We start from the raw sequence: 113,089 nt of genomic DNA, 5'->3' as shown, positions 1-113,089 counted from the left end.
CAGACTTTTGTGCAGAACACTACCTGAGACATTTGCACAGAGCTCTGTATTATATTTGAGCCACACTTATGATGTGAATGTAAACCTGATATTATTTGCACTGGGTATTACTACTTCTGCTTTTGATATTTATGAATATGTACTGTAATGTGTGGCCTCACATTTCCCATTAAGATTATTGGCTGAAACAATTCCAAATGTGTTGTACATCTTGTTGACATCTGTGGTATTCAAAGCTTTTAAGGAAATAAGCTGAACTCTATAATAATAATTGGTTTGTGACTGTTTGGCCTGAAACCTTTCCTGCTCAGGGAATTGACATCTTGTTTGGTCATTTGTTTTTTCTGATTTGACCTACTCCCTTACCATAAGATTTGTACCAAAAGAAAAGTCAATACTATTTAATCTCAGCAAAACTACATTGAGTCATTGAGTATGAATATCTCAGCAAAACTATGTTGAGTCATTGAATATGAATATTATTTCTGTTTTTCACAGATTTTCATATTTTTGAATTGAATTGAATTACAGTTCCGTTTTTAGTTTAGGGCAACTGAGGGCCAGTGAAAAGATAATGATCTATTATCTCATTATTTTGAAGGAGGACAGTCTGCACTCAAGCAGCGGAAAAGAAGATTTTGTCTGTTCAAAGTTACCGTATCAGGTTGTGTGTAGCTAAATGAGCACCTTTTGCCAGTTAAGCTTTCTATTGTGGCTATGGTTCTGTTTCAAGGCCTATGATGAGACAAGTACAAGGTTTTCCTTTGATTCAAACCTGTCCAGGATGTGTGCTTCAGGAGTCTGTGTTTTCACAGTCGTATGCTTTTTGAGGGCAGATTCACAGAGGATTCAGGGAATATGAGCTGGTATGCAGCTCCACATTTTTAACATTGCATCTCGTGTCCTTCACTACAATGTGATGCATTTCACTGTGGAGATAAACCAGACGTCGACGGCCAAATCTTTGGAATTAGTAGTGTTTTTGTACAGTCTCGTCTCTCAAGAAAAGGAAAGGATATGTGTTGATATCTTTTTTTTTCTCCTTGCAACAAATTCATTAATATTGCGCCAAGCTTTCACTTTTCATAACAAAAGTTGATATCGCAGAGAGATGGACCGCACGTTAAGCTGCTGGTTTCTTCAAATAGTTATTAGCATTACAAATAATACGTTGACAAAGTGGCGGCACGGATGGTGCAGTGGGTAGCACTGCCGCCTCACAGCAAGGAGGTCCTGGGTACGAATCCCCGTCGGCCGGGACCTCTCTGTGTGGAGTTTGCATGTTCTCCCCGTGTCTGCGTGGGTTTCCTCTGGGTACTCCAGTTTCCTCCCACAGTCCAAAGATATGCAGGTCAGGCTGATTGGAGAGTCTAAATTGCCCGTAGGTATGAGTGTGTGAGTGAATGGTGTGTGTGCCCTGCGATGGACTGGCGACCTGTCCAGGGTGTATTCCTGCCTTTCGCCCAATGTATGCTGAGATAGGCTCCAGCCCCCCTGCGACCCTGTTCAGGATAAGCGGGTTAAGATAATGGATGGATGGATGGACGTTGACAAAGTTCTGCAGGACTCCTGGAAATAAACTACAAGCTTTAATGTCCAAAGTGAGCCCTTATAGTGTAACTATGGTACAGAATAGGTACTTGGCAGTGTCTGACAGAAAGGAGCATCTTTGATAAATAATCCATCTCCCAGCTTGTTGACTAACCAGTTTTATTCTAAAACCATCCATCAGGTGGTTTCATATTACTTTGCCCGGATACAACATTGCTCCAACAGCAGAAACGTTGTTCAGTGTACTTCCATTGCTGAATTTCTTTGGAATAAGGTTGAATTTTATGGTTGAATTTTATTGAGGTTAATATTATGTAATACATATCTTGGTCTCTTTCTTTAACTAAACGTTGGTTAGATTTCCTCCCAATTTTCCACATGTGGAAGGCGCCCTAGACGAGCACTTATATCACCTATGCCTCAGACCTCAAAGCTATGCTATTTGGAAAAAATGAAATCCAGAGTAGCATTTTAAGGGACAGCTATTAGGACTATGTGTTGGGTTTCATGGTTAACTGTAACATCCTGGACTAAAGCTAAGGTGACATCATGCTGTGCTAATCCAGGTAGGAAGACCGGGCTGGAGGATGCTGGGAGATGTAGTTCCCAGAGCCCCTTGCTTGCAGAGGTGGCATAGTGCTCCTTTTGTTCATCACTGATCCGTTCACAATGGAGGAGACACTCCTCAGTGACTGTGATGTGGTATACATTTTCCTCTACCTTTTTTCTCAACGTCAGTATTGCCATCACTGCTCCCGTGTTTGTCCCATTTCCTGGGAGTGTCTGAGCTTGCACAGAGGTGCATCTCTTATGTATCTTGTTGTGTTCTTATCTGGTAAGCACTGTGAAACATGCATATCCATACATTTACAAACATTCATCCATAACCAGAAACATGCTTTCTCTCAAAAACACAGATGCACACAACACATTCTTGCGCACACGAATACACACACACACACACACGCTGTGTCAGCAGATTGACTTTCTATGCTATATCACTCCACTGTGAACATCATCAATCTCCTCTGCGCTGAAGATGGGAGGCCCCCCACATACAGTACGGTAGCCTATCCTGTTACATTTTTCTCCCGATTAACCAATGACTGAGCAGCCGATTCTTCTCCGATCGCCTCAGCGGTCTCCGTCATCTGCTCTTCGCTCGTCTTCGGAACGAGAAGGTTAATGTGCAGGGTTTCACCCCACGAGAAGCCGGGTTGAATCCGACACCATCAATCCCACTCCCCTTTGCTCATGGTTGGGCGTAGTAATAGGAACTCTGTGCAGAGGGCATAGGAAATCAATATGTCCTCAAAGGAGTGGCACTGTGCAGCACAGCCCCCTAAGTCACAGAAGATGGATCCTGTTTGTCCCCGCTGGAAGGAATTGTGGCTATTAAGGGGTTTTAATTGGAATTGCATGCTGCTGTGCTTTGATGAGCAATATCTGTGTATTTCTCCCTTCCTTTCCCTTGTGATGCTACCGTATCGCTGGCAAAGTCTGATGAACATCCATGACTCATCTCTTCTCGTCTCATGAACTCCACCGCTCTTAGACCTTCTCCCTCATCGCTTTTGACCTGCGAAAGTATCGACCCTCCTGATTCATGAAAGCTATGTGCCTAATTAAAGCGGGGGACAATTTCATACCTGATCAATGAACGGAACCAAAATAATGTCTTTATTTGACCTCCAGGCACTGTTCTGGTTCCCTTAGTTACTGTACCAGTGTTTTCCCCTTGGGAGAAGGCAATGCAGCATGATGGCTGATGAAGACAAATGGGTTTTAATTTACGGATCTCTCTCTTTCTAATTTGCTTTTTGGGTGTTATAGCTCACTTTAACCTCAAAGAGCTGTAGAACTGAGGAGAGGAGATTAAGAATTCTTTCAAAAGCACAGGATGAATTTCAATAAACACCATTATACACATGACAGTTTCTCATTTACACCTTATGTACAGCCTCTGTTTAACTTCAAGGGTACTCAGAACACAGGAGGCAGCAGGTGTCCCATTGGGCACTTCTATTCAACCAACCATTTTCTCCTTTCTTAACTACTGCAACACCTTCCATCTCCTACAACTCCTACAGCTCAACCTGCAGTGCCCTGTATTGTTTGAGAAGGGATGCGTAGCTGTTATAACTGCTGTGTGAGTGTATCCATTGCATATTCATTATCTATTTTTTAACTGCTGTCTGTCTTTGTGCTTGAAATCCCTGCGGGAGCACAATTACAGGCGCGTGGGTGAGTAATAACTATTTTCAATGCTGATGACACCAGTTGTTTCCCCAAAAGTGACATCTTTATACCTTGTATATTGGATCTAATTGGGTCGTATGGGTTCATTGCCATGACAGCCTGGCCCTCCTACTCATTTCCTGTCTGTCACACTGGTCGCTCACTAAGTTGTGGATAGAAATTAAAGAGGCCCAGTTGCCCATACTTTATTTCACACTTAAATACATACATTTAGAAATTTAGCACATCACACTAGTTACTGATTGTATTTTGGACCGATTAATAATTATTAATGAATTCATAATTATTAATAATTCTTTAGGTTTTTTGTGGTTTTGCCTCAGTACATCTCAGAGTTAAATATTGAAGATGAAATAAAAGTCAAGCATCTCCTAGTTTTTGGTTCCAATCCAAAGTATCATTTAACAAGACTGAAGATGGAATGCCTTGCCAGTAGAATGAGGGCTGGAACATCATTTTGAAAGACACATTTCTTTGCTTTTTATTCTTTCTGATTTCATTTTAAACTGTATCTCACTTTTCTTAAGATTAAGAGTTTACCGAAAGTGTTTATTATTATTATTATTATTATTATTATTATTATTATTATTATTATTATTATTATTACCTCCATTAACACATTTTTGGTTGATGTTTTCACTGCATTATATCTGTCTGTTTGTCTGTTAGTAGGATATTTCCAAAAGTTATAAACAGATTTGCATGAAACTTTGTGAAAAGATTGGCCATGGGCCAAGATTGAACTGATGTACTTTTCACATCAATTTGACAAAAGGGCATGTGGTAGTGGGCATGGATTTCACAAAACGCTAACTTACAAATAGATTTTTGTAATACCACAAAATCTTGTGGAAGGGTTGATCTGGAGGCAAGGAAGAGTTTTCACACTAATTTACAAAGGGGGTGCTATGAGGTAGGGGGTACGGAACACCTGGACAATTTGGACACCTACCAGCAAGGGGATGCTGGAGAATTACATTCTGGCCACTGAACAAATGTAGTGCTGATTGGCCACATGGTGTTGCAATAACTCAGTAAAATGCGCCTAGGATTTAAACAGGCATATCCCATGCTTGATTTGAGATACAGTCATGAAAATGCATGGAGCTCCTGATATGAAGGCCATAGAAGAAATGATTAACCTTTGAGGAATATTCCACAAGTGGAACTGGCATATCTTGACAGTTGCATGGTGTTAGCCAAGATATGTACTCTACTAAGTGCCATCTTCTTCGTCTTCTTCTTCTTCTTCTTCTTCTTATTGTTATTATTATTTTTATTACTATTAGATTGAGCAGGGATTTTGGGAGCTGTATCAGAGTAGCACATACCGGGTGCTTTCTGTCCCAGGGATTTGGTCTCCATGGAGACAGGCCCCACCCCTATTCCCACTAAGGTTGTGAAAAGAGAGCTGCTCGTGATAATTCAATGTTAGCTGGAATTTTCTCTCACAGAATGGGCACTGGACCTGATCTAGTTATAGTATTACATATGTGTGATTCAATAATGCTGTGAAGTCTGATTACCATTGCATTTAAATCGTTTTTGTGCCATTTAGATCAGGGGCAGTCTCCAGTACAGTATCTGTTGGTTTTTGTTTTGCTTCAGCTCTTAATTAAAAAGTAAACATAAAGTCCTGGTTGCGGCAGGAAGTCCGGATGTCAATAAATTCTGGATTTAATTGAAAGGCACCTGGAACCAGTGTTATAGTATATAAGAATATACAGTGTATACCTGGGGTAAGGAATTGTATGGCTTTAAAAGTCTCATGATCACCTGATGTCAGAAAGTAGTAGTGTTCAGACACTTGGAGACACTCCTGCTCTGCTGTATCACATAGTAATACAATGTATTACAATCCACAGAGGTGAACACAGAGCCAACTTTGTCAAATTATGCACAATTATGTGTTCCTCAGTAGAAATCATCATAATTTTGAATTGGAGGCAAAATCATGCTAGGGAACTTGGTTTGTCTCCCCTTTTAACCTCACCAAACCCCCACCCTCTCCAGGTATACTAACCAGAGTGCATTTCAGCCAGCACTAGTGAGTCTCAACCAAGGCCTTGTTTCCTTCATCAACTTTGGTCAGAGGCCTCTGACAGCCTCCCGGTCCATTAGCCTGATCCATGCTACTCAGAGAAATCCCCTCTGACAGTTCTGGAGACCAAGGCATGAGCATTGATTTGACATGTTTACCACCCCCAACTATTTTGCAACCACCTTATTAGTTTTATTTCTGTCTTTCATTTCTTTCCATTCAACAGTGTATCAGATGCTTTTGACAGGTGGCTGTAAGCTGTCTTTGTGTTCCAAGTTTGGTTGACACTGTGTCCTAATTCATTATGACTACTGTGGATAATTAATAACTAACTTTTAACTTATGGCAACAGCACATACATGGACAGAGCATATTATCAACACCTCTTGAAATGTAAAAAAAAATGTTTTTAGAAAGACGTCATGAAATTGATTGAAGCACATCCATCCATCCATCCATCCATTATCTGAACCCGCTTATCCTGATCAGGGTCGCAGGGGGGCTGGAGCCTATCCCAGCATACATTGGGCGAAAGGCAGGAATACACCCTGGACAGGTCGCCAGTCTATCTCAGGGCATGATTGAAGCACATGCATGATCCAAAAAAAAAAAAAAAAAAAAAAAAAAAACTGGAACATAATATGAGAACCTAATGTGACAATAAATCTATTAACTCACCAGTTGGCACTACTCCTGTGAAACTTGTGAAATGGTCTGAAAGTAGGAGTGTGAACACAATCTAAACCTGTCTGATTGTAGTAGAGTCAATCAATATAAACTTTATAGCAAACTTTAATTCCATTATAGCAATGGAAACACGTTAGTTCATTCAGCACTGTGAACTTACAGTAGGTAATTGACTCACTTGGCAGCTGTGTAAACGAACATGCCAGATTCAAACAGTGTAAACTATTGTAACCTGGTTGGAATATAACTTAGTTGATTGCAGCAATATAAGTTGTGTATGAACTGGTCAGCAGTGCAAAATCGTGTAAATGCTTCAGTTGTTAGTAGTGTAAAACTGTGTAAATAACTCAGCTGGTAGCAATATAGCCATGGGAGAAAGACAAGGTCCTCTTTAGCACTTCACTATTTCCAGGTGGCAGTGGCCATATGTGGGTCAGTACTATGTGCTACTATTGGAGCAGGCAACCCCACTCACAGCAGATGGGCTAAGTTGTGCCTCGGTTTGTGAACTGATCACGTGTAGCCACTTTGGTGGCAGCAGGTGTTCAATTTATTTAACAAATAAACTCAGGGCCACTGCTGCTCAGACCGTGGCTCATCTAACCTTCCCAGAGCGTTTCGGAGGAATGACGCTGTCTTGGCCCGTAAACAGCTCGTTCAGCAGCTCCGCAAGCATTAGTGGGAGCGACTATTGACATTTTTTGGTGGGAGGAGGGGGTAATAACGGTGTCTGGTCAGGTATTTGCTGACGACACGCATGCTTGTTTCACCATACTTTAACTCAGAGTTAATAGTCCAACCTTGGGGCACTCTGAGGCATCCTAAATAAAGATTGGTAAATGAAGGTAAACAGGCTGTGGATGGTGCTTTGAGTGTCCTCTCTGCCTGGGGCTGGTGGAGTGTGAAGAAGGGACCTGGTCCACTGCCAGGCTGAGCATGTGTTGTGTCTCCCCCGCCTCTTCCTCTTGGCCATGTCCCCACATGTCCCCTGTGCGCCCCTGGCTGGTGCAAACAGATGGAGAGGCTGTGCCTTTGTCTGAATGCCACTCAGCACAACCTGTGGCCCCCTTTTACCCAAAGGCCAGCATTGCACAGAGTGCCTTCTGTGTTTCCTAAATTACAAATCATACATCTGCGTCATTCCCAGAGAACTTCTAGGACTATATACTAGGACAATAACTGACAGCCCTGTTATGTCATATATTGATACAATCGCAAGTGTGATTCTTGTGCCCTTCAGGGGAGTCCCGTTTTATGGAAACAGATAATCAAACATTTTTGTTATTTTATTATAAGCTATTCAAACTTAATACATACAGTAGTGCACAAAACATATCCACCTTATGCACCCTACATTTGTTAATATAATGGTCTTAGATATTTTGATTTAGTTTTCTGCATCGTGTGTCAGTAGAAAAGAGCAAATTTGAGATTTCCTAACATTCATTCATTTTCCTAATTTTTTTAAGACAGTCCAAAACTGTTAATTTCATTATTTTTGAAAACATCTTTGCTTTATGGATTTTTTTTTACATATGCCTAAGACTTTTGCACAGTACTGTATGCCTGAATCATCTCTCATATGGATTACTTGAAGTTGTACTTGAAATTAATAAGTTGTTTCTTGCATTATTGTCTGAACAATTGGTAGAGCAGTTACATTAATTTACATATAGAATATCTATTTTTTTTTTAGACGATTGAGGCTCTGTACAGTTGAATGAATGGCACCATGCTGATCATGGTTTTTGAAACAGTTGCACAGGAATGGAGGCAGATGGCTGCTGAAAGTCATTTCCCTTCAAATTGATTTCATTCTTAAAGCAAACATAAAAGAGAAAAAACCATTCCGATTTCTGTATATTGAACTGTCATATAAACCTTTCATATATCGTCTCGTAAATCTAATGGAACTGCTCTCTGAACCCCGTCAAACACAAATGAATGATGCCCTCTATTACTCCCCTTTAACTTCCACCTTTGTTGGTAAGGATTGGAGGTTGGAAGTTCTCCATCCACAAAAAGGCATACAAGCCAAAAGGAATGCTTGGGTCTATTTGAACTGGTCTTTCATGTCAGATGGCGTGTTAGTACAGCATAAACCATCACTATTAGCATGTTCTACCCATGATGTCTGCTGTCTGTTCTCACCCCCCACTGTTGGTATGAACTGAGGGAAGTCAGAACAGCAGAAACTTTGACAGAAGATCTTCCAACATAGACTGAAGATGAAGTTAGACAGCACATCAGCTTCCCCACGCCAAGGGTTAGGGTTATCTAACCCTAACATCTTATTAGAAAGGACTTATTTTTTCCTTTTCAGAGCCTGTGGTTATTTGCAGTTGCTGTTTATTTGCTGTTTATTATAGTTTCTTGCTCATTAGTATAGTTTTCTACTTGTTTGTATAATTTAATTCAATATGGTGGGAGACAAGTTGTCACTCTTTGCACTTTGTTCATACCAGCTTTTCTGTCTCTCTGGGGACTATACTTTTAATCTCAGCAGTGCAGTCTCTCATATTTGTATCTATGTTCGCATTGTATGAGGGTTTGCAAAATGCTAGCGATTTAGAGAGAAATATGTTTTCGGTAGCACTGAATATGGTGTTTGAATAGCTCAAATTAATGATGTTTTGCAATGCAAGTCCCACTGCTCCCAATGGCCAATTTTCGTGCTGGCAGCTTGTAATTTAGTGGCTAATCCTCAATTGTGCACTGGGATGATCCCTACCTTTTGCTGATAAGTGCAGGGAATCAGGTATGACAATAGTGGCAGCATTGTGCTCGCCTGAATGACATGCTAAAAAACTGGCAAGATAATGTCTGCTTCAGACTCTCCCACCAGCATCAGCCCACAGAGAGAGCAGATAAGAGATGCAGGGGGGAGGGAGATAATGAAGGTGCTGTGAAATGATAGTGTCGTTGAGACGTGGCGAAGATGCAAGAGGCAGCCCTGATGTAAAGTCCAGCTACAACCAGCTTGAAGTGACCAGCTACCTGCTGTTTCAAAACATAGCTTGAGCTGGTCAAACCGTGTTGAGTATGGAGCTGGTCTGAGCTGGTCATTCTGTGACTAGCTGTTTCAAAACATAGCTTGAGCTGGTCAAACCATGTTGAGTATGGAGCTGGTCTGAGCTGGTTATTTAGCTACCAGCTGTTTCAAAACATAGCTTGAGCTGGTCAAACCGTGTTGGGTATGGAGCTGGTCTGAAGTGGTCAACGTGCTATCACCTGTTTCAAAACCTAGCTTGGGCTGTAGAGGATCCAGAGGATTATGAAGGATGTGAGGAACAAGAGAGTGGTGTGAGGAATGAGAGTAATGGAGGGATGTGAGGAATGGGGACAGAATGGGACAGATGGGACAGATGGATGAAGGTGCTGAGAAGGAAGATCAGATCAGTGGTAGCTGCTGCTGTGGTAGCAGATGCCTGGTAATGAAACATTATGAAGAGAAATTCATAAAGAACATGCAAAGGTGTATTATGCATCTGTGTGTACTTTATGAATTTCTCTTTGTAAACTGCATCACCATGTTCACTCAGTGAGCAGTTTACTAGGTAGACCTATACACCAGCTTGTCAATGCAAATATTTAATCCGCCACTCATGTGGTAGCAAGCACATAAAGACATGGTCAAGATGTTCAGCTGTTTTTCAGACCAAATGGCTGAATGAGGAAGAAAAGTGATCTAAGTGACTTTGACCATGGACTGATTATTGATGCCAGACAGGGTGGTTTGAGTATTTCAGAAACTGCTGAACTACTGGGATTTTCACGCACAACAGTCTCTAGAGTTTGCAGAGAATGGTCTGAAAAACAAAAATAAATCCAATGAGAAGCAGTTCTGTGGGCAGAAACGCCTTGTTAATGAGAGAGGTCAGAGTAGAAGGGCTAGACTGGTCAAAGCTGGCAGAAAGGTGATAGTAACAGAAAGTATTGCACATTACACCAGTGGTATGCAGAAGAGCAGAAGCCCAATAAGTGAAATAAATACCTCATAAAGTTCTCACTGAGTGTAAATCATCTTGAAGTTATTTATCCCAAAAGCAACTCATTTGTCTGGTCTAAACGAGAACTCAGCAAGAAAGGCACCTCTTTCTTGCCATGTACTTGGCCAGCTCATCACTGCTAATCGCTGCCTCCGATAATGCCTAATGGGTGGTCTCTTACTTTTCTCTCATTAGCAGCCCCACTGGGTAATTATGCCTTTAGTAATAAGGATATGCTACTGGCTGTGTGGAAACTGTGTGGATGAGCTTGGTGCATCAGAGAGGAGTGAAGTGGTCGGCATCAATAACATTCTTTCCCAATGTACTTTCCGGCAAACCAGGTACTAGAACAACACGAACCAGGGCCAGAGGGAGCAGGAATGTAAAACCACACATGGATCACTGCCTGTGCACCGAACTGCAAAAACAATACTCTCAGGCTGACAACCGCTTTATTTATGGTAATTGCCCATGGTCTTGAATTTTGCTGAGAATGTTTTTTTTATTTTTTTACCTCAAAGAGTGGCAGTCGACAAGGTGCAGCCGCTGAGTTGATTAGAACTTGGGTGTAATTTATGGTCCATTTTGTGCCATTCAGGGTTGCATCTCTGCTCAGGTGGGTAATGAATCTGGGGGCTGCCTGACACTTTTACTAGATATAAATCCGTTTCATTTGTGGTTTCTGGCTTGCATTATTTATCTATTCTCCTTCGTTTCATGTATGAATTATGCACAGGAATTTGTCTGTGAGTATTGATTGTAATTAACGCCATGTGAAAACTACTATGTGAAATAACTTTTTTAATACATTTTTTAACTAGTTCTGGTCAGATGCAAATGTTTGCTTCACTGATTATTTGTAAAGTCATTTGACACAAGTATTTGATTTCAATAAGGTATTATTGAACAATTCTTAAATGTAAGTTCCAATTGAAATTATTTGTGAACTTGATTCAAGTCAACACCAGCTACCCTGCTCGGTGAAGCAAAGGGACTACTGGGTAACTAATAATAACTAATGAATACTAGTTTAAGTAGAGTGCATCGCAATATGCTTCTTTCGATTACTGGAAATAGAGAAGACCGTGAGAGTGATGACGCTAACGATTGCCTAGCAACTAAGCAAGTTCCCTTGTCTGCAACTAGCTTCACTCCATATGTTAGTGAAAAAACATCAGCAGGTGGATGGTCGCAGTTTAGGCCACACTGAACCTGCAAAGCCACTAGTGGATGCAAGATAACACCATTCAGAGAGAGTGGCCTCAAAGATGCCCTACAGTTACAATTTCTATGTTCTCCAACCAGGAAAATAGCCTGATTCTTATGTGATTCACAAAACAATAGATATATAGTCATCATATTCATTGCTGTAAGAGTCACTATGTATGTAAAGCTGGTTTGAAAGTATGATATCTGGTCTGCATCAAATGGGGACAAATTTCATATCATAAATACAGTATGTATGGTACGCATAGACATCATTATTCTGAAGAAAACATGAAGGCTTTTTAAGCCTATGCCACTGTGTTTAGTTTTGTTCAGATGAAACGTTTTCCATGGAATAGCCCAGCTCTACAAATGAGAACGGCAGACCAATCAACAGCAGACGTGTAACCCAGCCTGTTTTTTTTTTTTTTCGCTGGGAGATGTCATGGTTGCACACAGCTCATGTAATCTGCTACCCCTGCATTGCGCGAGCACAACACAACCCTCCTTCACCTTCTGTTCCTGTTTGTCTTCAGCGTGGGCGTTCCAGTGTGGTTCCACAGTCGCCGAATGGCCCAGTAATGCAGCCTGTGATGCGCATGTTCTCTGGTCAAACCTTCCCCCGTGGCAGCCTTGATTATGAAATAATCCATAATTACAACAGTCGTTAGAGGACTGCCTGTTGTTCCTGCATTGTGTTCTCGGTCTGTGTGGCTGAAGGATTGCAGAAATTAAATGTATTTTTCAGAATGACAGTCTCTTTCCATGTGGGTGGGGGAAGACTGAGAATGTGGAGGCTCCAGTGATGGGTCTTACAATGAGCACACTGGCAGGTGCATGTTATATGCAACAGTCCGCTATATTTCAGCCACTGCAATTGCCTGACTGACTGCAGGTTCGGCCATGTTTCCTGTTTTCTTCCCTACTGAAAAAAATATGTATGGTAGCATATGAGACCAACTTACAGTGCAGTCTCACCCTAATATCAAATTAAGTTGCACAATTCTTGCATGGAAGCACAATGCTGCAGTTGTGATTGTCATGTGAAGTTTAGTTTTGGAAAGGTACAGAGCAAAGAGACAACGAGAAAGCAGAGAACAATGCTGTGGACATTCTCCTGTTGCTCTTTGGCCTCACCTGAAGCTCTTTCGAGACCGCTAAGGCTCCCTCGATCCGCTTTTTAGCTTCACTGTCTCAGTGAGTGCCGACACAGCTTCGCCTCAGCTTTATTTCTGGTGTGTTAAGTTAATGAGTTGGCCTGAGAAACACTGCTGCATTTCACTCAGCATTTTTTTGTCCCCCAATCCTTCAAATCAGGTGTCATCAAATCTGTGCCTGTTTATTGCAGAAAAGCCTTCACCTCAGTTAGCCCCACTCTTTGCGCAAACTACTTGCAGGACAGTTATTGCACCTGAAGGGAGCCCATCTGCGCTCTTTGTATCCAGACAGATGTGGCTTCTGTCTCAGTCATTTGTAGTTAATTGATGAATATTGGCCGGGGGGCTGGGTGTGGTGTTCTGCATGGAAACAGTAGGCGGGACGTGTCAGGGAAGAGGGAGAGAATAATGGAAAGTAAATATTAACACTAAGAGGCAGCCCCGTGCCTACAGTATGTGTGTTAATGTGAGTGTGTGTGTGTGTGTGAGAGAGAGAGAGAGAGAGAGAGAGAGAGAGAGAGAGATAGAGAGAGAGTAGTAATAGAAGAATAGCCTAATGCATTTGTGGGCATACAAAGTGTCAACAAAGTGATGTGCATGAGTATATGTAAATATTGAACCTTTGTATGTGTATGAGTACAAGAAAGAGTGAGAGAGGGAGAGAGAGAGAGAGAGAGAGAGAGAGAGAGAGAGAGTGAGAGAGGGAGACAGAGCTGAGACGGTGCTTATACTGCATTATTGCTGAGTCATGGCGGTTGAGCCGTGACTGCTGTGCTGATGCTGGAAGGCCCAGCCACGCTGCTCCATGGCTGGTGGTGCTGTGGTGCATATTGCTATAGAGGGGGGCTCCAGCAAGGCAAGCCTATTTGTTCTGCCCACAGAGGCCAGTGAAGCACTCCTGTTCACACATGCGGGGATCAGGAGAAACTCAACCAGGGAGGGGCAGGAGCAGTAGGGAGGCGAGCACTTTAGACCCAGTGAATGATTTGAAGGAGGCTCTGAGTGCCGTCTGAACGCTTAATTTATGGCCATTTGTTCTGCTGGCTGGTCAGGTGCTGTGCTTATTTCTCACTCGTGTACTGTAGGAGACTTTCCGAGTGCTGCAACCCACACAAACGGTACGTCACCATCATCGCATCAATGAGGAAATAGCATTGAGAACAGTGGATTTTCAGCTCGTCTCAGACGGAATTAATGTGGTGTCACTGGAGTTCTGAATGTCAAAAATCGGATCTTGGACTGAAATTGAATTCCACTTATTAAAAGGGCAGGTTTTTTACTGGTACGGCTGGCCCATTTACTGAAAGGGCACACTTCAGCGACATGTCTGTGGTAATTGGGGTTGAATATGCGTGCGTTTAGTCATGACAATGTCTGTTCATGGCTGTATATTGTTCCATAGGAGACACTTAGTAGTGTCTCACACAAACAGTGTTCCTAGTCAAGCACAAAGCTAATCAATGCAGAGCATTTTTTCAGGGTGGGGATTTTCAACAAAAAAAATAAGAAGAATGAAACATTCCTCAAACTGGGGCAGAGAAATATCATGTGTGGTCCTACAGAGAGTTGTGTTCTTCCTTGGAGTCTCTACACAGCTCTGCACTCTTGTGATTGGCTCAGCTCCACTGTGGCCCCAATACCGAAAGGGAGCCACTTCAACACCTGAATCCCTAAGGGGTCCTGGAGAGTGAAGAGCTCACTTCTCAAAGTCTAACTTTTAAATGTACCTCCCCGGGGGAATCTCTGATAAAATATCCCTCATATTTTTCCAGCCGTCCCAGTGAAACGCTGTCAGTAAGGGCCTATTTTTACCAGAACATTTTCAAAGACATGACGTTTTCTTTTTATACTTAGCTGCATTGCTTCCATAGCTGCTGCTTTCTTCAGTTATAGGCCCAATTATTGGAATTCTATTGGGATACCATTGCTACTGCAACTTTAACTGCTACTAATAATGAGAAACAATACAGGTGACCCTCTGTATGGACCCTATCTTATGGGAAGGGTTTACTGTCCAGAGAAGGGGTGATGTTGACCCAAGCGGTCAAAACCCAATTCTTGGTCTTGTTGAGAGATTGCTCACGAGCACCAGCGTGCTTGGCCCCACTATAGGTGTTTCAGCCACCAGTTTGTTAACAATACGGTAAAAATATTCACTCAATCCATTATTTCCCACAAGAAAATAAAGACTTAAGTGTTTTTTCTTTGTTTAATGTCTCCCCATTTGCCAATTTGTTAAGTTATTGTAATGTATTATTTGGACAATATAGAAATATTTTGTGGATGAATCAGGAGCAGTTTGCATTGCTGCCCAGTCACTGTGTCTCATGTGTTTAGTGGACAACTTGACAAGTTGATTCGGCCCATTTATGGCCCTCTTCTCCCTACTCTCTGGCTCCAAGTGGCAGCAACTGAAAACTCCACTTCCGCAGGGTGTCAAAACACCTTTCACAAGCCCATGGGAAGTAAAAGACGTCTCAGACACTTGATGCATATTTTTCCCACAGTCTATGTCTTGACCTCACTTTAACAGTGTAATGATGCTAATCAGTTCTGTATTTGTATAATTGTTTTTTACAATATAATTAATGTATCTGTTATGATTATGCTTTTTTCATTATGCTCTTGGAAGAACATTGCCTAATTCTCTGCTAAGAGCAATTCCAGTACTATTTATTATCTGTCTAATTGAACTAATGGATGATTTGTCTACAGAGAATAACTTGTGGTGCACAAATTGCTAGTATTGTCAGCATGGAGATAAATAGTAAAAGACAACTGTATCTGTGTTGATATCACAATACCTATTTTAAATGTAAACTCCCTGATTTCTTCTGAAAAGCGTTTCAGACAAAAGGCTGTCTCCGTGTGTGATGCAGTAACACCTGGGACATGTGAGTTATGGCCCAGGTTTTATTAGCAGTCAAAGGCAGATGCACGTATTTCACCCAGAGCTCAGAGTCCGTGCCAGGAATGGAGTGCCGTCGCTGGGGCAACGCTGGCACTTTGGGCCGGAGGTTTATCCTCGGTCTGCACCTCTTCCATCTGTCAAAAGTTGCTACCTCAGCCAAGGGTGCTGCCCGGCACCAGGGTAACCACTCTGTTACACTGGCTTTTGATCCGTTCAGCCACAGCAGTGCTGACCTGGGTTTTTTCAGGTACTCATAGGGCAAGATTCAAGCTTCATTTTCTTCCAGAACCTGTCAGAACCTTTTTCTTGCTGTTTGATGATCATTTCAGGCATGTTTATTAGGAGCGTTCTGTAAAGACACCACTGGAAGAAAACCTGACTGCTTGCTTTGCCTCCAGCGCTCATTTCGAGCTGGCGGTTCATTTTCCTATCGCCTTGAACTCAGCGTAGACTTCCCGCTTCGTCTTGGTTTCCATGGTATCTTCAACCATATGTCAGTGCAGCATATTTCCAGCTTTGGTGACAGCTGATATTGTTTTCCAGGCCACGTGTCGAGCACCATTTTACACATGGAGCTGCCTCGGAGGGGAAGCAGCGTAGAACAGATGTGCCCCTTCCCACCTCACTCCCCCCAACCAGGCTGTAATTCTCCCACACTTTCATGTCAGTGCCAGGGTGGCACACTTCTTAACTCGTGTTTGGGTGGAGCTATTCCAGCCCAATATGAATATAATTATAAGTGTTTTGAACATAACCCTGTGTAAGCAAAGGTCCGCAAAGCCTCTCGCATGCGCACCATCTTCAGAGACACCACGCTGCAGCTCTGCTGGAGAGCGAACACGTTGCCGCGGTTACCAAGGCCAGAGAACTGACCGAATCTTCAGTTGTCTGCACAACATGCCTAGGGATGTAGTGTTCTTGCATTAAAGGCATACTATGGAGAATTTCCAACTTGGAAATATTAGAAAACAAACATGCTCAGTTATTATTATGATACAATAATAATAACAATACCTTGCTTGTCTACTTTTATGTGTTATTCTAACGGGTCACTTCTGGGTGTGGGCCATATTTATTTTTGTATTGTATCTGAAAAGAATGAGTCCAATACACTGAACTCATATGTTCTCTGATCCATTAGAAGGAGGGCAAGAGGAGACATGTATGGATTGACAACTACAGTGGTGACCAGTGGTGAGATTAGCCTTGGTGGCTAACCATTAAGCAAGTGGCTGGCTAACATTCAGTAAGAGTAGGTAGCCTCATTATGGCAAACTAAATTCATACGTCACCTGTTATTATATTCAATTACAGTTACATTCAGTTCAAGAGATTCTACTGGCTTATTTTGGGCAGAAAGTTCATGCCTAGCCTCCCAGACTTTCAGAAGACTTGAAATGGCTGATAAAAATAGAAGTGACGATGAATTGATGTGTTTGTGAGTATGTGTGCTTATGTTACAGAATTGTGCTTCCTTCCAGGCAGGCTAGAGGCAGACTGAAATCCACTGGTGTCAGCAGTGGCTAGTACCACCACTAACAACATTTAACTAAATACAAACACAAGTAGGGTCAGTAAAAAATCTAGCTAAATGGCTTCTGTCGTCGGTCAGGGTTGAAAATGGGGGCATAGACATTTTTTGTATGTACACAAAGGTCCTCATCAAGGCCTAAAATTGTGCATAGTCTGCCTTTAAGAAGTCTCCACACCAGTTGGTGATATTACACAATTTTTGGGTTGCATGAAAATATTGGGATTATATTGGTATTTGTCAATAATGGTTTAAAACAAATTTACCAGTACTGGCCTGATGCTAAGATTATGGCTACAAAAGATTATTGATACAGCATGCAGTACGTGTGTGTACCAGAGACGCAATGCAAATGTACGTGTAAATATTTAAAGGAGTCACACGACCAATACGTGTAGGGCAATATCAAGGCATTTCTGGTATTAATAATAAAATAAGCAAGTTATGTTGCAGTTAATATTTGCACTATGATGTAGACAAAACAGGGCAGCATCAGCATCGGCCAGCAAGGCCAGACAAATATTGTTAATTTCCCCCCCTTCAGCCTCCTAGCACCAGCTCCTTGGCTCTGGAATGTCTCTATTCTTCCAGGGTTTGATAGGAATCCATCAGTGTATACCTTCTTCTTTAGTCGAATTCTATAATAAACCCACAATTAGAGAAATCGAAATTCTCATAAACCAAATATTGTTTTAGCAGTTACATGACAGGCTGCTGCACATCATCATTTGACCCCATGAGAAAATGGTTCACAATGGAGTCACTCTGAGCACACTTCCGATGAGAAAGCTCTGGCTAATAAAGGGCTAGTATTAATTAATTACACAGTTGCACAGTTAACTCGGCTCACCTGGTTTCTTGGGGCTAAAGTGTTTTTTGTTGTTCAGGTGAAAACAAAAACCAGCAGACCCTGTGGCTCCCCAGGACCAGGGTTGGCCACCTCTGGAGTAGAGGATCACTACATTAAAGTAGCCATTGTTCAATCCACCGGATAACCACTGAATGAATCTTCCTTCCATTAGCATAAGCGACACAGTCAGTGTGTTGTATATAATGTGCCATATATAAAACAAGACTGTTTGCCAATTTCTGTGTCAGTTATTTATGCTGTGTGCTGTCTATACCATGGAACAGCGGTTCTCAAGTTCGGTCCTGGGGACTTCCTGTATATGCTGGTTTTTGTTCCAACTACAATTTAAATCCCAGAATTTTAGTGAGCTGTTTTTCTTAATTAGGTGCCCTTCATGTTTAGCAGGATTATTTACCCCCTTAATCACATTTATGTCACAAATACTACAGTATCCATGCCATGACGAATAAACGTTCACATTGTGCTTACCATGCTATATTGCAAACCATTTTTTATCAAGTTAAAGACTGAGATATAAAGAGGTGAATCAATAAGCTCCTAAATAGGTTGTTGAACACGTATTTCAGTTTACTTAAACTTATTAACACAATGCAGGTTTGGCTTGTTATTATTTGCTTTGTCTTTTAATTGTTCTCTATTGACCAAATGGTTAGTGGCTAGGTGTCCACACTTACACAAGTTTATTGGTTCAGCTCAGTTTCTAATGTGATCGCTTTATACCTTTCTTTTTGTAGTTGTTTGCCACATAGCACATTGTGAATATTGGACTTTTATTCTTCACCTCATGGCATAGCTATTTTTAATATGGCTTTAATGGGAAATAATCCCTCTAAACATCAAAAGATAAACAAACAGCTTGCTAAAAAATCTGGGCTTGCACCTGTGGTTGGAACAAAAAACAGTATACACAGGAAGAACCACTGCTATAGAACACTAGGGACTTCATGCTGGGTAATTACATTTTGAGGTCTTGGAATTTCAGCTCTTTTCCTATCCTAAATGCAGAAGTAACTTTGAATTCACAATGTTGGCTTCAGTGTTTGAAAGCTCTGGTCAGAATTATCTGTCCACTGAGGTCATGAAGGGTCCACCAGTAAATGCTGTAAATGCTGTTGGTGTGTTGTGAGGAATGAAAAAGTCATGCAGAAGCCCATTAAGCATACAAAAATACAAAACCATTTGTGTTATCTGCTCTTTTCCATGCTAATGCATGCTACTGCAAAATCTAATTGTTATCCATATGAATGTTAATGTTACATTAGCATAACTCTCTGATAGGTTCCCAGGAGGGAAGGCAGGGAGCTGAAATTCAATATTACAGTATAAACATCTGAAACTGATACTGGCATTAGATAACTCTCAATGGAGTTGGTATGGATATGTATCTTCTGGTAACTGCTTTGCTTATCAGAGCTGGACTATGACATTTTCCGTGGGATAAAATGTTAGTTACTTCATGGATTTTCAATTATTGTTTACAGGTTTAGCTCTAATGAGACTATCCTATTCTGTGAACATCTATGTTAACAATCTCTATTATTGAAATTAGCAGATAGATGGTTAAATTAATTAATTTCAAAATATTCAGAATTGCATACGTTTCCATGCATCATAAGTGTATTCTTTTGAAAATCAAGCATGCACCAAGGTAGCTGAGATTAGTGTAGCAGAAACTGTAAAAAAATCACACTACTTTTGTAATCGTTGAATTTGTTGAACTTTGGCTTTTCATTTGGAATTCTGTCACAGAAAAACAGATTCCCTGCTAATTTGCTGAATGATTTAACGGAACACTGCTCATCTGAGACACACTGACAGCTGTCTCGTGAGTATTTTGTTTACCTTTGGCAATATGATCCTGGTATGCCAGATGTTAATGGTCCATTAGGAGGAAGTATGCTGTACGTTCAGCATACATTTCGTGCATAAGAAACGCTATCACTCATTTCAGATTACAGATTGTACAGTTTGTTCTGTTGACATGGGGGAAAAACAGATGCACTGAAATTGTATTAAGCACTGAAACGGTACAGATCAAGCATCCCTATATAAAAAAGCTAGGTGAGTTTGCACAGTGAATTGAATATTAGAGTTCAACTGTGCTGAGTATGTCCAGACTTACTGCACAGTCTCCAGACAGAAATGTATAGATCACCTGTCAATCCCCATCTGAGGCTAACCTTTGGGAATTGCTAGCAACTTTGGCAAGATTTCACAAAATACAACCAAATTGTAATGGACTTGATATCTTGATAATGGCAGGGGGAAAGTATATCTGGGTTTAAATAGGATTTTCTTGGCAATGTAAAGCATGGCCTGCACGATTACATGCTGTATATGTAACTGGTGTCCATTTTTAGTCGCCTGCTTCTTGGTACTATTTGATTCCCAAAGTAAGACTTAGTAAAGCCAGAGTGACCTTCTGCACCATCCTCTGCTATTCATAGAGCAGGTTGTGGGTGTCTTACTTCCTGGATGGGCTGTAATATCTCCAACACCTCTTATTTTTAAAGCATCCCTGTTTCATGACCATGCAAACCTTGTTCTTTTCTAAGTGGTGGAGTGGGTTAAAGGGTTAAGTCAATCTCTAGAATTGACGTGAGCCAGCCTGGCTGAAACTGATTGCCGAACTCGCCCACTTGTGCCGGCAGGGGAACATGCTGTCATCCCATTAGTTGTCCATCTGCAGAGGACCGGAGCAACACATTTCTGTGAGGACATCCACGGTGCTTGCGCTGCACAGGAAGTGACATCATCACCATTCCCAGAACTCCCACAACATTCCCAGCATATGCTCAATGGTACGTACTGTGTTTGGGAAAGTAGGCCCAATAATGTTCATGTTCTGTTAATGATGGTGGATAAATTTCTAATATTTACAGGATTTGAGAATGGATTATTTTCTTTTTCCCTTTCCTTGCGGTTGTGATTTTTAAGATTGTTTTTCATACATGATTACATTGTCAGCTTTCATTTAATATATATAATCATGAGATGTAATCTCTTGGCAGTGACACTGTATAAAAAGGGGTGCACTTCATACGTGGTTCACATGACATGGATGTAAATACCAACAAATTAAGACAGACAGTCTCTACATATTCTCATATTCATTGTTTTCAAATCCAATGTGCTGGAGTACAGAGCCAAAAAGCAACAATTGTGTCACTGTCCTAATACTTACTGACTGCACTAATAAAAGTGTATGGCATTACAGTGAAAGCACTGCTGTTGACATGCCTCTCTCTGTCTTTTGTATTGTCTTGCTTCAGAAATCAAGAATTAAACCAAACCACATATTTAAAGAACTCTGCAAGAAACCTAAAACATGACATACACGGACTCAATCATAAACACTTTCATCTCATTGCATCTTCTTCTTCTTTGAGGTGCAATAGCTGCAAGATGTAATTTACAATTTGCTAAATTTGGGGACTGAAGGGGACAAAGATGGTTGAATTGAAGTCTATCTATTTACATCATTAATCCTCGGCTTGTCTGAGGTTCGATTAATCATTGGGGTTGACTTTTATACAGTATTGGACTGTTCTGGGACAACAGGATCGCACCCTCAGCTTGGCTTTGTGTTATTGACTTGAAGACAAATTAACCCTTCTACTCAATAATTCGCTTTATTTTCTTCTTGTCATAGATCATTCTCACTGACTGACTTATTAAGATTCATTTGAATCAGTTCAAGATCTCAGTTAGTGCCCAAAGTGTAATATTTTGTAGATATAAAGTAAGCGTTTGACAGATGAGAAATGTCACAGACAATGACTGTCCCCCTCAGTCTCTGCTTCACTCTGATATAAAGCTATACACTAGTGCTAGCTTCATGACTTTATTCTTGTATGACTACGGCAGCATTGCGGGAATGGTTTCATAACATCCCATTGAGCCTCTGATAATGTTTGAGAACTCCACCTCATAGATTCAGTTGAAGTTCTATCACCTGATGCATTGATTGCCTATAATCGCAATTAAATAAAATGGGTGACTTGTGGTCCGTATTACATCACATGGACTTTGGAGGGTGAGGTATAACTGTGGTGAAACTGTTATAATCATGGTTTTTTTTGCAATGTTACATTACATTACTGTTTCCTTTTTTTACATTTATACAGCCTGATATACATCGATGAGCCAAAACGGTATTCCCCGTTGGCATTAGTCTCTTTCAGCAGGATAATGGGCCCTGCCTCACTGCACAAATTGTTTGGGAATAGTTTGAGGAACATGGTGAAGAGTTCTAGGGATGTGCTGGAACAAGAAGTCCAATGCACGGTGGGTCCACCTCAACTTACAGGACTTAAACAATCTGCTGCTAACGTCTTGGTGCCAGATACCACAGGGCACCTTCAGAGGTCTTGTAGAGTCCATGCCCGGCGGGTTAGAGACGTTTTGCTGGCACATGGAGGACCAACAGCAGGTGGTCATGTTTTGGCTCATCAGTTTACACTGAAACAATGCTGGTTAGGTACCTTGGTCAAAGGTGTCCTTCCAGTTACTCAGATGGTTAGACAATCAACTGATCAAGACCCTACAGTTTCTTTATACATGATATTGAACATTTTATGTTCCTTTTGAATGTTTATGATGTTCTGATGAATGTCAAACATATTTAAAAAATCTTTTCCTCACATTTTAATATTTAGTTAATTCAAGGCCTGCTGGGCTTAAAATGATATATTTGTCTCTACAGCATGTTCTATGTCCTTAGGCAATATGGCTTTACTTAGGCAATATGGCTTTACTCAACTGATGTTGCTTGGCATCCCACTGAACAAAATTACTGCATGTTCCCCAAGATTTGATTACTTAATTTGCACTAATACTTCACTAAAATGGTCCAAATTAAGATTTAGCTCTATAATTGCACAATTTTGTGTTCTGCTTGAAAGCCTTTCAAATGTTACAGTGAGCTCCAGAATTATTGGCACCCTTAATAAAAATGAAAAAAGGCTGCATATAATAAACAATGTGGATAATGATCTATATTTTATGTTCAGATGTATGAAAATGATATACTTTTATTTCGATACATTTACTTCTTCAGAAAGGTTTTATCTTTCATTATGCAACAGTTTGAGGAAATGGTCCTCCGTGCTACTGTAGACAGAAAAGGATGAGGTGCCCATGTGATGCCAAAAGTGGACAGATAATTGGTAATACCAGCTATCCATTGGGGGAAGATTAATGATAATGATAATTCCTTGCATTTGTATAGCACTTGTCTCACCGGCAGCGACTCAAAAAAATTTAAATAAAAGGGCGTAAAACATATGGAATGGTTGGAAACTTGCCAGGAAGAGGATGCAAGGGCATATTATTTCCACAGACAGCAACAAAGATGGTGTGGAAGGCCATAAGTAACCCTAGGATTGCGGTTTAAGAATCCTTGAAAAAAAAGTGGCACCTCCATACCAGCAAACTCTTTGGAAGGGTGGCTTGAAGACGGCCCTTACTGAGCACAATAAGCAAAACCAAGCATCTTGAGTTTGCCAAATCTCATTGGAATTATGACTGGAGGAGAGCGTTATGGTCGGATTAGACCAAAATTTTACGTTTTGGCCATACACGCCATCGACATGTTGGCAAAATGGAATGCATAGAGGGAGAAGGACCTCATACCTACTGTCAAAGCATGTTCTGCAATGGCCATTAAAGCCCATGAAAAACATGTAATCTTGACAGAAGAGGGATGGTATCCCAAGGATATCAATGATTCTGAGAAGTTCTGCATGGAGAAATGGTCAAATATCACACAAAATGTATCACTCTCGTCAGGAATTATAGGAAAAGGCTCATGGCTGTCATCTTTGCCAATAATTGTGGAACCTGTTTCTTGGGGAAATAATTGTTTTACATTTCAAGACTTCATTTAAAGTTAATTCCATTTGAATCGTGAATAAACACACTACTTTATCCGTGTTGAAAATAAAGCTTATGTCAATAACTGTATTCTTTTTTGCAGTCTACAGTACTTTTTGTGCATATTTATCAAGGGTGCCAATAATTCTGGAGGCCACAGTATATGGTCTCATCGTACTACTCTCTGATCCTGCTTTACAACTTCCAATTTATTTTTCTCAGTTGATTGAGGGAGAGTGATTACAGTTCCTTGGGGGCAAGACTTGGCAATGCACCATTTTCACAATTATTAGGCACTAAATAGAGAAACAGTGGCTTGGTCCCTAAGATCTACATCTCACTCTAAAAACTATCACTCAAGTCTTTATCAGTTAACAGTTTAACACACAAGTGAAAAAGGATTTTGTACCACTTGCTAATGAGATTCACTGAGAGAGAGTGTGGCAGAATATATATTCATCATCTGGAAATCCAGAACTATTAAAATGATTCATTACAGTTTTTCCCACAGATCATACCTGACACCTAGTTTTTTAGCATGCGGCTTAATTCATCACCCCACTATTTCTTTTACCCTTAGGGTATTCTTTGCACTTTTCTAATGGAGACTAATCTCAGCTATAATAATAATATAATAGTGGTTGCCGGGCAAGGGTGGGCATGAGAAAGCATTTTGAATTTTGTTTTGTATATACCCTGGAGACCCAGCTGTATAAAAGTTAAACATATACATTTTACACTAACATGAGTCTTCACTGACAAAAACATGTTGCAGTGAAAATATTTTTAAAAATGTAAGTCTAGGGATTAACTTGTAGAGGACAAAAATGAATTGCCAGGTCTTCAGAGAATATATTTGCGGGTGTGGAGGTTGAGACTCTCTGTCTCAATTATTTATTTATGTACTTTTGCTTCTGCTTTAAAAAAATAAACCCATTAAAAACTGACCACATAAAAGTGTTCCCAGAACTCTGGCCCATCTGCATCTGGCCAGGGGCCTTTCAGCAAGCGCACTAATAATAATTAAATCTGAGCGGAAAGAGCACTTTCTCGTCAAAGCTGAAGAGCAATAAAGCAATGCAATGAGAGCAGTCTGGGTGACATATTGCTGGCTACCTGTTGCTGCGGCAGATTAAGAGTGCTGCTCTGTGGTATTTTAATGCAAATGGGATTTTTTTTTATTTTGCTTTCTCACCAGGGCTGATACGGTATCGTTGCGTGGAAGTCGGTTTTCAAAAGCTCCTGAAAGCAATGAGCAAGACAAGTACACAGCTTGCCCGAAATCTCTGACCGCTACGGGACTGCCATTTGTGTTTTATTCAGACTTTAGACATCATTGATTTCTGCATGGGTGTAAGTCTGTAGAAGTCTCTACTGGCTGTGACCTACAGAAGCAGGGATCTTGCTGGTGAGTTGGGGTGGAGGCCCTATGATCGATGTGGCGGTATTTATTGATTGTGCACTGTGCTTTTTCATTACGAGTGAGCAGACTGTTTAGATTCTGTGTGCGACTTTTTACCCTGATGCACCCGGATACCCCCTGCTTGTTTCTTCTCCAAAGCCGAGCCAGCTTGACGGTAATACTGCCCTCTGGTCTTATCATCAAAGCGAAGAATCTCTGATGCTCCAGGTTGGGCTTGGCTGGGTCTGCTTGATGAATTTTCTCTAATCTTGTGTGGAACTGACAGCTTCTTCAGAAAAGTCTCATCTTGCATTATGCAACAGTTTGAGGAAATGGTCCTCCGTGCTACTGTAGACTGAAACATGGGGTGGCCGTGTGATGCCAAAAGTGGACAGACAATTGGTAATGCCAGCTATCCATTGGGGAAAGATTAATAGTAATAATTGACATTACATTTTTACATTATTGCCATTTGGAAGATGCTTTTATCCAGAGCGACGTACAACAAAGTGCAAAATGCCGAGAGGGAAGTACAATTTCAAATGCTAAGAGAACAACAAAGATAAGGACTAGGGCCTATTTGATTAATAATAATAATAATAATAATAATAATGATTTGCATTTATATAGCGCTTGTCTCACCAGCCGGTGACTCAAAGCAGTTTACAGTGATGAGGGGGAAATCATGAGCCCCAACCACCACTGTGTGCAGCACCCACCTGTGGTCTAGCAGTGACAGCTAGATTAACAGTAGTCAGGAAGTCAACTAATTTGTTTGGTCTGCATCTAGTTGGACTGCCTCAGGCAAGCATACAGAAATGTACTTTGAGTCAATGGTTTGTACGATGACTGTTGCTCACTTGTGTCTAGCATATTTAGCATATCTTGTCCTAGAAAACTCTCTCTCATATTGCACTCATTTGGTTAATGCTAATATCAAAGCCAGTTTGCTGTTTATATGTCTATTATTTAATTTTTGTGTTTAGCAGACACCAATCGCGAATGCATCTTAAAGTAGATTATACAGATAGAAACGTGTGTTTTAATGCTTTCAAACGGTATATCATGTTACCATAGTGATTGAAAATTGTGGCATGAAAAAAGGAATGAATGCAAAAAATGAGGCCAGTCATACTTAAAGGTACAGTAGGTAAAATATTGTTATGAGACCATTGTAAATCCTTTCCAATCATTGGGAAAGGTTCACGACATGTTGACTCAAACATGTTGGGTTTCAAAATGTACAGTTGATGGACCAACACTCTGTACCAAAACATTGTGTAGCTGTACAATAATTCAAGCTCATTTGTTGAAAATTGGCTCTAATTTCCACAGCATGGAGGGGGGGGTAAACTGTGTTGTGAGTGATTGTTGCTGCAATTCCTCTGTTGATTGTTATAAGTCCGAAATTACCTACTGTATCTTTAAGGGGTTAAGTACCTTGCCCAACAATGCCCCACCTTTCCAAATGTTCATCCTTTAATCTTGGTTACACCCATTAAAACTGTTCCTGACAGTGCAGACTTAATAGCCATGCATTAATGCTACTTAACCAGAGTACAGATCTGAGGTCCAACAGTAACTTACTACAATGGAAAAGACTGGCCTTGACACTGAGTAATTCTCAGTAACTTTAAGTAAGTCTCTGCTAAAAATCTGATCATCCTTGTTTGGGCCCACCTTCATAAACCAGTCTCCTTTGTTTACGATGTGTTTGTTTTACAGTGGCTGCACATTCACCACAGTTCTGTAAACCGGAGTTGCCTGTTGATGTTTCTGTTTGTAGAAATAGCTGTGAGGTAAGCCGCCAATGAATTGGCAGATGCAAGATGAGATTTAAGTCAGAGCAGGTTGAGTAATATTCAGTTTGGACATGCAAGTACAGTTTTTATGGAGGCCAGCTTTTTCAAAGTACAGCTTGTCCTTGAAAACACAGCGACATCCTATCTATCAGAAGAACATGGTGCTCAGCAGGCCACATTTCATGCAATTCACCAAAGGAGATGTGATGTGTCAACAGGCCACTAGCAGCGATGAATGGCTGGTTGTTGACTCTATTGAGAAACAATACACTTCAGCTCTGTAGTTAAGCCATTTAAACCCTCTTTGTGTTGTGGACCATGTCCTGTTAATTGAGTTTCATGCCTGTTTGCCTTCTTGAATTAAGCTTAAAGTGGATGGGTAAGCTCTGCATGCAGTCATTGATTCTGTTATCACTGGCAGTCAGGGCCAGAGGCCGCTCCCGATTTGACCAGTACGTGGGGTTTGAACAGAAACCGATATAACTGTAAGGACTACGTACTGTATGCTTGTTCAGAACCTTTTTCACATACCTCATGCTACCCTGCCTAGAAACTGCATTCTTTAGTCAGTAAAGTCTCCATGCAACATTCATTTGATTCTGTAAGTAGAAGTAATTAGGTTTTTAGACATGGTCCTGGAGGACTCTTATTTTTTGATGCAACATTACTTTGTTGGGCTTGCTTGGGTCAAATCTAGTCAATTGACTACTTGGTTCAAGGATTGTTCAGATTGTTTGTCAGGGCTGAATTACATAAAGGGAAAGCCTATACGAACAGATGTCTGTCTTCTTGGTTTCTAAAGACTGATATCAGAATTGTTCAGAATGAATTACTAAGCTCTCAGGTGAGCAAATATGAAGGGAGTTGAAATAACAGGGATAACCATGGCAACATGCCTCATAAAAGAAACCCATCCCAACACATTATCCTGGCAAACAAAGGCAAAGCAGAACTTAATATTGGCCTCCATTTTATAAAAGTGTGGCCATTGCTTGAGCTGTGTACTGTACAAGTGCATGTCAGGGCTGTGTGCCAATGAGGTGCAATAAAGGACAAAGCCACAAATTCTAAAGAGACAGGATTCAAATACAATACAATAATTCATCCAAAGCAATAAACAACTAATATAGCATTAAACTGAGTGACAGCAAATTGAGAGACATACTGAAAATGTTGGGTTGATTTAAAAAGAATTGGAATGTGATCATGTTCAAGTCGTTCAAGTTATGTCATGGGTTATTTAGGTGGTCAGCACTCTACAGGTCATTGGTTTTTTGGGAAATGTGTTAATTAGACTTAATTGTAGCGGACTACAAGAGCCAAAGTACTGTCATCCATGTACACTCAGTGACCACTTTATTAGGGAGACCTGTACACCAGACTGTTAATGCAAATATTGAATCAGTACTTGACCTCTCCATTAAAAAACAGCAGGCAACTTAATACAAAAAACAAAAATCATATTTTTTTTTACCATAACTTCCATCAAGGCTGTTCATCTCTGTTATGACTTGGCAAACATGGACTGTACCATTTATTGTATGTGATTTGTAATATCATAGTTTTTTTCCCTCTGTTAATTATGTTTAATTCATAAACTGTTCTAACAGCTCTTCTCTGATGATTAGGTTGCAAGCCAATCCATTAAAGTGCCAGGAAAAGAAGACTAATTCCATGCCCCAGACTGGGGCTGATTTACTGAAAATCTGATGACTGTGATTAATAAGTAATGAGAAGCACAGCCCAGCATGAAAACAGCCCTGTCTGGCGTACTCCCTTTGGATCGTCACTTCATCTGCAGAAGACCCTGCTCTTAAACAGCAGCTCTTGAGATAATGAAAGCCATTGCCATAAAATCAATTAATGTGAACCATTCCAAGGTGTAGAAAGTGCATAGTTTCAGCATATCAGTCATAATTATAACCAAACACATAATTTTAATTGTATTTAAATCATACATCATTATTACTAATCAAATCATCTTTAGTTGTTAATTTGTATTGTAGCCTACCGTTGGCTCTTACAGTATGAAGAATACTTTTCAATGGTCAGTTACACAGTCTGCTCATGATGAATACCTCTTGGGCTCTCAATGCTTTTTTGACAATGAAGGCTCATGAGACTGATATCATCTGCTTACTGCTTTGATACTGTTTGTCCATGGATTTATATAGTTTATATCTGGCATTGATGCTGTTGGCTCATAGGAATGATCCTATTTATTGACGTGAGACTGTTGGTTCATCAGCTTGATACTGTCTGCTTATGGGACTGATACCATTGCCTCGTGATTTATCCTCTGCTCCTGCATTCCAAACGGTCAGCTCTTGTGATACTATCAGCTTGTTGCTATTACTGTAAGCTTTGGAGATTGTCGCCTGGAAATGTTTGCCAAAACGCTCCACCGGGTATAGTAGGACGTGTTGCTTGTCATTTCACCCACAGAGCACACTCATCAATGATTGGCCAAGATGTGTCATTAAAAACAGTGTGTCTTGTAACTATTATTTTATTTTATTTTGCACATTAGTCAACATTTTCAGTTTCCACATCAATGTAAATGTGCCAGTTAGCTAAGGAGCTCATTTTCATCTGTAGTCCCTAACCTGCATGTCTTTGGACGGTGGGAGGAAACCCACGCAGACATGAGGAGAACATGCAAACTCCACACAGAACGGCCCGGGTGGGGCTGGAACCCAGGTCCTTCTTGCTGCTACCCTCAAAGAGAAAACCAAGATGGTAATGTTCAGGGGTCCGTCTTCCTTCGTTGATTTGTTTGCCAATCTGTAAATGGTCTCATTCCCTTCAGTGATGGCTGCATGACCTGAGCCCGGGAACAGAGGAGAACCCATGGCAGGCTCGGAGCTGTCGGGGGTCGGGGTCCCCGGCGGGGAGGGGGACACGGAGCTGGACGTCCTCAGCTTTCTGGACACACTGGGGGCGGACAACGGCACGGCGGAGCGATGCTACAGGTCTCACTCACGCAGCAGTGTCCTGCAGGGCCTGCCCTTTGGGGGGGTGCCCACGGTCCTCGCCCTCAATGTCATTCTCTGGCTGGTGAGTGTTTACAAAGCACTGCCTCTTACTCCCATGGGTAATCTTCTCCATCATCTCTCCTTCTGTCCCCCCTCTGTCTGGCTCTCTGTGTCTTTTTTTCTCCCTAGCCTGGGCTTTAGTCTAACACACTCTCAGCTTTGTGTCAGTTAATGGTTTTTTAATTGTACTTGTCATTTCTTCATCGTCTTTTCTTGAACTTCTGTGGAAATGCATATACACTCAGTGACCACTTTACTAGGTATTTATTTAACTTATATATTTTTTTCTGCTGCTGTAGCCCATCCATATCAAGGTTTGGCATGTTATGTGCTCAGAGATTTTCTTTTGCGTAGCACTGCAGTAATGCATGGTTATTTGAGTTACTGTCCCCTTATTTGAGATGAGTCCCCTTCCTGTCATCTTGAACCAGCCTGGCCATTCTCCTCTGACCTTTTAGGTATTTTTGCCCACAGAACTGCCACTCACAAGAGTTTTTTTTCACACCATTCTCTGTAAACTTCCGATGTTTGGTCCAAAAAACAACTGAACCTCTTGACTATGCCTGCATGCTTTTATGAGTTGGTGCCACATGATTGGCTCATTAGATATTTGTATTTTTGCATTCAGAAGCCGGTGTACATACTACGTACAGTAGCACCTCAGAGATCCGAAACTCATAAAACCGTAAAGTCAACTGATCAGGGTATGGAATCGGAAGTATAACATTAATACTGTTGAAAATGGCGACTGCAAAACGTGTACAAGTAACACTATTAATTGAGAATTTGAAATATATATATATATTAAACTTAGACAAGGGACTGATCTTAACGGTTGTTGCTAAATAGACAATGCATTGGTGTTCAGCCACAGGAGTGCAAGCTTTGCCAACGTCAGTATACGGATTTGTTTCTGGTTTGGCTATTTTACAATTTTAGCGAACAACTATTGTTGGTTAGCCCTTGTTCTTGTTTGGGCCAATACCATTGATGTTAATGATTTTGATTTATTATTATGTGAAAGAAATATTTAATTTCAGTGTTCCGAACTACCTCCTGTCCTTTCAGTTCTCTGAGTTTTGACTGTATCTATATTCTTTTTTCAGAATTTTTTTTTGTTGTCATAATATTTTTTCAGTCCAGCACAAAACAATAGTCCTTTTCTGCTGGGGGTTGAGAAAATACTCCCTAGAGATTTGTAGTTATTGCAGTTCTATTCTGTCAATTTAAATGGGACCAAATCCTGGCTACATGCTTTTAATTTCGTTACAATGGAGAAATTCAGCCCCTTTCCCATTATCATAAACCAATTTCACTCATTCAGTGGCTCTTTGTTCTTTATGTATACGTTTTACAGAGTTGTAAAATGAGATTGTCTTTTGTCTAAATGTACCCTCATCCTTGACTTCCGTACCACCTCTCAAACATGTTTGCCTTTTAGAAATGTTTTAATTGCCTTACAAGAACTATGCAGACCCATCTTAATTGCACATCAAAGTCAAAGATGGCAGCAGGGAGAAAGGAAGCGCCTTTTAGCTGTTCAGATCATATCATTCTGCAGAGTAGATGAATAAAAACTCCCGAAATAAAAACTCAATGGATAGGAGCCAACACCATGGCGGGATCTAAAAGACCGAAGGCGGCTTTAACAAGTACCATAGATGTACAACATTGGGAATTGAAGCTCAAAAGCAGCGGATTTAATCTCGCACTGGGTCTATGTCTGCTCGCACGTTTCGTAATATTTCACATCAGCTCGCTGAATGTCGCAGTCTGTTTGATGTGGTGATCCTTAAAAAAAAACTTGTTCTGCTCCTTAGGTTCCCTGCTAATTACACACAGCCATATGCCGATAGTTTTCTGCATTCAGGTGTGCAGTTATTAGCAAGGTTCAGCTGCGGAACAAAGTGTACTAAAAATGCTCATGCCAACAATTTAAAATCCCGCACCCAGACACATGCAGAACCCATGTGGTCAGCTCAGATAATAGCCAAGGGCAGCACAACTGTCGAAATGGGGGAACTGATTGAGCAGAGACGTACGCTCTTTTTAAGATCTCCCCCTCTAACTGTCCCCAGCTGTGTCCAGACGGCTGAGTCCCCGACAGATCGCATTATAACTAATGAATGTGAGCCAATATTTACCTCTGTGTGTGGGAGAGCGAGGGGGAAGAGAGCGCGAGAGAGAGAGACAGAGAATATGCTGTATGTGGCAGTGTGCTATAGCCTGAGGGATGCGGTGGGTATACAAAGGCACATAACAGTTCAATTCCTATTAAATTATTTACATGTTTATCACTCTCTCTATTATACTGTGTGTGTACGTGCATGTAAGTGTGTTCTGTATCTGTATGTTCTAATGGGCTAGTGCAACAACTATGAGCCATTTGGGAAGATGGCCACTGATTTATGTAGGGTTGCACTTGCATTGTATCTACATATGAAAAATATATTGATCAAAATGCATTAGCACAATGTTTTCAAACAGCTGAATTAAGCCTCATATTGCAGAAATTACATTAATATTCTCGTTGTTGTTGTTGTTGTTATTTAGCATAGTATCTTGTGTTTTAGTCCCTCTGGCAACAGATGTCGCAATGTTGAAATTGTTGTTTTTGTGGATAAAAAGAGAGAAATGTGTGAGGGAGTATGTAAGCGTGAAAGACAATTGTGTGAGGGAAGCATGGAGAGAGAGAGAGAGAGAGAGAGAGAGAGAGAGAGAGAGAGAGTGTGTGTGTCTGTGTGAAAGAGAGTATGTTAATGAGGAAGTGATAGAAAGAGCGAGCGATGGAGAGAGCAATTCTGGGCCAGACCCTGTAACTGCTGCTCTGTTATTCAGTTTCTGCTGCTCTGTTTTTCAGTTTCTGCTGCTGATCTTCTCCTGCCTGCGGAAGGCCGCCTGGGACTACGGCCGTCTGGCTCTACTGATGGACAATGACAGGTAAACCCATCGAACAAGCTCCCCATTTAATAAGCACAGCCAATCAATAACTTTAATCATGAAGACAAGTGTCAAAATGGGGGCTTCAGTCTGCTTGTGGTCTGAGGTGTTCCTCTCCAGAATCCTCCAGTTTTACATTTAACACGTGTTTGTATTCTCGGTCGTGTTTAACAACAGTTCCCCCTTCTGGATAAGACCGGTATTGCACAAACCTCAGGCTTCAGTGTGCATATTTTGAAGACATTTTTCCCTTTTATCTAGTCATCCGTGTTTGCTGTCTGTTTGTTTTGTTTGGAGTGTCAACACATTTCTTAGCGCTAATAAGCGAGCAGGCAGGCAGGCAGTTGATCTAATTCTGTTCTTTTCATCCTTTCCCTCCACCAGCTTTGTAGAGCGCCGCCGGCTGAATTCCTATGAGTGATTTGTCTCTTTTTATTCTTTGATTTTTTTTATCTTTGCCGTTGTGTTCTGGGGCGAGTGTTGGTGAAGCTGATCAGTAATTCAGCAGACTGCATCTCACAGTAGCATACCTTGTGGGAAGCATCTTTCCCCTGCTTATAGGACTTGGCAACGGGAGACTTCCCATCCACCGGAGCTTAAAGAGTCCTATATATTCACTAAAGGAAATCCCTCAATTCAATTGTTTGCTATGCTTGCTGCATAGAAACACTGCATGGAGCCTGCTGTTGGAACTGTTGGGTCTCCTGAGCCGGGATTAAAGAGTCATAAAAATCATGACCGTGAGTCACCCTAGCACAGGAGGAATTGCAATTGTTACGAGGCGTAAAAATACACAGAATCACTCACTAACAAAGAATAATTAAACTCTGTAATTGGGGCTGTGGGTGGCTCGTATTTAGGCAATGTACCAGTGTATTGATGTGCCCTGTGGTCTCGTGTTGAATCTGCCAGTACCTCCTAATACAGTAGCAACTCCCTCTGGTCAATTAGGCATCCACAGTGTGCCCGTCTGAGCTACACATGGAGGGCACTCAGCAACTGTGCAAGCTCACCTGTTGTCCTGCTGAGCAGAAAGAAGCAGCTGACCTCATGTGTTTTGAAGTGTCTTGAATGCAGTATGTGCACTTTCCCACACTGGGAGAGGAAGGTTTTAGCAGCGAGTATAAATACAGAAATAGGGGTCAAATAAAAAAAGTAGCTAGCTGCTGCTCTGTTGCTAGCATTCGCGGGAGAACAATAAATTCCTTTTATCTCCACGTTTGAAGGCCTTACCGATGTAGAACGATGGTTTAGCGGCTACAGTGGCCATTGCTTTCATTTGGCGGGAAGCGCCTCTCCATCTCACGCAAGAACGCTGTGTACACTATGCATGTGGGCTGAGAGGTGGACTCGTTTACATACACCAGTTTTCCTCTATCACCGTGAAAAGCAGCACCACTGAGACATCGGCTAAAAAAGGAGAAGACCCTAATCTTGCTGAAAGCTTAGTCACTACCCTGCGTGCGCATTCAGCTCTGCTTGAGTATGGGTCTGGTTTGGGGATTAGCAGCGCTGCAGTGTAAACTGGTGGCTGAGATAAGTGGAGGGGCCTCCTCTTGTGGTCAGAGGTCTATGCGTCACTCATTTAGATAGGGCCGGGACTGCCCTGGAGGAAAAACAGACCCTAAATGTAGGTTGCCAACCAGGGGAACCGCACAATTATTTTGGAATTTCTTGGTTGCCCTACCTACTTATCTGGGTTCCTCTGGAAAGTGGGGCAGTGTCACTCAAGACCTTTGTCATGAGTCACACCTTCCTGCTCCCTACTTGTGAAGATGCATCTGCTGAATTTAAGGTGGTGGGATTTCATGGATCAATACTAGTATACGTTAATTCCAATAGTCATTCAGGTGTTTCTTTGTGTTTACTACTACTACTACTACTACTATTACTTTTACTATTACTATTACTATTACTATTATTATTGTTGTTGTGTCTCCATCTGGAGGGCATGTAAGTACAAGTACATGTAAAGAACACCTGAGCTGACATGAATGGTGAAGGGTTTGCATGAACGGTGAAAGAGAAAGAAGCATAATGTCCCAGTGCTGTTAAATCCAGCAAAGGGGCAGGAGTATTGTATTATTGCAGCTGTGCTTCTTTTCAAATTGTAGCCCAAAGTATGAAAAGGTCCTTGATTAGTTGTCACTAACCATGGTAAATTGATATGTTTTTATCCTGTACTTCTTAGCATTTAAAACTTTACATTATAGGTTTATGTTTTTCCTTTTATTGACTTAATTCTAATTGATGTAGAGCACCAGGTCTACAGTTTAACTCACTCTGTTTCCTCTCACCAATCCTCCCATAACCCCCACAACCCCTCATAACACCCCCCCTGTGTGCTCTCGCCAATATTCCCCTACCCCCCATATCCTCCCATAACACCCCCCACCCATGTCTTCTCACCAATATCCTCTACCCTCCATGACCCCCCATAACACCCCCCCACCCATGTCTTCTCACCAATATCTCCTACCCTCCATAACCCCCCATAACAACCTCCCCCACCCATGTCTTCTCACCTATATCCCCTACCCTCCATAACCCCCCATAACACCCACCCCCACTGCAGTCTCACGTCCTTGTTCTACGGAGAGCCGAGCGAGAAGGAGAAGTCTCCGTCGGAGTCCAGTCCTTCAGACACAGACGTGAGCAAGGACGTGGTGAGGCCTGAGTCTCCTCACAGCTACCACCTCACAGCCTCCTATCGCAGGGTACACCCTGCCGGCCCCACCTGTACCTCAGAGTAACATGTCCAGTGTTCATCACCTGTACCTCAGAGTAACATGTCCAGTGTTCATCACCTGTACCTCAGAGTAACATGTCCAGTGTTCATCACCTGTACCTCAGAGTAACATGTCCAGTGTTCACCACCTGTACCTCAGAGTAACATGTCCAGTGTTCATCACCTGTACCTCAGAGTAACATGTCCAGTGTTCACCACCTGTACCTCAGAGTAACATGTCCAGTGTCCATTCACCACTGACAGAGTAGTACATACTGTATGAGTCCAATAGGGACCGTAGTGTATGTACACTGTAATGTATGTGTGCACCCTCGATTTTTCCCATTTTTCCCAACCCCCCGAATTCAGCCGAATTAGTTACTTTCCCACCAGCAACCGCTCCTGCCGACCTTGGGAGCAGAGTACTCTGTAAGAGTTAATTTAACTCTGAATATTTTACAGTGCCGAGTGTGCGGTCGGATTCACCGCAGGTCATGACAGTGTCACGCGGTGAGGTCATGCAGGCTAGACGTATTAAAACTTAATCCCTCTGGCTTGTTAACACGGGGGCTTTAATGTTATGCAAATGGCTTCAGCAGATGCAAGCCAGTTACACTCATTATCTTCACATCTTAACACATGCAAACTATTGCCTTTAATAAGCACCAGACTTAACGGTTTGTGTTTCTTCTCCTCCAGGGCTTCTGTTCGTGGCTGACATCACTCTATCATATGAAGTGAGTAAGCGATGTCGCTCCCCACCCCCTTTTTTATTGTCCCACCCATAAATGCTGATGTCATCACTAAATGCAGTCTTCACGTTAGACCTCATTAAACAGTAAAAACAAATGAAGTTGTATTCTAGTGGTAATTTTCATGGCGGTTTCCCATGAATACTCATACTCCTCACAGGCGGGGCATGTGTGCCAACGACAGATTTAGGCCCTGTAAAAGGGCAGCATGGAGTAGTCCATGGCTCCCAGAGTACCATTTTAGGGTTTGATGGTTCTCTGCCCTGTTTCTAAGCCCTGGTGTTAGTGGCTGTAGTTGGTGGGAAACTGAGAACCCACCCTGAAAGTCCACCATGTGTGGGCCTGCCTCTGGAACCGGCGCAAGGCCCCGGTTTCTCCCTCTCTCTCGCCCGGCCCTTCCCGCACTTGGCAGCCGGGGGGGAGATCGGCAGGGCATGTCGGTTCCTGGAGCCGAGTACTCCGTGGTTTTGTGTTCCCAGGGACGAGGAGATCCGGAGCAAGTGCGGCATGGACGCCACCACCTACCTGTCCTTCCAACGCCACATCATCCTGCTCATGATGGTGGTCTGCCTGCTGTCTGTCGCCGTCATACTGCCCATCAACTTCTCCGGGAACCTCCTGGGTACTGCCTGCAATTGTGGGGGGGGGGAAGGGTGGTTGAGGTATAGCGGCGGCTAACACAGAAACATTCTCACAATGTTGCTGCCATGTAGTGGCAATGTTATAACATTGACAAAACGTTTGACCGACATTGTGAGAATGTTTTGGTGTTCGCTGGGGAGCAGACGGACAGCTTCAGCTGCCAAGTAGACGGACAGCTTCAGCTCCCTTGTAAAGTAATGGTCTGGTTTATGGGGGAGATTCTCAGGCATTTGAAGTGTACGGCCTCAATGCAACATTACTATTTTTTAACTATTGCTGAACAGGAGACCTGTTAGTCATTAAATGCACTGATGAATGGAGGTTGGCAAAGTGCCTATACATTAAATTCATGATGAATTTGTATCTTAAAAGACTGAATTAACTAGAAAATTGTTGGCATCCCTTATTCAGATGAGTTATTGGAATTGTTTTAATTTTTAATGTAGTTTTTCATTTCATTTCATTTCAGATATAATTATATCTTAAATGAGCATAAATCGCAAGGCTCTCTGACATTAACTGAATTAATAATATATAAGCAATGTGAATGCAATGGAAGATGCTCAAGGTCTGTGACAAAATTGATGGTTTCTTGATGTCACAAATTGACTAGATAACATTATCCACCCATAGCCAGAGCACATTCACTATTTCTCTCCAAGAGCTGCCTCATTTGGTCCTAATAAGCAGCATTCCCAAGTCATATGTTATCCTCTTTCTCCCCTTAGGAGACAGCCCTCAGAATTTTGGGAGGACAACGGTGGCCAACGTCCCTGCACAGTATGTCACAGTAACCGTTGCCAGTGTCTGATCGTGATGTTAGTCTGACTTAATCCAGCCATGTGTCATGAGCAGGGCGAGCACACAGTTAGACATCTGCACCAATCCGTGGGGCTCAGAGGGAGCTTTCCCAGCATGCTCCGCTTCCCTGATTTGTGTAATTTCTTATCACGCGTGTTTGTGCAGCGTGGCTCACGAGGTCAAAACGGGGGGAAAAAAGCACATCATTATACCAATTGTTGAACTGAAGGTGATTTGGTTAGTTATGCAGGATTTATATACACACAGAGGAGTGTTGGGATCAGATTCATTTTCTCTTGCGATTGAATCCAACAATGTAGAACTATTACTCAGCGCTTGAACACATACAGTATTATAAATAGCTATTGTTATTTCACTACATTTGAACTTTATTGAAATAGTGCATGCAGCACATAATATGGAAAATAGATGCATAATATAATTCTGCATGTTTTCCTTCTCCTATTTTGGCCTCTAGGACCACAGCTTGATTTGTGTCTTAACATAAGCCTGCTCGGACAAAAAATATATATGTAATACAGTTTATATACAGTAGTTTTGATTTAAATGTATTGAGAAAAAAACACATGATGAATATTTTCTAATGGATATACTCATACACACAACTGGCATGAACATACTAACATCAGAACATTATGATTTTATGGAATAAATTAGAATCACATGACAGTTACATATTTAACAAGAGTGAATAATTAGACAGCAGTGATGAAAAGATGAAAGTTTTATTTTGCAAAGCATACATCTGAATTCCATGTCCAGTTCTTCTTACATTATATTACATGTTATTTATCTGGCGCTTTTATCCAAAGCAACTTACAGTTGATTAGACTAAGCAGGGGATAATCCCCCCTGGAGCAATGTGGGGTTAAGGGCCTTGCTCAAGGGCCCAACAGCTGTGCAGATCTTATTGTAGCTACACTGGGGATTGACCCACCAACCTTGTTTATTCTTAACTACGTGTATTGCTGGTTTTATGAATTAACCCAGAAATGTTTGGTTCCTAACAGAGCGCTTTCATATTATGTGCCCCCTGGTGGCCAGTAACATGCATTGTCCTTCTCTGCAGGGACAGTTTTCTGTGGCTGCACAGTGTGTTGGCTCTGCTCTACTTCATCATCACTACGCTGTGCATGGCCCACCATTCCTCACGACTGGAGTACAGGGAGGACGAGAAGGTGGGTACATTTAATTTATATACGTGTGCACACACACACACATGAAGGGGGCACATGCACACACACACACACATACACACACACACACATGTGTGGTGCATACACATGCACACACAAATACACACCTATCCTGGTGTAAAATCCAACAATGAACAGCTTGAAATTAGCAGCTACCAGCTGTTTCAAAACATAGCTTGAGCTGGTCAAGCCATGTTGAGTATGGAGCTGGTCTGAGCTGGTCAACCATCGACCAGCTGTTTCAAAACCTAGCTTGAGATGTTTTTTTCATCAGGGCGTAGATGTACAAGTACATACAAGTTCTCATTCAGGATCACCTAGCTCACCTATGGTGCTGATCATAGTTTTGTGATCAATGTCGGAAAGAGATCCAATATCAGTGCTTGAGGGTCAGGCTTTTTGGTGTAGAGGCCAAATGATGCTTTCATATAATTAGCATAGATAATTAATCAGCAAAGGTATGCTGACATTGTCCAGATCTTTGATACATCGACAAAGAATGAATTGTTCTTCCCCAATGATCAATTGTCCAAGAGTATGTCAGTGTTGGGAACTGTGAGGTTTGAAACTTCTCACGTGAAATTCAAAACAAAATCACTCCCTAAAAAACCCAATGTTTGCACGCTACTCTCACACTCCTGTATGCAACATAATCTCAATTTTATTTTCATGTGAACAGGGCAGAATGTGAACTGAATGTCTTGATCCACTTATGAGGTTATATAACAACCCTCACAAAAAATCTGAACACACATTGTAATGGTAGGTGCAGTTTGGACTGCTTTCAGAGGTCCTGAATGGGTGATTTAGCAGAGGAAGCCTGCAGAGACAGAAGTCCTGCAGTGTGTTTTTGTTAGGGAATACTCATAATCATTCCTGGACTGAATGGGATTCTCTCTTGGCTATGAACCAGGTGGCCAGGACACTCATGGTAACTGACATCCCGAAGGAGATCTCTGACCCAGGACTCATCACTAAGCATTTCCAGTAAGTTTCCCTTCCCTTTTAAAAAATCATGCTTAACAAGCACAGTAGTATAATTTAATAAATGTATAAATAGTCTGACTGGAAACCACTTATTGGAGTCTCAGCATATGAATATGTGTACTGCTGGCCACCAATAGTCCTTCACACTGAAGAAGAACTCAGTCAGTCAAAGCCAGCATTTACACTCAGGAAAATTTTTACTTTATTACACCTGCTTATTCATGTGATTATCTAATCAGCCAACTGTGTGGCAGCAGTGGAATGCAATCATGTAGATATGGGTCAGGAGCTTCAGTTAATGTTCACATCAACCATCAGAATGTGATTGAAGTGACTTTGACTGTCAAATGATTGTTGGTGGCAGACAGGGTGGTATACGTCTAATAAATGCTTCAGTTGTGAGGGCTTTTACAGGTGTACTGTAGGTGGCAGAGCAGAGACTTGAGAGACGTAATTGTCTGTATCAAACTGAAGTGAACAGAAAGGGGGGGGGTTCTGTTTTGTTTGTTCATAGTTCCTTAGCTGCTTCTTTGTGACTAGCTTCAACATCTTGGCTTCTGTGAACAGCATCCTCCCATAATTTAAGTAAAAGTGCAAAATGTGTAAAAAATTATATAGTTACTAAAATAAATTCATTTTGTGAAAGATGACAGTTTGTTAAACATAGGGTTTCATTTGCCTTAAAAGACCGAGGTTTACAGCAGTGACAGTGAAGTAATTGCTCATGATGAAGTCCATGTCCACAGTTCTCAGCTCACTAGCCAAACACACTGCCAGAGCTGGTATTACTGTTAAACTCTTTAACGCTCCTGGAAGCCTGCACGTATTATTTTTCTCTTTCGCGTAAATGCTTTGGCTTTTTAAAAAACAACGTTCCCTGTACTTCTGAAAAACTGGCAATATTTTCAGAATATGCCTCTGGAAACATTTTTTCCGGCTGTTTGTTGAGCTGAACAACTGGAGACTAGGGAGTACTAGTCTAGCACTTGAAATTGTACTTCCCTCTAGGGTCTTTCAGCGCACTTATCCCTGGTTATGGGTATGCATTTTGCACTTTGATGTACGTCGCTCTGGATAAGAGCGTCTGCCAAAAGCCAATAATGTAATGTAATGTTTGAGTAGTGTAATGTAATGAGTAGCCTGGTGCTAGGTAACATAACTTACACAGGCTCTGTTTGGCACTGCTGGGTCTGTGCTGGCAGTCCTCAAAGGTGTGTATACGTGTGAGAAGTGAAAAGTGACTTTCGGGGCTGACACGTCTCCCCTCTCCCCCTCTCCAGTGAAGCCTATCCCAGCTGCACCGTCACTGACATTCGCTTCTGCTTCGACGTGCGGAAGCTGATGAAGCTAGACGCGGAGAGGTGAGAGACCTTCCCAACGAAGCAGCTTCACTGCCCTCCCTTCACTGTGGACTGGCTCTCTCTGACTTCCCGTTATGACGTGCATTGATTTTGTTTGCTGTTTTAGTTGACCTTTTTTTGCATTGATATTGTGGGGGAGCAATGAGATGACGTCTAGAAGTCTTCTCAGTGCCATTTTCTTAGCACTGTGAGATTTTCATGTACGCATGTTGGTAGGTAGTGCTGTCTGAGGACACATTTGGGCCAAATTTGGGAGATATTGTTTAATGCTGTTGTTAAATATTATTCATAGTGTGCTGTTCAACGTTTTATTAGATCTCATACACTTGTTGAAATGTGACAGTAAATGCAACAGTTGATTTGAAATCTTCTAGCATTTCTACTATTATTGACTTTTCTTTTTCTTTTTTCTATTTTTTTGGAGGTGATTCCAGACTAACACAGTGATATTCTGTGATGTTTAGGAGTACTCAGTCTGAATATGTAGTATAACTGCTGTATGTCTGTAGGACGCAGTGGTGAGGTTGGTGAAAGTGTGTGGATCTCTCTCCAAATCCTCAGTGCTGTCTTACTCCTGTCACCCCTACAGGCGGAAGGCCATGAAGGGCAGACTCTACTTCACAGGCAAGGCCCAGAAGGAGGGCAGAATCATGATCAAGACCCACCCCTGCGCCCAGATCTTCTGCTGCGACATATGCGGCTTTGAGCAGGTATGTACAGCGATGCTCAGGCTTCGCCTGCAGTGTGTAGGTCATCGCATATCACGCATCGCCTCTGTAACCTCTGATTACTGCGCTGGCTCATGTGACTACTCTTGGTTTCCCTGGGTTTAATTATTGAGAACGTAATCATTTCTGTGTAATTTTAGCGTGCTTCCACTTGGGGGCACTGTGAGCCAAATCTAAATTGACAGCTGAAACACCTCATTTTCTCCAAATTGCACACGAATCAATTTCATTGATGGGACACGAGAAATTATCGCAACAATTTCAAAATATTAAAAAGTGGACCACAGTTATTCAGCAGTTATTAAACAGATACTGATTTCCCCTCCCTCTCAAATTGCTCAGTCGATGGGGAGCGGTGTATGTCTGTATAGATCGATCTCTCTCTTCCTCTCTCCATCCCAGGTGGATGCGGAGCAGTACTACAGTGAGCTGGAGGAGAAGCTGACGGATGAATTCAACGCGGAGAAGAACCGGATTTCACTCAAGCGACTGGACATGGCTTTCATCACCTTCAGAGACGAGAGGATGACCGCAGTGTGAGTGACTTCAGAGATACAACGACACACACAAGCGTCACTCAGACGCACAGCGACACATACAAGCCTCACTCAGAGGCACAGCGACACACACAACCCACCCTCAGAGGCACAGCCACACACACAACCCACACTCAGAGGCACAGCCACACACACAACCCACACTCAGAGGCATAGCGACACACACAATCATCACTCAGAGGCACAGCGACACACACAACCCACACTCAGAGACACAGCGACACACACAATCATCACTCAGAGGCACAGCGACACACACAACCCTCACTCAGAGGCACAGCGACACACAACCCACCCTCAGAGGCACAGCCACACACACAACCCACACTCAGAGGCATAGCGACACACACAATCATCACTCAGAAGCACAGAACAACAGGCTTGCTGGCATACATTTTGCCAGTTTGGCGACCCCCTCTTATCAATAAACTTAGATGACTCAAGAATGGATGAATGCTCATCTAAAGCCAATTTAAAGCCCAACCAGACAGAAACATTATATACCCAATGCACTTTATTGGGTATTTATTAGAGTTATTATTTAGACTCATCAGTCTTCTGCTGCTGTAGCCTATGCATTTAGAGGTTTGACATGTTGTGTATTCACCGATGCTCTTCTGCATACCACTGTTGTAATGTGTGGTTATTTGCGTCACTGTCACCTTCCTGTCAGCTTCGACCTGTCTGGCCATTCTCCTCTGACTTCTCTCATTAACAGCATGTTTTTTAACCGCAGAACTGCTACTCACAGGAGTATTGTTTGGGTTTTTCGCACCATTCTCTGCAAACTCAAGAGACTGTTGTGCGTGAGATCTGCAGGTTCTGAGACACTCAAACCTCCCTGTCTGGCACCAACAATCATTCCACGGTCAAAGTCACTTAGAACACATTTCTTCCCCATTCTGACATTTGGCCTGAAAAACAGCTGAACCGCTTGACCACTTCTGTCTGTCTGCATGCTTTCACACATTTAGTTGCTGTCACATTCTTGGCTGATCAAATATTTGCATTAACAAGCTGGTGTACAGGTCTAACTAATAAAGTGATCACTGGGTGTATACTGTATGGAAAAATGCTGAACAACCTGACATAAACACTCATCAACCTCTCTGTCCACTGATGATGTCATATATTATGGGTATATTAAGGGCAAAGTTTATTTTTTCAGACTTAAATACTGCAAATGTACACATTGTGTCTGTTGGATTACTCAGAAAGCCAGGCCAGGATAACCCAAATGGCATCTGTTTTCGGTCATGACGGATTCAGAACTGCTCGTAAAAACCAGCAGGGGCTGTTGCCCTCCAAGGCCAGGAATGAATATCCGTGGTCGTGAGGCACTGAGAGTAATGTGTTAGACTGCCCTCGCCACACAGCTAAATGGTCTACTGTTAAAAGCCACAGCCTTTATTTAACAAAGGTTGCCGCCTCGTCTACATTGTCCAAATGGTGAGTCAGAGATTCCCTGTGCTGAGTGTATGTGCCTCTTTGCATGTACAGGAGCGCACAGGTCTCTCTCTCTCACTCTCTCTCCCTCTCTCACACACACTCTCTCACTCTCTCTCTCTCTCACACACACACACACACACTCTCTCTCTGTTGCTCTCTCACACACTCTCTCTCTCTCTCTCTCACTCACTCTCTCTCTCTCTCTCTCTCTCTCTGCAGCATTGTCAAAGACTACAGCCGTGCCCGTTGCCGGCGTCGACCCCAGCAGTCCAGTATCACTACAGTGGTCCGGTCCCACAAATGGGGTGTGGATTATGCCCCGGCCCCCAATGACATTATCTGGTGAGAAATGATGCTCTGACATATGAGGGGCGCAGTTTGTGACTCTCAAAGCTCCAGTCCCCCCCAAAAATGACAGCAAGAAATTAATACGACAGTGCAATATGCAGCAAGAATGTTTCTGTTTTGTGTGTGTGTGTGTGTATGTGCTTTTGAATGTGTGTGTGTGTGTGTGTGTGTGTATGTGTGTGTGTGTTTATGTGTATGTGTGTGTGTGTGTGTGTGTATCTGTGTGTGTGTCTCTCACTCCTCATCATCCATTAGCACAGCGCTCGCAGAGGCTCCCACATGGAGGCTGTGACCGAGCCGTGTTTTCCCTTCATTAAAAAGGAGCACCCAGGTGTGACGGGCCCCTGGCTGCCACAGCTCTACAGCTCCCTGCTGGCGGGGCTCTCACTCGCAGGCCCCAGCCAGACGCTTTTTCTGCACGAACGACACCCTGGCTGTGTTTACCTCCCGTCTGGGCCAGGGCTGTCTGCGGGGGTCTCGCGCGGGAGTGCCGTTCCTGCCACCTGGGTGAGGGAGCTGAGTGCGCCTCCTCTCCTCTCCTCTCTGCAGGGAGAACCTGTCGGTGCGCGGCTCCCGCTGGTGGCTCCGCTGCGTCCTGCTCAACATCTTCCTCTTCCTCCTGCTCTTCTTCCTGACCACGCCCGCCATCATTGTCAACACCATGGACAAGTTTAATGTCACCAGGCCTGTGGAGAGCCTCCGGGTCAGAATCGGCTTTGTTGGGGGGGTTTTTGTGTCATTTTGTGTCCTCTTCATTGTGTTTTGGCCATATTTTCACACTGTTCTTTTGTACTGACAGATACAATATCTCCATGCTTCCTGCTTTAGGATTTATTAGGATCTCCATTAGCTGAAGTAAAACCCCTACCCCTTATTATTTATAGATGGTGTTATGTTGTGAATGGAGGGTACTTTTGAATGGCAGAGGTATCTGAGAAAGGTTTTTTTGACAGGAAACCTTATGATCATTACAGGTTCATACGGTAACTTTGGCAATGGTGTCTGGGTTTTGTGTCCTCATATTCTCTCTCCTATCCTCCCAGAACCCCATCGTCACCCAGTTTTTCCCCACCCTCCTCCTGTGGGCCTTCTCTGTGCTGCTGCCCTTCATCGTGTATTACTCCGCCTTCTTTGAGTCTCATTGGACCAGGTACTGCGAGCTGCTCCGCCCCACCTCCCCTACAGCAACCCCTTCAAAGGCAAATTCTCTAACCCCCTCCCTGCAAACCCTCTGTACCCCCCTCCTCATCCCAAGACACAACACTGCCTTCTGTATTCCTTCTGCCTTTCTCTCCCTCTGCCCCTCTATCTCTCTCTCTTTCTCTCCATCTCTCTCTCAGACAGATGTTCCACAGTCTGGCCCAGATTCCTGCGGCTCACTGTCGTTCTGGTCGTGTTGTCATAGTGATCTTAGCGAGGGGTTAATGAAATGCACCGTAGTCGCTATGCGCGAGAGGGCAGACTCTCTGTGTGACTGGAGCCTGGCCTTGATGGGAACGTTCTAATACTGCCCAGTATCTTTTTACATAACAATATTACACCGTTTGATTGGCTGGACAGCCGAGAAGTCCGCGTTAACGGCCTCTGTGTGTGTCGGATGAAACTGTCAGTCTTATCTTGGCGAGACGGGATTTCGATAAAGGGCACGGGTATTATTTATTAATCCCTGCCTGCCGCTCTGCTTCATATGTCTGTGTGCATATGTGGGAGGGCATGCCTGTGTAAATCCTGGTTTAAAAAAATAGCTTGATGCCGAAGCCAAAGAATGTATTTGCTAATTAATAATTTGTGAATCTGAACGATATCCTGTGTGTGTGTGTGTGTGTGTGTGTGTGTGTGTGCGTGTGTGTGTGTGTGCATGTGTCTGTGTGTGTATTTCAGGTCCAGTGAGAATCAGATAACGATGCACAAATGCTTTCTACTCCTGGTTTTCATGGTGATCGTCCTGCCCTCTTTGGGCCTGTCCAGGTATGCATCAGTATTAATGGTCTGCATCTGTGGCTCCGTACAGTGGAGTCTGTAGGATTCTCTCCTGAGATAGATAACACGACAGTGTTTGTAATAGAAGAGTTTGCAAACAGATGAAGACGCCTGGGTCCTTCGGTTTCCAACTGAGTTGCATTTTATTTTAGTGGCGTTTTATGCCTTTCCAGTCTGAAACGTGTATTTCTTACTTAATAAAAATTAAAGACCTTGAGGTTGCTGCAATACACACTGTGGGTACTCTGTGTACAGCTTCTTAACACTGTGGGTATTCTGTGTGCATCTTCTTAACACACTTTGGGTACTCTGTACAACTGCTTAACTCGGGAGAGAATCCTGCAGGCACTACTGGCTCTGTGCGCCTGTCTGAATTTTATTAGCATGCATATTACACTCATCTATCTTTTTAAGTGTTCTGCTATTAATTTTGCCCACAGAAAATATGAGGGTTAGCGTAACAGTTATTCAGCTTCAAGGATTCTTTAATAAATTTGTAATAAGCTTTAATATATGGCTGTAATATGTATAGCCTTTTTTTAATATACGTATAATTCTACTTTTATTAAGCAGTGTGTGCATATATCTAATTATTTACTTTTATTGTTTATTTTGTCCTTGTTGCTCTTGACTGGGTCTTTCTATTTTGCTAAGTCTGAGTCTGGTTCTGTGATTGTAGCAACACTGTGAGTCTGACAGCACTGGGTTCGAATGAGAGCTCTTTGTAATGCCAGTTATCCTCTTCTTTTATAGCTTGGATTTATTTTTCCGGTGGCTTTTTGACATTCACTTCCTGGATGAAAGGGATGTCAAATTTCAGTAAGTGCCTTCAAAAGTCATGTCCGTCTCTCTGCTGTGTCAGGGGTTTTCATCCGAGTGTCTGCAAGCAAAGAGAAGGAGAACATTGAAACACTGTTTACTTAGATTTCCTGAATGCAATGAGTTGACCTGTTCCTGACTATAACACTTCCAGATTGGGGTTCTCCTGTGGGAACTGTCCTGTTGGTTTTTACTCCAACCTCAGCAAAGCACACCTAATTCAACAGCTAAAGATCCTGTTGCGCTGCTAATTAGTAGAATCAAGTGTGCTAAATTTGGGTTGCAATGGAAACCTACAGGATGATAGATCTCCGGGAACAGGGTTGGTGACCACTGGTATACAGGCACTGCATGAGGCTGCCATATAATGTATAATCATAGCAATAATAATAATAATAAGTATGATAACCCCCAACGTCCTCCTCCCCACCCTCAGGTGTGTGTTTCTGCCTGACAATGGGGCCTTCTTCGTGAACTACGTCATCACCTCCAGCCTGATCGGCACCGCCATGGAGCTGCTGCGCATCCCGGCGCTGATGGTGTACGCCCTGCGCCTCAGCTTCGCCAAGTCTGAGGCCGAGCGCATCCACGTGAAGAGGGTGAGACCTTGCACGCGCACGCTCCACGCCCGCACACGTTACACGCTCCACGCCCGCACACGTTACACGCTCCACGCCCGCACACGTTTCACGCTCCACGCCCGCACACGTTACACGCTCCACGCCCGCACAGGTTACACGCTTCACGCCTGCACAAGTTACACGCTCCACGCCTGCACATGCTCCACGCCCGCACACGCCACTGCGTCAGGCGCAAGGACCTCCGCGTTACCGCTGGTCTATGTGATACGTGTCCGCTTTCATACAGTACTGCTGATGCAGGACTGCTGTGTCAATCAAGCGCTTGGCAGGACTGAAATTTAGGTGATGAAGGGTGGATTCATTTGTTTGGCAGTGGCTGGACTAATACTGTGATTGGAGCAGGAATTACTGCTGCACTGGTGTTGTGGCAGTTAGTTTGTCAGTTACAGTAATAATAATAATAAATACAAATAATAATTGTAATAAAAACAATTATAAAAATTATATTATTTTATGACTATTGGTAGTAGTAGGATTTTAGTTTCATGTTAGTATCATATTTTTATTTATTTATTTATTTATTATTAATGTTGCCCTTGGATTCATGCCGAAACACACTATTGTTGTCCCACAGGCTTATTATTATTATTAGTGTGCCTGCATTTCCTACACCATAGCAACCACCCTGCAAGACCTTAGCAACCATCTAGTAACACCTTAGCAACCACCTGTTCAGAGTACTCAAACGTTTCATGTAATTAAAGGTGTATTCCACTGAACATACTGTATTCAAGTCGAGAAGAATAACTGGCCAGGTAAAGCTTGTGCATTTTCTGTTTCTTCATGGGTTTTAATAGAATTTCCCCTCAACTTCAGACTGTGTACTCACTCCTTCATACTATACTCACTGGGCACTTTATTAGGTAATTATGTAGATTCAGCTCATTTCACATTACTGTATATCTCCCCCCATCTCTTATCAACTGTGCTCATTCATTGCCCAATTACTCTACTAGGCATATGGATCCCATTTTATGATGAGATATACACTCAGTGAGCACTTTATTAGGTATTTATTTGACTTATTCTTTAGACTTAATTGTCTTCTGCTGCTGTAGCCTATCCATTAGAGGTTGAACCAGGCTCATTTATAGAGCTGTCAGATTGGCAATTGGTTGGAACAAAAACCAGTACGCAGATCAGCCCTCAAGGCCCAGAGTTGTGCACCCCTGCCATAGGGAAATAATTTGTAATTACCAACAATACTTTGAAATGTTCCATATAAACGATACGTAGACATTGATTCATAGGCAGGAAAGCCTCTCTTTTTCGTCTCTGATTGGTACTGAAGCACTGTGAATTATTAATGCTCACTAAACATGAAGCCACCATAATGTGATTGCACTGCTTAATTGCAGTTAATCATCAAGGCCAGTCAGGACTTTACCTCTCTCCCCCTGAAACGTTCCCTTCTCCTTCCCCAGAGCCAGGCTTATGAGTTCCAGTTCGGCCTGGAGTACGCCTGGACCATGTGCATCTTCTCCGTCAGCATGACCTACAGTATCACTTGCCCCATCATCGTTCCCTTCGGTCAGTTGTGCCCGATTCTCAGCGTGTTCCTCAGTCCTATCTTGATCTTTTTACAAGTTAAAGGCTTTCTGCATTTCAAACCTCCTCCAGACAGCCGTGGCTTTGTAGTCTGATCACTTGATACCCATGTCTACAGGGATTTAGCTAAAGGCTAGCAAAAAATATACACTTTGAAACCGTGATGGGCTTCATGAAAGTTGGAAATCGAATTTGAGTCTGATGATTAAGAAGGCATGTGTTACTGTTAGGGATCATTATTTGCTTTAATAATAGTTCATACGGTAAGTATTGTTTCATCTGCTTCAGACTACAAGTAGGGGTGTGTTCGATTCAGAATACCCTATTTGGCAATGCACGGATAAAAAAGTGCTAATTGCTAATACCAAGATTCCAAACACTGGATATGAGTGTGTGTGCACCTGCATGTGTGAATGTCTGTTGCATAGAATGTGCATGTGTATATGTTTCTGGATGCATGTGCATGTTTAATGTGTCTACAGACATGCATGTGAGCGTGTATCTTTTCACATGTACAGTGCAGTCCGTAAGTATTTGGACAGTGACACATTTTTTTTTTTTTGTTTTCGCTCTGTACTCCGGCAAACAAACAGTTTAGATAAAACAATCACTATGTGGTTAAGGTGCTTGTGTGTATCTCTACTTGTAGGTGTGTGTGTGTGTGTGTTTCCGTGTGCAACCATGCTTGTGTGTATCTCTGTACTTGTGTGTGTGTGTGTGTGTGTGTGTGTGTGTGTGTGTGTGTTTGTGAGTGTGTGTGCATTTCTGTGTGCAAGCGTGCTTGTGTGTATATCTGTACTTGTATATGTGTGTGTGTTTCCGTGTGCGTGTGTGCTTGTGTGTATCTCTGTACTTGTATATGTGTGTGTGTTTCCGTGTGCGTGTGTGCTTGTGTGTATCTCTGTACTTGTGTGTGTGTGTTTTTCCACGTGCGTGCAAACTAGTGCGTTGCGACCATGCGCGTGTGGGATGAAGTGGAAGTGTTGTTCCTCCGTCTCCTCCGTGTGGGAGCCCGAGCATCTCTCCCGACACCCCCGCACTCCCCGACCGGCCCGACAGCCCGACAGCCCTTGATGGAGCGGCACAGAATGGCACAGATTGTGTGAATCTGCTGCAGACCCAGTGGCGCAGAGAGCCGCGAGCCAGACGCCCACTCTTCTCCTGTGCTGCCTCTCTGTTTACTACACACACATACTCCTGACACCTTCCAATCGGAATCAGGGCTGGGATGTTTCACCCGGCCTGGCGTTAGCCGCGTCTTCTCACATTCGCTCCTGAATTTATGGGCGTTCGAGTCTTCTAGCGTCCACCAATCGCTTCGCTCAAACTCGGTGTTACCTAACTTGATTATGTGTTATAGTGGTTATGCATAGTTTAGCACCCTGCCTTGCTCCAGGAAAGCTTACTGGGTTGTTGATCTTGAGAGTTAAGTTTTGTGTGCCTTTCTGAGATTTAACCCTGAAGATTTAAATCCACCTTCTCGTCACTGGTCAGGGTCAAAAAAAGTAAAGCATACAATCTTTTTTCTGCTTTATTCTTCATTGTGTCCATAATCCTTGGCTTAGATTGAAGCATTTAACTTGCAATTTCATATGTAATACAGAGATTACTGAGAGTAGTTACTGTACATATTGTATATGATATAAATGTTCCACCGGTTGAGGCCATTAACAAATTGGCTGTATTACCATATTTGCATGGTTTTGTCCCCATATAATGTCTAGACCTACTTTATGTAGAGACAGCTGTTGGCCGTTGGTCACTCAGTCATTAAATACAACTGTGGAATTGTGCTAACTAAATTCAAAAAGTCTTGCATCATAAATATCATTATGATGACTTTGAAGTCGATGGTGCTATGAAGTTTTCTTTTCAAGGTTGAGTCCCATGAATAAATGATAGATGTCTGGTGCATTAGGGTTATTGATCAAGATCCAGCGAACAACATCAAAAGCTGTCAAAAGAAAGCTTTTTTAAAAGTATTTAAAGCAAACAACAAGTCACACAAATACTGCTTACACACTGGCCCCATACTGCCAGTGGTATTCATATCAAAGTCTGGCCTTGAGAAAGTTGGCCTTGTAAGTTATGTGCCTGGCTGTGCATGTTAGGTTTTTGTAGGCTTTCTGTGAGGTAACCTGTCCTCTCTCTTTGGTCACAGGACTGCTGTACTTGGTCCTGAAGCACCTGGTGGACCGTTACAACATCTACTACGCCTACGTCCCTACCAAACTCAACCAGCGCATCCACTCCGCGGCAGTCAGCCAGGTCATCGTGGCTCCCGTCCTCTGCATGTTCTGGCTGCTCTTCTTCTCCGTGCTCAGACTGGGTACTTCCTGCTTCCTGTCTTTACGACCATGCACACCCTCAGATGCTATACGCTCGGCTTACTGAGAGCACTGAAGTAAACGTGAGAAAACCAACCACCAGTTTCTCTCCGTTTTTTTTTTACTTGAATGTACATTCATTTAGTACTCCACCAACAAAAGGTCAACATTCTTTTTGTCAAGTCACACGTCAAACAATTATCCTGACTGCACCACTCCAATCAACTGCCGAAGTAATTAGTACCAGTTAAGCCCAGATGATGATTGACAACAATGTTTTCAAGTGACAGTCATTATTTACAACTGGAGACATGCAGCAATAATTTAAAAAGCTGTAGAGTTGAAGTTAGCTGTTTTTGAAGGGATGATGAATACAACACCTAGTAGTTGGTATGATATTTCCACAAATCTGGGTTAAAAACTGATGCACTGTTAATGATACTCCAAATGGTGAATGCTACCAGCAAAATACCAAATGTCTCATCAGGTCTTACATGATTCAGAAGGGACTTCTATTGACAGAGGAAAACCTTGTTCTGTAGTCACGCTCCTGTTATACTCTGGACACAACCACAGTCACTTTTTAAAAATCAATGTTAAAATCCTCTCAGCATTTCTTGATGCCATCTGTTTTGATCAGTGCTTTAATTGCTGTTTTATGCAGAGCAGTAGCCTGCGGTGCATACTTCTGTCGAACCCGCTGATGCTGTGCCACTTAATTCACGCTTGGCTCTATACACCACCACAATGGATGTGCTTTATCTGCAGACTTCCAGCTTTAATTTGAGGGTATTTACATCCAAATCAGGTGAACGGTGTAGGAATTACAACAGTTTGTATATGTGCCTCCCACTTTTTAAGGGACCAAAAGTAATGGGACAAACTAACAATCATAAATCAAACTTTCACTTTTTAATACTTGGTTGCAAATCCTTTGCAGTCAATTACAGCCTGAAGTCTGGAACGCATAGACATCACCAGACACTGGGTTTCATCCGTGGTGATGCTCTGCCAGGCCTCTACTGCAACTGTCTTTAGTTCCTGCTTGTTCTTGGGGCATTTTCCCTTCAGTTTTGTCTTCAGCAAGTGAAATGCATGTTCAATCGGATTCAGGTCAGGTGATTGACTTGGCCATTGCATAACATTCCACTTCTTTGCCTTAAAAAACTCTTTGGTTGCTTTCGCAGTATGCTTCGGGTCATTGTCCATCTGCACCGTCCAATGAGTTCTGAAGCATTTGGCTGAATATGAGCAGATAATATTGCCCAAAACACTTCAGAATTCATCCTGCTGCTTTTGTCAGCAGTCACATCATCAATAAATACAAGGGAACCAGTTCCATTGGCAGCCATACATGCCCACGCCATTACACTACCACTACCATGCTTCACTGATGAGGTGGTATGTTTTGGATCATGAGCAGTTCCTTTCCTTCTCCATACTCTTCTCTTCCCATCATTCTGGTTGATCTTTGTCTCATCTATCCATAGGATGTTGTTTCAGAACTGTAAAGGCTTTTTTAGGTGTTGTTTGGCAAACTCTAATCTGGTCTTCCTGTTTTTGGGGCTCACCAATGGTTTACATCTTGTGGTGAACCCTCTGTATTCACTCTGGTGAAGTCTTCTCTTGATTGTTGACTTTGACACATACACCTACCTCCTGGAGAGTGTTCTTGATCTGGCCAACTGTTGTGAAGGGGTTTTTCTTCACCAGGGAAAGAATTCTTCTGTCATCCACCACAGTTGTTTTCCGTGGTCTTCCGGGTCTTTTGGTGTTGCTGAGCTCACCGGTGCGTTCTTTCTTTTTAACAATGTTTCAAACAGCTGATTTGGCCACACCTAATGTTTTTGCTATCTCTCTGATGGGTTTGTTTTGATTTTTCAGCCTAATGATGGCTTGCTTCACTGATAGTGACAGCTCTTTGGATCTCATATTGAGAGTTGACAGCAACAGATTCCAAATGCAAATAGCACACTTGAAATGAACTCTAGACCTTTTATCTGCTCCTTGTAAATGAGATAATGAGGGAATAACACACACCTGGCCATGGAACAGCTGAGCAGCCAATTGTGGGAGGCACATATAGAAACTGTTGTAATTCCTACACCGTTCACCTGATTTGGATGTAAATACCCTCAAATTAAAGCTGAAAGTCTGCAATTAAAGCATATCTTGTTCGTTTCATTTCAAACCCATTGTGGTGGTGTATAGAGCCAAAAATAGGAGAATTGTGTTGATGTCCCAATATTTATGGACCTGACTGTATTTTGGGATTATCTACTTACTTCCAGTGGAATATTTACATTTAAGAATGCCTCTGTTGAATGACTTTGAATGTTGCAGTCTCAAATGATATTCAGTTGCTACTCAAGGCTATCTTTTCCCTTTCTGGAGCTCAGATGACCTTAATTGATGTTTGTTTGGTTTTAATTGTTGTCCATCTTCTTTGTGTGATTTATTGTGAAAATGCACCTTGTGCAAAATAAATTAAATCTTGTCTGTGTACTGTTTACTGTACTGTTTTGATAAACATCATAATTAGCTGCTCAGTTATATAAGTGGACCTTTGACCGTGCCATTCAGGGACCGTTGAAGGATAGTAATTCAAACGCAAGGTTAAATCTCTCTGGGTCATGGGACGGCAGTAATCGGATGTAGAGTAGGAGAGGGGTTATTGTTATTGTGTCTGCGGAGACGAGCGCTCTGAGGTTTGTCTTCTCTTCCTGTGACCAGGCCCGATGCGTCCCATCACCCTCTTCACCTTTGTGTCCCTGCTGCTCTGCCTGGCTTTCTCCCTCTTCCGTGTCTGTCTGAAGAAACTACAGCCTGCCAAGCCCACCAGCTACCAGGTCAGCCACTCCTTTCGGACACGGCCGGGAGTCTTATTGTCGATGGCCGATAAATGTAACAGTTAGTTCTCAGGCCAGAAACCAAAACGGGAGTCTGATAAATGCCCTGTTGTGTGCATGTGTGCGCGTGCATGGGTATGTGAGTACGTGTGTGCGTGAGTGGGTATGTGAGTACGTGTGTGCGTGCATCGGTATGTGAGTACGTGTGTGTACGTGTGTCGTTATGTGAGTACGTGTGTGTACGTGTCGTTATGTGAGTACGTGTGTGCATGTATTGGTATGTGAGTACGTGTGTGTGCGTGCGTCGGTATGTGAGTACGTGTGTGTACGTGTTTCGTTATGTGAGTACGTGTGTGCATGTATCGGTATGTGAGTACGTGTGTGCGTGCATCGGTATGTGAGTACATGTGTGTACGTGCGTCGGTCCACATAGTGACACCCAATCCCCTGCATCCATTGTCTTTATGTTGTGATATTCATGAGTATTTGATTTTATAATTATATCTAATTATACAATAATTGTTTTTTCCCACGCTAACCCAACTCATCATCCAACAAGTATGTGTTCATTGTGTTCTTATCAGCCTGTACGTGTGTGTCTGGGCATGCGTTTTTAGGTGTGTCTGTGCGTGTTAGAGACTGAAGTTCCGCTGTGCTATTTCAGATGTCTGATCAGCCAGCAGAAGGGGGCTTCAATGACACGGAGAGGAGCAGTGTGTCGTCCACTCCCAACTCCAATGTATGTAACGCCCTCCACCCCTTTCCCATCTTCTCTGTTAGCACTTTCACAGTTAGAGGCAGATCACGAGTTATAGCCCATCTATAACAACTCAGATGTCACGACAAGGTTTTTACGAAGGTTATTTCAATTAGCATAAAGATGGACTGCAAAAACAAAAACGTTTTTTAAAAGCATTTTAGTCTTATATTTAGACTTAAAAATCTTATTTCTATTACCTTTCTCTCATAAGACTAAAAGACTTTAGGGCAGACTTTTTTTTGTCGTGTGATGGCTTCACTGATTGTTCTCTGAGATGCCAGGTACAGGTTTTATGATGAGTATCTTGTGTTTACCATGTAATCCTGCTGTTTGCTGTACTGACCCTCCGTCTCCTGTTTCCCCTCAGCTGTTTGTGGCCTCTGTGCTCCAGGAGCCAGAGCTGGGCCTGACTCCCATGGCCTCCCCGGCGCACCAGAGCTACGGCACCATGGGGGCCCGGAGAGGGTCCTCCCGGGAGGCTGAGGAAGAGGTCCAGTCACAGACCTACGAAACGGAGCTGCAGGACCCCCCCGAGCCCCAGGACCCCTTTCCCTCTAGCCCCCTCACAGATGCCCAGGAGGGCTACCAGTAACACCCACGGCCCCCGTACCCCATCTCCAGCAGTGACAGCCTGCTCCTAAACGATACACCGCCACGAAGTAAAGAATGATGTGCTGCAGTTTTCCTTCAAACTTAACATTCAACCCGACTGCCTCAAAGCCTCAAACTCAGCTTTCCGGAGAGTTCCTACGCCTCCCCTCTGTTTAAACCTTTCAAACCAGGGCTCGGTTCACTGGTGCCACCGCTGACATGGGCCCTCCTTGCCAAGAGTAAGCAAAGCCAGTTCCCAGTGTCTGACACTGTAGGACTGGGGTATGAGAGTGACAAAATAACCACATATGCCAACTGCACATAACTTGAGTGCAAAGCCTCCTCACCTTGGAGAATAACCAGTTCTCTCTGAAAAAAATGTACTCGCTGCGCGCTATCGACCGGCATAGAGCCAGACGTCAAACCCCCAACGGCTGCTCTCACACTCCTTTTCGCCGTTTTTTTTCTTTCTTTTTTTTTTCTAAGCCTGGCCCATTTGGGTTTGTGTGTCTGTGTCGGCTTTGGCCGGAGGAGAGGGAACAGATGTCTGAGTCGGTGGCTTGGGACGTCGGCTGTGACAGGTGAATGTTGGCAGCGTGGCTCTAACCGCTCTGTGCCACCCGACCATTTATCGCAGAACCCTGTGCTTTGAGCATCAGGTCACACACCAACCCCCAACCCCCCACAGTCTGGGAAACGGGGGGGGGAGGCTCTGCCATGTCTAAGAGGTGGAACAGAGGGCTGTGAAGCCATCTGCAGTGAGAGCACAGCGCACACAGGAGGCAGTGGCATAGGCCAGTGTGGAGCTGAAGAGTGTAAAACGCTCCCCGTTTGGGACCAAAGGCATGGGCACACAGCTGAGGCAATGACCTCTACTTGGTTTTATTGTTCTATTTATTCAAAACGACATTCAAAACATCTATTGCTGTTACTATGATTACTATCATTGCGGTTAGTATTCTTGTCATTATTATTATTATGATTATTATTATTATTATTATTATTATCATTATTATTATTACGAACATAATTGCTATTACCACCATTGGTTTGTAATGTCATTGGTGAAATCTTGCTTGTAAACACATCACAAGAAAAGGCATCTGCTGGTGAAATCTTGCTTGTAAAGGAGGCATCTGCTGGTGATAAAAAGGCATTTACAGAGTAGAAGTAGAAACAGAAAATTGGTTGGTATCGAACTGGGTTTGAAAGCACCAAGGGAAATGGACACAGCAGCTAATAAGCTCAGTGCTGGCACAGAGAAGTACATTTCGAATTTGAAAAACACAGCCAGTTATCCGGAGTGCCAAGAAACATTACCAGGCTATGACTCAGATTATTATGCCTGATACCACATTGCATCTTGGGATATGTAGCCCAAACCCCATCCAAGTTTCTGACCCCCTCCGCATGTTGTTTGAGAATGCAGCAGTAGCACTGTATGAGGCAAGGCAGACTACTTTTGCTTGAGATTAAGCTTTAAGTGCAATTTCTCATCAAGGTCTACTCATATGTAATTCTATCCTGAAGACATTCTCTCTTTTCTTGGCCAACCCCCATACTGGTGCCAATGCTTAGCAGTGTAAATTTCTTGTGCATTTCTATAGTGTTATTCATTTGCCTCGATTATGTACTTGTCATTAAGTCTGTTGGTTTTGTAACATTGCGCGATGTCCTTTGTGCTAGGGTATGGGCTGGTGATCTTCTCACCAAAATGAATGTAAACTGACTGTGGTTTGTTTTGTCCTTGAAGTTCTCTTGCTGTGCCTTGAAGAAGAAAAAAAACTCCCTTTTCGTCTGACAATCCAGCATGGCCTGACATATGCTGCATGGACTGAAATTACTGAGCCAGAAATCCAGGGGACAAAGACACCTAAACCTCATTCTGACAAGGAATGTGGATTTAGCTCATTTCACATCACTGTACATCTCCCCCCATCTCTTATCAACTGTGCTCATTCATTGCCAATTACTCTTCTAGGCATAGGGATCACACTTTATGATGAGATACATTCAGTGTGCTCTTTATTAGGGATTTATTAGACTTATTGGTCTTCAGCTGCTTTAGCCTATTTGACACAGTGCTTATTCAGAGATGCTCTTCGGCATACCACTGTTGTAATGTGTGGTTATTTGTGTTACTATTACCTCCCTGTCAGCTTTGACCAGTCTGGCCCTTCTCTTCTGATCTCTCTCATTAACAACATGTTTCTGCCTGTAGAACTGCTTCTCACTGGATGTGACAATTGTGCATGAAAATCCCAGGAGATCAGCAGTTTCTGAGATACTCAAACCACCCTGTCTGACACTAACAATCATACCATAGTCATAGTCACTTCGATCACATTTTTTCCCCATTCTGACATTAGATCTGAAAAATAGCTCTTGACTTTGTCTACACGCTTTTATGCATTTAGTTGCTGCCACATGATTGGCTGATTAAATGTGTGCATTAACAAGCTGGTGTACAGGTCTACCTAATAAAGTGATCACTGAGTGTATCTGCGTGGACCCCTTCACCCATGGGAAACCCATCTTTGTGGGATTATTGTGTAGGCCTTTCAAGTGGTTTGACCCTGTAGCTTGTAGTATGAGGTGTGTTGAGGTCAATGTTGCACACTGTTGCTCATGGAGTCCTGTGGATCCAGTGCAGCAAAAGTCTTCATGAAAAGGTCCAGGCATAACGTTGAATTTTACCTGGAATCTGCAATCTTCTTGACTCGTAAATCTCGCTTATGATTACTAAAGCTGGGTCTGAATTCTCCAAAACTTCAGAATATGCTGAGATGCCAAGGGCAGTTACATCTCCGTTCTTTTTTCAACAACAATCTTGGAATATCATCTGTGTGATCCCTAGTAAACTCCATTTTACATGGTCATTTCTCTCCAGCTGCAACCTCAAGTCCAAAACAAAGCTCTTGCATCACAACTTAGTAAACAGCAGATACCATTCCTACAATGTAATTCTGTTATTTTCAAGTGACCTCCATGTAGCTGGTGGACACTGGATATAATAACGAGTGGGCTCTTCTTAAGTACAGATCCACAGATTTTTTTTTTGTGGGAGTTGTATCTCGAGGGCTTTTTAGATTTGATTTTTAATATTATAAGGCGGGGCTCATGCCCACAGGGACTGGATGCAAATCAAAATCTTGCTTGTCCCATGTGACTGTAGCCCACAAATTGCTAATTATGCTGTTCACAGTGTTTGCGACCATCTGAGAAATGAATAGAGGAGAGCACCACAAGGTTGGGGTTTCCACAAAAAAAGTTTGAAAAGCACATCAGAGAACTTCCACCATGAAAACACACCCAGTACTGTCCTCTGGGTTTCTGCTCCTGCTAGTTGTTTTACTGACTTAAAAAATTATAATTCTTTTTCCAATAAAGGCTTAATCATTTTATTTTTGACTGCCGCGATAGTGGATGCCAAAAGAAATCTATTTCAGACCATCTTGTGGATATATACAGTGAGCTCCATAAGTCTTAGGACAAAGTCATATTTTTTCTTGAGATTGTTCTGTACTCCACAATTTTAGATTTATAATACAACAATTCAAGTGCCATTAAAGTGCAGATTTTCAGCTTTTATTGAAGAGTATTTTATACATTTTGTTTTTTTCACCCCATAAATTACAGCACTTTTTATACATAGTCCCCCCTTTTAGGATGCCATAACATTTGAGACAAATGGCTTCACAGGTGTTTCTGATTAGTCAGATGTGTTCAGTCGCTTGGTTAGTGCAAGTATCATCTAGACTTGATTCTATGTTTTTGATTGCCTTTGGCATCTGATTTAACATTTGTCAGCATGAGGACCAGAGTTGAGCCGATTGAAAGTCAAGGAAGCCAATATGAGGCTGAGAAATACGCTCTCTAATACCTGCACTGAGGAAGTTTGAACACCTTTGAAGCCATTTATCCTAAATGTTATGGTTCCCTGAAATGGGTGTAATTTCTGTAATTTCTACATGGTGAAACCAAAATGTATAAAAGAAAAACTGTTTAATAAAAGATGAAACCGTATAACTGAAGTGTTTGACTACAAATATAAAATTGTGGAGTCCAGAGCCAAATCAAGAAAAGTTATGTCTTTGTCCCAAGGCTTATGGAGCTCACTGTATATGAATGCACACAGTGGAGAGATGACACTACAGACAACATCCATGTAAATGTAAATATTGAATGTACCCATAAATCTGAATCATTCGATTGGATATTTAATGAATCCTGTGATCTCCTTTTCCATCTGTGGTCTTACATATAAAGATAATACAATGTGTGAATACAATAAATTGTAAATGTAAACAATTACAGGGCTGGAAAAATGTTTATTATTATAAATATTCACAAAGAGTAACCAAATTCTAATTGGTCTCCCAACATATGTCAGTTCAGTTGCAGTCCACTGTGAATCTTTAGGGGTCAAACAATTGCAAACACGTACAATTAAAAGTGAAATATTCTTCATTTGGACCTATTTTGGCAGCACAGTAGCTTTCTAGTTTTGTCCAGGCTTATTTTCATCCTTTGCAGGAAATTGAGTGTTTAAGTCTCCAGCTGAAATCCTAATTATAGCCTCCTCCAAATCATTTATTTTTGCAGAAGAATAAGGAAAAACAAACATTCTGTCATCAGAGCCTAAATGCGGATTTTACACAGAGCGGAGATTGAAGGACTCTGTGGGTAATGACCACTCTCTGGCAGAGCTGGTTTTGTGTCAGAGTCTTTGAAGTGCTGTAAGTTCAATTAAAAATGGAAACTGCTGCCACGCATTCTTGTGCTTTTCGGCTCTTTATTTCCCAGGTTGGTGCAGAAGTGAAGTAGCAAGAGGTCAGGAGGTCAGCAGGCAGAGAGCCTTCAGACAAAGAAGCGATTGAGTGGTGCATACTTTGTGTGAAGGGGTGCATATTTCATGTGTCCGTTTGTGCAGATGTCCATGTGCCTCTGTGGTTATCATTTGCGGTCATCAGTCCCTCATTTATGATTAAGCTACAAATGCGGTGTATAACTGATTCAACTTGTGCATTATTGGCCTCTGGCCAGACATTTTAGCATATACACAAACATGGAGCCCTATGTGTTTCAGAGGAAGACGGTAAGAACGATGGCTTTAGTATAGACATCTAGCCAAAGTCTGTGTGTACAGTATACAAAGATAATGTGTTTGTGCTTCATTACTGTGTGCATTTGAAAATCTCAGAGATGTTAAATCAAGATGCATACCACATTGCATCCTTTTTTGTAAACTGAACCACATATTACCCCTTAAAAAGATTTGTTACTTCACTGTTTGTATCACAAGCACTATCTCACAAGTACAACTGTGATAAAATGTTCAGGTTTTTACTAAAGACTTCTGCCCTGCTTCCATCTGGAAAAGGATATAAGAGAGGTTCCCAGTCTGTCTGACTGTTGCCATTTTCAGCGAGGCAGGTCTATGCCAAACCGAGATGGCGGCTGCAAAGAGTCAAATACATTTGGACAATAAATGAGTTCCTGTGAGTGAGCTCTGGTCCCCGCTGTGCATGATTTCCTCTGGCATGGAGTTAAGGATGACAGATTCACCCATTGACCATGCAGCAGCCCGGTAAATGTATGCAGGTGCTCTCTCCGCTGATTGCAGCCCTGATGGCCTACTGTGTCGGAGCAGTGCTTGTGCATATAAAACACCTAGGCCAAGCCTCTGCGCATACAGCAGGCCTCATTGGCCTGTCTGCCGCTGTGGGGGAGAAAATGCAAATGGTGGCTCCAGGTTGTACAGCTAGGATGACGGTCTATTGACAGGGAGACATCAACTGCCAAAGCAGCCAAATGAGAGCTGGAGGGCTGTGAATCATCTGGGTGTTGTCACACACCTAAGAGATTGTCTGACATCTCCCTAACTTTGTGCGTGTTTGTCAACACAGCAGCATCTTACGCAAACTTCATATTAATTGAGAGTGATAATGTTGCAATATTGTGTACGTGACCATAACGGAACAATCTGCAGTGACTCAACAGCCTCCGGACGTTTAAGTTCAACCTTCTCAACCTCAACCGTCAACTGGCCCTGGGACTGCAGATGGAAATTAGCTAGGAGCTAAAATCTCCTCGATGTACAAATGTGTTTGTACATCGTCCCTGACAAATAAACAAATAAACTGAACTAAAGTCATGCTTGTTGTAGTGTGTGGCTCTGATATGTCAAGAGAAAGAGCCAAGCAGGTTGCTAGGGGAGGCACAGTGAAATCTCTCACTGCATTCTGAGGGAGCAGAAAGGGCTGACACTTCCCTTTTGACCTTCTGAACGCTAGCTTCACTCTGCTTTGTGAAAGGTGAATTCTACACGGATTTGTCTCCCACATCTCAAAATAGGATAGCTTTTTGATTCCTTGTGGCCTGTTGAAGTGGAATCATTCTGTCTTGATGTTGGGATGTGTCCAATTCAAACACTAATCAAGGGTTTTGTATTGTTCATCAGATGGTGAATGAGTTAATTTTCTGGAAGCAGAATTTATAACTGCTTTTTTGGCTTTAATTTTGGGCAGTGGTTTCCCAATTCAGTCTTGGGGACCCACTATGTATGCTCTTCTTTATAACATGTAACAACCAAACCCATTATGGTTTTGGAAACATTTATGTTCTAATGTAAATCTTTCCTTAAACTTAATTTGACACAATGCAGGTTTAGTTTCAGTGACCAGGTAGGTGTCCACACATTCACCAGTTATTCTATAACTAAATAAATCAACACATTGACTGATAAAATGTCCTCGCTGGGAGTATTGAACATTCATCTTCATAGTGTGCAGAGATATTCCTGACATACTGCAACATGGCTTTAATATGGCCAACTAGCATTAAAAGAAAAATTTGACAAGGCAAGGCAGGTTTATTTATATAGCACATATACAAAGATAATTCAAAGCGCTTTACATAGGCACAAAAAGACAAAGTAAAATAGATTCATTTTTTTGGATTTAAAAACAAATAATTTTGTTTTGTTTTTCAGTAATAAAAGGCATACGGGCATTTCAGGAAAAAAAAAAAAAGATCTTTCAAATATTTATTTTAAAATGTGACCGGACAGACAAATCAATCAAAAAGACTTCAAAAAGACTACAAACAACCACTCAGAAAGCCACCAGAGCTAAATTAAAATGACTTCAATCAAAACGACTTTTCAAACCACCAAAGCTTCAGATCTAAAGGGCAGATCTAAGATCTTCTGGGAGTTTGTTCCAGCTGTGAGTAGCATAATTAGTCAATTGTAAAAATTCAGAGATGCCATTAATACTTGGAATGACATACAAACTGGGTCGCCAGGACTGAGTTTGGAACATACTACCTACATACCTACATATTTTCCATTTTATATTAGGGTTGTCTAGTCAAGGACCTTTCTCAAGAGTACAGCAGAAGTACATTGGAATCAAACTTGGCATTCCACTTACAGTTTATACCTTCCATTTTATTCTGTTGGTGTCATACCTCTGTATGCTGAATCTGCAGTTGAACAGACTCCTCAGTTAAAATAGGCTCCTCACTCCTCACTTATTTTTTCCATTCTTTTAAATGGGTGGTATTTAATGAAAATGGCCTTCCCACTGACAGTGACACTTTACTGCACGATCACTTGGTAAAGTCTGTGACTTGCAGTGGTTCAGTAGACATTTATCTTTCTTTAATAGGGTGGTATGTCATTTAACCTGGCTTGCTTCATTCGCTGTATTATATGTTCACATTTGTGCCAAGATCCTCAGAATCACAAGTGGTTGTCAAACCTGACAGGCAATTGATGTGAGATCAACTCCCACGCAGACAGGGGTATATGCCATCATGCCAGAGAAAGGCACACTCATTATATAGATGTATGCATTGAAATGCAGCTGTTCTTTGCAGAATGCTGACAGATTTAATTAACCGTGCTTTGAAACCAAGAACCACTTAGGCTAGATGGTTCTTCTCAGGAACACAATCAAATTAACCCCTGTCAAGTCATTCCTATCACGACTAATATTATCAGTACAAGATGTTGTTCACAAATTCTATTAAATTGAATTATAATCTCAGGTGCCATATCTAGCAGGAGCAATATGTAGGTACATACAACATGGAATGTCATGTATGGGCTCTCCCTAGCAGAATCACCTGAATCAAAGGTTTAAGCGATTATCATCCCTCAGAATAAAACCTCAGGAATTAGATTGAACATGAAGGTCAAATTCCTTCAGGTCTCACCATTTTGAATTTTCATCTAGAGTCTGTCTGTGCCCCAGATGCAGTGCTATTGTATGGCAGTTTGTTGTGCAACGCATCCTTTCCCCTCTGAACCCTCAGTCATTTATGATGGTGTTATTCTGATATTAGACTGCATACTGGGTTCCTGCAGTACAGGGACGGAGACAGACAGGTCCTCAAAGCCTTGGTGCCTCCCGGCGGTGGGATATAGGAGCACTAAGCTGATTAGGCCGAGTCCACCACTTCTCCCCTCAATTCAATACTGCAGCCCAACACTAGAGAACTGCGCCTCTGTGGGGGTTGCCATGGTGACACCCAATACCCTGTGTCCAAAAAGACTTCTAAAAATATTTACTTTGCTTCTGTCTGTTTATCATTTTATAATTTCCCCCAAGAGAACCCAACTCAGTCATCCAAGAAGTATGTGCTTATTGGTTAATGAGTTTGTCCTCATATCTGGGCATGCATTCTTTGGTGTGTCTGTGCCTTTGCATGGGTGTGTGTGCGTACGTGTGCTGCGTGTGAAATACAGAGGCATCGAAGGCTACACACCTCTTACTGTCCATGGAGCTGCAGTGAATCATGTGACACATGGTAACCTGGCTAATGAGATGGTGGGGGTGCCTGGTAAGGTGGTCACCATGGCAATAATGGCTTCAGAGAATGCAAGCCATCAACTGTCCATCACTGTTACAGAACGGATCTCTCACCTCTCTATAGGAGGTTATTGTGTTCTTCAACCTGTTGTTTTTTACAGGACCATTGGAGTTTGTTAGATTCTGTTGGTGTCATGACGTAAAAGAAGATACCTGCATGCTCCTCATTTGTATGAATGATTTTTTTGATATCCTTTTGAATGGGATTTAATAAAAATGGCCTTCCAACTGTCACTGTTACTTTTGCTATTAGTTATTTGTCGTGATCCTGAGTTTTGTCTGTTAGTTTATTCTGTGTTTTTGTAATTTATTATTTTTCATATTCATGTAAAATGGTAAATGGTTGGTTTTCTGTTTTCAGTTTTCATTCATAGTTCATTGCACTTGTCTTCCCCTGTGATGTCTGTGTCTTCTGAGCCTGAGTCACTTCCAGGTCTGCATGTTTCACTATTCGGGTGGTTTTGGAATTTTCCGGTTTCCCACGATTCCTTCTCAGCCTCGCTGTTCTTACTTCCTGGTTTCTCTCCATTTCATGTTGTAGATAGCACTTATATACTAATCCCGACTAACACAGAATTTGTACAGTACTAATTATATTAACACACTAATATGTTTGTCTAACTAACAGACTAACTCTGCCTCCCTGTTTTATCCCTAAATTGCTTGCCTTGATTCAGCTAAATGTTTGCACCTGCTCTCCACTATCTCTACATTCCTCAACTCCAGGCAATTGTCTACTCCCTAGTCCGGAGCCGTTTGTATTACATGTGTGTCTATGTGAATCGGGTCACGCGTTTTCGTTCCTCCCTCGTCATTTTATGGTTGCCCTTTCATGTGTCTCACCTGATGTTGATTTGTTAGATGTTTGTTTGTTCGTTTATTTAGTTCTTTATTTGTTTTGATTCCTGCCTGGCTCTTCTCTGGACCTGTATGGACTGACCTCCTGATTTTTTAACTTTGCCTGTTTCTGATTACGCTCTGTCTGCCCCTTCATCTGCCTTAATTAAACCTGTCATTTCTCATAACCCCCGAGTCTGCTATTGGCTCCTCTGTGCCTGACCCGTGACATCATTAGCTCTGTGCAATGCAATGCATGATTTCCGTAGAAAAATCAGATCTTAGCGGTGCTGCTGTACTAGACAGTAGACACATCTTTCCACTACTGTTAACTTAGAAGATTGTGCATACATTTCCAATGGTTCCTCAATGTCTTGTTATAATGTTATAAGCTTGTTAAAAAAAACAAAAAAAACAAGCAACTAGGAAATGAGGGGATAGGATCAGTACTTACCCAATTTCTGGTGCCAGTGGGGTTACTTACAACTTAGTCACTGGGGAGGTCTGTGCATGGGGCACATTAGTGGTAGCACTTTGGAATAATCAAAGAGTGTTGCATGCTCAATAAGCTGGGGTATGGCACAGCGGGAGGAAGGCAGCAATCTAACCTAGTTTCATGACCACATGATCAGAGTTGGCCACTTCAGGGCTATTATAAACTGAAACTGAGAGGGAGCTTTGGCACAGAAACAACATCCCATTCTATGTAGTGATAAATTCTACAGTGCCTAATCCTTCCTTGTTTTCTTGAGGCTCCTGCCCAAATTGAATCAATAGAACAAGCTGCCACCCTGACTGTGACATTCACCGCAATGTGATAATATTGAATTTCAAACCACTTGGCGTAACACAAACAATGGAGACAAAAGCTAGGTGTTATGGCCCTGAGGGTACTGTTAAGAATTTTGTTGCAAGATTCTCTTGAGCATTCTGGAAAATGGCAGCACATCAGCATGGACACAGCTCTCAGAGCCTGATTAATTCTGTCCCCATCTCTGTAGCCAGGGGGAAGACATCATCAAGAACATGATGTCTTGCATAATCCAAGAGAAGCAGCAGAAAAAAAAATCAAGCACAGTTGTGATTGATTCGGTCACTGGACAACACAATTTGGTCGTGCGACACATACAAGCTGACAGGAATGATGATATTCCGAGGCAAATGTGCACATGAGACAACCTTTATTCTGTCTTTGTTTAACAAGTGACTGTGTAACACAACATTAACAGTTGAATGGTTATATTTTGACAAGCTGCTTCATTGAAATGAGGATAGTTGCATTTTCTACCAGATGTGTTTTTTGGTCACAGGAAAATGTGTAGTTGTTCAATAGCAGCTGTGTTGATGAGGTAGACATCAATACACTTACAAAATATAATTCAATGCTATATTACTGAATAAAGTTGTTTGAAGTCACATATCCGTGCCCAGGCATTCACGCACACACACACACACACACACACGTAGACACACACACACACACACACACACGTTCACACACAGACACACACACACGTTAAATAGACTAAGCAAGACTACTCTCTGAAAACTTAAGAAAAAGAGAAAGATTGGCAGCAACAATCTGCATAGAGTCTCATTAGGAGACTGAAAATGATTTCACAATAAATTCACCACCTGCAGAGCCTGTTCAACCTGCTTTAAGGATCTTTAAAGCCAATAATTGTAAGTCAGGAAAATGTTGGATACACTGTATATCTAAGAAGGGATTTCATACTAATAAAGACATATATTTCTAAATAAAGACATTTTCATGGGGAATAAAAGCTTTCAGCAGCCGGGAATGGAAAATCCTGAATTTCAAAGCCAACCCAATGGCAAAGGGCAAATTCATTATGGTAGCATGAGAAATATCAACTGGTAGCATGAGAATTTAAATAATTGAAAAAAGATTGCTGCAATTAAATCTGGTATTTTCATTTCTGGAAATACTGAACACTTCAAGGATTTTAAAGCAGGATAGAACTACGACCCTTTTGTCTCCATCCAAATGAAAATTTTAAAGTCATATGAACGTATATATATATATATATATATATATATATATATATGTATATATATATGTTTATAATTTTAACCCAACAACATAAATATACATAAAATTTTAAAGTCATATAAACATATACGCTTATATGACTTTAAAATTTTATATATACATATATACTATGTTGTTGGGGTAAAATTCATAGATGGCAAACTACCTCTTCTAAAGGTTTATGCACTTGAATTTTGAAAAGTAATTTTTGTAAAAGTAATTAACATCAGGATAAACTGCTATATAGCTACATCATATAACAGTAGCTTTGTAATATATTGTCACATCTATAAATGTCATCTGGCATATTTCATGTCAGCTTTTATTATCTAATGTAGAAATGGTCAAAATACTCTAAGATAGCGACAGAGTCAACAATTTTACAAATTAGCAGCAGAAATATATCAATATGCACTGGCTTCTTAAACCTAGTTAATATTGAAGAACATTCTATTCAAGAACCCAGTGCAAAAACTATTCAATGCTAATGACTTTTTGCCTGAAATAAAAATTGTGATTCAAATAATTTTTACAAACTTCAAACAGAAAAACTGTTATAGTTTGCTCTGATCCTTGCTTATATATATACTTACATCACCCTAATTTCCTAAAGCAAGCGAATATCAACAACTATATTGGCATCATTAAATAAGTACTTAGAACAGTCTTTTCAAGAAGAATAAAATAACAGTCTATTGGCGCCTGCTGTTACAGGTCAACCGGTGTATCATAAAGTGATTTAAAATGCACTTTCAAAACCTCTGCGGTCAGACGAGAAGAAAATGGCATCCATACACCTTTGAAGTAAGGCGCACTGTGGATAGCATAACAGTCATAGAGATAACATATAAAATATTAAAATGTTCTAATATAACAGTTCTTGTCAGGCATGTCTTGTTAAGTTTTTTCCTCATTGTATTCATTTATTTTGTTTCTTTAATCAATTTTCATCAATTGTTGGCCAATGAGGAAGTTCATTCCATCCTTTCACAGTTTTCAATGTTGGTCCTTATAATATTCAGCTACTTATATACTATAAATGGCTAAGATTTCCAAGAAGTAGATTGAAGTTTTATATTCAAATGAAAAGATAGTTATACTGCACAGTTATTAGAAATAGAAGTCAAACACAGTAGACATACATTGCTTCAGGAAAACAATGTGACATTAAAATAAGAATGTGCAGACAGCATTAGCCATTAACAACACAGTATCGTTATTTGCAAGTGAGATAATTCACTTTCCCATGTATATTGATGCACAGAATATACATATACCAGACCATACCATAAAGAGTATACAAGGTAAAGCACCTCATGAGCAAACAAGACATGACTGTTGCAGTAATTACTATATATATTAGCATTGTATGCCAAAAGCATGAACAGTGCAAGTCAAAGCTTTCCAAGAACCCTTTCACCGTGACAGTTTTTCTTTCAGCAGCTCTATATAGTATGGAATGTACCTTGTATTGTTTAGGGAAAAAAGGTGCATCACAAAAAATGTTTGAGTGTTTGAGATTGTGGAAGTTGCATTAGAAACATCACAACACCAACACTATCATCATAATTGTTTGAGTAGGTATATCAAGCTGAAATGTACAAAGCATGTACAATCTAAAACTAGTCTTATGCTCTTAAGTCGCCATGTTGTGAGCATGTTCAATAGACATAGAGCACATCCATCCCCAGGAAAATAATATTCTGATGTTGTCACAATGTTACAGTACCACGTTCCTGCAATGCTACAGCGATGCTGAAGGGACCTCACATACATAATTAGCTGGGTGCCTGCCATAAACCTCAAAGCATAGCTGTTGCTAAGACCATTGGATGGTACATCAAACCTGACAATATCTCTCCTGTGCTGCAAAGTGACCCTGCTGGAAGAAAAAACAGCACTTTCAGGTTTTTCTTCCTGTGTAAAGCTACACAAGCCTCAACTCTGAGCCTCTGAAAGTTAACAGGTCACCATGTATTGGCCTGGTTCCATGTGCGCAGGTTGCTTAGTCACTCTTGTGTTCACCATTCTTTGTCCAGCCACTGCTCATGGCTGACACCACGATGCTGTACATGTTCAGCCAGGCCTGGCGCAGAGGGGCAGTGTAGGCTTGGCCCAAACTGCATTGCAGCATGTAAAGAAGAGACTCACCCACCAGCTACACACACACACACACACACACACATGCACAGGGATGAATACACAAATACATACACACACAAACACAAATTGTATCACACACAGGCATTTGTGGAGATATATAAGTACATTAAAAACGTATGGAATGTGTTTGTAAATGTATGCACAAAAGCATGAACGCATAAATGCATGCACATATAAACAATATGTCACAAGTACACATGCACATGGACACGCAGGCATGCAAATGAACATTAATATTCATGAGCACAGGCGCACACACACACACACATACAGGCATACACACACACACGCACACACAAAATATGCCGTTACAACCACAGGTCATAAATAACGTTCAATTGCACAAGCATTTCATTTTTCACCTCTAATTCTCCCAATCATGTATAATAAATACTTTGGTAGTTATTGAGTTGTCTGTAGAGTGTTTCAGTGTTGTAATGAATGGAACCCAATTGCAATTTTGTCTTCCCTGCCATATGCATGATGTAACCACTGAACAAAATAGAGTTGAACTCACAGAAAATGACTGGGTCTTGACCCCCACAGCCTGGTGCTTTCTCCCCAGATTGAGTAGAAACTCCTCAAGTGAGTGGAGATCGTCCAGGTGACTGACAGCTGCATCAATCACCAGCATCACCTGTAATACACAGAGCTTCAGAGAGAGAACTAGGAACTCCTTTGCATTTTAAGTGAAACTTTTCTCATTATGAATCAATATATACAAAAAGGTTACATTCATAAATCAATACCCAGTCATTCCATTGTAGTTTATAATCCATCTCAGAGTATCATTTCTTCTTCCTCAGACTCAAACCCAATCAATGCTATAGTCTCTGTCCAAAGCAAAGTAGGGTAGACACAGATGTGCTCCCCAAGGTAAGGTCTTGATGATGAAGCAAGAATGATACTACCCACCTTGGTAATATGATCCAGAAACTCTGGGCTAGAGACACAGTCCTGGGTAGAGTTGCTGTTTGCCTTGTAGTTGAACAGATGCAATAGCCCAGGCTCCAATTCAAACAACCTGCTCCACACACACACGCACACACACACATAAAATGAGCCTGTTAATTCAAACTCAAAGAATTCCATTTTTGCGAGACTTTTAACATACACAGTAGATGGATTCATAAGTCTTAATAGATTAGTATGTCTTCAGGTGGTTACTAAAGCTATTTTAAGCATTAAGCATTACATGTTGCCTTGGATATCCTTGTTTTACTGAAATCACAATCAATTTTTTCATTCGGGTTGATGCAAATGAAGTAGCAGAAATTATGGTATGACAAATCATACTGCGGTATTACATAGGTGTCAAAGCAAAACAGAAAGGCAATTTGTTTGCTATTTCTTTCTGAGCATCTCTTGTAGAGACAGAAAGATCTTGCTGTCGCCAAGCAACAACTAAAGCCTCTGGTTTCAGTATAGCGGGAGATTGAAGTGCCGGCTGTTTTGGTCCCCTGTCTCTCCGTGTGTTTACGTGTAGGAGGGTCATTAACACAACATTGACTAAGAATTAAGAAGAGCATGTCTGTCTTTATTAATTCACTGTTCAAATACCTTGGAAAATTCCCTGTAATTGAACAAGCCAAGAGACAGCTGAAAGCATATACGGACAGTATCACAGCCAAAGATAATATAGTTGTAAACACCTTCACAATGGTACTCTGGTCCAAGGACAATTGTGTGTCACAAATACTGTAACACTCCAAGCTTGTCTTCACTTACAGGTACACAAGATAAATATAATAATGGACATCAGTAATATATGCACACACACACACACACACACACACACACACACACACACACGTGCAGACGGATGCTTGCATGCACACACAGAGAAATGGTTTTAGTGTGAATCTGAACAGCTGAATGCATCTACGCGCATACATACATGACTATTTAAAAAACAAATATCTTTTGTGGTGGAGCTGGTCCATCTCAGGCATGCCTACAATCATCAATACTGTTTGTCTGGTAAAAAACAATACAGGACAGTTTGGGGTCTCGGTACCTGGTAAACATGACGACCCCATGAGGGACTTTGTTTTTACCCAGACTCTCCCAACTGTTCCGGATAAGCTCCTTGTCTTTCCCCGTCAACTTCTCCATGTTTTTGCTGGTGTGCGAGTCCTGCTTCCTCTTTGCCTCCAGATCACATCAACCTGACACATAATCAATGCAGACTTCACTGTTCTGCAAGACCCATTACACCCCTGGAGACTTGTCCAGGGAAATCTATGCTGACTCCTAAAACAGAACACAGAGCCTCAAAACCACTTCAAGCCAGCAAGCCCAGGCAAAGCATCATAACAGCTGATAGTACTAGTAAAGTCACACCAAGGCATGTCAGTTGCGTTTGCCCACACCCAGACCCAAGTGAGGAGATGAGGAATACCTTTGGCTGCCGAGACTGAAAATCCACCTTTTTTTCTGTTTCTTTCTCTGTTAGGCTGGGGTCTAAGTGTGGAGATGCTTGGTACCCGTGTGCTCTCAAAGCAGTCAAAGTGAGAGTGAGATGAATCAGCTACACTGCTTATCTGTCGCTCAGATGGCTATCGCTCTTCTTTGCGCTCTCTAGTGTTGTGGCTTTGTTCCCGCATTTCAAGGAGGCATTTCTCTCTCTCTCTCTCTCTCTCTCTCTCTCTCTTGCTCTCTATCTCTCTTTCTCTCTCTCTCTCTCCCTCACTCTCGCTCTCTCTGTCTGTCTCTGTCTCTCCCTATTTCTCCTCAGGCTACAGCTCCTCCTGCAGGTGGCTGCGCTCATCCCTCAGCTACTAGGACTGTCCTATCTTCTCTCCCCCAAATCCTTGCATGTATTATGGAAAATTGGAATGTACTTTTATTTAAAAATACTCATGTGTAAATAAAATGTAGTTTCCTTACATACATGTATTTCAGTAACAAAACATAGTTTGTGCAACAACGTGCATTTTCAACCTTAAATCGATATCATATGCACTGCATGCCATATACATTTTAACCTAAACCACATTCTTAGCAGTTAACAAAAGCTCATCTTAAATTGAAATACACATATGTCCATTACATGTGAATGATTTTTGAAATAGGGCAACATTTATTTTGTTTCGTAATATCTGATGGCTTTTTAATATTTTACCAACAAAAAAGATTATTGCATTTATATATTGCAAACATTTGCAATGCACATTTTATAGTTATGGTTTAGAAAAAAATATTGGTGTACTGGTTGGTGTTCAAGAGTGACTTGAATTTAATTATATTATAATTAAGACATAATAAAAAAACGAAAATTGACTTACAAGGAGCTATTTGTGTTATGTACATTGCTTTGCATCATATTACATTTGCTTGATAATACAGAAGCATACGTTTCAATTCGAAAAACCCGTTTGGAAAACTAGAATACAGGGTCGGTTTAGCTTGTCCCACAAGATACTCCGTACATGGGAAATATTTGGGTAAATAGCAAATAGGAAGGTGAGAGGGTGAAAGGAAAATAATATAAACTTAGGGAAGCTGTGCGCGGACATAAAACAGGTAAATGGAGGATAAATACAAATGTGGATCCATTAATCTAATTGTGGAAAGGATGCTACCTAATAGGCGAGCGAAATCCTGGATTCTGACTATGCCCGGCGTCTTATGTTTTACAAGCTAATGTAGCTAATGTTAGCTAGTCAGGAAAAGACATGTGTAGAAAGCTAGCTAGCTGACTTAGCGAACTGTGTTGGATGTAACGAACTAGCCGCGAGTGGCGAGGTGGTAGAAATATTCAAACTGCTCTAAAGTATTAGCAAAATAACTTTTTAAGTTAGTTAGAAAGATATTTAGTCAACCACAAGAAACTTAACTTGAATTCGTGCAGTCTTTGTTTTGCATCTGTTTCTGTTTGTTGCTAGCCAAGTCCTCGCAAGTAACTTAAGTCCATAACTGGGTAATTGTATGCTTGTTCGTTAGCTCGCAAGGATGACAGTCATTGCGTATCAGCAAATTCGTTACGGTAACATTACTCTTTACTTACCCAAGCCATTAGCTAGCTAACTATAGCCTGCTAATGTTGCTTAATTTTGGTCACGGAAATTGTATTGCTGTTCCTTGACACTTGGCTAGCAAGCGACTTGTTTAAATACGTTTTTGCTAGCGTAACCTCTAAGTTAACATGTGGATATACTGTAATACACAGCAAACACAAAATGATCTCATAATGTTACGATGTTTTATCAGCGTTATAACATTGTCACTACTGTGCAAGGCAGCAACATTGTGAGAATGTTTTGTGTTAGCTGTGTACATGGTACAACACATCGATACATTCTACTGTTTACTGAACCCTAAGTTGGCTTTAATGTACCTTTTCATATTTACTTTTTAGTTATGGCTGCATGCAGATGAAGCGGCAGCTCAATACATGCCCTGAGCGAAATAACTACTCGTTTAAAATCAGGTGGGTCTTAAAGTTGTTTAACTGCAACACCATGTATATTATTGGGTTATACATTTTCAAACCAAACGCCATAGTTTCATGGAACGTTTTATTTCCTCTTTACAGAGCTTATAGAAGGCCGAATCCATGCTCTCTGATGAACTGGACTCAAAGCCTGAGGTAAAACGTGATGTTAGGCACAATAATATGTTGTCTTTCTTCACGAAACTGCTACAAATAACATATGTCAATATTTATGTATTGTATTATTCGTTTCTTCCTCCAGTCCCGCTGTCAATTTTTTGTTGCTTGCATTTGATGAGCTTATGGAATGCATTTGAATTTCACTTCCCTCAGCTGCTGGTCGAGTTTGTACAGAAGGCCTCAATCCCCCTCGGTCAAGGACTGGAGGAGTGTGACCCGAAAGAGACCTGTCTACCTCTCCATCCAACTACAGATACCTCCTTATGTAGCCAGCTGCACCTTGCAGGTAAGAATCAATGCAATAAGACACCACTGCTCTGCCACAGTGAAATGTTTCTGGATTATTACGGACACAGAGTATACCACTGTGGGACAACCAGCATAAAAGTTGGTAAAAATGGCATGGATAAATATGAACACGCAACAGCTCATTTCCTTGGTCTAATTTTTTGAAAATGTGTTCAACAGACAACAGCCTGAGCCATGCAGCCTCCCCATCCTTGTCAGACTATGAGGGCGAGAGGGAGCAACTGGTGGTTCAGCTTCAGTCCCACCGAGGCGTGGCCCTCACCTCCAGCCCCAGCCCCCCACCCATCCTCCACGACCTGCAGCAGTCTGATAGCACCTCCTTTATCTTGCTTAACCTGGCCAAAGGTCTCCCCTCCCTCTGTTTTCTATCGTGGATTTTACCAAAACACTGTTTTACACCGGCAAACAGCCAGTGGTTTTGTTGACGCATACTTGAGGTTTTCACGTGATGTATGGGAATGCTAGCACACAGTGCTGCTTGAAGGTGGCCAAAATTTTACATTTGTAGAGAAACAGTTGTGTGTATAGTGGGCTCCAGAATGATTGCCGCCCCTAACTGGCAATGCCCAAAACGTACATTAAACAATTTTATAAAAAATTATGAACAGTGTAATTATTGTGAAACCCAAAATGCCAACATATGAGAAATACTGTACTTTATTCATGTTTCAATGGAACTAACCAAAATCCCACAGTGAAATATGGTAGTGGGGCAGTGATGTTTTGAGGCTGTTTTAACGCATACAGTCTGGTTGGCTCAACCACACGGCTAAGGTGGCTATAGGTGGACTTTCCAGCAAGGCAATGACCTAAAACCTACCTCAAAATCCACACAGAAATGTTCTGTGACAAAAAAATTGATGTTCTGCAATGGCCATCTCAGGTGCCGGACCTCCATTCTCCGTTCAAACCTGTGGGCTTAACTGGAGAGGGCAGGTGAGAAGTGCAAACACAAGATTGGCACGTTTTGAAGGATTTTGCAAGGATCTGCATAGACAAAAGGTCCAAAATCCCTCCAAATGTGTTCCTTAACCTTGTCAAGCATTACAGGAAAAGATTCCATGCTGTTATCCATGCCTGAGCTAGGTGTACCAAGTATAGAACCAGGGGTGCCAATAATTATGAAACCTTGATTTTATTGAATGAATGTTTGATTTTAGTTGGTTCTATTGAAACATTAATAAAGTACAATAATTCATATTTTGATTATCTCAAATATATTGTTTGTGAAAATAAAGTATTTTTTGTCCATTGCCATTCAGGGGTGCTAATAATTCTGGATGTGCAGTGGACAGTATATAGTGAATTCATCAATATTATGGGGAAATAATACTATTCATAATAGTATTCATAATAACAATAATTGTAATATTATAACAATAATTATCGACAATGGTTTCCATAGAAATCAAAACCAAGAGTCCACACAAACTAACTTAATAAGCAAGACCAGAAACGAAACTGCTGTTAGACAAAACATATCTACATGTGTCCAGAGGTTGTTTATACATTTAAATAGTCGGCGATGCTCAGTATCCTCTGAAGAGACGTCGACTATAATGTTAAGCTGCTCTGTGTGCATGTTTGACAGGGCTGGCAGCTTCAACCGAACCGCTGGTGTTCGTCCAGGACGAGGCGGAGCAGGAGGTCTCTGCAGGCGAGAGCGGGGATGGCACCACGCCCTGGTACCTGCGAGTGCAGGAGCTGGCCCATGACAGCCTGATCGCGGCAACCCGGGCACAGCTGGCCAAGGATGCCAAGGCCAGCAACATCAGTAACGTCTTCCTTATGTCATATCGCCTTAGAAAAGTGTGTGCTCTTACCAACGGCACGGATGTGTTGCTTTGAAATGACTGCTGGAAAAAAAATATGAAAGTTATAGTTTTATTAAATTTTTTAACAGTTCTAATTGTTAAAATAGCTAACCTATTTGTCAAGTGGCTGCTCCAATCAAGAGTGACCTATTGTTTCTTTAATAGAAAATTAGAATTGAAACAAAATAATTGTATCAGACCCAGCATCACCTTTTGGAATTTTTGACAGTATAAGAGAGGTGAGCATGACTGACCCCCTTTCCCTGCCTCCTTTTGGCAGGTGAGCACCTGCACAGTTATCCGTCTGAGGGTCCAAAGAAAGACACACTTCCCCCAGAAACCCGCATCCCTGCAGAAAAGACCCTCAGGTGCACCTTTGAGGGCTGCCGGAGGACCTTCACCTGGCCTGCCCACCTCAAGTACCACCTCAAAACACACAAGTAAACTTGATTATACTCCCTGTCATCATGGATATTTATATCTGTAGGTATATAGAATATATCCTAAGACATCCAGTATCTTGGACCCTGTTTACACCTGGTCGTCGCATGCGTTTTGAGTATCCACATAATAACCTGGATAGTGATTATCCACATGTAAAATGGACTACTGCAGGAGGTGGTCTGACACATTCAAGACCGATGTTATACAAGTGTAAATGCGTCCGTCTCTTCAAGACGCATATGACAACCAAAACTCCTCCCAAAGTTTAACGTCACGCGACTTAGCCCTCCTCCTAACCGAAGCGCATGTAACGTCACAATCACAACAAGCATGGAGGACATACTTTGTTTGAGCAAATCTAAATGCTGACAAGCGATACTGACAGAATTCCGTTCATAAGAAACTTCAGAGTCGTTGCAGAACTCAAACTGTTTCTGCTACGGCTGCACTGTCTATGGGTCACTGCTGTATTAAACAGTCTCAATACTGCCGTCTTCTGTTGTACATTGTCTGCCGAATGTCATTTTCCATTAAGAAACTGAAACATGTCATACAAACTTGCAATGTTTTCTAGCAATTTCTATTTGGTCTGTGAGAGGTGGAACAAAACAGGAAGTGGGCTGTCTGGGTTTTGCATTTTACGCAGAAAATAGCAATCGGATTTCAATCTGGCAAGCTGGTGCCGCACCTGACTACCAAGTGTAAATGCAATGTGGTTAAATCATATCTGGGTACCATCTAGATGCAAGTCACATGAAACTACCAAGTATAAACGGGGTCATAGTTTTCCAACACTGCCCTTTTTTGGCAGACAATAATATGCACACCCAAAGCAGATGCATGCTCCTCAAAGGTTTTAGCAAATTATTAATTTGGTGGGAATGAAGCTCCTATTTAAAATGAAAAATATTTGTACAAGCTCATAGTTGCTTGTCATTATATCATTCTCCATTATCTGTGAATGCACATACTCATATATTCCTATTACTACTAATAATATTGGCATACTCGTCCTTTGACAAAAAAAAACGTGTATAACACTCCACGAATAAAACTTACAGGAATTCCTTTTTAAATTTTTGTTTGCTTTTTTATTTCACAACAGGGAAAATAATTACAGACATTTCAGCTGGAGAAGGCTTAGCAGCGGAAATGTCTGTATTTGTTTCCCTTGTTGCTACATAAAAAAAGCAAACACAAATTGAAAAAGAAGATTTCTTCTGAGTGGGAACCACACATTTCTTGTCAGTGAAGGGCTGGCATTCTGCCATTCATAACTGCAGGTCGGGAGAGCAAGATGTTCCATTCTTTATGAACATACTCCTCTAACAAGCAAACTAGTGTGTTAAAATGATTCTTTAATGTTTTAAACATTAGTTCTAAAGACTGTACATAGCTATCCCCATGTTTCCCCTTTCTCAGACTCCCACATTTCATTGTAAAGGCATTGTCAGTGAAATGTTTGTGAAATGGTTAACAGGAATTGTATCACAAAACCAAATTAGAAGGCTGGTTTTGCAGAGCATACCATAATTCTAGGCTGGAAGAAAGGTGTATTTCATAGCTTAAGGAAAACAATCATGCCAATTTTACGATTGTAGCCACAATAAGCATACGGATTTAACGAACTGCGGTGGATTTTTCCTTTAACTTCTCCCTAAGAGTGACTGAAACTGTCCTTCCAGGAACGACCGCACGTTTCGGTGCTGCGCTGAGGGTTGTGGGAAGAGCTTCTACGTGCTGCAGAGGCTGCAGGTGCACATGAGGACGCACAATGGGGAGAAGCCCTTCGTGTGCCCTGAGAAGGGCTGTGGCAAGAAGTTCACCACGGCCGGGAACCTCAAGAACCACAAGCGCACACACACCGGTGAGAGAGGGGTTTCACAAACCGCTCAGCCCCAGGAAATGCCATTTCCCACTCCTGTCTTCCGTCATGGTGGTGGGTCTCATCTCCCCAACGTTCCTTGATAATGTTGCACACTTTTATAACGCTTCCACTTGCTCACAGTATAGCCTTTCTGAGTATCCGAGTTGACAGTGGCTTATGGTCCAGTGACTCACGGCATTAATTTGAGAAATGGTCCTCCGTCGAATGAAATGTATTATTGACCTTCAGATAAAAACCAGCTACTTAGTCATTTCGCTGAATCCACTGAAAATTATGATTGCAGTTCCTGGCTTATCCATGGCAATATAACTTGATTTGTGTTGTTTGCAGTGATGATTTACTGAGCACAATTTATTATTGCACCCAAGCTCACAATTGTGTCAAATGTGAAATGAGTGACTGACTGAATGAATACATAAATATCATGAATACATTTTGTTAATGAATGCTAATATTTATTGTAGTGGCGTTTTGGCATTTGTTATTAATAACATCTCATTCCTACATTTTAACAAGCTGAAAGAGATTATGTAGACAAATGAAGCCCTTTCAAAATTGGAACAATGCATCGTACAAGGCTATTGAATTGAATTTTATTTGTATAGCGCAAAGAATTTATCACAATAGGTTTCACAGTATGCCCAGGCTTCTCCCCCACAAAGCAACCCACATGCAATGGTGGGAAGGGGGAAAAACTCCCTGGATGCCTTGTGGGAAGAAACCAGGCTCGAGGAGAGCCTATCCTCCTGTGGTCAGCTGTAGACAGGACATGGGAGTTTCCGTCCAGTTTATTAGTTCAGATCAGAATAGGTTGCAAGAAGCATCCGGAGATGGTGGTCCTGCTAAATCTATGTCCACAACTTTGTATCCCTTTGCATAGTATTGTGAGATGCCGAATGTTATTTCTCTAGGGGAGAAGCCATTCCTATGCGAAGCAGATGGATGTGGGCGCTCCTTCACAGAGTACTCCAGCCTACGCAAGCACATGCTGGTGCACTCAGGTGAGAGAGAGCGCTAGGAGAAGCCTTCCTCACCGCAGTCCACCCTGACGGGAGCTTGCTCCCGCTGCGGTCCGGTCTCTGAGGCGTGTGTGCGGTTCGCTGTGCTGCAGGAGAGAAGCCTCATCAGTGCAGTATCTGCGGGAAGACCTTCTCCCAGAGCGGCAGCAGAAACGTCCACATGAGGAAGAGGCACAGCGACGCGCCGGCCGGCATCCAGGCCAGAGACACGGGTAACGCTGCCCACGAGCCTCCACACCCCAACCCCCGGCCAAAGGTTGTCCGCTTTATCGACGGCCTGTGTTTGGAATGTGTTGCCGTAGCTACAGTCTCGGCCCTGAGTGATAAGTGTGTATGTATGTATGTTTGTATGTATGCCGGAGATAGGTGGTGGTATTGTCATACTGCAGTGGCATCTTTGTCGCGATTCCCCCAGGAGAGGCGCTCACGCACAGCAGTCTGCTCGAGGACCGCGGGGTGGTGGGTGACAGCATGGTCACTATGACAACAGCGCTGGAGCCCATGAACCTTCACCACGCGATGCTGAGAGCACAAGGAGGTGCCTGCCTGCTCTCTAACACCCGCGGTTCAAATCTGCAAAAAACAGGGAAAATTGCATGGGTTCCCTTCTCATATGTGACCTGTAATTAAGCTCGATACTGTCTGCTCTGGTTTCTGAAGGATTCTGAAGTTGGTTTTGAAGAGCTATGACACTGTCAGAAACAGTCATATGCGTAAATGGTCCAGTAATGCTGTTGGACTTTTATAATCTATTATTTAATTAGAGCACTCTACACCCACCTGTAACAAACTCTGCAGACATTAATATACTGTAATGAATACTTTGTGGGAGTAAGAGTCTGCGGCCATCTAAATTACTTTTTTAAATGTTTTAATTTTTATTAAAAAGCCAATATGTTGAAGCATAAATTTTACAATAAGCTAAAAGGTTTGAAAAATTAAGTCAGACATTTATATATAAAGGCATTCTGGGTTGCTGTTTTTTTGTGTCCAAAGCTCCATTTGCAATATCTGAAGGTGTGCACTTGTTCTCTTCATCTAATGCCTCTTTGTAACCGTCTTTCTTCTAGACACTTTGGGAGGTAATGGACCCTCTGCCTCAATGGTGGTCCTCTCGCAGTCACATGACCTGGTCACCATGGCAACAGGAGGGCATGGCTACGGAGAAGAGGTGGTTGCTCTGCTGCAGTAGCATGTTTCTATCTGAACTCTTTCAGTGTAGGATACAAATTATTCATTGAATTTAATACGGTAGTCACAGTTTTATGAAGGCTGTTTCCACCTGTAAATAAATAGAATCCAGGAAATAATTTTCAGCTCTCAAACTAGAAGACAGAATGTACAGTTTCTGTTATTAATGGACAGGTGTGGTATATATGGTTATGGTGATGGTATTTCAATAGGTACAGTTTCCTATTGTTCAGATACCTCAGCTCTGGATTGAGCTAAATGCATAACTGATGCATTTAAGCAGTGTAAATTCTGGCCATTTCTAGACTTCTGTGGGTACCTGACCTGTTGAGTATTCAGCAATATTTATTTATTGAAATTTAGCTGAAGGAATAAGCTTACCTGTATAACCATGCTGAAAATTCCATCAATCAGAAAGAGTATATGTATATACAGGTACATATATCTCTTTGTATCATCATGCAATACAGTAAGGTGGCTTATGAGAGACTTTGAGTACTTAAGCAACATTATAAATACAGCAGAGAACATAATAAACCTGCTTATACAAAATGGCATATGAAGATGATGGAATTTGATTAAATGTATGAATAAATATGATGATTTTGTTTCATTTTTCACTTTCCTTTCTCAAGTCTTCGATTTTTATAGATTCGATTTAGACTTCAGCAATGGCTATTTCAGCAACGGACATATTTTTAAAATGTTCTTCTTCGTCAGTTCTTTCCCAGCAAGTTGACCACACAAGTTTGTGTAACCTTATACTTGGTGATGCTTGAGCTGAAAATGGCAAGGGAATGTGTTTATTTTCCTGTGTCCGGTTTACACAGGAAGGCTTGGTGGTTTAAAGCACGCCCCATCTATAGTTGCTGCTGAGGCTTCTCTGTGAATGGCCATTCTTCAGAAGGTGATCAGTCACCATAAAACCATGACAAGTGGCAAGTGACTCTGGCAAGTGCCAAGCTGAGTCCAATTGGTTTCCCAGTGTTTCAAAGGCATGGCATACGGTGAAAGGCATTGTGATGACAGCCATGTATAGGAGGCAATTTGTAAATTACCTGTAAATGGCAAGAATAAGCATTTTCCCATAGGTTGCAGGCCACCATAAGGTTTTCACAGCAGAACGGCTGGTGCCTTGGAGTTGTGGCTGAAGCATATCTAGAGATCCTGTGTGGGAACTATGCCAAAATAAGTACTGTGAGATATTACCAATGTGAGACCTTAATTTAGTGCAGGGTTATAGGAAATGTGCCAATGCTGTTACTAATTCAAGGAAAAAGGAGCAAAACAATAAGTTTTGAACATCGTAGAATTTTTATTTGGGAATTCTGTGGTTACACCATATTCTATTGCTCTCCAAAATGCTAGGTTATCCTCCTTTGAAACCAAAGCTGCAAGTCTTGTAACAAAGTCTGACTGCTTCTTGTAATTATGTAGGAGTGTGCAGCTGCACAATTTCCTTTAATGAATTTGCGTTAAACGGGTATAATCCCTGACCAATGGTAATTCAAATTTAAGCATATGTAATATTCTCAATTATAAAAATATAGTGTATATGAACCCCTTATTACAGTGTCAAATGCACTTTATAATTCAAGTAATACCAGTTAAATTATAAAAGCCTGATGTGCACTTGTAAAATCTACGATTTCTAGACACAACAATGAATTAAAGAATGTTAGAAACTGAATGCAGAAACTCTACTCATTATTCTGCGCACAATGCTCTCATCTGTGAAATGGAAATTTCATTTGGTTTTTTCCTGGTTGGTTCATACACTTCCTTTTCCTTCACACAAATGTCTGCTGAATGTTCTGTACCTATATTCCTAGGAAAAAGAAGCAAGGAAAGGAAGAAATATGTGGTTGTCCTGATCAAACAGCAGACCAATCTGGTCAAGGACAAATTAACAGATGGAACAGACCATAATATTTTTCATATTTGTTTGGTTCTGCATAGATGAGCTGAAATTAAAGTTTTCCTTCCTAATTCACTGCGCCTTATTGCTTTGAATTACTACACCGTTGCAGATGGCAAATGAATATTGCAAATAAACCAAGTTCAAAACAATGATATTCCATTAAAACTGATGCCACTGGGTGAATTCTGGGATAGCATCAAGAAATATTTCTGAATCTTGTTGAAAATGCAACACAATACTTTCATCGATATAAAAGGTTATCTGATCACAATCAAATTTAACACTAGATTTGAACACTACATTTTCATTTCAACTGTGTACATGGCATTAAGCATTTTTATTTCATGATTTTTTAATATAGCCAGCTGCAAACCCTTGTATTATTAATGGTATTAATTTGTTTAAATAGTGCTGTCAATTGTACCTTGTGTAAATTATTAACACTTACGTAATCCGGGCATCAATCTCACTGCTGTGGACCTCATCAGATGTAAGGGGAGGTGTCACTGTGATGCTTTCCCCCACATCAATGCTTTCCCCTTTCTTTTGCACAAAATGCTCATTTAACCCCTCCTGCTCCAACCGTACCCTATATCGCCGCTCCGCACCTGACTTTGCATTTTTCTAGGAGAGAACCATAAATAAAATCATCACAGTGAAGAAATACACAGCCAGGGATACACAAAGGCCCATAGCAAACATCTGGCCATTTACTTTTCAATTTTATCTTAAGTTTTTTTTTTAACCAACTCATTTATTTGATCTGAAATGAGCTACAGCAGGAGTGTGCACCAATATCCTATCCATAGTGTTTACTGTAGTCTGATACAGGGGAAAAATTAGTTTGAACATGTAAATACTTAAGGGACTTAAGGGATTGAAATTGCTGAACCAGATTGGGCGATGCCCAGTTAGTGACTGGATTTGAATAATGGTCTACCTCTGATTACTTTGACCACGTGATGGTTTACCTGTGATACCTGTTCAAACAGGTATGGACGGACCTTGACTCGTGTCTTCATCTCTTGTAACTCTCTTTTATACTCTTTCATCCTCTTTTGGTCTGTCTCCCTACAGGTAAGAAAGGTGGGTCAACTTTTATTCTGTTTGTTTTTCAGGAGTCACATTTAAGCAATGAGGTAGGGTATACAGTGGCTTCAGAAAGTATCCATTTAAAATTAAATCTACAACACAAGGTGTGCAAAAACAGAAGGGGTCTGAATACTTTCTGAAGCCACTGTACATCCGACCAAACAATACCCTCCATCTCAGGGAAATGCTGTGGTCAATTATGCACTACCCTGTGGGGCTGCAGGACACAGGAGTGGATCTGGCAACCAAACTTATAATCAGAAGATAATCACTTCTATTAGGCATCAGTCATTCATAGACCAAATCATGCCACTTCTTTAAACTACAGCCTCAACTGAATCCTTCACAACCACACATCAAAACTCCCACAAAAAATTAGCTCATCAAACTCATGGATACATGACTAAAATAACCCTCAGGTCAACTAAGGGGTGAGGTCACTGCCTTAGTGGACTAGTGTGCACTTTTGAATGCTGCTACCTTTGACTAGTCTGTCCTCACCCCTCTGTGGCCATCTGGTTATGGATACCAAATATCCAAACATGCAGTCCAGTGGCCAGCAGAGTCATCCACTCACCGGTGTTGTTTCAGCTTCTCTTGGTACACCTCCTTCAGACTCCTGTGTGGGTCCATAGCCTTTGCCCGTGAGGTCACAGTATTTTTCATGGACTGTGCTTTTATCTTGTGTACTTGCATCCACTGTGCATTCTCATGCTCCTTGTTCACCTTTTCCTCCATAGACCGTCTGGAGAACAGGAGCAAATGTTAGAGTGCAACTTGTCTGTACCATCATGTGTCATCGATTTTCTTAGATGCACAATCATTTTCCATAGTTCTGCTGACCTGATAGCAGAGCAGCGCTTCCTTGCATCATCTGTGATGTAGGTGGGAAGTGTGTCAGTTGAAAGAGACGTGATGCCACTGAAGGAATGGCTTCTCTTCAGATAGGTCTTGCCTAGCTCTTCCTAAGGAATTCATGCATATATTTTTTTAGTTATCATTTAATCTCCTTCCAGTATACCGTTTTGTAGTTTTCTTTGTCCTTGGCTGTATCTTCGGCAAAATTTCAAACAAAACTTTCTATATTACCAAGAGTAAGGTTTTGAATAAAAAAGCAAGTTAGTATGTTGACCACTGTAGGCTACCTTCTTCCTGTTCAGTACATCAACCATCTTTAACACATACTGACTGTGGTCTCCTACTGTATATCTCCTAAGCTCTTTAGGACTGAGGTGATGGAAAGATCAATGTCTCACCTGTGATAGTTCAGTTTTCTTCTGGCTCTGTCTTTGAGGCAAATCTGAGGTACGTAGTTTGAAGGGCTGACACCGAGTGACGTCCTTCATTTCTGCCCTCCTCAAAGCCTCTTTCTGGAAGGCCCGGTACAGCCTGTCAAAATCTGGCACCTTGGCATTCGTTGTGGGCTTGAAAGTGGGCTTCTCTTCCAGCAACCCTAGGGCCTGCTTCTTTGTGCGGTCGGCACTACGCTTCTCAAGATCTTCCCTGTGCACCTGTGTCTCAATTGGCGCCATGGAGTTTCTGAGCATCTCCTGTGCCCGAGTCTGTATACGAATCTTCCTGCTCAGCTCTTTTTCTGTTGGGAATATAGTGAGCTAAATGCATAAGGATGATCATAACCCCTTTACTTTCTTAATCAAAAATAACTGACAGGAAGTTGTATACAGGACATTGGCAATTTTCCACTAACCCAGTTACCCACAAATCAGTGAATATTTTGACTATTGACCACATAGACCTGGAAATGGAGAACTATTGCTCTTCAGTAGAGCTAGCCATGCTTAAAGGACAGGGGCCAGGCCTGTCTTTCACTGATGACAAGTGGTAATCTGTGGGTACCAGGTTTATTGTTCTGAGGAATTAATGTAGATTCAGCTAAAGAACCATGGCCAATTTAAACCCAACTTACCCATCATGGTAGGCCAAAGTATACAGTGTCCCTGTCAGTCATCGAATAAGCAAGCAAGCATTCTTACCTTTCAGATGGTCACTAACTCCTGGGTCCATGACTGCTTTGGGGATTGACCTCCTTACTTCATTGGACACGGCAGTGTTGGCTGAAGGGGCTGAGCTGCTCAGCTGTTTAGTCAACTCCTGTTTCTTTTTCTCTTCTCGCTCCATAAAACGAAAGGGTTTCTGCACGGAAAGCAAGAAATCCTTCCTTTGCTCCACACCCGTCTTCCTTGCCTTCTCCTGGGCCTCTGTGATGACGTGGTAGAGCGAAAGGTTAACATGTCCAGGCACAGGTGCAGCACGGAACTGCTTTTGACACTCTGCCTCCTCTGCCTTCCTTTTGCTTTCCAGGTCCGTCTCAACATCCAGAGGCATTTTGTTTTGGAGCAGCTGAAATCTCCTCTGAGTTTCTCTCAGGCTCATGCTGAAGGGTTTTGGTGCTGTTGTACCTGAGGCCCAGGCTACAGAGATAGTGGCAGGCATCTGGGATGCTCTAGGCTGTGGGGAGGCCCTAGTAGGAACTGTTTTCACTGAACTGAGGTCAGACATGGAGTGGGACTTCCTTGGGCCTTTACACCTGTATAGATATTTTATGACATAAATAAACCAATAATAAAGTACAATCAGGTTATGCAACTTTAAAACAATGGAAGCAATTTATGTAAGTAATAAGGAAGCTCACTAAGATTGATAGTCTATATATTTTTTCATTTACTGAGTATATTTTCTTTACCTCATAGTGCCTCAATTGTTACAGCTTTAAACATAAAATAGTTATTCGCAAATAGTTCCAAGGCTGAAATAAAAATAGGAAACAATGAAGCAAATGGGGGGGGGCGGGTCACCTTGGAGTCTCCGTTTCTATACTAGTGTCAGTCTTGTTGTGTGAGCTGAAGAATTTGTCTAGGTGCTTCTCAGCACTGGTATTTCTCTCATTTCCTTCAATGAGCAGTGAGTTGTGCAACATCCTCTTCTCCAGACTTTGTTGGTGCAGATACTCTGTCTTCTGTAGCTGCTGCTTGTGGGCCTCCTTCAAGGTCTGTAGCCTGTGCTGGAGCAGCAACTCAGTCTGTGTCGGGCTTTCCACTTCCTGCTGTAAGAAGGCCAGTAGGCTGTCCATGGCTCTCTCCTTCTTCAGTCTGTCAAGAGCCTCTCCCTCTTCTGAATCAGAGGAGTCTTTGGGGGGAAAGCCCTGAGGATAACCTATAGTTATAGTTCTAAGTAGGCTACTGATTATTTGCAAACATTTCAGTCAATTTTAGAATTAGATATTTGAAATATTACTCCAGGTACTACAGCACGACATCTACAGATAAAATAAATTGACTGTACAATTTTGACAAACTTTTTTTGCAGGGTCATACTCCCACGCCGTAAATAACGGATTCCTTCAAACAACTTCTATAAATATCTAGCTAACACAATTATTTCCCCACTTCATTTTACATTTATATTAACCTTCTGAATTCAGAATTGTTTGGAGGAACAAGATTAATGTTTTACAGTCACAAGCTAGACACAAAAATAAACAACACAGTTATCGTTTAGCAAAGCCTGCTAATGAGAACCGCAAGCCGAAAAGGCTGTGAAGCACAGCTCTGACACAGCTGCTTGGGTTACTATGGCAACCAAACCAAGCGCCTTCTGCAGCCATAAAATTGTACCCACTGACCGCAATTTAAAAATAGAAACAGAAGTGTTAGATTCAGAATATTCTAGAATTTGCCGTAACACACTATCTACACAACTTTATAACAAATGTTGTTGCAATATAAATTATTCGCGAGCCAGCTGACCTTCATTTCAGTAGAGCCCAAGAGTTCTGATGCAGTATTTTCGGTTCTTGTATTCCCCTTCAAAATTGACAGATTGTTTGACATATGCGACATGATGTGGGACCGTTGGCATCGTTTAAATATGAAAAATAAGCTTTTGCTAAATTTTATTATTGTGAAGAATACTGGCAAACCTTCGCTAATCAAGCTACGTAGTGTCGGTTCCCACCGTTGGCAATGTAATGTTATACTCCACCCACAGCTCGTGATTGGTCTCGGTTAGAGTCAGTCATGTAGCTAGTCGGTAATTTAGCTAGGGCTAGCTAGCTAATTATACCTGTTTGCAATGTTAGTTACTGGCTGGAATAAAAACTTGTGGCGCTAACGTTAACACCATTGCACCAGCATTCATCAAATGGTGTCCAGAAAAGTAACGTTGCGTAATTTAGTAGCTTTTACTTCGATTTCAATGTCTGTTCAATCGAGTGGTTCGTCTGAGCAACAAGTACGATGCGTAAACTCCTAGGTGGTGTGCTTGAAATAAGTTAACGTTATCTAGCTATATTCATTAAAACGTAATAATATATTTTCCCAGGCGTTAACGGTCATGATGAAATATAAATGACCAAATCGCAAAATCACCGGTGGGTGAATTGATGCTGAGCAGCAAAACTACAGCCCCAGTTTTATGATTGGATGTTTCTGACACGGGAAGTGTTTACTACGCGTCGCTGTCCGTACTACAGTTGGGTACTCATGACAGTATGGCTGGAATGTAGAGTGTGTGGTGCTGACAAGAAGGAATAAAGAGGGCGCGTGTGGTGCGCTTTTTGTTGTAAGAACATCGTTGTTTAGCTAGCTATAAAGTTAGCATAGCGAATCTCCTTTCCAAATATGTTTCCTAGGATGCATTGTCTTGCTAAAGTTGCATTGGCACTGCAGGGCGGTGGGCGACGTTACATTGGCCTAACTTGTCTAAATGGGGTAAGAACCTTGACTAGAGGGCTTAGTAATTCTGGGGCTGCCGAGCGTGGCGAAACACATAACAATGAAAACGAACTATATGATATTATCATTTCTGGCGGAGGAATGGTGGGCACTGCAATGGCTTGTTCTTTGGGTGAGTAATGGTGTTGTGATCGGTGTCTCTAGTCTAGCCCGAGTTCAGACTTTTTAGTTGGCTGTAGTCCTGCGATTAGCTTTGTTTTTCTCACGGAGATTTACTGTAATAAACCCCTGTCAGAATCCCAACGGGAAAGCATTATATTAAGTTCCTTCTACATTTTCTTCTCCATCTCCTGCCCACATAAAAGTATAACTATCATTTTGTCCAATGCAAATTCTCACCTAACTACGTACTTGAAGCTGAAGTATGCAATTGCGGTTTTGGTGTAAATTTTGCGATTCTAGAGCCAAAGCAGCACGTTACAGATAATGAGATGCAATTAACAGACTAATTTTGGCGAAATTAGGTGGAATATTTAGCTTTTATGACGCCATTCATGTTCAGTTGCACATTTCTTTAATGGGTAACTGAACAGACAATTAGCTACCTAGTAGCGACTTATGGTGTATGAACTGTGGGCAGATATATTTATTTCTGGCATATCGAAAAATGTATATGCAACGGCGTGACATCACACATATCGGTGAGAGTATCAGACCTCAGAGTGCTTTCCTTGTATCGTATTCGCAGGTATGGATCCGAATTTGGAGGGGAAGAAGATCCTTCTGCTAGAAGCTGGGAATAGGAAAGTTATGGACACAGTCCCAGAGTCCTACAGCACGAGAGTCAGTTCTGTCAGCCCAGGCTCTGCAACTCTTCTCAGTGGTACAATTTCCAAGGGCAACCTGTTAATTTTGGAATGTTGAAAGTTTTTCTATGTAAATGGAACTCTGATGACTGGAACTTGCATCTCATCTGTGCCACCTCATACACCCTGGTTATGCAATCTTAGGAGATGGATAATTACACTGGTCTTATAGTGAACCCACACATGGCACAACTGTATTGCACATAGTTCATGTATCTTGTTGGTGTTCATTGCATGAGGGGAAATAAGTACCTGTTGTGCATTCTTAAGTTCATAATTAGAATGCTGGCTTTGACTTAACTGAATCTTTTAATAAATACACCTTTGGAAAGAACAACATGTCCAAGGGCACCAAACAGCTTTGCACATGTTTTGTCTTGCTTGTTGTAGGATTAAACCTATTTATGATGTGGCTGTGTAGGAATAATTCCCAGGAAGTAGGTCGATGATTAGTCTATTATTGCATACAGTGCTAAGTCCGTTGATTACCATACCTTGGTTATAGCCATCATTTATTTTCGGCAAATGATTTAATGCATAAAATGGCTTAGGCTATTCTTAGAGTGGATCTGTCTTCAAAAGTGTCTCATTGACTGTGCTCTGTACTGTAGCTATGCACTTTCCTAAGACTCCAAGAATATGTTCTGCTGACTTCTAGTTGTTGCTCATATCTTTTATCTTTTTCCTGTATTTGTAGGTATTGGAGCATGGGATCACATAGTAAATATGAGATGCAAGCCTTATCAGAGGATGCAGGTTAGTCCTAAAGCAGTTCCTGTTCACTACCAAAGTGTTACAACTCTTTTCACTTCAGTTTTTCATTTGTACCCTTGCATGATGCAGATAAGATGGTTGCATGCAGTAAAAGTTCCTACAGCCTTAATTCTGTTTTTTTCCTGTCACTCCGAAGGCTTTAATGTATGATGCACACACCCTTTGCCGGGTACAGAATAAACACCTGTGTAATTGCTTCACCCGTAATTATGAGCTGTGCACCGGTCATCAAGTTGTATGTAAGCGGGGAAATATGTAATTTATGGAAAACACAGCTTGTTTGTCAGTGCAATTCAAGGAAAGTGAGCAGTGTTGGCATGGAATTCAACGTTATCATATTTCCTTCTCTGAACCTCCATCATGGTGTACAGTGCAATTTCCTGGGGACATGTAGCATGTAATTGTTCACAATGAAAGGTAAATGGTGGTGGAAGTGCATATTTGAAGCATTCTGTGGTTTGATATTTAAAATACTAGAAGTCAGCCAGTTCCTGTAGTGTATCTCCCTTTCCTGTGGATGTGACATTTAAAATGATAACCCGTAAACCATAGGCTTCTGCAAACAGTTGGATTTTCTTTGGTCAAAGGGTAAAGTGTTAATTTATTAGAAGCATGTGAATAAATCAATATGACATCTCCGAATGTTCATTTAGCTTCCCGGTCTTCTAATTATAAAATTTCATGTGAAAAACAGGGGGAGAAGATTAAAGTGGAGGGGACTGTGGATGGCAAGAGTAAAGTGACCCTGGTTTACAGCTGAGGCCAGAATGCGGTCCCTCCTCTAAGATGTGGCCTTTTTGTACCAAATAAGAAACCGTGTGGTTTCTGTTGTGGCAAGAGATGTCATCTTAAAATGCTGTATCGTGATATACCTCTCCCATAATATCTCGGCTCTGCTTTCTTTTTTTTTTCGCTCGTGGTGGTTTTGTTAATGACAGCATGCTGTGGCACTGTGGCCCTTAAAATCCTCAGAAGATTGGCAGGCCAACGTATAGTTACAGTCCCAAGAGGGCATTGCCAACAGGGCTTCCCTTTGGTGTCCAATAAAACACAAATGAAAAGAAGCTGGAGGGGAGGGCAAGAAGCCACGCATCCTAACATGGCGCCCATAAACAAGGAAAGATGCTCTGCTAGTCATCAATCAACTGTTCCGTCACATTCCTGTGGTATAAGAGAGGATACACAAAATCACGTATTGCTCTCTCCATGTATGAAATCCCTGCAATTTTAGGTTTGATTAAGTTGAATTTCTGAATGAAATGTTTATTCTAAAAACTACTGCTGTCCATGGTTTCTGATCAGGGTAAAACCAACTGTGTTCTTATTTTATAACCGCACTTGTTGCAGTTCAGTCATATATGCTGAACGGCTGAAAATGAATGTTGAAAGGCTTTGCTTATGCATTGCATTCAAGTCATAGCCCTACACATAAACATTAAAAAATTCAAGGGTTTGACAGCAGTTATCTGTTATCCGGCTGAGATGCACATGATTTAGACTGTGCCTGCTGTGCAATAGCATTGAACTAATATGCTATTGCTAATATGAAGTGGGGCTATCCTACAAACAGTTCAGTTTGTAGGATAGCCCCACTTCACTGCACAATGGGAACCCCTGTAAGTCTGCCTGCTCTTGTTATATCGGTTATCATGCCATTCAGATAGTTGCACGTGGTGCTAGTGTGTTGTCTCCTGATTGACAGGACATTGCTAAAATGGGTCCGTAATTAAGGATAGTGATCCCAAAATGGGGATGAAATATTGGGAATAAAAAGAAAGCTAAAAGTTATATTTATAACTTGGCCTTCTCATGTGTATTTGCATGCATATGCTATATATACTTACGTATATCCTAATGCAAGCAGAGGCCTGAAAGAAGGTTGGTGCTGCTATTACACTGATGTTGGGTATCTGGTTTATTCACCCATTTCAGAAGCCGAGCACTGGCTGCAGCTGGGCTGCTTTGATATCTTTAGTTGAGTGAAGCTACGGTTCCTTGGAGTGCTATGAATAGGAAAAGGGGTTGCTTTTAAGGACCAAGCTACTGACCGCAGGAATAATTACCTAACCCCTTTAGGTTTGGGACGCGTGCTCGGATGCCCTGATCACTTTCGATAAGGAGAACCTGGAGGATGAGATGGCTTACATCGTTGAGAATGATGTCATCGTGGCAGCCCTGACAAAACAGCTGGAAACACTCCCTGGTAGGTTCTGCGTGGAGCTTTGTAATGGCCTCTTTTCTTTCGGTCTTGATGTCACTCTATTACATTTTCTCCCCTTAATTTTTTCAATGGTTTGTTCAGTCAATATTTCGTGCTGGTCTGGCATAAGGCATTACCACAGTCGTCCCCTCCCATCTCCATTCTGTTTATTTCTACTTTTTTGAGTGTCTGTTTACGAGAACTGGTTCAGCTCTTGGAAGCATCCATGTTTTTTCTGCTATTTCAATCAAGCTGCAAATTTCCAATGCAGCAAGCCAAAGATAGAGTTCAGAAAGGTTAGCCACATGAGTGCACGTGCAGTGGTCTAGTGACCTATTTAAAAATGCCATGTGCCCCTGAGTCTCTTAAAGCTCTCTGAGGATGCTCAAGCCCTGATGAGGCATTGTTGCTGAAATTAAACAAACTGTTGTGAGGGTAACAGAGCTTAGCCATGTGCTTGGCTTTAAAAGATCAGTGCCGTTTTATGGTTTACAGATGCGCGGTTTTTGCACGTGTTGCCACTCGTGTGAGTCACGGTTGTCCTCAGCCTCCCAGTTCTCTGCATAGCAATGGTTCAAGGTCGCTGCAGCCGTACAAGGCTGCGGCCTGACCAGCTGGTTCACAATATCTCCACAAACCAGTCCCAAGCAAGCCGATATTTGTCACCAGTAGTTTAGTAACCAGTGGTCGTTCTGCGGGCAATATTTGTTCCAAGTCAGCAATGCAAATGTGATTACGGGGCCTTTTGTGTCTGGTGACCAGGCCTTTAAATTCCAGGAAATGTCAACATGCCCTGCTGGCAAAAAGCAAGGTTGAAGCATGGTCCACTGGTAGATAAACACTATTAGTCTGTGCCATGCGGCTAGCCGAACCCATTAAGACTGTCAAATTGATCTTCAGCAGCTAGTTCCTGGCAGCTACCAATGTTTTTTATGAAGTGGCATTCAGATCTTTCCTCAGTCACAGTCAAATCTTGTTTTTTTTCTCCCCTTGAAATGAGTTAAATGGTAAATGGCTGGCATTTATATAGCGCCTTTATCCAAAGCGCTGTACAATTGATTCTTCTCATTCACCCATTCATACACACACTCACACACCAACGCCAATTGATTGCCATGCAAGGCACCGACCAGCTCGTCAGGAGCATTTGGGGGTTATGTGTCTTGCTCAGGGACACTTCGACACAGCCTGGCCGGGGGATCGAACCGGCAACCCTCCGGCGCCCTTGGACGGCCTTGAAGAGCCTGTCCAAGGAATAATTTAGCAGTTGCATCTCCTGCTGATTTTTGTTGTGGTTTGCAGCGCTGGCTTCCATGACCCTCTGTTTTTCTCCCCTTCCTCAGATAATGTGAAGGTCCAGTACAGGACTAAGGTGGTGAAGTATGTCTGGCCCATGTCCTACCAGGCTGCAGGCTCCATCCCCTGGGTGCAGGTGAAGCTGGCCAATGGCGAAACATTGCAGACCAAGTTGCTGGTAAGTGGGATGATGGCAGTGCATTTTTGTGGCCAGGTTGAATAGTGTATCACAGTCCATTGTTGTCTGTGCTCCTTCTTAAAAAATGCGACTTCATATCCTTAAGAATGCGACTTTTGCTCAGCTGCCAGGGCAACATGAAGTCGCATTCTTAAGGCACCAGGACATTGTCTCAAGGCTGCTTCTTGAATTGTGCATGCTCTTTACTTTCTGCAGCTCTCTTGTCAACTCTCTGCCCAGAAAGGTCTTTATATTGAATAACTTTTAAAGTAGTTAGGCTTGCCTACCCACCTTATGTTGTATAGACAGTATGTTGGTTGTTTTCCAGATTGGGGCTGATGGGTCAAACTCTATGGTGAGAAAGGAAGCAGGAATACCCACAGTCAAGTGGAACTACGACCAGTCTGCTGTTGTGGCGGTCCTGCATTTGTCCGAAGTAAGAAGCCAATGCTCTTCAGCTCTCGCCAATATCTATCTCCATACCCCACAATAATTCCCCTACTCAACGTTTGCAGCCAAAGACAACATCCATCACTCGCCTTGTGTAGTTTTTCCCCTCTACATCAAACTACTGCAACCTAGTCCTTATTGTCCCAAGTTCCACAGGGTTAGTAAATATAGGCTGTTCACTCCAGGAACTAACATTCACAATAGCTTCTTTCCAAATGTAATGACCTAAGTTGACATGACCCAAGTTAAATATAGGTTTCTAAGGGGTGTGTGTATTTATGGTAGTTATCAACAGTTAACTGTACAATGGGTGTGTGAGTGAGTTGGAGTCAGCTGGGCACAGCAGTAATTACAATGTTCCTGTTCAGTCAGGCCTAGAATTATTAAAGGGTGAAGTTATATCTTGTTCAATTGCTTTGGTAAAGTAGGTATCGGTATTAAGTGGGTTTTCTTTTTAGCAATGAATTACTTGAAATATAAGTTTATCGGAGATGTTTTGTCACCCACTATTGTTTGAAATTGCCCTGTGCAATCTCTCCTCTCTGGATTGTTCCAAATTGCATTTGTAAGTCATGTTGTTTCTCGATCTTTTAAAAGCCTGCTTGATCACTTAATGCCATAAATGCAGACGGTAAACACTAAGCTAAGCTACAGATATAGTCTGCTGTGTATATTTTAAGCTGGTTTTTGTCTTGCTGTGTAGAATTAGTATTTATCTTCATTTTAGCAGTGTGCTGGCATCCTGCTACAGGCAAAATTACTTTGACCGGGCCTAGGCTCACAGAGCCTCACAAGTAGTGTAGGAGGACAGGAACAAATGTAGATGGAGTACTGCCAAGAACACTTAAATAAAAATTAAATGTCTACAGTGCTCAAGGGCACCCACTTGTACGTCATGTAGAGGCTTATGTAGATGGAAGGGGGAAAATGTGGAGCCAAAGTTACACAATTATTTCTTAAACTCAAGGAAAACAGAAGGGTAAAGTAGTTGTTTACTTTGCTGTGAAACTGGTTAATTGAATTCACCTACTTCACTGTGAGGTAAAGAATAACAAACTGCAGATTACATTATTGGCATTAAGCTCCCTGCTCATTTTTTACTTTTTCACAGTTACTCTAGTATTAAAGGAAAAGGCAACATGACTTTGAGTAACTGGAAAAGTGACAAATGAGCAGGCAGCTTTGAGCACAAAAGCAAGGTGCCCCATATTAAATTGTCCCTTGATGATGGCACACTCAGAGTGTTTTTAATGGTGGGATATTTTACTCGCTTAGTGTCCAGCATTTGGTGACTTTAATTGCATCAGAGGGTCCTGAGACCGTGACACTCCCCTACTAAGTGTCTGCGACGACTGTCTCAGAAAAATAATATTCTCCAATGCACATGCTTTGTATGCTATCAGGGGGGCATGCCATTGCTGATGCCCCCAGGTAGCACAGGACATATAGAAAGTTATTGATGAATGTGTTGGTCTTGCTTTTGGATTTGTTTTCTCTTTTTCAAACTCCCTCTTTGGTATTAGCCCACAGAAAACAATGTGGCATGGCAGAGATTCCTTCCAACTGGTCCTATCGCAATGCTTCCAGTAAGCTTCTCTTAACTCATGTTTTGTCTGTTCCTTATATTATAAAATGGTAATATGTGCATGCTGTTTTTTGCTGCTCATGCAATTTGTGCCTGAATGAAACACACTAGAAAGCAGAATTACATTGTCTTTGTGTACCCCCCCCCCCCCTGTAAAATGTATTTATTCATTTAGTTTTTTAACTTTGCACCATTTAGTGTAGTTGACTAATACATTGTGCCATGGTGCATTTGTAGTTCTAAAGAGCGTAACATAAAGAGGTGCAGCAATTGTCTGCCACAGTTCCTCCAGTGATGTTATTCTTTCTATTCTATTCTTTGAAATGTATGAGACCACTTCAGTTGAGTTCCCACTGTGATTTTTTTTAATGAAAACATAAGAATTCACTCTCATCTGATGGTCTCGCCTGCGCTCTTTCCCAAACCCCCTTCCCGCCTGCAAAAGCTATCTGACACAATGAGCTCCCTGGTGTGGTCTACCAGCCACCAGCATGCGGAGGAACTGCTGGAGCAGGATGAAGAGAGTTTTGTTGATGCCATCAACTCTGCCTTTGTGAGTCTCCCATTGCTGAAGTGCGTGATGTCCCTGTCTTTGTACAATGAAAACATTCAAGCAGACCGGCTGTCTGCTCGAATGTTTTCTCTATGCCTCTACAAGGTGCACTGGAAGACCAGTGTTTCTAAGCATGAAAGAATCCTAAAAAGAAGAAAACTGAATTAAAACTTGAGAAAAATAATATTTGTTATATATTACTAACACAACAATCACGAGGGGCAACATATGCCTTTAAAGTACAGTAATAACTTAATACTGATGGTGTTTGAGGTTTGCTGCGCATTCTATTAACTTAGCCCATCTAGCTATGACCTGCCCTCTGTGACCTCTTTTCTGAATGAAGCCCATTTTCTCAAGAGTGTTATTTTTACTGGGTTCCTACAAGGGGCAGCAAGGTTGAGTCATGCATGGTTGGTTTAATACACTTGCGGTTGGCGACCATGGTCATTTCACTGAGGAAAGTGTTTAAAACCAAACCAATTAAAACAAGGGTTGGCTTTGTTTTAAATCGGCTAGTTTATTTTCCCGTCGCTGCCCGAGGTTTGGTCAGGGACTACCTCGTCATTTCTGTCACCTCTTCATAGCTTTTTGTTTTCTTTTTTTTTCCCTCCCACAGTGGAGTAACGACAACCACTCGGAGCTGATCGAGACGGCCGGGTCACTTTTCCGGACGGCGCTGTCGTTCCTAATGCCCGCCGGGTCATCCGCGCGCCAGCTGCCGCCCAGCGTGGCCAGCATCGGGCCGAAAAGCAGGGTCACGTTCCCCTTGGGCATGGGCCACGCCTCGGAGTACATCAGGCACCGCGTGGCCCTCATCGGGTACGTCACCGAGGGGGCGGACTGGGCCCCGGGTCCGGTTTGCTTTGGAAAGCCTTCCACGTTTAGCACGTTGTCAGCACAGGGCGTTGCGTTGTTTGCCATTTTCTTAGCACTTTATCAGTGCGCTTAAGAACAAACATTGACATTCTGCACTAGGACTTGAGCGCCGGCCCGTCAGTCACTGGAGGGGGTGTGTTGTTTGGACATGCAGTGGCAGACAAGCCAGTCTGGCTGAAACGCGTCCAATCACGGCCCGCCATAGAAGCAGCTCGCTCGCCTCCGAAATAGCTGTCTGTGCCGACCCAGGTGAAGCCGCGAGTAAACTCCCGCTAGTTTCACCTGATGATTTTGCAGACATAAGCGCTGCCCCCTGTGATTACTGGGATGTTCTTTTGAGTCTGGCTCCAGAGCCCCTGACTGATTTATGCATTTGTTCCTCAGAGAATAAAGAAACCACCGTACCCACTGTATGGGAGGGTCTGTGGAGTTCTGTTATTGCTGCCTTCGTGTAACAGGGTCAGCTCCGGGAGTATGGTGGACCGCATGTTCTTTCTGGCAATAGCTATCCTATAACCAGGATCAGATGGGGGCAAGAATTGCCTTAAGTCTGTCGCCAAGGCTCTAATCTGTGAGGGTTGCTAGCAAGTAGGTTGGGCCTTGCTCAATACTGCTCGCACAGTCTTGGGACATAGAATGAGTCAAAAGAGGATGAATGGGTTGAAAATAATGTGGAATAGAAATAAGCCAACAAATTTCTGTAAGAAGACAGTGGATCCTAGTGCTGGTATCCCTGGAACTGAAAGGCAGTTGGTTCAGATCTAGGATCATGCTTGAATGATTTTATGAATGTTGATGTTACAGGGACGCTGCTCACAGAGTACACCCATTGGCTGGCCAGGGGGCAAACCTGGGATTTGGGGATGTGGCATTTCTCACTCAGGTCCTGAGCCAAGCATCCTTTAATGGGCAAGACCTGGGTAAGTGCATGAGACCATGATTTTTACATGCTTTTTTCATGATAGTCTTTCAAGCTGTTGCATGTATATGTCTGTAGAAACTGGATGGTTTTCTCCTAAAGGAATCTTGATATGTTTTCTCATCTTTTGAAATGCAGTTAGATTTTTAAATTGTGGGATTACTTTTTTTGGTTTCAATTCAGGATTTTTTTTAACACTGGTTAACACTATTGGTATGAGTACTGTATTGCATTCTCATGCAAATGGTAATGAAAGTATTACCTTGTGAAAGAGCCTATTGGCTGCTGATTGGCTGGTGTGGAAGGGTCAAATTAAGGTAAAGGCAGGTTTCAAGGGTAGACATTAAGGTGAGCCTAGAAATGTGCCAGTAAACATTTACTAAAAAGTACATACTCTTATGAAGCTCCCTGGTTGGTTATATGTTTAAAAACTAAATAAAATGTGTTATTGCTAAATAATGCAAAACTTTTACATTACTGAAGTTCTTTTTTTTTTGTACATTACATAAACTAACAGTGGCTCAAAATACATGGCCATGGGACACATTACATGTTTGTTTTGATTTATTCCAGGCACCTGGATGTAGACATTTATAGTGTCATAGATATCCTGCTACAAGCAACAAGCAACAAGCTTTAGTCGTGTATATATAGTAGGCATCAGAATGATTGGCAACCTTGGATAAAAGTGTGAAAGGAAACAACATGCCTAAATATATATTTTATGTCTAAATATATGGGGAAACTATATACTTTTATTTCAATACATTTGCTCTCCATGTTTCAATGTTTTTTATTTAGTAATAAAAAAATTATGAAAACCGCAGGTGCCAAAATGATTGGTACCCCTAACAATTATTGTAAATAAAATCAAACAAAGTGAAATTGGCAGTATAATTTTACTTTAATTTATTTAATCTCAGTCTAAAGGAACTATATTGTGTCATTTCATCACTTCCTAGTATACAAATGAGGTAACAAGCATGCAAAAGCCCTTTGTCAACCATCAGCATAGGAAAAGCCAGATGACGCATGTTAATTGACCATCACAAGACGAGTAATGGGTACATGGAAATACATAAACAGTTAAACATTCCACTATATAGTATATAAAAGTATATCGTTTTCCCTGTTTGAACAGAAAATGTATATCATTATCAATGTTGTTTATTATATGCAGCCTTTTTTCTCCATTTTTATTAAGGGTGCCAATAATTCAGGAGGCCTCTGTATATGCAGTAAGCTCCATAAGTCTTTGGAGCAAGAAGTATATCATTTTTGCTCTTCACCAAGGGCACATACCAAGAAGTAGGTATGAGGGTACAGTCTGAATTGGAAGAACTCTTCTCCATGTGTATTGACATTTTGCCTTGTGACCAGTGAATTCCCAGTATAAAGTGATGCTTTTCACGCCCACTTCTGAAACTATAAAACGTTGGGTCATTTTCTTTACCATGATGCTTCATAAAACCTTAAGATGCTTTGGAGCCTGTTGCCTCGTCACCAACTGCCGTGGTTGACCACAGACCAGAACGCAGTCATGCATGAAACTAGCAGTTGCTTCGAAATGGCATAAACTTTGGCTTTGCGTAGCCCTGCTTTGCTCGCTACTACTTTTTCCAGAAGTTCCCTTTGACTATCTGTCACCGGTTCACTGTGCGTTTCAGGGGCCATGCAGCACCTCCTGGAATACGAGACGGAGCGCCAGCGCCACAACCTGCCCATGATGGCCGCCATCGACCTCATGAAGCGGCTCTACTCCACCAACTCCGCTCCCGTGGTGCTGCTGCGCACCCTCGGCCTGCAGGCCACCAATGCTGTGCCACCCGTTAAGGTAAGCCCCGCCTCCTGCCCCGCCCCCCTTCCGCTGATTACATGCCTCAGTGGGCCAAAAGCGCCTGTAATTTACTGGGCCGTGCTCCTGGTCGTGAACTACGGCGCTGCCTAAGTTTAGACCCAAATTTAGCGTTACCGAAATTGTGTGGGTGGGGTACAGGGCTCGCCCCGCGCTGTGTTCAGCAGCATTTGCTTGTGTTTTCACACTCCTTTTATTACAGACCGCTCATGCGAAATGGCTTCATTCCCTAGCGAGTGATCCTGAGCTAAGCACGCATGGCTTCTTGAAAAGAGTTTTATTCTGAAGGCCCGATTACGCACGATATTTGGACGTGCTATATGTTCGCGTTGCACATTCATGGCTCTGGTCCTGGAGGCCCACAGGGTCATTTCTTCAACATTCAAGCATTCATTCACATCAATTGTTTCTGGAGGCCTGGGAACTTTGATAGAGAGTGGACCTGGTTTGGCACCCTCCTGTTTGCCTGGTTTCCTTTGATGTAGTTATGGTTCATTTATGCCCCTTGCAAATTTGTGAAAATAACCTCAAGATGGATTCTTGAAGATTCAAACACAAAGACCCACAGAGATGGGTATGTCAGTGGAACATCCATGGCCAGTTTTAATTTTTTAATGTATTTTTTAATTTTTTAAAATAAACTGTCCCCTCCTTTTGTTTCTAGGAGCAAATCATGGCATTTGCAAGCAAGTGAGAGACTACCTATGAAGTGATGCTGGTGGGAGAACATGGTATCATGGTGGTGTCATGTGTAAAAGTGTAAATTAATAAAGTTTTATTTTAATTTCAGAGATTGTCTAGTATTTGCATTCATGTTTGCACTGCCTGTATAATGCTTGGAGATGTCTGTTTCTTATCTTTTCACCCTAAGTTTCTGAGGGTTTATTTTGTAAAATACATTTGAAGCACTTTCTGAACAGGTTTTGACTCTAATCAAAATCCTTTGTCACGGTTCACCAAAATGAAAGTACACATTAATATACGTATGCACCTTATGTACAATGCACCTTTTAGCAAGTAGGTGGTCAAGTTTCCTTCCTTTCTTTTAGCTGGTCTATTGATCTCATCTTAATCATCTACTAGGACTAGCAATAACGGTTATTTTTCCCTTTCTGCATTAAATTAAATCACACTATTTTTTGTCTGACTTGAGGTTATGAGCCCATCGATAAACATCTTCATTGTTCATGCACATGGGCTTTCAACCTGTTTCTAGTTTTGCACAGAACAACAGTGCTGAACTTCACCTCAAATCTGAATGTGACCATTTTTCATAAGTGAACATTATGGCGATGATGTATGAATTTGTCTTCGGTGTTGACATTCTTTTTCCTTTATATGGTCTTTGCATTTACAATATGGCACTTGGCAAAGTAAGACATTTGAATGTGTATGTGAACAGCTGCATTTTTTTAGTTTTCTTTTTAACTGGCTTGGTGTTTGTAAGGTTCCACTTGTTTATGTGGAAATTAAATAGGTGGTAGAAAGTACACTGACTATAAATGTTGTAAGCCAGTTGACTAGGACCTGGGCCAACACTATGAAATGCAGTGGATGGATTTGTAGGATTAAATCGTCCAAGCTGATCTAACTGTACAATACAACACTTTGGATGAAATTTCAGCACCAGAGCTGTAGATCTGACATATTAATGTTGATTTTAAATAGCTGGCTTTCATGAAAATGATAGAACACAGAGGAAGGCACACAAAACTAACATATCCTACTCCAATAATGCCAACCTGTAGTTTTGGACATCATGACATTACATTATTGGCATTTGGCAGACGCTCTTATCCAGAGGGACGTACAGTTGATTAGACTAAGCAGGAGACAATCCTCCCCTGGAGCAATGCAGGGTTAAGGGCCTTGCCCAAGGAGACCCAATGGCTGTGCGGATCTTATTGCGGCTACACCGGAAATCAAACCACCGACCTTGCGGGTCCCAGTCTTGTACCTTAACCACTACGCTACAGGCCGCCATCCGGTCAGCACAACCAGTCCTGTCATCTTCATTCTCCTTTTCAAGTTCCACCATAGCTATTGTCCACACTTGAAATTAAGCAAGGTACAATGACCCATCTTCCCATCAACTTGAATTGATTCTGCAAACATTTGAAATGCACTAAAACATAGTGTTGCCACACTGTTAATTGGTCACTTCACTAAATTAGATTTTGTTCCTGTTCCTTCTTTTTGGTTCTTTAACATTTAATTTGCAAGCACTGTCATGCTAAAGATGGGTAGACTGTACATGACATTCACAGACTTAAATTATCAAGAAAAAGCAAAACAGACCAAAGTGTACAAATGGTAAATGTTTTAATAAAATTGAATATATATATATATATATATATAATATATATAAATGGATTTATACAATTCACAATAAAGCAGGATTGTTTTTCAATAGAAAAATTGACAAATACAGAAGTTACCTTAAAACATACATTTTTCTACACCCAATCCCTTTGATGGCACGTCAATGATTAGAACATTTCAGGTAAAATAATTACAAATGCAGTTGAAAAACTGCACTTTTTACAATTAATAAAACAAAATTTCAGTTTATTATTTAAGAGTATTTTTTTGCACCAAACAGCTAAATATTTTGTAGTTCACCAAGGTTAATGGGATGTTTTAAGCACCAAGCTGTACATTACATTTTTGCAAATGAAACCAGCATTTGATCCTGCCATTAACAATGGCATGCAACAGTGAATTTGCCTATTTCATGAATAGTGTTCTATTTATGGTCACACTGATACTGTACAGCTTTTAATCATAGGCTTAATAATATATACATAATATAACATTTATTAGGCATATTCAGTGAAAATAACACTTTCTGTCTCTGCTTTCCTTGCCCCCTGAGTTGTGGCAAACACGAAACCCCCCCCTCACCCCAATAATATTAATTAATATGTACAACTCCTTCGCTGACAAAAAGCAACATCGTAGGTACAGTATCTGCAATTAAAGTGTTATGTGCAAAACAGGAAGAAATAAGCAAGAATAGTTGGGGTATCTGAAAGATTGTAAATTTGTAGTATAATTCTGACCTAGAACTACTTCAAAACATACATTACTATTAATTTATGTTCATGGAACACTGGTTTTGTTTTTGGTTAATAAATAATATTACAATAAAAATGACAACGAAAGAAATGTGAAACAAAAAACAAAACTGGGGTCTCACAATTTTTCTCCGTATCTTGCCCTTTAAAAGCACAGTGAGAATCTTCCCTTCGTACCAAATAAAAGATTAAAAAAATTATTAATATTGCCAGGATAGAGACCCAAAGGAGGTTAAATGTAAACGCTTGTGTTAAAAAAATAAACTCACGCACTAATCATGGATTGAACATACAGTAGAAATAGCTGGTATTCTTAAAAAAATATAGTGATTTCATTATCAACAGTTCAGTTTGTGGGTTGCATGGTGAGGGCGATGCGTCGTTTTACAAAAAACTGCAGTGCAGTGCAGCCTGGGTGCAGGTGAGACAAAGGCCTGGCAGTGATGACCTCTGACCTCCCTGCCAATGACCCCTTACTGCCCTCAGTGGATGTTCATGTTGCGAAAGTGGTCGAAGGTGGCTCCCAAAGCCCAGCTGGTCTCCACATTGTTCACCTTCTTAGTCAGCTGTGTGGAGGAGAAAAATATATCAGGGATCATCACTCACAGAGATGAGTTGGTTCACAGTTATATGCCATGTGACAAAGTGGAACATACGGTGATGCCTTTAATATGGACACCTTACCTGAAGTACTGTACTGTCCTTGAAGCCAAAGCCCTCCTTTAACAAGCAGGTAATATATGTCATGTCCATACACAGGAAGGGGCTAATGGGACGGTACTTAGTCATTTTGTTGCACACTGGAATCAAGGAAAGTAAAACAAACTTAGTCACAGTTTATAGTTAATGGAAGACCTACAGACAGTTGTACCTACAAGCCTACATCATATTGCAAGACCTGCCAGGAGCAAGACAGAGCTGGCAACAGTCCTGTTCGATTAATTCAAACAGGGCATATTGCTTACAGCCACTGGAAACCATATCCTTTGCAACCTGCAGGTTAAAATGGACCACGTTAGGCCTGTGCATGTATGGCAGAATTAAATGTGTAACTAAAACACTGCTGCGCGTGTCTGCCTGGTTGTGGGTCTTGCCTGTGAATTCAGCCCAGGTTTTAACTGATTGTGGAGGGCCTGTGAAAAGAGCCAAGCCTGGTTTGCTAAGGTCTGTACTTGCTGGTGCACTAAGAGAAGGCCTGGCCAACTGTACGAGGACAAGGTGGCGTCTTCGCCCCAGACATTTTGTTGCAGGCAGGCGCTGTAAGCACTGTCTGACCCAATGAGAATGCTCCCTAGGTGAGCTGCTGGGTTTGCTCCTCTGGATGGCGGAGTAGTGTTCTCCCTATGCAAATATACTCCAGCAACACTCCAGCCCTTTCCGACAAGCTATAAATCTGTTGTGCAACATGAAATGTTTGTTTAACCACAGAAGTTATTCCACATGCTCTGACAAATGGGCCGGGCCCATAAATGACCCAATAAAGGAGACAGGTCATCCGCAAATGTCCAAATAATAACACAGTATAACATATTGTACATGTTTATGCGTATACCAAACATGTCAATCACAACTCATCAGCTTGCGTAAGCTGGCAATAAAGCCAATGCTTCAGGTTAACATGAGCCAAGATATCTGGGCACAAACAAGGCCCGTGTGTTTGTGTGAGGTAGAACAGGGCGTGTTTTGGAGGAAGGCACTGTGGTCTAACATTTTGTGAAGCTTGTGCGATTGTTGGAACCTTGAATACAAAGAAGAGTTTGTTTGTACAAAATGTACCAATACACCCCATGTGCTCTCAAAGTTCTCACCTTCTTTAGCTCTCTTTTTGAAATCCCTAACTTCCACAACTCCACCACGACTGCCATCTGAAAGGGAGAATTATTTTCTCATTCAGTTTCAACTAAACAATCACTATAAACACTAATGAAACTAGTCTCTGTGAATAGTCAGTCATTGCCTTCAACACTATAGGTACAGTATATTAGATAACTAGCTTTACTAAGGGAAGAAATAGATCATTTAGTAGGATAGATCAAAACATGAATGCTACAAGCCCCAATAGCTCAAATACGTTGTATTCTTTAAATAACGTTTTATATAAATGATATGTTTCACAGTGATTTAAGTACAGCAGTCTATGATTTAAGAGATATATTCGGGTATATCTTTGGTATATTCTGCATTTGTGTTCTCTCACCAATGAGGCCTGACTCCACAGCTCGGTCATAGTAGTAAGAGAAGGCATAGAAGATGCTGCTCCCCTTCACCTCGTACGGCTGATGAATAATCCCCTTGATAACCCTCATCACTTCGTAGTAGCAGAGCTTATACCCTGCATAACCTGCAATTAAGTGGAAAAGACCATTTAACGTAACATATCCACATGCTTATAAGTGACAATGAGCTGGTAATTCGGGAATTTAACTCATCATTCAACATATACGTAGTACATCTAGTTATAGATCGAAATGCATTACTTGTGAAGTAATAATTCCACACAAAACCCAGGAAAAGTGTTTAAATGGACATAGATAAAGTCCAACTCACAAGGATCTATACTGTATACATACTTAGCACTGTATGTCTAACACTGTATGTTACTCTCAGTGTCTGTGGATTCATATTCTAAAATCGAGCAAAAATGCAGACCCTCTATAACAGTGCTAAACGGCTTTGCGTCCACAAGAACCGAAGAATGCGTGATTCACAATGAAGTTTGCACTGAACTTGTGCAGCCAGTGCAGCACAGAAAGAGGCTGCCTCCCTGCACTGTCGCACTAAACTGTCTAGGCTTGCAAGCCGCCCCTTGGGGACTGTGCATTCCACGGATTGTACCAGCGCTTTCATAACGTTCCTGCAGAATGCTGGAAGAGTGCCTGAGAGACCACTTTCGTTTTGGCCAAGAAAGAAAAAGGGCAGTTAGCTCTTTACTGAAAAGCCAAGTGCTGACATCAACAGCACTCCACGCATCCCCTCAGGATATCTATTTTTTGCCACATGATTGGGAGCGGTTTGGTTCAAGCCACTTGTTGCAAAGAAAAATTACAAGTCAGTGACAAACCTAGTATCTTTTGGCTACATGACTGTGGTGTGGGAATGCTGTATTATTTGAGGAGTTAATTGACAATTGCAGTGCTCTTAAATACATGGGCTGCTGTGTTATTACTGTTAAAAGGTCTGTGTAAGAAAAGATTGCACCAGATGAGGGCCTAAATCGTGTTTCTGGCTCCACAAAATCAGGCTTAACAGACGTGCGTGGTTGAATTCAAATGAAAATTCTAGTTTTTAATTCTTCTGCTAACGTGATCCTGCTCTTCCTGGACTGTTCTGAAGTAATGTAACTAAGTTTTTTAACTAAGTGAAACAACAAGTTAGACAGCAAATTGCTTACCATCAGGGATTCCACTGATTTTGTAAGTGATACCACCAAAAGTCCAGTCCTCTCTGAACTTCTTGGGCAAGCACGAGCTTGTGAAGACTTTCCACTCTAATCCTAGAAGAATCAGACCATGTGAATTACTCTAGCTTTCCTCCTATAATTATAATATTATATCTGTACATATACATACAGAGAACAATTCACAATAGTTTGAATTCATCAGCTGAGAGCTTACCCCAGGGTAACTATGGAGCAATGGAAGAATATAACAATATGATGCCTGATAGCAACAAGTTCAGGCTTAGTTGCAAAAACCACATAATCACTGGCTGTTTACTCTACTTCCAAAATTACTAGCATAGTGAGGGTCCCAGAGCATATTCTGTAAATGACCCTACAGACAACGCTGAGCAAGCTGTTCTCTGAGCTATAATAAAGGCCCATGGAGTGATTCAGCTGAATAGGCTATGTATCATGCCTGATAAATAGGGTTATATCTATTTATCTATTATACTATTCTGAAATATCAGTTATACACACGTCACAGTATGGTTTGCATCAGCACAATGGACCACTGTTTCACAAGTTTCACAGTAAAAGGTTTTGATAAAAGGTTTATTACCATCAGCACCAAGAGCCCCTAGGGTTGCCAATCGAGCTGCTACAAGTCCATTTCCAAGGTAGCTATACAGGGAAGCATCAGAACAATCATTATACTGGTCCTAAATGCTTGAGATGTCAATGAATTCTTAAGTTCAGATCAAGTAAGTGTGTGGTCTTTGTCAATGGCAATAGGATTTTAACAATAAACCGTTGGTCTGGATGAGGCTTGTAATCTTTATCTAATATTTCAGGTTGTTACCGCTGACTGACAAGCATGAAAACCAGCAATCTTCAGGTCAAATGTTACCACACTTGGACTTTTCAAATGTTACCAACAGTAATATGGGTGCAAGTGAGGCAAGAAATTTGAGAGTTGGAGAAGTTGACCCTCAACTCACCACTGGCTCCAGAGCCACAAATAACTAAGTGTCTAAAATCTCTACAGATTTGTTACCCTTATAGATGTGTGTTTGTATATACACTCACTGAACACTTTATTAGGTATATATATATAAACTTATTTATTCATTAGACTACTTATCAGCAGTTTCTGAGAACCCTGTCTGACACCAACCATTCCACAATCAAAGTCACTTAGATCATATTTCTTCCCCATTCTGACACCTGGTCTGAAAAACAGCTGAACCTCTTGACCATGTCTGCATGCTTTTAATGCATTTAGTTGCTGCCACAGGAGTGGCTGATTGAATATTTGCATTAACAAGCTGGCATACAGGTCTACCTAATAAAGTGCTCACTGAGTGTATAGGCAGATGCAGTATGAGACAGACACCCTGGAATGTGCAGGGCAGGAGACGACAGGAGCTTACCTGTGAGTGTATAGGTCATATGAGCCATTGAACAGGTCGAACTTAGCAATGTAACTCGGAGGGGCAGAATTGATTGTTTTCTGTGAAAAGAGAAAAGGGTCCATTATTGATCTGCTCAGCAGGCTTGACAATTTGTAACCAAATAAAAAAATCTTGATCTTAAAGGATGTCATGCAGTTAAATAATCAATTATTAATTTTTATTCATAAAGTTAAATAATCCGTTTTTAGGCATCAATTAGTTCACGTGTAGTTGATATATATCATGTTACAGTTTATAGGTAATAGACAAAAAACATTGCAGTAACAGTTAATATGGACATTCTTAAAAGTATGTTGTTCAACAGTGGTGGAATAGATTTACCTTGGATTTCGGGAGGAAAGTGATCTGTGTTGAACCTCCTCCTAAATCCAAGATTCCCACAGTCCTTCTTGTATTAGAATACAAGTGTCCTACAACAAATGAAATGCCAGTTGAAGATAAAAAGAAACTACTAAGAAATGCACTGCAACTCTTCGACTTAGAGGGGAGTTACACAAAGATTGTACTGTACTGTGATAGGACTACATTTTTTGCCACTAGCTGTACCCAAAGAACAGGAAGTACCGAACATTTATGTTAAGAATCTGTTACCAGAATAGGAAATAGGTCTTCACCGCAATATAGGTTTATAATAACGTTTATTTATATTATGCTATCAGACTGAAAAATGTGAGGGGTACTGAATCCCATCGTGGCCAGATGGTGTAGCTTCGGGTAGGAGACCCTGGTACTACTAAAACAAGAACAATGGTTTACCTGTCAAAAAGTTGACTGTTACCCAAGCCAAGACACCTAGGAGGGAGAGAGACAGAGAGAGAGAGTGAGAGACAGTGGGGGGAGGGGTTGGCTTCAATTTGGTCTCAATCCTTCAATTTGAGAAAACATGAATTATACTGTAAGATGATATCTTAATCTATGCAGTGGCAGAGAACTTACATTTCCAAACTGATGTTTTTACACAATCTTGTGGTAAGACGCCGGGCATAAATTAACTGTTTAGTGTTAAGCTATTAATTTTGATTAATTGAAAAGGTGTTACACCATTCAAATATGTGTGACATCTTGGGTCTGAGGAAACAAACCCAGGGGTAATTACTTGGTTATTTCTTGTGAATTCACAGGATGTCTCATACAATAAAAATGATGAATTGCACAACTGAGGTGACTGGACAAGTGCTAAGAATCTAATTCAGATATGTGGGAGAATGCTTCATATTAAATGTGGGTGGAAGTGCTGACAAATTGTTTGAATTATAATGCAGAAATTAATGGTTGACAAAAAATAAATTAAGTGCAACTTTCACAGAAACCTTAAGATGAATTTGACACATTTGGCACTATTTAAATGGATAGATTTGTCATTAAAAAAGTAATACTGCCCCAATTAGTCACAGGTTTTTCAAATTATGTGCTTTTGCCATTTTTAAAGTCAGCTCAGATTCTAAACAGCTAAAATGTCAAGGTTAACAGGTAAAAGGTCAAGCACACATACCTTCATTTTTTCCATTCATTATGGATACGCTGTTGTTCGGTACAAGAAACGGGGACTCGCCAAAGACTTCTTTGACCTGGTGGCATAATTACATGTGAGTTGAAATGTGTTAATGTTCTCAGAAACTCTACAAATGAAAATAAAGTCACACTGCAGAGACACGTGGGATGAACATTCACAGGGATTGCATTCAGGCTCAATACAGCCTAAGTTACAAACTTATACTATGGGAGCCAGCCTAAACACACAGAAAAGAAAGCCAGATGTGTCGTCATTCTGGCTGACCTTATCTGACTTTCCCTCTCTCGACCGAGGATGTGTATTGAAAATTTCCGTGGATGTGCCTGTAATTTAGGGTGTCTGAGACTAGCCAGCTTTCAGCGCTGCGGTAAAACCCAATAGCGTTAATAAAAGAGATCCTGGTGCTTCAGACAGCCCCGGGACAGCTGTTTCTGCACACACAGAAAGTCACAGACGAGGCGCTTTCTTTGAAGGCAGTTTGTGGTATGTATGCCGGCTCATGGCGGGACTGTCGGTTTCTCTGCCAGCCGTCTGGGCAGAACGGCGTGCGGTTTTCAGATTCCCTACCTCTTCCAGCAGCGCCTTCGCCTTCTCCTCTGGAAGCAGACGAAGCCCCGCTGTGGCTTTCAGGACCACGGGGGTTTTCTTCCACTCAGAGCGAGGCACTGTCTTCTTGGCCAACTTCAGTAGCTGCCTAACTGTGTCCCCGCCCTGAGACAGCCAGAAATCCACCACAGATGTCGGTCAATGCCAAACATGTGACAAGCAAAAGAGCCGACTGCATACGCAACCGCTCTGAATTTGCAAGCAATACCACATTTAGTCACACTCAAGTGAATTAACAGACTAATTTGAGTTTTCACTGCAAATATACTTTAAATATACAATAGGAGCAATAAGCAAAATAAATATATTTTGTCTGTTGTATTTTCCTGGTTTGTACCTAATTGTAGAATGTCACTTTATGTAAAAACAGAGATAGTTATTTCAAGGGACTGCAATTACACATTTGTGGACTGTACTTGGTCAAGATTTTGCTTTGCAGAATTGTAATTTCAAATCCAGATTATACTGAGTACGTTGCATTGCATTGAAATAAGTACTGTACACCTGCACTTGGGGCCATTTACAAACAAGAAAAGAAAAGTATGCAAGTACATTAAAACATGATGTGTCTCTATAGTTAGCATAATTAGAGAAAAGTACATAATGGACATACCACGTCTGGCTTATCTGCATAAGCGGACAACCCAGGCTTCACTGCATGGTACATTTCATTGTCCAGAACAGGCAGCTCAGCTTTAAAGAGAGAGAGAGAAATATGACCAAAACCAATTAATTAAAAGGAAAGTTTAATAAGTAACCAAACATAACATCAATTCAACACTTTCTCAGATAGAGTCCCTGTATCTATCCCTAAGTGTACTGTGGTTAACACTGAATACCACGTTGTCAGAAGTAAATAAGTCTGCAAGAATTCTGCCACATCCTCAGCTCACCTTTCACAGCTCACCTGGGACAGCGACTTTCAGTGAAAACAGTGAAATCAAATCCCCCATGAGCGCCTCTCTCCAGAAGCATCTGTGTCATTTCCCAGTAAAATTCAAGATCCTTCTCACAAATGACCAGAAATACCCTTTCACAGCAACTTGCTACTCCCCTGTCCTGCCACTGGTCCCGCACAGAGCTCTCTGCCTGTCCTTACAGTGCATGTTTATCTTAGCACCGCACAGCCAATGGATCTGCAGCAGAACGCTCACGGTCTAAGAGGTGACGGCCGCGCACTCGGTCGCAAACCCCTGGGGGCGCAACCCGAGCGGGGGGGGGGGACTCACCTGGATCTTTCTGGATGAAGGTGTAGACGTGTATGCGGGTGCCGGTGCTCCCGGCGTCAAACATGATCCCATAGAACGTGTAGCTGTGGTTGCCGGGGCGGGAGACGCCGGGGAGGTGGTTTTCCATGTTGGCGGAATGCTCGCGGTTGTAGAACGCAGCCTCCGCGCGGAAGTTCTCGGCCAGAGCCCACAGGGACACCGCCGACAGGACGAACATCTGCACCAGCATCTTTACACGCAGAGGAACGCTGTCTTTGAGAAAACGTCTTATTCTTCTTCTGTACTGGGACTAAAAAATGTTTGATTTTTGTTTTGGCTTGATCGGTGGAGGTGAAAGCTGCAACCTGCCTGCACCAGCCTACGGGAGTGACAAAAGAGATGAAGAGAGAGAGAGAGAAACAGAGAGAGGGAGAGAATAAGACAGAGTGGATACCAAAGTGCACTCAGGACTGTCTGGTCATCTGTTTACTGTATATAAAGACATAAGGGCCTGGCAGGGAGCCACACCAACAAAAGCCGTCCACCAATCCTGTGCCGTTCCATCCCAATTCCTCTAAACATCCCCCTTGCAAACAAGCTGGATATCAAATACCTGCCTACCAGAAGCATTCAGGGTTTTTTTTAAGATGCTAAAACTGGCAATAATTTCTAGTCTTAATTGAGCAAACTGAAACTAAGGATACCCCAAAAAGAAGAAAGAAAGAGGATATATCAGGACATCAAAGCAGCTAGCTTACTGGAACTAAGGGATTGGTCTTAAAATAGATTTTATGGGTTTATTTAATTAAAATGTGCAGGCTAACATGTGTACATGTTTCTTAAAGCTTCTCTATATCATTACTTGCCTGATAAGTTTCTTTGTTTTTACATCTTAACTGAGATCACTAAATTTAAATTAAATTTTCTGGAATGGTGATGATGTCAAGAACTGGCTAATTATGAAGAGATTACTTGCTACTGTGAAGTTACTGTGAATTGCCCAAATGTATACAGAG

General features: G+C 41.7%; 6 protein-coding genes across 10 annotated transcripts; 3 read left to right on the top strand and 3 right to left on the bottom strand.

Annotated features, from left to right (window-relative positions):
* Positions 1 to 30,131: 30,131 nt before the first annotated feature.
* On the top strand, positions 30,132 to 61,116 carry tmem63c (transmembrane protein 63C). Its single transcript, XM_061231694.1, has 22 exons — positions 30,132 to 30,338; positions 33,177 to 33,256; positions 35,832 to 35,922; positions 36,684 to 36,721; positions 37,216 to 37,358; positions 38,107 to 38,158; positions 39,270 to 39,378; positions 40,310 to 40,383; positions 41,664 to 41,744; positions 42,334 to 42,454; positions 42,875 to 43,008; positions 44,698 to 44,820; positions 45,376 to 45,529; positions 45,870 to 45,976; positions 46,708 to 46,794; positions 47,560 to 47,625; positions 48,062 to 48,224; positions 49,691 to 49,796; positions 51,976 to 52,143; positions 54,875 to 54,990; positions 55,655 to 55,729; positions 56,118 to 61,116. Exons 1-22 carry the CDS (start codon positions 30,132 to 30,134, stop codon positions 56,340 to 56,342), a joined length of 2,520 nt encoding a protein of 839 aa, XP_061087678.1. The 3' UTR covers positions 56,343 to 61,116.
* A 6,105-nt stretch (positions 61,117 to 67,221) lies between these two features.
* Positions 67,222 to 72,834, bottom strand: ngb (neuroglobin). Of its 2 annotated transcripts, none has more exons than XM_061256687.1 (5): positions 72,675 to 72,834; positions 72,291 to 72,526; positions 71,189 to 71,297; positions 70,791 to 70,910; positions 67,222 to 70,268 (listed from the first exon to the last, which is right to left on the bottom strand). In XM_061256687.1, exons 2-5 carry the CDS (start codon positions 72,386 to 72,388, stop codon positions 70,116 to 70,118), a joined length of 480 nt encoding a protein of 159 aa, XP_061112671.1. In that variant the 5' UTR covers positions 72,389 to 72,526; positions 72,675 to 72,834; the 3' UTR covers positions 67,222 to 70,115. The 2 variants fall into 2 exon arrangements, with proteins under 2 accessions (XP_061112671.1, XP_061112680.1); XM_061256696.1 differs by having other exon boundaries at positions 72,291 to 72,441.
* An 835-nt stretch (positions 72,835 to 73,669) lies between these two features.
* Positions 73,670 to 82,153, top strand: znf410 (zinc finger protein 410). 4 transcript variants are annotated; one of them, XR_009709626.1, is made up of 12 exons: positions 73,670 to 73,798; positions 74,634 to 74,705; positions 74,811 to 74,864; positions 75,042 to 75,174; positions 75,357 to 75,542; positions 76,789 to 76,971; positions 77,292 to 77,451; positions 79,141 to 79,322; positions 80,255 to 80,344; positions 80,455 to 80,574; positions 80,729 to 80,900; positions 81,433 to 81,570. XR_009709626.1 is itself a non-coding variant. In XM_061256145.1 (12 exons), the coding sequence occupies exons 3-12, from the start codon at positions 74,832 to 74,834 to the stop codon at positions 81,552 to 81,554; spliced, it is 1,332 nt and encodes a 443-aa protein (XP_061112129.1). In that variant the 5' UTR covers positions 73,670 to 73,798; positions 74,634 to 74,705; positions 74,811 to 74,831; the 3' UTR covers positions 81,555 to 82,153. The 4 variants fall into 4 exon arrangements, 2 of the variants coding, with proteins under 2 accessions (XP_061112129.1, XP_061112121.1); XR_009709624.1 differs by having other exon boundaries at positions 80,455 to 80,618; positions 80,778 to 80,900; XM_061256145.1 differs by having other exon boundaries at positions 80,778 to 80,900; positions 81,433 to 82,153.
* Positions 82,154 to 82,848: 695 nt separating this feature from the next.
* Positions 82,849 to 88,555, bottom strand: fam161b (FAM161 centrosomal protein B). Its single transcript, XM_061256127.1, has 9 exons — positions 88,334 to 88,555; positions 87,383 to 87,729; positions 86,561 to 87,114; positions 85,823 to 86,160; positions 85,410 to 85,531; positions 85,144 to 85,311; positions 84,446 to 84,545; positions 83,923 to 84,098; positions 82,849 to 83,381 (listed from the first exon to the last, which is right to left on the bottom strand). The coding sequence occupies exons 1-9, from the start codon at positions 88,424 to 88,426 to the stop codon at positions 83,261 to 83,263; spliced, it is 2,019 nt and encodes a 672-aa protein (XP_061112111.1). The 5' UTR covers positions 88,427 to 88,555; the 3' UTR covers positions 82,849 to 83,260.
* A 385-nt stretch (positions 88,556 to 88,940) lies between these two features.
* On the top strand, positions 88,941 to 101,604 carry coq6 (coenzyme Q6 monooxygenase). The gene is made up of 12 exons (XM_061243567.1): positions 88,941 to 89,432; positions 90,009 to 90,143; positions 90,824 to 90,882; positions 92,977 to 93,103; positions 94,444 to 94,574; positions 94,903 to 95,010; positions 96,548 to 96,610; positions 97,055 to 97,162; positions 97,782 to 97,984; positions 98,846 to 98,961; positions 100,628 to 100,794; positions 101,480 to 101,604. Exons 1-12 carry the CDS (start codon positions 89,207 to 89,209, stop codon positions 101,507 to 101,509), a joined length of 1,473 nt encoding a protein of 490 aa, XP_061099551.1. The 5' UTR covers positions 88,941 to 89,206; the 3' UTR covers positions 101,510 to 101,604.
* Positions 101,605 to 104,202: 2,598 nt separating this feature from the next.
* On the bottom strand, positions 104,203 to 112,377 carry entpd5a (ectonucleoside triphosphate diphosphohydrolase 5a). Its single transcript, XM_061255903.1, has 13 exons — positions 112,095 to 112,377; positions 111,479 to 111,558; positions 110,827 to 110,970; positions 110,239 to 110,314; positions 109,503 to 109,538; positions 109,068 to 109,156; positions 108,705 to 108,784; positions 107,894 to 107,955; positions 107,284 to 107,385; positions 106,090 to 106,233; positions 105,701 to 105,757; positions 104,577 to 104,692; positions 104,203 to 104,458 (listed from the first exon to the last, which is right to left on the bottom strand). Exons 1-13 carry the CDS (start codon positions 112,321 to 112,323, stop codon positions 104,375 to 104,377), a joined length of 1,299 nt encoding a protein of 432 aa, XP_061111887.1. The 5' UTR covers positions 112,324 to 112,377; the 3' UTR covers positions 104,203 to 104,374.
* Positions 112,378 to 113,089: the final 712 nt, after the last annotated feature.

This window comes from Conger conger, chromosome 1 (genome assembly GCF_963514075.1).
Source record: "Conger conger chromosome 1, fConCon1.1, whole genome shotgun sequence".
NCBI lineage: Eukaryota > Metazoa > Chordata > Actinopteri > Anguilliformes > Congridae > Conger > Conger conger.
Note: the sequence above shows the minus strand (reverse complement) of the source record. Positions and strands in the feature narration are given on the sequence as shown.

Coding starts and splice junctions, on each gene's coding strand:
- tmem63c (XM_061231694.1), top strand. CDS start 30,132: ATGGCAGGCTCGGAGCTGTCGGGGGTCGGGGTCCCCGGCGGGGAGGGG. Junction 33,257..35,831: donor CTACTGATGGACAATGACAG/GTAAACCCATCG, acceptor CCCCCACTGCAG/TCTCACGTCCTTGTTCTACG. Junction 37,359..38,106: donor CTTCTCCGGGAACCTCCTGG/GTACTGCCTGCA, acceptor TTCTCCCCTTAG/GAGACAGCCCTCAGAATTTT.
- ngb (XM_061256687.1), bottom strand. CDS start 72,388: ATGGAGAAGTTGACGGGGAAAGACAAGGAGCTTATCCGGAACAGTTGG. Junction 71,298..72,290: donor GGGGTCGTCATGTTTACCAG/GTACCGAGACCC, acceptor TGTGTGGAGCAG/GTTGTTTGAATTGGAGCCTG. Junction 70,269..70,790: donor TCAAGACCCAGTCATTTTCT/GTGAGTTCAACT, acceptor GTGTGTGTGTAG/CTGGTGGGTGAGTCTCTTCT.
- znf410 (XM_061256137.1), top strand. CDS start 74,832: ATGCTCTCTGATGAACTGGACTCAAAGCCTGAG. Junction 77,452..79,140: donor TACCACCTCAAAACACACAA/GTAAACTTGATT, acceptor CTGTCCTTCCAG/GAACGACCGCACGTTTCGGT. Junction 79,323..80,254: donor CCACAAGCGCACACACACCG/GTGAGAGAGGGG, acceptor TTATTTCTCTAG/GGGAGAAGCCATTCCTATGC.
- fam161b (XM_061256127.1), bottom strand. CDS start 88,426: ATGTCGCATATGTCAAACAATCTGTCAATTTTGAAGGGGAATACAAGA. Junction 85,312..85,409: donor AAGCGCTGCTCTGCTATCAG/GTCAGCAGAACT, acceptor CCTGTTCTCCAG/ACGGTCTATGGAGGAAAAGG. Junction 83,382..83,922: donor GAGATTGATGCCCGGATTAC/GTAAGTGTTAAT, acceptor TCTTTTTCCTAG/GAATATAGGTACAGAACATT.
- coq6 (XM_061243567.1), top strand. CDS start 89,207: ATGTTTCCTAGGATGCATTGTCTTGCTAAAGTTGCATTGGCACTGCAG. Junction 90,883..92,976: donor AGCCTTATCAGAGGATGCAG/GTTAGTCCTAAA, acceptor TAACCCCTTTAG/GTTTGGGACGCGTGCTCGGA. Junction 97,985..98,845: donor CACCGCGTGGCCCTCATCGG/GTACGTCACCGA, acceptor TTGATGTTACAG/GGACGCTGCTCACAGAGTAC.
- entpd5a (XM_061255903.1), bottom strand. CDS start 112,323: ATGCTGGTGCAGATGTTCGTCCTGTCGGCGGTGTCCCTGTGGGCTCTG. Junction 107,386..107,893: donor AGGGGCTCTTGGTGCTGATG/GTAATAAACCTT, acceptor TGATTCTTCTAG/GATTAGAGTGGAAAGTCTTC. Junction 104,693..105,700: donor CAAAAAGAGAGCTAAAGAAG/GTGAGAACTTTG, acceptor CCTTGATTCCAG/TGTGCAACAAAATGACTAAG.